The 102403-nt window shown below is 34.0% G+C and overlaps 4 protein-coding genes across 6 annotated transcripts; 1 reads left to right on the top strand and 3 right to left on the bottom strand.

The window, feature by feature from the left end:
• Nucleotides 1–933: 933 nt before the first annotated feature.
• On the top strand, nt 934–18801 carry LOC118189429 (tRNA (guanine(37)-N(1))-methyltransferase). Of its 3 annotated transcripts, none has more exons than XM_035360020.2 (3): nt 934–1083; nt 10315–10625; nt 17425–18801. In XM_035360020.2, the coding sequence occupies exons 2-3, from the start codon at nt 10596–10598 to the stop codon at nt 18787–18789; spliced, it is 1395 nt and encodes a 464-aa protein (XP_035215911.1). In that variant the 5' UTR covers nt 934–1083; nt 10315–10595; the 3' UTR covers nt 18790–18801. The 3 variants fall into 3 exon arrangements, with proteins under 3 accessions (XP_035215911.1, XP_035215912.1, XP_035215913.1); XM_035360021.2 differs by having other exon boundaries at nt 947–1061; XM_035360022.2 differs by lacking the exon at nt 10315–10625 and having other exon boundaries at nt 963–1083.
• A 4404-nt stretch (nt 18802–23205) lies between these two features.
• LOC118189427 (uncharacterized) lies at nt 23206–37515 on the bottom strand. The gene is made up of 2 exons (XM_035360019.2): nt 37274–37515; nt 23206–23747 (listed from the first exon to the last, which is right to left on the bottom strand). Exons 1-2 carry the CDS (start codon nt 37395–37397, stop codon nt 23224–23226), a joined length of 648 nt encoding a protein of 215 aa, XP_035215910.2. The 5' UTR covers nt 37398–37515; the 3' UTR covers nt 23206–23223.
• Nucleotides 37516–41324: 3809 nt separating this feature from the next.
• On the bottom strand, nt 41325–46398 carry LOC146995688 (uncharacterized). Its single transcript, XM_085822976.1, has 3 exons — nt 46270–46398; nt 44218–44460; nt 41325–41387 (listed from the first exon to the last, which is right to left on the bottom strand). The coding sequence occupies exons 1-3, from the start codon at nt 46396–46398 to the stop codon at nt 41325–41327; spliced, it is 435 nt and encodes a 144-aa protein (XP_085679102.1).
• An 11161-nt stretch (nt 46399–57559) lies between these two features.
• On the bottom strand, nt 57560–94436 carry LOC118189430 (acetylcholinesterase-1-like). Its single transcript, XM_035360023.2, has 6 exons — nt 94305–94436; nt 92628–93204; nt 85864–86175; nt 81341–81522; nt 73313–73764; nt 57560–58052 (listed from the first exon to the last, which is right to left on the bottom strand). Exons 2-6 carry the CDS (start codon nt 93187–93189, stop codon nt 57914–57916), a joined length of 1647 nt encoding a protein of 548 aa, XP_035215914.1. The 5' UTR covers nt 93190–93204; nt 94305–94436; the 3' UTR covers nt 57560–57913.
• Nucleotides 94437–102403: the final 7967 nt, after the last annotated feature.

Raw genomic sequence — 102403 nt, 5'->3', positions numbered from 1 at the left:
TAGTTAGTAATAGTAGCAAGTCATGTGGTTCTTTTCTTCGTAACTATTCCGTAGAGACGCCACATTCCTTATCAGTACTCCGTTCTTATCAGCAATTCACACCCTTCGGAGGCCCCCCTCTTCGTGCTTAGGAATTTCTTGAGAGGGAAAAAATGGGGATCTCATGACCATCGATGAGTATAGATTGCGATTTTTGTAACTAAGATCCCCGACCTTTTTTTTTTCAGGTATCAAACTTGGAATTATGATCAAATATAAATACAGGGTGACGGAATTTATTAAACTTGTACTATAATAAATTACAACTGTTAAATTAATAAATTAATTTTATATTTAACTAATATTTAAGAAAAATAAACTGTATAATTTATTTTTGTTGATATGCTCTCACACTGTGTATGGATTTATGATTTTGTCAATTACTGTTTTTCTGAAATATACATGAATTTTTTGGGAACGGCAATAGTTATTGTTACTTTAGTTAAAATATTATGTACATCTCTGTGATGATATATGTCTTTTCTAGTTAGGTCTCAAGATTAGGGCATACACATTACCATGTAGGAATTCATTCATTTATTATTTTTTTTTTAATTAAACTTAGCTAAAGTTTGCTTCTTAAAGACACTAATTTTTGCAGATGAACTCCTTAACTACACTCATGGACACAATCGTATTTTAGGATATTTTCTACTTCTTTTCCTTTTCTTTCTTTAGCCCCTTTCTTTTTTTTTTTTTTTTCCTCTATTATTTCTGGGCCATTTATTTTAAATTTTATTTTGTCCCATCTTTTCTTTCTGGCCTTTTGAACTCGTAAAAAATGTACGAAGTTTCTTTTTACTCTCCTCAAATACGAAATTGCCCCTCTTTCTATATACCTTTCCTTCGCACCTATGCTTGATTTTTCGCCCATCGGTGCAGAAAGACATAGCGGGTGCAAAACAAGACATCTGTCTACTTTGTCTGTCTGTCTGTCTGGAACATTTGGCAACCCTCTCTGAAAACGTGGGAAATGTTTTGTTTATATGGAGTTTGACGAAAACTTTTAAAGTGCTTATGAAGTAATTAACCTAGTGTTATTCTGTAAGTAGCATGAAAACGTGATTTTGTAAAGGAATTTTTTATATTCATTAAATATTTTGTGCTGAAAGAAGATTCATTGTTATACGATTGTATCTTGTAAACTAAACATGGAAGAAAATAATTACGATGTTGTAAATGATCTTGGACTTTTGTAATACAAGTTCCTCAGTACAATAGGATTTTCATTAAAATAATTCATATAGTTGATACCTTTTTACGTATCACCTTTTTTATGGTGTGCTCTATAGGATATGGAAATGTTTTATTTTAAAAAATAACAGGTTCCCAAGCTATATCAGTCAAATGTCGTTCGTTTTATGTATTCGTTTTATGTATTCGTTTACACTGTGCAATGTATTGCAAAGAACCTTCAGCTTTACAGACTCGGACCACAGAAATCTTCATAAAGATCGAAAGCTTTTGAATGGGAATAGTATGAAGAAATCTATTTCGTATTAACCAATACGGTACTTCATTAAAACGCGGTTTCGCTGTATATTTATTTTGTTTTGTGTATTGTTTTCCTTATTGCTTCTGTAATATGCAATGTATACTGTGTCTTTTTTTATGAAATGTTATGTGTATTCTGCTATAGCTTTATTTATTATCTTGTTATAATTTACCTTCTTACTGTTTAAATGCCGGTCTTTGACCCCTTTTCTGACAACTGGAAGATTAAGTCAAAATGTCTCCGAGAGTTTTTGTGTCTATTTCATATGATAATTCACACTTAACCCGCGGGAAAGCGCTTGGGGTTTATCATACCCCAACCCTACATAAAAGTGGAATATTCCTAACTTGTGAAACTGAAATTCTGTTTAAAATAGCTGAGTTTCTAGTTGTGGTTGACTTTCAGAACCGCTTTTTCTTTGCCTGTGTGTTTCAGAAAAAGATTTATCGGTATTTTGTTGGAACTGGGGTATGACACACCCCACGCGCCTGTCCGTGTAAGTGTTTTTCTGACTGAATATTTAGTTCAGAAATTTATTTCGAGAGTGTAACAGTAAATATTTCTACTCACAAGTGATTTTAAAATACTTGACATTAAATTCTTAAAACTTTCTAACTGCATTATGGTAAAATGAATGAGTCCCTATGAACTGGAGATGCAACACATGTGAGATTTATTAGAAATATTTGAAAGCGATGAAGATTGCATTTCGGAAACTGAAGATGAAACTAAGAATATTTTCTACAATGTTTTGGTTTCGAAAAAGATAAAACATTAATTCCTGATGTTTCTAAAAAAAGAAAAACTGTTCTTATGCTTTCAACATTATATAACGATCATACTATAGATGATAATATTGGAGAAAATAAAACATCAGGAATTATATGTTTTAATAATATGACTAAAGGAGCAGTGGATATGGGGGATGAAATGAATTCAATTGCCAGAATAACAAGGAGGTGGCCAATGGTAATTTTTTTCCTGCACTGAATGTTGCTGTAATAAATGCTTGAATAATATTACATTCAACTGCTAATCCACCAACCAGAAACAGAAGTCTGTTTTTGAAGGACTTAGCATTACAATTAATGAAAAAAAAGTATTGAACAAAGATCAGAGATTAATACTTTTCCAAGAAATTGACGTACTGCATGCAAAACAAAAGCAGAAGTTTCGACAAAGAATTGAAACGAATACATGAAATTCGAAACAACTAAATATGAAAGATGTGATAAATTTTTTGCCCTCGCGCAACCACAGAAGAATGTGAATGCAATGTTTAAAATGTGAAAACATTTTGTGACAAGAACACATGAACGTATTTCGTTCAGAGTGTGAAGAAATAAAATAAGCATGGTGTATTAGAGATGCAATGAAACTTAGAGGCATGATGTTTATTTTTTTATTATTTTCATTTATTATAATTTTAACTCTAAGATTATTTCGGAAATTAATTTTTTGAAACCCAATTATTATTCACTTATTTATAATACACACACAACAAAAAACAAACAAACAAAAAGTTTTCAAACTAAATAATACTATTTTTATTACATTTTAAACATTGGGGTATGTGATACCCCACGCGCCCACTCTAGTAACTTTTCTTGGTGCGACTTCCGCCGGGTTAATTTTTATGTTTATTTCATATAGAAAACCTGAAAGTTTATACTGAAAAATAAAGTAAATTAAGACACCATTCCATTTTCAGTTTAATATGTGTCTGAGTGAAAAAAACTGATCACCTAGCGAAGATTCTCTTAGCCTGTTTTCTATCCTTTTTCTGAATAATGCACATTTCAAAGGACTTGATTGATCCACTGAAGAATCTTGCTTCCACTTACCTGCCCTATAGATAGTACAGTATCTTTGTGGCAAAAGGATTACTGTATGGGGAGCTTCTTTGTAAAAACTAAAGATAATACCTTATGAAGAACTTCAAACATTTTTTAAACAGATAAAGGAGGATATCTCATGATCTTTTGGCTCTTTTATTAATTTTATAATTGCTTTTTTTTTAGTAGTATCGTGTTTCGGAGTGCTATGAGTCAGTTTATCACATCTCCTTGATAATTGTTTGTTTTCAGTGTTATTGTGAACAATCCATTTCTCATTGACAGTTATGATTCACATCAGAAATGTATATTTTTTTCTTAATGCATCTGAGAAAAATTTATAGATATTAGTGTGACACAGCAAATTTTATTCTCTAAGAGCACTTGAAAGCTATATATATATCAAGCTTTTAAACAAAACTTAGTTTTTTCACATGATCATTTGTCAAATTTCATCTCTTAGTGATTTCTATATTTGGCAATTTACTTCCATCAGCAGTTTGCTTCAGCTTCAACTAGCCTTTCACAAAATGGTGCATCTTCAGTATTCAAATTGCCTGAACAAAATTTTGTGAAAACATTTTAGCTCTGACATCATATCACCATATCTTCATACATGTCAATATTTTTTTTTTCTTCTCCTTAAACAGAATTTTTACCTTTTTGGGAATTAGAAAGCAAGAATGCCAAAAATGCTGCTTTTGATTTTTCATATTTTATAAGATATTAAAAAAAAAATCATTTGCTCAGAATCAAGCAAAATACATAACAAATAAGGTTTGAAATGTCATTTTTCAAAATATATGATGACAATGAGGTTTGGAATGAAGTTGGCTGTTTAAAAATACAACTAATCTTCCTGGTTGCAAAAAGAAGAGGTACTTCCGGAATGACTCAGTAGAAGGCAATCGTTCACAAATACGAGGGCTATCCAGAAAGTAGATTACGTTTTGGAATAAAAAAATAAACAAAGTATAGTAAACAAATTTTATTATATACAGATGAAAGCCACACTCAAATACTACTTTTCTACATAGTCACCATACAAATTAAGGCATTTATCGTAGCGATGTACGAGCTTGGAAATTCCTTCGTCGAAAAATTTGGCCGCCTGCGCCTTCAACCACTTCGTTACCTCTTCTTGCAGCTGTGCGTCGTCATCAAAACGCTGCATAGCCAGCCACTTCTTCATTGCTGGGAATAGGTGGAAGTCGCTCGGTGCCAGGTCGGGACTGTACGGCGGATGAGGAAACAACTCCCACTTAAAAGATTCAAGAACTTTACGAGTGACATTTGCCGTGTGGGGCCGGGCGTTGTCGTGAATCAACAAGATCTTAGAGCTCAACATTCCTCTGCGCTTGTTTTGAATTGCTCTTCTGAGTTTTTGGAGAGTTTGGCAATACCTTTGAGAGTTTATTGTAGTGCCTCTTTCCAGGAAGTCCACCAAAATTACACCTTTTCTGTCCCAAAAAACAGTCGCCATCATCTTCCTTGCTGACATTGTTTGCATGCATTTCTTGGGTTTTTGGGGAGAACTTGTGTGCCCCCACTGCATTGATTGCAATTTCGTTTCACAGTTCACATGTTTCACCCATGTTTCGTCACCAGTAACGATGCGATCGAGTAAAGAGTCACCATCCTTATGGTAAGCGTCCAAAAAGTTCAACGCTGCAGCCATTCGCTGATTTTTGTGGTCCTCTGTCAAGATTTTTGGAATCCATCTTGCACAAAACTTGTGGTAACCAAGCTTTTCGCTGATGATTTCGTGCAACAAACTTCGCGAAATTTGTGGAAAACTCAAAGACAGTTCCGTTATTGTGAAATTTCGATTTTCACGGACTTTAGCATCGACTTTTTCGAGAAGTTCGGCGGTCACTATGCTGGGTCTCCCACTTCGATCTTCGTCGTGAACATTGGTTCGGCCATTTTGAAATCTTATGACCCACTGACGCACTCCACCTTCAGTGATAATGTTGTCCCCATACACTTCACGAAGCTGCCGATAGATTTCTATCGGTTTACGGTTTTTTGCAGTCAGAAACCTTATTACTGAGCGCAGCTCGCGGGATTTTCAATTAACGCAGACATTTCAAACCGTCACAGTATCTGAACGGAGCACAGCACGAACCTCTCACTAGCACGGCTAGATGCAGACTGAGCTGCGCAACGCTCTGACCCCAAGATGGCCGCGCTAGCCCCGCCCCTAGCGGACACAGACGGAAACATAATCTACTTCCTGGATGGCCCTCGTACATTTGGAATATATTTGAAATATTGCCAAAATCCTGAAGAAAACACTCTGCACAGTTCCAAACTCCATAATAACTTGAGATTGCAAAGCCTATTTTCAACTTTCCAGAAATTGTGCTGCGTGTAAAATCATTAAAATGATGTCTTTAAGATAAGGAAAATTGGTACATTTCCGTTTTGCTGGTGCAAGCGATAAAGTCGCTAATAATGGTGCAACCGATGCCAAACAGAATATTCTCGCTGGTAACCTTTTACGCCTCATTTTCGAAACAAGTCGCAGCTTTTTCTTATCAGATTGATTGTTTCTTTCAATACTGACATATAATTACATAGAATTTTTATCAGATAGTTCAGTTTTATGTCCTAGGCCATTTTCGGTAATTAAGTCAATTAGGATGCAATCACAGCGCTTACCCGAAGCCGAAAATATAGAAAAGGTAAAGTCATGAGTTAAATTCATCAATTCTAATGAGAATGCATTAGCGAAGTAAAGCACTGCAGTTTTACATAATTTCTGAGTAAGCTATTCGTATGAATTGAAATATTTCTTGCATTTAAACTTGTGTTCCAAATTAAGATTTAACTTGAAATTAATGTAGATAATTATTGAGAGCATTAGATTTTTGTAGAGAGTAGTTTACATGAGATCGCTTGGGGTCACGTGATATGAACCGGCGAATCAGGATGCTGAACCATGAAAGCATAGTAAATTCTTAAATTAATGTCTTTTTACAAATTTATTGTCTTTATTTATTGGTTTTTTATAAAATTTTAAGCGATATTAAAATGTTTATGCCTTTAAAAAAGAATTCTTAAAACTAACATTTTTTTTTTAAATATTTTTTATGTGTATACTGTATGTTGTCGCCAATAAAGTCTGGTTGGCGAGATTTGCGTCGGCGAAACGGAAAAGTACCAGAAAATTTTGCATTTCTAAATTTCTTTCATATTCAAAATTTCTTAAAATATAATCCATCAGTAGTGCTAATTTCTAATAATTTTCTAATCTGCATATTTTAGTCATGAATCACAGTATGTTGATTTGCGGTATTCTGGACCAATAATTTTATGTGGTTGTTGTTGTCATGTCTATTATAAAGCCCATTTAAATTTTGCCATAGGCAAAGATGACAACCCTGGCAATCTGCAAAACATTATCGTCTTAGAGGTTCGATCTCTTAAACAAGACCCTGACTTTTAACAATTCAAAAATGATGGCTGGACAATCAAAATTGTGTGCAATTGTCAGTTCTGTATCTGGGCAGTTATCATAGTTCCTGTAGGTTTTCCTACCCAGTCTGTCAATTTTCAATCCTCTGTGATGGCCAGTTCTGTGGTTTTAGTTATAATTCGATCTCCAGTGATGTTATGGAGCTGTTGCTTTATTGTTACTGAAAGCTCCTTCAATCTGTATTTGGCCATGGCATTTGTATATGAGAGGGCAATATTTACATTATTATTATTGTTGAGATTTTGAGCCTCTGCCAGTTTATCTGCACTCTCTTTGCGTATGATGTTGATATACGCTGACAGCCAGTGAATAATGCAAACCTTATTTAACTTTTGAAACTCATTTAGGCAAAAGTGGATTCTGTTGGTGTTCCTGGAGTTTCCATCCAGGATTGCCTTTGACTCGCAGAAAACAGTAATTCCTGCTGCTTGCTCAGAAATGGGAAGGGTCATACATGTCAAATTCCTCAACTTTTGCCAGCAGTTTGCAAGTGAAGTTATAGACTATATTTCCAGTGCCAGTGCTGATGAGTAGTATCACATGGGGTAATCAGAAATACTCCGAACCTCCATTAGTGATTGTCTCGGCAGATGAACTACAGTCAAAAGTCGTTAATCCGGACTCGTCGGGACTTCGGCGATTCCGGATTATAGATCATCAGTTTAAATCTGGTAAGATGGCATGCAGAAATTACAAAATTCAAAATATGAAACCGTAATTTATGAAATAAAGAACAATTATGATCTAAAGGGTATCAAAATTTACAAAAAGAAAAAGCTTAATATTTATTTGTTTACTTTATTAAACATTTCTTTCAATGTAAGTTGCTTCGTTTCATGTGATAATACTTTCTCTTTAATTCTATTAAACAGACATAATTTCTTGTTTAGTTACAAAGTTCCGCTGTTCAAGTCCTATAATTGCTGTGTCGAGAATACGGACTAATTTGTCAATCGAAATGTTTTCGTTTTCAATAACCTCTGGGTCACTTTCTTCACTATCAGAAGCGAATTATAATGACGAGGAACTTGATTTAAATCATATCAAAGACGGAGTACATCAAAATGAAATACTACACTTAGTACGGAATTATAAACCAAATAAAATAAAAACATCTGCCCTGAAGATAAGGATAGTGCTGACAGATCAACTTCCAATCCGCGGCGTGAAATTGATAAACAGATTTCGGATTTCAAAACATACTTTCGCTTTGTAGATACAAATTACATATTAGTAAATATATATCAGAAATTCTATTTGACATAATCTTTCTAATCTATCATAATCTAATAATGACGTTTCTGCCCCCCCCTCTGCCGCAGAGCAGCGTGAAATTGATAAACAGATTTCGGATTTCAAAAGATACTTTCGCTTTGTAGTAAATATATATCGGAAATTCTATTTGACATAATCGAAAGTTCAAGCTTAATTTTATAAAATTGCTCTAACAGTCTGCAAAAAATAATAAGCTGGATCCAATTCGAAGATTAAGGAACAACGCAATCTGCAACATTAGCTGAATTAGATAATTTTTAGCTTATACCATCCGTTATACATTAAACGCGCATTCGTAAACGTATTTTGTGCACGCACACGCACATATTCGCAGCCGTAAAGGTCTTACGCGCATTCGTCAACGCGACGCATGTGCAGAAAGTTTGTAGCTTTGAGGTCCGGATTATGGGTGTCCGAATTAACGACTTTTGACTGTATTTGTGTAAGCACGCACAAAGTCCTCTTTTGGATACTGCTTAATACTCCTGATCTCTTTCACTTTAATGATGTGTATCTTTTAATTTTGGGACTTTTTGGATATTCTTTTAAAAACTTTAAAATATTATAATTGTTTTAACCTTAATTCAAATATTTATTTATGCTTAGTGACTGAGGGCTATCTAAATGCATCTAATGTTACTATTGAAATTCTAGAAAGTGGAAAGTTATTTAAGCATGCTATTGATTAAGTTGTTGTTTCATTTTTGGAACCTGAGTAGCTGAATGAGAATGTTATGGAAAACCTATTATGACGTAATTGGTTTCGTGATTGCGTTGAATTTAAATAATAGGAAAAAATTTGTAAGTGTGTTGGTGTGATTAGATTAATTTGAATTTCTGTATGATTTAGAATAAAAGAGAAAAAAGTATTAATTGACTGATGTATTAATGAAAGTTTACTCAGTAGCCATTAAAGTGTCCTGTTTGTATGAAGGAAATGCTTATGGTCGAAGGATACTGATACTAAGGAGAATATTTTTTACTTTTATTTTTGTGAATTTATGTGGTGATGCCAGTATGCAGATTCTAGTTCACATAATTTTAGTAAATTTTTGAATGCTATTAAAGAATTTTGTTTGACTGAAGACATGGAAATTTCTAAATAAGGTTAAGTGGATATTTACTATGTGTAGTGCTAAGATAAATTTCCTTTTTTATGTTATTTCATTGTTTTATTTAAAATGCAGTTTATTAAGATTACATCTTTTATATTTGGCTCGAGAGTAGAATTTGCAGCTCCTTTGACTTTTTAAGCAAAAATAGATCAAAGTGTACATGGACAAAGTCGAGATAGTGCACAATGCCAAGTTTGTGCAATTCTCGCATGTTTTATTAAGTAAAAATAAGTCTGTGTGTACATGGATACCAAGTTTGTGCAATTCTTTGACTTGTTATTTTGGCTTTGTGTAACGGTGCTTTTTGGTTGTAAAAATTGCTGCTACAAAAAGACAAAATAAAAAGTCAAAGAATTGCACAAACTGGGTGTCCATGTATTGCCAATTTTCACCAAAGGGCACCCATAAATATATTTTTACCTTACTTTATTATGTGGAATTTTATTTAAATTTTTGCTGTTGGATGTTGAATATAAATGTTTCATCTTTTTATTCTGTAAGCATTTTATTTTGGTTAAGTTTTAATCAACTTCAATATCTATTTAGAATTTTTGTAAATAAATTAAAATTTAACTAATTAATATCAAATGAATTAAAATTTAAAAAGCAAATATATATAAGTAATAATTTGGTAAACAGTATTAAGTTCAGTAGGTAGTTTTTCCTAGAAATGTGTTCTTTCAAAATGAGTTTGATTTCCATTGCTTAAAGAAGAAAGAATTTCCTTGAAATCTCTGCTGGTCCTGCAGTTAGGAAGAAAGATAGGTAATGGGATTTCTAACTATATCAAAATCTTGAAAGTCGAAACTCTTATAAATGCTCTGTTAGGTGGTGGTTGTGGGGTGGGTTGCAGAAATGTTTTTGCTGTCTGATATCAACTTATTGGAGATATTCATTGGAGACAAAGAAAAATTACTGAATCAACATAGCAGGCAACTTTTTTTTGGTAATACTATGATTTATTACCTAATAAATGCAATTCGTATTTGTAGCTTTTTATTCTTTTACTGTTAATATAAAGAATACTTTGGAATTATTTTTCATTTTAAAAGTAATTTTTCTGTTTTTTGACAGGTGTTTTACAATCAAGTAATTGTTAATTTGACAGAGTTGCTATCTTCGATGTTTACAAGCATTATCCGAGTTCTTGTTTCATTTATCATAATGCAAGTCGTCATAGAAATGCAGTGGAAAATGGGAAGGGCCTTTTCTTGAAGGGAACTGATAAATAATTTTAAAAATTATATTTTCTGCTGCCAAAAACATCTCAACATTGAAATAACTAACTGCTGCCAGCTAGAATTGTATAATATATAAATTTCAGATCTGAAGAAGACAAATTGCATTTTCATCAAATGTTCTCTGGTTTATCTAAACTAATCCAGGTATATAATTATTTCTGTAGAGTTTCTTTTTTTTATCTCCTCTAGCAAATGTTTAGTTTATAAAAATATTCATACTCTCCAAATGTTTTGTTTTTTTATTTATTTAATTGCTTTACATACAAGTGCAATGCAAATTTGCTAGGTAATATATATGATTATAATATATCTAAAGTATTTATTTCATTGTAACAAAATAAAAATGAGAGATTTACTTTTAAGGGAAACTAAGGTCTTTTTTTTACAAAATCTGATAAAATAAAGTAAAAAATCAAATATTTATATTTTAAAATAGGATTGATTCTGCAAGACTTTATTACTACTATGCTAATAATAGCAAAATAAGCACTGATTATTTAATTTTATTGTTTAAACTTTTTAATAATAAATGAGATTGTAATTTACAGTCGTACCATCTTATGAATATAAATCAGTTATTTATGCATTAATTATCCTACAGCATAAAATGCAACATATGTATTTTGGAAATATTAATATTGTAATGTTTTTTATATGAACCTTCATATTCTGACTGCTTTTGCTAGAATCATTTAACCTTACTTCTCATGAAATCGCTCACTATTGATGGTTGAAATTTTAATCAATGATAAATTGTATTTAGTCTATGTAAAATATATTTTTAGGGGAAATGTAATATAAAAAATGAAAAATGTGTCACATTTGAAAAATCTTGAGTTTTTGATAACAAAAAGCAAAGAATTTATGTGGTCCTGTAGGATAAGCAAAACCAAGACCTGCTTTAAAATAAATGTGCTTCAAAGATTTTTTTTGACATGAGCTATTAAAAGAATTATTCTCAACAAAGAGCATAAAAGTTCTTACAGGATCATGTAACAAATTAGTATATTGGGAAGCCAAAATCATATTTTATTTGCAGATAGTAGTTTTGCTTTGAGCATTATCTTGATCTTTACATCGTATGATATTAATTTAACAAGAAATATCTTGAACATTATTACTACTGTTTTTTGTTATAGTTTCAGTGTATGCTCCAATGATGTATTACTCATAAACAACTTGACAGCAGTTGACCGTACAATAGCAGCTACACTGTTAATATTGTATCAAAAGTCATTTTTTAGGAATTTTTTGCTTCGTTTAGTTGCTTGATGCCTGCTTAGGCAGCCTGAAGAACAATTAGTTGCTTTGAGATAAGAGATTTAATTTATCAGATGAATATGAAACATGCAATTTGCTTAATAAATGGGTACTTTTTGATTACCTGTACCCACACCAAAAGTTGTAAACTCACTGCTGACTAATTTTTCTCCAAGTGGGAAAGGCAAGTTCATTTTCAAAATGGTGGCAGACTAAGAATTTCATAAAAAAGCAATCAATCAATAAAATTAAAAAAGAAAAAAAAAAAAAAATACTAATAATGGAACACTTACCATTTTTGAAAAATCTTTTTTTTTTTTTTTTTTTTTTTTTTTTTTTTACGTACTGTTGTTATCTTATGAACATAGCAATCTGTATTCCTTTAAAAAGCATCAAAGAATTGCGTAGACTTGGTATCTGTACAATTTTGGAACTGTGCCCTAGCCAAAACAGGCATATGCCTGGTTTACCATATATGTACTTTTTAGCAACATGGTGAATTCCCACGTAATTATTTTGGTGACATACTGTGCTTCATGAATACTTTTTTATGTTTTTTTTTTTTTTTTTATGAGAGTGGGATTAATTAGAAAGTACCATACATTGTTACAAAGTGAATACTGTAATGTAGTATCTTGCAAATATTTTATATGTACTGTAAATAGTAAAATTTACTTCAAATTATTATGCAGAACCATTGAAATAAATAATGAGGAAGGCTATTATTTCATTAAAGAAAACTAAAGTGGTATGCTTTTTCTTATAATGGTTTATGCCATTATTGGTTTGTGTAAATGGTAAACTTTTCTACTTGGCAACCGTTTTTACATACATAAATATTTTCGGTACTATTCGATTTCGAGGGCCGTAAAAAATCGCCAAACTATTGTTGATGCCAATGCTACCAAAAATAATTGCGGCAAGAAAGGAAGTATAATAGTAAATAACTATTTAAGATTGATGTTTTAATTTAGATGAAAGATTAATTACATTTCATACTTTTTTATTATTATAATTTATATGAAAAAGGCTAAACATGACTGAATGGAAGCATAAGAGTAAATAACTGTTTCAGATCATTATTATAATTTATATAAAAATTGCTAAACATAACTGAATGGATGCCTTCATCGCTATTTCGCTACCGACTTATCGCTAAAGCATAATTTCATCTCGTTGGTTGTTCAAACGTCATTTTCTATTATGAATGATGCCTTTTCTTTGAAAACATTCTCGGTAACGTGCAGAATCGCTCACTTATTTGTTTGCCTCTTTTTACAAGGGTAAAAACAATTGGATTTTTGTAAATTTCTTTTACTTTTTAAGTGAAAATATGTCGATGTGTACATAGATAAAGTCAAGGGTGTGCGCAGTGCCATTTTTGTTCAATCCTAGGATTTTTTTTAAGTGAAAATAGGTCGATGTGCGCATGGATACCGAGTATGTGCAATTTTTAAAAACGCGTCAAGCAGTGGGTGATTCTGCACTTCACCTCAAATTTTATTGCCGACTTTTCGTCATGGGCAATTCCCAAATTGTTAAATCTATAGGATATCAAAAAAGGATTTAAAATAAAAAAAAGGATTTAAAAATTATATTAGTATTTCAATGTCGGCTTAAGAAATATAGAACTATATCAACTTACGCAATCTGAAATCAATGCATACGCTAGATTTGGGGCGCTGTTCAATGGGCGCGTTTGCTAGATTTGGCGCTTTTGCGCATACATTTTCGCTGCAATTTTTTTACGGCCCTCTAAACCGAACAGTACCATATTTTCTTTGATTGAAAAGGAAACAAAGAGTTATACTAACATGATTTGGGAGCCATAGGCTAGGCCTGACCAGTAATCAGGTTCCAAGAATTTATGACTAAATGTAGAAAATTATTTGGTTTCAAAGACATAATCGACAAATTATAGAATTTATGTACAGTTTTGTATAAATTGACACAATGCAGGAATATATAAAATTATATGTTTGATTGAATATTATATCTTAACTTGATACAGTCAAAAGTGGTTAATGCGGACTCGTCGGGACTTCGCCGATTCCGGATTATCGATTTTTCCGCATTATAGATAATCAGTTTAAATCTGGTAAGATGGCATGCAGAAATTATAAAATTAAAAATATAAAACCGCAATTTATGAAATAAAGAAAAATTATGATCTAAAGGGTATCAAAATTTACAAAAAAAAAAAAAAAAAAAAAAAAAAAGCTAAATATTTATTTGTTTACTTTATTAAACATTTCTTTCAATGTAAGTTGTTTAAGTTGCTTCGTTTTTTATGTGATAATACTTTCTCTTTAATTCTATAAACAGACATAATTTCTTGTTCAGTTACGAAGTTCTGCTGTTCAAGTCCTATAATTGCTGTGTCGAGAATACCAACTAATTTGTCAATCGAAAGTTTTTCGTTTTCAATAACCTCTGTGTCACTTTCTTCGTTATCGGAAGCGAATTATAATGACGAGGAATTTGATTTAAATCATATCAAAGACGGAGTACATCGAGATGAAATATTACATTTAGTAAGGAATTATAAGCCAAATAAAATAAAAACATCTGCCCTGAAGATAAGGATAGTGCTGACAGATCAACTTCCAATTCATTGCACGCCAAAGCGTCCCCCCCCCCCTCTGCCTCACAGCAGCGTGAAATTTATAAACAGATTTTGGAATGGTTAGATAAACAAAGGATATGCCTTTATCCACTTTTTGCAGCAATTCCACTTTTTGTTTAATGGACTTCAAAACATACTTTCACTTTGTAGATCCTTTACATATTAGTAAATATATATCAGAAATTCTATTTGACATAATCGAAAGTTCAAGCTTACTTTTATAAAATTGCTTTAACAGTCTGCAAAAAATAATAAGCCGGATCCAATTCGAAGATTAAGGAACAACGCAATCTGCAACATTAACTGAATTAGATAATTTTTAGCTTATACCATCCGTTATACATTAAACGCGCATTCGTAAACGTATTTTGTGCACGCACACACACATATTCGCAGCCATAAAGGTCTTACGCGCATTCGTCAACGCGACGCATGTTCAGAAAGTTTGTAGCTTTGAGGTCCGGATTATAGATCATTCTGGATTATGGGTGTCCGAATTAACGACTTTTGACTGTATAAATTTACAGAGTGCTTGGAATAATTTCATTACAAAACAAGAATAAATTATGATACAAGTAAAATAATGTAATAAAAATATGCTTCTTCCTCCCCATAAAGCAGGCAAACAATAAATATATTAATAGTTCTAGAAAGAACTTTTTCTCATTAAAAAAAAAGTCTATTGCAAAAAATAGCTAGTGAAAAGAGCTAAAGATTTTTAAAAAGAAAATTTTCTTCTTACAAAACAAACAAACACTAGATGTACTAATTCAAAAGGAATGTTGGTGAGAAAGTAGGTTTACCATCACTTGCTGGCAGTAGAAATAAAGAGGGCAAAATTAGGTGAAAAATTTTACTCATATGGAGCCAACTACAGACATTCCTGTTTTGGAATGATAATCAGGAGGTTTGGGGAGCAGTCAAAGGTCATACAAGTGCTCTTTCACCATCACAAACTCACAGGCATACACATATATGTGTAGCATTGCCAAACTAGTTTTTAGGTAAATTTTGAACATCATTGGTGCAGAAGTTTTTAATTTTGCTAAAATGTCTGCATGCTCCAAGGGGTTGTGATGCACACTTTACGAAGCAGTTATGTAAATTGATAAATAGTATAAATAATGTGGAATGAAACAAGGGTGTTTATGGATTATTCCATTAGCCATGAAAGTTAATTACCATCAGGTTATAAAAGTTGACAAAGAGCCTTCCAAAGTTGTGCCAGTTGTTCCTATGGAATTCTAAAGGATTTGACACTTCTTTATTTAATAAACAATCAGTATTTGACATGCTTTCTTTCTTTTTTTTTTTTTTTTTTTTGCTTTGTAATAAGACTTTCATTGATTTTCATAATTTTTATTAGATCCTAAAATTTAACTGGAAGTTCTGTTTAGAATAAGTTAAAAACTTGTTCTGAATAAGTTAAAAACATTTGTTCTTATCTGCAGGTTCTGTTTAGAATTAAGGGAAGTACAAACTTCCCATCGGTAATTGTTCCAGTTTATTCCTGTTCTGTTGCCCGTATTGAGCTCACTATATTATTAATATACTTTTGTGTGGGGGGGGGGGGTAGTAGATCCCAAAGCTTTCAGAATAATCTATTGCTTGTTTTTCTGTAGAAGGCAGGTTCCAAATCTGGATCATTTTTGTCAAAATACAAGGAAAAAGTATCAGTAATAATAGTTAATTTATATCCTTATTCATAAAAAAAAAAAAAAAAAAAAAAAAAAAAAAAAAAAAAAAGACTTATCGAGAATCAATCAGGTTTACACCAAACGAAAGCACAGATGTTATGAGCATGTTCTTATATCATGCTTATCCATAACTAACACTAGATTGCACTGTTTGCTGACAGTTTTGCATTGATGGGATAATACAGTACAAAGTCTTTAATCCGGACCTCAAAGCTACAAACTTTCTGCGTATGCGTGTGTGTTTAATGTATAATGGGCGGTATAAAATAGGCTAAAATTATCTAATTATCTATTTCAGTTAATGTTGCAGGTTGCGTTGTTTCTCAATCATATAATTGGATCCGGCTTATTATTTTTTGCAGACTATTAGAGCAATTTTATAAAACGTAAGCTTGAACTTTCGGGTATGTCAAAAAGAGTTTCCGATTCTGGAGCTGCCAAAGGATTGACAAGTTACTTTTTTTTTTTTTTTTTTTTTTTTGTAAATTTTGATACGTTTTAGATCATACTTGCTCTTTATTTCCGATTCTGGAGCTGCCAAAGGATCTACAAAGTGAAAGCATGTTTCAATGTACCGCTTCCGTTAGTAAAGAAAGTGACAGAGAGGTTATTGAAAATGAAAAAATTTTGATTGACAAGTTAATCGGTATTCTCGACACAGCAATTACAGGACTTGAGCAGTGGAACTGAACAAGAAATTATGTCTGTTTATAGAATTAAAGAGAAAGTATTAGCACAAAAAACGAAGCAACTTAAAAAACTTACATTGAAAGAAATGTTTAATAAAGTAAACAAATAAATATTAAGCTGCTGCTTTTTTTTTTTTTTTTTTTTTTTTTTTTTTTTTTTTTTGTAAATTTTGATACCTTTTAGATCATACTTGCTCTTTATTTCATAAATTATGGTTTCATATTTTTAATTTTATAATTTCTGCATGCCATCTTACCAGATTTAAATTGATGATCTATAATCCATAAAAACCCCTAATTCGGAATCGGCGAAGTTCCGACGAGTCCAGATTAAAGACTTTGTACTGTATGTAATTTACTCAAAAAAATATTTCAGTTGAGGATAACATATATTTAATATGTAACTATTTAATTTGAAAATCTGTATTTATTCCTAACTATAGATTATAAAATTGATAAGTGTTTTATTCATAATGTGCTTATATTTTTATTTTTTATATTGCATATTTTCAGGTGTTTTAATTTTATTTGGAAAATGGCATACCTAAGTATTATTTGATTAAAATATTTTTATTACATAGCTTAATTTTGTTTCTGTTGTGTATAGGTGAATGTTGGGCATGTAAAATGTTCATTGTATAATTAAAGAAATTATCTTACTTTTTTTTCAGATTTCTAAATGTGCTGTGCATTTGAGGAAAGCATATAACTGGGATTTTAGCTGTTCTAGGTTGATTACTAAAACTTTGGTTTGGGAATTTAATACTTCATTTTTAAGCATGAGTTCTGTTAAATCAAATCCTATTGATGTTCTGGCTCCACCAGTTAAAGTGCATGGAATGACAATATTAGACCGTGATGCTTTTCAAAAAGAAATTCAAATTCCAACTCTTTTTATTTCAGTTGAAAAAATGAAGCTAGCTCTTAAAGTTTTAAAACCATATCTCTTAAAAATGCGAAATTTGCAACCTGTTCAAGAAGAAGGAAATCAGAGAAAAATATTTCTCCATCCTGGATTATTTAATGAAAAAATGGCTCATCTTGAACAAACATTAAAAGATTTGCCATTTAATGTTTCTTGGACAAGCATACAGTTGGGCTATGAAAACTGGACTCCTGAAAATATTTTTAAAGCTGTATTACCTGCTCATACAACTGGTAATGTTTCTGGTTTTAGTATAGTTGGCCATATTATCCACTTAAATTTGAAACCTGAACTACTAGATTATAAATATCTCATTGGGCAAGTTTTTCTGGATAAATTTTCAAATATTAAGACAGTTGTTAACAAAGCTCAAGTAATTGAAAATGAGTTTCGTAATTTTCATATGGAGTTGCTAGCTGGAGAACCAAATTATGAAGTTACTGTAAAAGAAAATGGATTTAGGTATACTTTTGATTTTTCTAAAGTATTTTGGAATCCTCGTTTGGTTCATGAACATGAAGAAATTGTGAAAAAGGCGAATTCTGGTGATGTGGTGTTTGATGTATTTGCAGGTGTCGGCCCATTTGCAATTCCTTTAGCTAAAAAGAGATGCCTTGTTTATGCAAATGACTTAAACCCTGATTCTTTTCATTGGTTGTGCCATAATGCTAAGCTAAATAAAGTGGAGTCCTCCCTTAAAGCGTATAATTTAGATGGACATCATTTTATTAAAACTGTCATTAAAGATTATCTCATTAAACACTGGACTGAGTTAAATAGCATTTCTGTGCATATTATAATGAATCTTCCTGCTTGTGCTTTGGAATTTTTAAAAACGTTTAAAGGTCTTCTTAGTAGACATGAATTGAAAGACATCAAAATGCCAATTATCTACTGTTATTTCTTTTTGAAAAAGGATGAAAAAGTTACTGATGTTTTACAAAATTATTTTGCTAATGATTTTCAAAAACATCTAGAAGTGACTCCTGTTAGAGTTGTTGCTCCAAACAAAAAGATGATGAGAATTGCTTATGCAATTCCAGAATCAGTTTTGTTTTATTCAAATGAAATTGATTGTTCTGAACCTGTAACAAAGAAAATTAAAGTGTAATTTTTTATTTAATTTTTCTGCGTTATTTTCTGTGTTTTTATGGTTTTATTTATTTAAGTTAAAAGTAATAGCACATGTTAGTGTTCTTTACTAGATAATTATAATATTTCTTTGCTGTTATACATGTATAAGAATACTGTTAAATACTAAAGTTTTCATAAGAGTAAAATTTAAATAGCTGAAACTTTTTGAGTGCAGTCTTTATTTTGGAAAAGTTACTGAGTATAATGATTAATGGTATCTATTTCAGTGTATTAAAAAGAAAACTTAAAATTATTGGTTGTAGAGGATCATTCTTATCATTGCTTTTACTTTCTTTGTATTAAAAGGAAAGAGAGAGGGAGGTGATGATGATAACAATGATAAATATTTAAAAAAAAAATAGTAATATTTTTTTAATTTGGTAATAGTAGACAAATGTTACATAATTTCAGTGACTTATTAAAAGAACAATTTTCAACTTGTTTGAACTGGAAAGTGTACGGTTTTTTACTTTAAAAGGAACCTGAATATCCTAATGCTGCAAAAAGAAATTTTAAAATGTTTATTCTTTTTTTTATTTTAGAGTTACAAGTAAAATATTTTGATACTGAATTTTATATTAGGAAGGGAAGAAGAGGCTATGGTTGACCTTTTTATTGATTGATAAACAATTAATTAAAATTAGTTGCTGAATCTCCGAAGATAATCTAAAACGGTGGTTCTCAGTCTGTTTATTCCTTGCATTGCTAGAAAAATCATCCTTTCTCCTTCATTTTTAAGATTAAAAAAATACATACTGTATATACGTAGATTATTTTTTAACATCTTTTATAATTTAAACAACAAGGATATAAAAAGTAAAGATAAATACCAAAACTTGAATAAAAGTACCATTTTATATTGATAAACTAAAATTAATGTATAACGGCTAAATAAAAGATTGAATCCTCCCCTTGGCCCTGAAACTATGAAATTCCCTAGGTTGAGAACCCCTGCTCTAGAAATATTACAAGTTTTGATCACCGAAAGCAAGCTTTTTGATACAAGTGGACATTGTCCAGAAAAGTTGTAAAATAGCTCTGCATCAATATGCAGTATATTTACAATTTTGAACTTCCTGTTCATAAAAATTCATTAGGCATTTTTTAACATTATGTATTTTTAAGTGAACAGAATTATTTCCATTGTTTTTGATGATTGCTTTGCATTTGATTTTATAAAATTGCTTGATCAAGAACACTTCCTCAATGTTTTACCAAATTTATAATCTAATGCTTTGAAGTAAGTAATCTTATTATGTTTTACTTAAGTTGATGATAGTATATATATATATATATATATGCTTGCATGAATGAGAAATGATTCCAAAATTTTTATATGGAAAATAAAATGTATTTATTTCTAAATCTTGAAATTTGATTCAGTTTGTTAAATATGTTATAAAGTATGTTATTTATGTCTTCAGCGTACCTTATGTGATTTTCAAAAACATCTAGTTTGTGATTAGTATATTTATTATCACATGAAATGGATATTGCTTGTACAATAGAAAAAAGAGTGTAGTGTTAGACCATTTTCCTGCAGTAAGATGATTTTCAGCAAAACCTTTTCTTCTTTGGGAAAGGTAAAAATTCTGACCAAACATGCTTAGTTTCGCTATCAAATATAAGAACTCAATTATTGAAGTGCAACAGTTGTTTCATAAATAATGAATATTTGTTTTCTGCGCATGCTAAGAATTCACCAGTTTTTAAATTCTGTTTTATAGTTGATATTCGATGTAACATTATAAGAATTGATTCTGTTAAATTGGCCAAAAGCTACCACTGATTTCAAATGTACATCATTCTCATGAGAGGATATTTTTGGATAATGAATATTTATATAATCCTGTAGTCTCTGGATTTATCTAATTACTTGGTTATCGGGAATTTGGAACATTACATCCACACACTTTACAAAAATTTAAGGATAAGTTTTTACATGTAATGTTCCACATCTCTGTTTCAGATCGATGAAAAGCATACCATAGTGTCATCAAGATGTAAGACTACGTTAATGTTGTCTAACATTGAATGAACAATACTAATTAAAAAAGAAAGCCCCAAAATGCAAACCACTTTTATTCGAAAGAGGACTGTGAACACAGAAGGCAAGAAAAATGAAGTCACACTGTTTGCTATGCAAGATTTGCATTATCTGTTCGCACTCAATGCAGAGTTATTGACAAAGATATATTGGCTCATTTTTCTTGCATCGCAGTTCTAAAATCCTTATTGTTAATGTGCTATCAGGCGTCTTCCTAGAATATTCATGCGTGCTTGATTGAATTTGCTCCGAGAACTATGCAGGCTAATCTACGTGCAAATATCTTCACTCTACAATAGCTCGCTGACAATCATTATAGAGTAAATATGACTTTGTGATCTATGAAGAGAAACTCGGGGCCCACAGCAGGCATGAAAAGATTTACGTAAGGAAGAAGGACCTAGATAAAATAGCTATCAGTAATGGCTGATCCTCCTTGGTAAATGTGAAGCACTGCATGATTACCAAACATTATGCCTCTTTAAATAAGAACTTCTCTTCTAGAATTCAGCGTTGTTGAAAGGACGATTATATGTCTACCACTGTCTCTAGATCTTAAGATGTCTGGAATCGCTACTGAGATTAAATCGGCTCTCAGTCATAAAGATTACTCTACCTCCACTGCTGAGGTGCCTAGTTAGTATGTTTCTACCATTACGGAAATATGACATCTCCGATGGACGAATGTCAATGGCCAAGTGAAAAAATTATTTGTGTGCAGTCTCTAGCAGTAGATAAACGTGATATCGATCAAGTAGTGCACTGCAAGTGTCATGATTCAATTCTATCTATTCGATCCGCTCTTGCATTCATTTATCCATTTTGTCCATAATATTTGCTTACCAGTTTGTAACTGGACTTCTGTGTTCAATTTGATACTAAAGACGTATTGATTCTGGATTATGACACATATATCATAAATGTAGTCTAATAATTATTAAGTATCAATCATACTTAATATTACTGTAATTTTTCTTTAAATTTACATTTAGTGTCGATGCACTATAAAAATTATCTTTTTTAACCCAAGTATATAATTTATTATACTATTTTAGGTAACTTTAATAACAGGTCAGAAATTTTTTGTATATAAGTAGTAAAAATTTCGTCTTACTTTAATTCAGAGATGTTATCATCCAAAGAGAAATTAACAATGAATGCAATTGAAAGGAGTGAGAAGTGTAAATAAAATCTTATTTTTATTTTAAATGCTAAATCCTGTAAATTTGTTCTGAACTCATGCTAAATCGCTAAATGTGAAGCCGAACATTAAATCAATTAGCACTCTTTGAAAACTAAGTCTTTAATCTTGTGTACTGTCATTGTTTTTATCATTATTTATCAGATCTATGTATCTTATCTCATCCGAATATTAAGTTGAAGCAATCAAATTTCTAGACTGCTAAATGTGAACAATCAAAATAAACATGCTTATCTCTAACTGAGCAACGGGTCCAGTTAATCGTCTCCTTTATATTTTCAAGCACCCTTTGCATCCTTATTACTCCTTCAGTTGGTGGTTATGAAAATTTCAATGAATCTGAAACAAATTACGCCTGTGTTATGAGCTAATAGATAAAACCTCTATATGGTGATAGCTAACTGAAAGAGACAGTTGATAGTACAAGATTTTAAAAATTTTTTCCATGGGTAAGGGACTATGATTCAGTTTAACTTAGGAAGTCATACACAAAGAAAGCATCCTTCTTGGAAAGTTTGCCTAGAAAGGAACGTCCTTAGCTTTTGATTGCTATAAATGGCAAATAATGGCACTAATATGGTTAGTATTTCATACTTCTTGAGTAAATGCTATTTCCACTGACGGAAAATTGGTTTAGGTTTATGTTGCGCCTATAAAATCTGCAAATCCCCATGAACTCGGCACATTCCAGCAAATGGATATCAAAAGTAGCAACATTTTCTCTGGTTTTATCTAGTTCACCATAGATGGACTGACATTTCTTGAATTTGACTTCCTAAGTCAGAAAAATAATCGCCCTGTTTAAATTATTTCGAATTTGATGTCAGATATAAATATGAAGTATTTGAATTCTTAGAATAATTGATTTAGGAATGGATATAGTGTTTAATTTCTCCTTTTTTTGTAGTGAGAAATACGCTTAGAACACGGTTGCAGATTGTAATGAATTAATAGGCAAGAGAGCGTAAGTCCTAAATATTAAAGTTGTAAGGTCTTACAACTATATAGGATTTGTAGAAGTCTTCTAAAAATAGATGAATTCTTTATTGGTGATAGCCATCAAGATATTTCAACCTTTGCATAAACTACTAAGATTACATGTTTATGTATTTAAAAAATAAAAAAGCAAATATTTATTTGTTTGACTATTTATTTAAATTAAATTAAAGTAGACATTTTTTGTGGATTATTTTAGATCCTTCAGCATCATATTCGGATTTAGCTATAAATAATTTTTTGCATGCTGAAAGAGAGGCCAAGATAGAACCACCAAGCCATACCATGAATCTTCTTTCTTCGGGTGCAATGAGGCAAACTGGAGTTTTTTGATTGACCTTGCTCCGAAGTTCTTTTCTCAGTCGATCCGAGAACCCTGGAAACATAGTATTTCCTCCAGTGATTATTAGATTGGAATATAAATTCTTCCTCAGGTCGATGTCACATTTCGCCACTGTGCTTAAGATGAGATCCTGAACTCCATTTTCTTCCCTGCCAGCTGCTGAAGGTGTAAATAGGATTTCTGGACTCTGGAACATTTCCTTTGTCAATTTCAATGTCTGACCATCTGGAAGAATGTAATCTTTTGTCCTTGTTGCTGGGTGCTTGGCTGCCATATTTAAGTCAAGTTCGTAATCTTTAGAAACGAAACACAGAGTTTCCTTTATTTCTCTCCCAATTTCTCGTTCAGCTGAAGTTATAAAAGTAATTAATCTAAGGAAATGGGGTGAAACTCATTAAAATTTTATATGCTTTTAACACAGTGACAAAAAATTAAGTCTGTTTCCTAATAATTGAAATTCATGTTTCGAAATGTTCAGATTTAGGAAGGATATGTTAATTACAGCTATGAAAATAAATCATTTCCAATAACAAAGATTGCATGGACTCAATTAGTAATATTTGCAACAGTTTTAAAACAGATGTTTTTTCCTGATAATTAATAAATTTTACTTCCTATTTATTCTGCATAACTCTGACTTACTTTAACGTCTTTCCAAACTAAGTTAAAAAAGAAAAGACAAGAATACGTATTTACAGAGAAAACAGCGGTAATGACAAGAGAAACTTTACGAAACAAACATCTTACCGAATGATTAATGCATAAGTTGTTCGATAAGCTCTCCTTCTTGTCCCGCTGTTAATTGGAATCGCAAAACTGCATGTTCCACAACAGATCGGAGAGTATCTGTGCGGATGTTATGAATATGGTGCGTGATACTTGCTTTCAGATCGGCCAGATTTGCAATCCGCCTACTATAAACAGCATTCTTCAGATATTCCCAAAAGTCACACGGGTGTAAGACGGGAGAGCGTGGCTGCCAGGCTGTTGGAAAATGACGGCTTATGACTCTGCCGTCACCGGAATGAGAGATCAGCAGCTGCTTTACACGAGTAGCAATGTGAAAAGGAGAGCCATCTTGCAGGAACATTTCGCGATCCACACATTGACATTGCTGAAGTACCGGAAGGACATGGTTACGCAAAAGTACTTCATACCGCTTGATGGTAAGGCGCAGGTAAGGGACCCACAGGTGTGATCTCGAAAAAGAACGAACCGACGACAAATGCTGCCGTCATTCCGCACCACACTGTGACCTTTTCAGAGTGAAGAGGTAATCGCTGTAGCGGAAACGGATTATCGGTCTCCCATATCCTGCATTGGTATTTATAGAACCTTGCAAATGAAATGAGCTTCGTCAGACCACAGAATGTTCCAAGGCTATTGCTCAAGGTAGCTCATCACACTCTCAGCTGCCAGTGAGTCTGCAAAGACAAGGTGTCTCATTTTATTAATCTGAAGTGTTCACATCTTTATGGTGAAACAATTATGAAGAGCTGTTATGTGTGAGGCCCCAAATGGGATTCCGTGATAAGCTCTGGTAAGAGCAGGATAAATTCCTGCTGAACATCAGAATACGCAACTAAAGCATCAAAAGTCAGCAGGTAGCCACTGCTCCACTTGAGTGATCTGATATAGGTAACAGCGCAAGATATTCTGTAGGACTTTACTACGCACCATGCTGACAGGCATATCTAACATTCGGCCAATTCCCCTTGCACTGCTGATTCCTGCATAACTGTTTGTTTGCTCTTGTGGGGTAATGCTGTGGCCACATTTTCCACTGCCACATCCGAAATTAATTTCCGTCCTATACCTAGTTTCACGTCAAATGAACCAGTCTTCGCATTTATCTATAATTTTCTGCAGCCACATGTGGTCCTTGGGCTGGATTTTATGCCTTTTAATGTGCAAACTTCCTGATAGCTGTTAACGCACAGTCACTATTCTGAGAGAAAAGCTTCACGAGAAGAGCACGATCCTTCTTAGTCAGGGTCATGATGAAGCACTCAGGCAAAATATTATGTGTGCCGTTAGTGCTCTGCAATTTCACCTTAGCCATGTCTGCAGGGCGCATGTTATGAACAGCACCTTCTATTGGCATATTTTAAATCTATTTTTGCCCTTCTACAAACGGATATTCAACCCGCCATCATCTTCCCATTTTGGTGGACTAAGGGAATCGGTAGTAAAGTCAATGAAATTACATCTAAAAAGGACTGTTGGTGATACTGTGCTAACCTATCCGGAATTTCAGACGCGTGATAGCGCAGGTTGAGGCTTGTCTTAATTCTAGGCTATTGTGTCCAATATCGGCTGATCCAAATGATTTAACTGCATTAACACCTGGTCATTTCCTAATAGGAACGTCTTTAACTGCCATACCTGAACCAGACCTAAATTATAGTTTCTTCAATCACCTTGACAGATGGCATGTGAGACAGTTTTTTTTTTTTTCAGCACTTCTGGAAAAGATGGAGTCGAGAATACCTGTCTCAGCTTCAGCAAAGACCTAAATGGCAAAAAAGTCAAAACAATTTAGAAGTCAATGACTTAGTCCTCATCAAAGAAGACAATCTTCCGCCTCTTAAATGGAGGTTAGGGAGAATAATTGCTGTTCATCCGGGCTCAGATCATAGAGTCAGAGTTGTTAGTATTAAAACTGGTCATAATGTCATAAAACGACCAGTCGTGAAATTGTGTCCTCTTCCTATTCAGACTAAAAACTATGAACTGCTTCGCGTATAATATTTTGTATTATTTTTCTTATGTTTATCTTTTATTACAGACTAAGAAGTTTCAAAATGCTCCAACTGTTGAAATCCTCTGGGATTTCAACGAGGACCAGGATGTTTATGTGAGTATCATTTGCTTCATTTTATTGTTGTAAACAGCGTAAATTTCTTTTGTTTTTCTTCCTTTAGTTTTGAACTTTATGTGTGGCAACAAGATAATTGATTGATAGAATTGTGTTTGTGACAGCCATGTAGAATGGCTCGCTTATTTTGTATCAATTATTACGCATCGCTGACATCTTATTTTTAATTAGTGTAATGAAATAAAAGTGAAGGAATACAGTCCATGTGTTAAGTGATTATTGTTTGTGAAACATTTTAAGTAAAGATCATTTATTATTGCTGGCCCTCAAACTAAAGGGGAAAAACAAAAGGAATTTACGCTGTTTGCAACAATAAAATGAAGCAAACGATACTCACATAAACAAACAGCAAACAAAATTCCATTGCCTCACGATTGTTCTAGTAAAATATCAAGTCGTTTTAAAGTTAGAGCGTTTTGAAATCGCAACTTTAATTATAATCACCCTAAATTATTGGGTTGGCAATAAAGTTTTTTTTTTTTTTTTTTTTTTTTTTTTTTTTTTTTTTTTAGTGTGAAATAAAACTCGATTTTTTTTAATACAAAAAGTGAACTGTAATCAGTTAGGTATGTTCTTTTCGATGGTCTTTTGCCATTTTTATGTTAACTTCGCGATTTCGCGTTCATAGAACTTCTGGTCTTTACAACAAAAAACTCAACCAAGCGCGATTTGAGGTATATCGTTATTACTAAAATTTTTACTATTTAAGAAGTTTTGTAAACTTCGAACTAAATGATAATCCAATGATGCAAGGTAGGCCTTATATGGGGAGATAAAAAACTTCAACCAAGCTTCAATAATTTCGTACGAGTTGCTGAAGATGTGTGAAGGTTCGCATTGTTGAGGTGGAATACGACTACTTTACGATTTGCCAATTCTGGCTCTTCTTCTTTGATTACTTTCTCCAATTTCATAAGTTGTTGGCAGTAAACATCTGAGTTGATCGTTTGGTTGCTTGAAAGCAGCTCAAAATACATAACACCTTTGTAACTCCATCGAATTGACAGCATGATCTTTCTCTGATACAATTTAGCTTTCGATATGATTTGTGCTGATTCATGATGCTTGGACCGGGATCTTTTTTTTCGATTATGTTATTGCAGACTGTCTATTTTTCATCGCCAGTGATAATTCGTTTCAAAAAGATAATTTAGGCATTACGTTTAAAATGGGTATTGGAAAAATTGATTCGTTGTGTTAAAGTGAATTTCTTTCAATTCATACGGAGCACTAATATCGATCACTTTAATGAATACAAGACATCTTGTATCTTGTATAATTTTCAGTTGTGTGTGATACATATAGCCTTTTTGCAATCTCTGTCACGGCTATATGACGATTCGTTTCAACTATGGCTTTAATTTTGTTATCATAACTTCAGAAGGTCGGCTAGAACGTTGGTCATCTTCAAGTACAAAATCTCCAGAACGAAATTTTTTAAACCAGTTCTGACACATGCTTTCTATTAAGCAATGAACATCATAAGCTTTAACTTGTGAGCCTCAGCCGCTTCCTTGCTTTTATGAAAATAAAAAAGTTAAATGTTTGTTTTTGCACCCCATATTAAAATTGATCGTAAATTAATAATCGTCAACAAAAATGCATGGAATTTGTTTCTATGGCAACTTAAAAGTGTCAGCTTCCAAATCTCAAAAGTAAAAAACATGTAATGTGTACACACCACATCACTTCCTTGCACGGAATATTAAATTATACGCATTTTCCTTGCACTTCATTTAAACTTATTGGATTGAATTAAATCTACTTCGTCGATAGCGCATAAACCACAATAAAATAAATGCTTTCTTTAAAATTCATTATACTATATTTGCTTACCATAGCGACACTCTGGCGCTAGGTTCACTCAACAGCGTTACATTTCGTTCATATTATGACTCAGAATGCATATAAATTTATATCGTTTGAAGAATTATACAATCGTTGCCACATGTTCTATTCAAATACTGTAATAAATCTAAAACGATGTATAAAAGAAATTAAACAAATAAATAAATAAAAAAGAATAAGTTTTTCACAGACGATTCAATATTTCTCATTCAATTAATTCAGTCTGCACTTCGCTACAAGGCTAAAATACATAAAAACTCAAAATATCTATATTGAAAATTACGAAGTACATCTTAAACGCTTATTTCCTCGAATAAAATTCCAGAATGGATTAAAAATGATTGAATTCGCAATAATAAAAGAAGACGTTATCTTTGTTGTTGGGAAGTTTAGTTTCTCTAGATTGGCAACAAATCCGCTATTTTGCCAAATTTAAAATGTAAACAAACATGTCCGCCATCACAAAATTAATTAGGCTTAGCCACACTTTTAAATTGTTGATAATTCCGCAAATATTGCATGCAGACTTACTAAAGGCAAAAAGATTTTAACCGGAAGATAAGAACAACGTAATTAATAATTTTTAAAGCAAAAAATGTACAATTTACAAACATATAATAAAGAAACAGATCACTGAGCCGAGTAGCAGAGTGGATATATACACTGACTACCAATAAGTATTTGAACACCTGTGATAGTAAAGACAAAACCAACTTTATTCAAAATCAATAATTGGTAGAGCCTCCACGAGAGGTAATTACAGCGTGGACCCTCCGGGGCATACTTTCCACAAGTCTTTGTATGACAGCTAGTGGTATTTTCTTCCACTCGGCTTGGAGAAGAGATAGAAGTTCCTTCACCAATTTTGCACGGGTAGTGCACCCCTGAATTCGGCGATGCAACTCGTCCCAGAGGTTCTCGATAGGGTTCAAGTCTGGACTCTCGGCAGGCCAGTCCATTCGATGAACTCCATTGGCCTTGGTTAACGTCGAAACATGACAACTGGCATTGTCGTCCTGAAAGTAACAGGGGTCCAACCCGTAAAACTGCCACAACGTAGGAAGCACATTGTCATCCAAAATAGTGCAGTAGGCATCGGAGTTGAGCTTACCATGAATGGGGACCAAGGGTCGCAGCCCATACCAGGAGAAACACCCCCAGACCATAATTCCACCTCCGCCGAACTTGACTGTTGGCACAATGTATTCTGGCAGGAGACGTTCTCCAGGTAGACGCCAGACCCAGACCCTGTCATCCGAACGGTAAAGGGTGAACGTTGATTCGTCACTCCAAAGAACCCGTTTCCACTGATCTACGGTCCAATTTCGATGTGCTTTGCACCACATTAACCGAGCAGCGCGGTTGGACTTTGTGATCAAAGGCTTATGGGCAGCAGCACGACCGTGAAAACCAAGCAGATGTGCTTCCTTACGGATGGTATTCATTGAAACAATACTCCCGGATGCCTGTTGAAACTCCTCGCGAATGAGAGATCGGTTGGGTGCGGTTCTTCCGAATTTCTCTGGACAGCACTCGTCGGTCTCTATCTTCCAGTTTCGTTGGTCTGCCGACTCGGGGCACATTCCCACAATCACCGCTCACCTTCCACTTCTTAATCACATAGGCCACTGTCGATTTTGGGTACTTCAGATCGCTAGATATGTCCCTTCAGAATCGGCCACATTTGTGATACCCGATAATTATACCTTTCTCGAAAGCAGAGAGCTCCGAACTGCGAGGCATCTTGCATGCGACTAAAGCCGATGCTGTTTCCTACACGATATATACCGGTGGAGTCCGTGACGTTCCTTAGGACCGCAGATATCGTCATTTGCATAGGTGTCCAAATACTTATTGGTAGTCAGTGTATACACGTATATTTATAAACTTTTGGTGCGGCCGATTGCAACCAAAATGCGAGGTTCACATCTACATGTTATAGTCCTATGTACAAAATTTCAACGTACTGAGGCTACTCGTTTTTGAGTTATGCGATATACGTACGTACAGACGCCACGAAAAAAATCTCTTCAAAATTCATTTAAAATCAGTTTTATAATTTTTTGGGTGGAAAAGAGTTTTATTCTGTCTTTACGTACAGATGTCACGTAAAAACATCGTTAAATTGCATTCGATAGCGGTCAAAATGGATATTTTCGTTGAAATATGATGCCTGAAAATTTTCGCGATTACAATTTCCTTTTCACTTCGTACAAGGAAGTAAAAATGTAAGATTGACAGAAAAATAACAAAACGAACATAACATGATCTATTTCTAAAAACCTAAATTTCTTTCTTGCCAATCCAATATAATTATTGAAAAGAAGGGTCAGTCTGAAAATTTAATATTTAGCGGTTAATATGTTTGAATTATAAAGTTTAGCCAACAGAAATTTCAGTACTTTTTGATAACCCGCATTTCCTATTTCTACATTTGGTAAACTGCCGTGCTTTTTATGTATTTTCAAATATGTACGCGACAACAGCTAACCCCCTACACACACACACACACATGCGCATATTACATACGCGTTTCAGTACACGGGGATTTACATGTTTTATATTCAATTGTCGGCCATATAGATTTTTATTTTTTTTATCATGAAATTTCTTTTGAAGATATGTTTATAAAATGCTTCTTTTTTATTATTTATGAATGGGATTATAAGCTGTAAAGGTAGCCAAATATTTTCGCCAATCAGGTGGAGACCTTTTTATGGAGCGAAGGTGATCAAAATGTTTAGCAAGTGAAATTTAAAATTAAATTAATTTTTTTAAAATTTGTTACAAAAAATTTCATTTTATTAAAAAAAAAAGATTCCAACCCGTGAGCTGCTGTCAGGTCATTCATTTGGGGCGGATGCGAGTTTTGTAAGAATAGCATAGAATTGTTATAGTAATTCCAATTCATAAATGTTAAAAAGAGAAAAGGAGAGAGAGAGAGAGAAAGATACTAGGGAAAAAAATACTGTCAATTAGTAGAACTGAGCCAGGTTAATTGGCTGAGACTTAGTAACATAATTCTTCCATTCAAGTTGCTCCTTGAATCTTTCCATATGGTTATAGGATATTGGGAAGAAGATGGCAAATGCCCATATACAGCTTTTTTTTTTTTTTTTTTTTTTTTTTTATTAAAAGAAACTCAACAAGTTCCCCATGTACCACATAGTATCACATGGGGCTTACAGAAGTAAGTATGAAACACAATACAAAATAAAGAAGAGAAAATTAAAATAAAATCAAGGATGATTACAAAGTTTTACAATGAATTGACAAAAAATGTTAAAAGCACTTCTCTCGGAAATAAATTGATAAAACTCTGGAGGCCAGTTAATATTAAAATTTTTCAGTCCCAGTTTCAAGACTTTTCTTTCGCTCTCATATTTAGGACATAGAAGAAGCACATGTTCTACATTCTCCTCGCCGCCGAGGCCACAATCACAGACAGACTCAGGACTCAACTTAAATCTGTTCAAATAACTTTTAAAATTCCCATGTCCAGTAAGAAACTGGGTTAATTTGTAATTTGTAAAGAAATAATTACACGACAATCTCATTTTAATAGAAGGGAAATATCTCCTAGTTAAACTCCCTTTATTTGAATTAATGAATTCGCGATTCCACGACTCCACAATGCTTTCATATATGACCTTCTTATAGAAGGAATTAGGGATATTGACAAAAGTGTCAATTTCCCGCTTAGTCGCAGTCTTAGCAAGAAAATCGGCTCATTCGTTCCCAACAACATCTGTATGACCACGAACAAATGAAAATGAAACCGAAATATTTTTATCCTTTAGGTTCTTCAGTTCTTTTTGAATCTCGATAATGATATTATTAGAAGAAGAAATACATTTTAAGATCTCCAAGGATGAAAGGGAATCAGTACAAATGAGATAGTCTGAAACAGCACTATTTTGTTTAGAGACCCATTTGACGGCGAAGTTTATGCACAAAAGTTCAGCTATGAAAACGGTACATTCATCTCTGATTCTAAATTGAAAGTGCTCAAATTCAAGACCATTTTTGAAGACAACAAATGCGAGACCAACCTTGCCATCAGTTTTGCTGCCATCAGTATAGCAAGTTACAGGCGAATCACCCACAATTTTATTGCTAAACTGAATAAAATTAATAGCATTTCTTTCTGAAGGATGAGGGAGATCAGATAGAGGTAAAATACAATCATGCTGAGAGACAGTAGAAGCAGAAATATTTTCCTTATAAGCAATAGAATGAAGAATGGCAATGTCAATTGGAGGAAAGCCAGAAATTGCATAAACAGACTCATAGCTTACGGTACGATATCCACATATGACCCGCAGAAGTATCCGTCTTTGAACGCGTCGTAAATATCTATAATTTATCTTCTTCTTGAGCGATATACCCCAGGCTCTAGAGCCATACATAATGAAGGGTGCAATTCCTTGTTTATAGATGAGCGAATGAACGTTGTAATTAATACCGTATGTGTTACGTGCAATACGACTTAATCCACGCTGTAATCTATCACATTTCTCTGATACATAAGTGTTGTTTCCAAGAAAATTTACAGTCAAGAAAAACCCCAAGATATTTCATTTGCTGTACCACAGTCAAAGGGGTGCCATCGAGAGATAACTGAAAGGCATCATAACAGATGTTTCGCTTTTCAATAATCATAACCCTGGTTTTATCAGGATTAAAATCTAATTTAAAACCTTTTGACCAGTTGGAGGCGAAATTTAAAGTCTCTTGTGCCTGCAAAAAAGTAGCAGAAAGGTCCCTACTCTGGAAGCAAAACAAAACATCATCTGCAAAGGCTATAGTATCACAACAAGCAAGATTTTCCAGTTTTAATAGGAGATCATTAATAATAATATTCCAAAACGTAGGTCCTGAAACAGAACCTTGAGGGCAACCCCTTTCGAGGTGACGGATTGCAGAAGCCGATCCCAATTGCAATTTGGCCGCCCGATCATTTAAAAAATCAGCAGCAAGTGAAAAAATATTCATTGGAAGTTCTACTTTTTTTAGCAGATTGAGAATACAAGGCCACCACGCATAGTCGAAGGCGCCCTTAATATCCAAAAAGACCAAAATAGTGTGCAAGTTTTTCTTTTTTCCTCTCTGAACAATTTCATTCAAGCGTAAAAGAGCGTCTTCAGAACTTTTTTGAGGTGTAAAACCATACTGATTACCAGAAAGAAGGTCTCCATGACGGAGATACCAGCAAATTCTGTTAATAAAAGGTTTTTCTAAGCACTTACCCAAAACAGGAAGTAAGCTTATACATCTAAGGTTATCTAGGTGAGGAATCCTAGACTCATTTTCTTTAGGAATAAGAATTACTTGAGCATGTTTCCAAACACGTGGGAAAATGCCAACATTTAGGCAAACGTTAAAAAGTTTATGGAGAAATCGAGGAACATTAAATGAAACTGTTTAATAATCTCATTCGAAATAGAGTCAGGACCAGGTGATTTATTTGGTTCCAGCATAGAAATAACTGTATTAACTTCATCACAAGTAAACATAGAATCTACAAAAGAAGAATAAGCAGTACGCGCAGCTTGACGGTATTCCTTATGCAAATCATCATCAGTTTCCTCTAGATCCGAGGGGAAAGATTTCTGAAGCACAGCAGTAATTGTCTCTTCTAAAGAGTTGGTTGTCTCTCCAGTGTAAAGACAAATACCAGTTATTTCAATTTTTTTTCATGAAATCTCTTTTAACTCCATACGTGTAAATCTTTTTCCATACATTGTGAACATCAATGGTCGAAAGAAATGTTTTCCAAGACTGAGATTTAGCATCGGCAAGCTTTAGATTGTAAACTTTTCTATATTCAAGATATTTACTTTTATAAAGTTCTCTAAGAGGCGGATTTTTACAACGCTGAAATCTACGCCTAGAGGCATTAAGCCTCTTTCTCATACAAAAAATTTCGGCAGACCACCAAGGAACATTGTGCTTATTATGATTCCTAACAGGTATGGAAATTTGAGATGCCTGGAGAAGAACAGAACTAAAATTCTCAACAAGAGTATTTAGGCGAGAACCGTCAGTACAGTCGTTAAGAATATCAATGAAACGGGTGATGCGAGAAGAACAAAATTTTCGAAAACGATCCCAATTTGCTTTCCCTGTATTGAAGATTTTAAAAGGAAGATTTGAGGTGTCTCGTAAGAACGTAGAGAGACAACATTCAAATTCAATCATCATGTGATCAGAAAGGGATTCTTTTTCAGACAGCCGCCAACTCGAAACATCCTGGAGAAGATCTGAACCAATAACAGTAACATCAATATACCTAGAACCCTGAGTTGCCTGAAACGTAGGTCCATAATCTTCATTAATAACAAATAGGTTGTTGGCAGAAATAAATTCACTCAGTTTATCTCCACGAGAGTCTGAATAGGGACTAAACCATAATTCAGATTTGCCATTAGAGTCCATACACCAAACCAGTCGATTAAGATTTTTGGACATAAAGACTTGACTAATTTTATGAAGGTCTAAGTCAATGTTTCTTGAGTGTTCAAAATAGTATGAAAAAAGAGTGAGCACAGTTGAGCCAACAGTAATATCCAAGGTGACCATATTATAATCCGTATTTTTATAATCAAGAAATGTTGATAGATCACGTGATCGAATAATGATTGCCGCCTTTACATTGTCAGAATTAGGATCACAATAAAGTCTATAAGTGCCAGGATATTCTGGAAGAAAATTCTTGTAATAATGAGGTTCCTGAACCAAAGCACAGTCAATATCATCAGCTTCCATATTTAAAATTAGCTGTTGTGTCGCAGATTTGGATTTATGAAGATTTAACTGCACACACTTTAGAACGCGTCTAGACAATCTAGCCATAATCAATTCGAGCCAGTCTAGCCAATCTAGCCATAATCAATTGAATGTTCCTTCTCATAAATTCATGACTAGGACAGCATTCTGAAAAGGGTTTGTGATTAACATTCACTTTTTTATAGCTGTTATTTGTTTTATGATTGAAGCGGATGCAATTTATACAAGCTACAGCATTCCTATTCGAACAATCCCTTGCCTTGTGTTCTCCAGAACAGTTAAAACAGGCTGTTCGCTCACGACATTCATCAGCACGATGGTTGTACCCAAGACACTTAAAACATCTATTGATGATAATAAAATCGTCAGTTTCACATATACTCTAATTAATTTTCAACCTGGCTTGATTCAGAATACGTTTACGAACCATGGGGTGCGTTTCAATGACAACGTGCCTCGTGAATTGGAAGGTTTTTAAAGTAAATCGAATTCGACATATACTTCTGTTTTCATCAGATTCAACAACTTTGGGATTTTGTTCAAAAATCACTTTCAAAAGATCTTCATTGGGTATTTCATTTGGCACATTTTTTACAAGTAAAACAAGATTCCTCTTTTTTGGCAAGGACGTGTTTATTTCCGGAGCCTTTCGACTTCATGCCGAGATGGCTTGAAGTCGATTCCGATCATTTTCTGTCAAACACTTAACCAAGACTTTATCTTTTCCAATATTTTTTAAAGTATATACACCTAACTTAGCTTCTAATGGATTGATTTTTAGTTTAATAACTTTCTTAACATCGTCAGAAGAGCAGTTTTCAGAGTCTACAATTAAACAACAATCCGAAGAAATCAAGGATTTTTCATTAATCCTTGTAACATCAGATGGCGCCACCACACTAGCATAACTGGGTCTTGAAACGTTCCTTACAGGGGTCTTTCAAACTTTCCTTACAGGCATCCATAAATTTAACAGCTTTGATACGTTCAAAATTTTTATAAATAGAAGATTTCAACTCACCCAAAGCCTGCCTGGCCTCCTCGCGAACCTGTTGATTCATATTACATTTAGATTGAAGTGCTGATTCAATAATTTTAGTGTTTTTCAAGAGCATCGTAAAACACGTCATCCTCCGTAGCAGCCATTGCCGTGCATACAAATGGGGCGTTCCGGGTCGATGAAATTCTCAATCATTCATTTCTTCAAAAATAATCATTACCTTGATACAAAAGGCACATTTTTCAAAACCGGAGCACAAAACAAATTATAAAAAAGCACTTTCAATAACACAGAACCAATATGCACAGAATAATAAAGACTTTTCATCACAGCACAAAACTGCCAACCAACACGGCTGCTGACATGCGCAGATTTTTTGACATATACAGCTTTGGCGTCAATTTTACCTGCCTATGCATACATGGTGAAACGTAAGGAAGATTATTAGATTACAAAGTACTTACAATGTATTCTTGTGTATTGTTGATGTTGGTGCTTGCAGCAGATAATTGTATTTCTGAAAGATTATACTAATTGTCCTCAATTTCATTAAATAATGAGAAATTTATATTTTGCTAAAGCGTGTAAATTTATCACAATCTGAAGGACTTAAGTCCTCTTATAACACACAGTAATCACATAGGTATCGAAATGGAATTCTATATTTCTATCAATAATACAAAACAAAAATTCAAATAGGTTAACCGTATTTAGTTTGATGAAATAAAATGTAATACATTTAAGTACTCATTTTGGTTAATCTAAACCTTAGCCTTCGCTTAATATTTAAAGAACTAACTGAATACAGCAAGGTAAAATCAAACCAAAATTTATTTGTATGCGATTAGTAGATACAAACTAAAATGTGATAATTTAATCATCATTTCTTGCAAGATCTGGAAAGCAACAAGATAAATATCTAAAACAAATAGTAAATTAAGTATGTAATAGCCCACTTGCTAACTATGCGAACCTCTAAGCACAGAAACTAGCAAAAACCAGAAAATTCATCGAAATCCGTGTGAATTACCAGAAGTACGAAAACAAAAAGAAACAGCGTTGCTAGTAACATTGCTAAATCTCTGCTCTTAAACTTTCTTGGTACTTGAGGTTTACATTTCCTGGTAGAGGAGATGGAAAATACAGAAGTACGTGACAGATATTAATAATATATTAATTTAAATATAAAATGTAAAGTTTCATATTCACTTCTTGCATTATCCAGGGAAATAAACATACTGCATTATTGCAATACTCGCATCTTTATTTTTAGCTGTTTAATTTGATTTTTATACCCATTCATTCATCTTGGAGAATGAAATGTTTTAAATAATTACGGTTATTAAAATGAAAATTTACCTGGGGTAATGAAAATGTAATTTTTTTCGCTCAGCAACTTGATCAAATAATTTGTAACATCTCTGCCTCCAAAATTAACTCTATTTGTAGCTTGTTTTATCTTACATCCTTCAAATACTGCCATGGTTGTTGTAATTCCTCCCCCTGAATACAGAATGCTTCCAGTGACACTTCCTGATGCATACAGAGCGAGGGCGGGCTTAAGAGTTAAATAAAATGACAAGGCATTAAATTTCTCGAACATAAGCTGAAAGAAAAAATTAAAAACTTTCCATCAATTGCAATTATTAGCATGCATTTAAAAGAGAACACATGCAAATTGTAGCGGATGAATGAAAATAAATCAAAAGTAACGAAAAACACAAGAAGTTATAGTTATTTCTGAGAGGGACAGTATACTAAAAATGAATATCATTTTTACCGAATCCCATATTATGAAAATAAATAAATAATAATAATAAAAAAACTACCCATTTTTTTACGAAGTAAAGAAGTTTTGTAATCTCGAAAAAACTCGGGTATCATATTTCAAAGGAAATATCCATTTTGACCGATTCCTTATCCGTTTTTTTTTTTTTTTTTTTTTTCCAAATGGGTCGTAAAATGGATTTTTTCGAGACATCTGTACGTAGGTACGTATGTATCTCGCTTAGCTTAAAAGCATTGAATTCCATGTGGTGTCCATATAGATTTGTTTTCTCACGTTTGTTTGTTCTTTATAAAAATCACTACATTCCAATAGATATAAGAACGTTCTCTCCATCTTGAAGATCAGGTAGTTTTCCATGCTGTGAAATATTCTCTTCTCAGATACTACAAAGCGTAGTTCTCTGAGAAGGAAAACATAGGAATAAATTAAAAAAAGTTATGCAAAAATGTGAAAACTTGCAAATAGGAAAAGCAAAACAGAAAGCATCCCAAAGGAGAACAGCAAAATGAAAATATCGAAGAAGGAATGCCAAAAATGGTAAAAAGGTAGAATCCCTTAGGAGGAATATTATATTCACTCGCTTAAGGCTTTCAATTCACTTACTAGCACTCTAAGGAATTATCACATTTCTACTGTGTGTGGATGTTATGATGTAAGTGGAAAGCACACTTAGCGACAAACTGGGAGATCCGTGCTTCAAATCCCGGCTAAAGCAAGCGTGATTTTTTATGTTTCCTACTTGAAAAATCTGGAGTGACGCACTGTACAGACTGGATTACTACAGTCCGTGTTGTAATAATCTGTATAGTGCGGCACTATGGAGATCTGCAGTCTCTAAAATGTTGCGTTGTAAAGGCTGTCTGTCTACAGTCTGTACTCTAATAACGGAAATGAGTGCCACACGAAATGTGTTTAAACTCGTCACCGCCTGGACGTCTACTGAGTCTTTAAGTGGAAGAAAGTTATTGCATTAAGACATTATTGCATTCCCCTTGCATATTCTCATACTGTAAATGCTGACACCTGCGATACCAAAGGGCCCAGCCTCGAATCCCGGAGAAGGCATGATTGTAACTGTCCGTCCCTTCATAGGTAGCAACGGTAGCCGCCTATTAGGTGTCTCCACAAGAAATTGGCCACCACTTCTGCCTTAGGAGTGGCCATTATCGAATAGACAAACGCCCGCCATTAGATTAAAAAAAAAATTAATTAGTGAGGGCACGATTGATTTTTCATGTTTCCTTCTTAGAAAATCCTAATAGTCTCTACAGTATTTACTGAAGGTAATTAATTGCATGACTGATCTGTTATAATAACACACCCACTGTAATAATTATCTGTAATAATTATTGTCTATAATAACACTGTAATAATTAGTCCACCCACTGTAATAATTATCTTTTATAGCACAATGTACCCTTTCAATCCGAATTCTGGTTGGTTTTTTCACAACTGAAAAAAATTTCCATTTATTAGCATGTGAAGATCCTCATAGTAAGTTCCATAAATTTTAAGCAGGGATTAATTGATATATTTTTTAATTACTTAAAATACTTTAATATGTGGTTTTAATTTCTTATTGATTCCTGCAGTACAGTTCCTAAATGTAGTACTTTACAGAATGGGCTACGAAGATTAAAAAAAAAAAAAAAAAGAAAAGAAATATGCTATAGTGTGTTAAATATGATTCTATTTCTTCAGTTTTTAAAAATAAAGGAAATAGGAATAAATTTTCAACTAAAGATGTATGCTCTTGTATGAATATCTTAAAAGGAAAATCATGAATAATTGATTTATTGTTTATTTTATAAATGCCAAACATTAGCGCTTAAGCTATTAATTCACGGGCTCTCCAGTACTTTTTAACAATGTCCTCATACCAAGAAAGTGCAATACAATTATTTAAATGTTCAAAAATCATAGGCTGATTGGAGTCATTGGAATACTGTTTGAGGAATTCACCACTCCAGTTCTGTAGAGGTGGTCTCGCAACAGTCATGTCCGGTCAGACGTCTAAATAGAGTTACCGCTGTCTTTCTTGGAAAACTGAGAAGTTGTTTCTTCCCCCAGAATACTCTAACTCTTATCCATAGCACGTTGAATCATATCCTGCTTAAGAATTTTCTTAAGAGTCAGGTTAACAAACAATTTAGTCTTATGAAATGAAAGTGGTTGATTAATAAGTTGCATTATGGAAGTTCCCTTTTTAGCCAATGTCTCAGCTTTTTCATTTCCCCTAATTCCGTAATGGGCTGGAATACATTGGAACGAAATTCTGTGTGCCATTGCCTTAAGCAAAGGCTTACAGTCTAAGATTATTTGAGAACTCTTTTGATTATTCAGAATAGCTTGCAGCGCACTTTTGGAATCTGACAGTATGACTGTCTTTACAAAAGCGTGGCTACGAATCGACAGTTGTTGAATAGTCATAGCAGTAGCTTCGATTTCACCATCAAAAAAAGGCAGTAATAAGAGGGCCAATTGGTAAGTAGAAACTAAAAAGCTCGCTATGGATACCTGCTCCAACACCGCGCGTTCTCTCTAACATAGAGCCGTCAGTGCAGACACGCAACCACTCATTTTGAGGATAGCGAACCTCAATAGTTTCTATTGCAATAGATATTAATTTTGAATCTCCCATTTCGCTTTTAACAACGTTTTGAATAAAATGAAGATTTATATTCAAATTCAAAAAATCTAAGGGACAATGGGGAGGAGGTAAAAGTATATTATGTCGGCGCAATTCCAAAGGGTTGTCGGGCAAACGCCCCAGCTTCTGGTATAATAGGATCGCTTTTCTCTTAATACAATTATGAACAGGTTCCTAACCGGTTAAAAGCTGCATTGCAAGAATAGAAGTAGATCTCACTGCCCCAGTAATTATGCATAACGATTGGTTCTGGAAGACTTCGAGGATCTAGACTACATTCTCCGGAGCCGTGATGAGGATCTCGGTACAGTAACCAAAAATTGGTTGAATGTATAATTTGTAAATAGTCGTCAATGTCTCTCCGTTACAGCCACAGCTTGAGCCAGCCGACGTTTTAAGACAGAGAATCTTCTTACGGCTTTATTTTTCAAATGTTGTGCATACTCCAGTTTAAGCGTAGATCAAGGATGCAACCCAAATATTTTGTCGAATCATTATGTTGAACATCTACACTCTTATATGTTAGTTTCGGGGTAAAAGTCTTTCTGTTCAGAGTGAAGGACTGGCGCGTGTTTTTATCCTGATTTACTCTCATACCATTTTTTAGACATCAATATTCCAGCTCTTTCAGAGCACCATTAAGAGTGTCATTTAAACCAGCCTGCTTCTCTTTAGAAGCACTACTTCAGATAACCCAATCATCGGCAAAAAGTGCAAAATCCACCCACTGGACCAGAATGTTCGATAAATCGTTAATAAAAACATTAAAAAGAATTGGGCTGAGGACTGTTCCCAGTGGGAGGCCAGTTTTAGTCTGTTTAATTCTAGAAAGGTCACAGCCATATCTAACAGCACAAAAACACTGTGATAAGAAGTTCTTAATCCATAAAAACATCCTGCCACTATTCCCAAGTTCTGTAATTTCTGAATAGTACGTAGTCTCCATACTTTATCATAAGCTGATTCAAAGTCTATGCCAGGACAGACAAGCGATTGTCTAAAGAATCCTTAACGGCTTGACTAACATACGATACCTGTTGGAGAGTGGAATGATATTGTCTAAACCCAACTTGTTTAGGAGACTGTTATTATCCAGAAACTAAGTTATTTAGAGACTTTCATCTTTTCCATAATCTTTGATAAAATGCAATAGGTCGATAGCTTTTAATATTGTTACGTTTTTCGTGCTGAATTAGATATTTTTAAAAGAATTATTTTAAAAGAATTAAATTGTTTCATTCTCCGTGCAATGCTGCACGCGACATATTTGAAGAGAAAGCTACGCCGGAAAAATGAAAAGTACAGGAGCAAGCGCGTTTAATCAATAGATATCTCGTAATTGCACGCTTTTTCTTTTTGGGAAAAATCGAGAAAATATCAGAATATGGTCGTGCTGATTAAAAAGCTTATAAACCTCTCAATTCAGTGTCGTTTAGAAAACTGTTGTTGTTTACTGCAGCGAATTCGCGGTGAAATCGGATTAGCTTTCTCTATTTTGAATTAAGTTCTGTTGAACGTTTTTATAGTTTAAAGATAACTACTGCGAGATATTGCAATATTGCACGAATATCTGTGGAAATTTAAGCATTTTGTTTTATTTGTTGGGATAATAATAAATTTTTATTCACTTTTCATCGGACTTGTGCATTCATCTTATTACGAACCCGTACGCACGTAACAATATTATTTGCAGGTTTATCCTTATTCAAAATAAGGCTAATAATGGCTTTTTTTCCACATATTGGGTACATAAAAGTTCTAACTATGATTAAAAATAGATAGAAGGAACATTTGAGCATTGTATCCTAGATGTTTAATAAACTCTATTGTATGCGTATTACTTGGGCCTGGACTTTTTCTATCTTTAGGAAATTAATTGATTCTTCTAGTTCTAAAATGTCAAAATCTCTTATCCAAATCTAAAAGTCCTGTGGGAGTCGTTGATCAATTTTCTCATTAAATCTTGATCTCTCTTACGTTCGCCAGTCTAGCGTTAATTAGAAGCATGAATAATTAATAATCTTAAAAAAAATAGTGTTTTCGTTCTCTTGGAAAGACTTTCAGAGAAGAAAAGAAAAAATCTGAAAGGGTTCATATTTTAACGATCGACCAAATGTATATGTTAAGGTTTTCTACCCTCTCGCTGAGTTCACAGTCTACCAGTCTCTGTTGCACTCACTCCTGCTAACCCATTTCGTTTTGTCTTTTTAACTTTATAATGAAACATCATTTTCTTCGCATTTACGCCGTGTACAATTCAACAGCAAAGTTACAAATTTTTAAAAGCAACGTATGCTTAGAATTCGCAATGAAGTGTCAAGTGTTGCCCATTTTTTTTTCAGTCTTTTCTCAGTTTATCATATCGATGTACAGTTTTCGTAGGAAGATGGCTTGCATTACTTTTTTACTGGCTTTTTATTATTAATGTTTTGTGTTAAATTTATTAATTAAATACCATGCTGTTCGCATATACGCCATATAAAATTCAGCTGAGTAGCAAAATCACAAAATACTTAAAAAAAGCATATCTTTAGAATTTCCGATATACAGTCTCGCGTGCTGGAGATAAGAATGTTTTATTTCGTACAGTGTTTTCACTGCTCGCTTTCAAATCGTTGATCTTGTTAAAATTCATTAAAGTTTTAAAAAATATGAAATATAAAATTCAAAACAGCTTCCAGGTGTACATATTCGGGTGGAGGAGTACGGTATTTAAAAATTGATGGCTCGAGTCACCGTCATTTATCAAAATGCGAGGAGCATACATACATGCAAATTCTCCGTTACGTAATTTCGTTAAAAATAATACGGGGCGATAAATGGTGGCAACAATTTGAAAAGTGGCACAGCCGTTTATAATGTGCAATGCAAAATCCCGTTTCGAGACTAATAGCTCATTCGGGCTAACGCCCTTTTGGGCTCATAAGGAACTTAGAGTTTTCCCGAAGCAAGAAACATGAAAAATGTGCAGTGTCTTTGCTTGTATTCGAACTCCGGAACTCCCGATTCTAGCAGGACGTTCTTCTAACGACAGCATGAAGGCAAGCGGCATAGACGGAGAAAATAGCTTTAATTCTTCTCCACTTAAAGGGCGATTGGGGAGGTGGTTACGTTTTATCATCTACCACATTTTAGGTCGGGCGCCATTGTAAAACCTCTTAGAATTTTTCCGAAGCCAGGAAACTGAAAGAATCCTCAGTGCCTCATTGGAATTCGAATTTTCGAATTCCAGACCTTTTAATTGCTAGCCGAAGGCGTCAAGAAGAAGGGACCCAGTTGCCAAATATTGGCGGTAACGAATTATCGTCCATCACCTTTTAGTTCGGACGCCACTTGTAGAGACTAGTAAGCATTTTGTTTTGGAACAGAAGGTGAGAAAAATGTGCAGTGCCCTCACCGCGATTCGAATTCTGGACCTTCCAATTCTAACCGAACGTGCTTCGAATTACATCACAAAACGCGCTGTAAAAGGGGAGTAAATATCATGTAATCTCATAATTTTCTTAAATTAAAATTGCCATGAAAGGAGTTTAGTTATTTTTTATCTAACTAAAATTAAAATTATTTAAAATTACGTAGAATTTTCGATTTCATTCATTATTTTAAACGAATTTTCATCAAAAATATTTGTGCAAAATTTTCGAATGGAAGATTTTTTGCAAATATACGCGAACTCACATTCCCGACCCTCAACGATAAAAGGAATCAAATCGAGTTCATATGCAAATATGATTTTTTTCCTCCTTATTTCAGTCTTTAGTTATTCCTAAGTAATTTATGCTATAAGAGTTGGTAAGAAAACATACCTTTTTACCTTTTATGACCAAATGAAAACCTTTAGGTGATATTTCATGAAAAAATTACCTCGGCAATCATCTCTCCATTCGAAAGAGGATTTAAAGCTGGTTCTGCATACAGAATGGGATGATGAGAGCAATCAATTCCGAGACCTTCGATCAGTATATAATCCATAACCTTTTCGTATGAGTCCCAATCCTTGACTATTCCTCTTTCGACTGGATAGTGAAGGGACAGAATACCTCGATGTTTTTGCGCTTCGTCTCCAACGTAAAATTCTCGGTCATGGACTAAGGATGGCATACAACGCTGAAATGAAGGCACAGAATTAGTGTTCTTTTTGTTGCTAAACTCTCTCTCTTATTATATTAATAAATAAATGCAAAGTACGAGTATTTCAAAACCTAATCCAATTATGCGCTGATAGCTGCGACAACTAGTGGTAATATAGTAAAATAAAATAAAATATTTAAATGCATCCCATATTTAACTTGGAACAAGCCATTAGAAATAATATCGAGAAGCACAGTGACTAAGTACATGAAAAGGTGCAAAAACAATGTATATAAAAAAGTATGTAAACACTCCATGAGTTCCTTGTATGGCATATTAAATTAGACGCATTTTTTGTTGTATTTCATGTAAACGTATTTTCTCGAATTTAAGTTTTCCGGGAGTGATGAAGGCACATATTTCTATAATAAATCTTCTACGGTTAATTGAAGTATTAAATTGTAATTTATGATTTTGTATCCTTTATCCGATCAGAAATAGCCTGATTCGTTTAATTCTATCGTTTGACCAACCCTTGATGACGATTTGGCGAGGAATGTAAATAACCTTTTCCATTTTATTGTTTTCATTTTTGGTATGCATTATTTTCACATAGTTTCATGCATTTAGTCATTATACTTCTTGTCATTATTTCTAACGGTTTGTGTTACTTATCTCACTTGCCTGACGGCAGCAAGAACAAGCCACGAAAGTCATCGTGACAAGGAGTGCAAGATTGCACCTGTGGTGGGCTAGCGCCTTTAACACCATGCAGGTGACAGTACGACTTTTCAGTTCCGCCCCCAAGTTTGATGGAGAACACTCCGGGGGAGGGGGACGTGTCCGAGTGTCTCCGTCTCCCACCTCTGTTTCCCTACCATCAAATCTCTTAAGAGGACTCTCCGCATATTTAGAGGGCCCCCATGCCTCATAGACGCTATAGGTTTACAAACATCCATGATTTCTCCGGTATTCCAATCCGGGCCCTACAGTCAGAGTCACTAACCATTATCCCGATTGGACGGCTTTATTCCGGATTGATTATAAGATGGATTTATAATGTTTTATTTTTATTTTACAACTTTATTACCTTAAATATACGTTAGTACTCAGATGTTTTTCTTGTAAATGTTAGTTCTTGTATGCCAACAACATCGGAAAAGGAAGAAATATTAAATAAACATTAAATGAGAAAATCTGTATTTCTTTCTCGAAAATGTAAAGATCTGCATCTTAATCAAAAAGAAAAACAGTCAGAAATTTACTGTTGGGAAAAATTCCATCTCTGAATTCAAATAAAACACTACAACAGCCAACAACATCTTAAAAGAAAAAAATATTAAATAAAACATCCTCGAAAATGTAAAGATCTGCAACTTTATCAAGAGGAAAAACACTGTAAGGGGGGGGGAAGAATTCAGTCTCTGGATTCAAATAAAAGACTATAACGGTTTATTAAATATAGAGCAAATGCAGTAGCATAACTTTGTGTTTATAGTAGGGGTCATTTCAATATTTTAGTTTTAGACTGAGATAATTTTTTTCTATTAATTATTTTATATATTTATACCTACAACTTGCTTATTTGGCTTTTTACGGATTAAATGCTTGGAAGGCAACTCTGCTTTCTAATCCAGGTCCATTTTAAGCCATATTGCAGCTTCTGGTAATATCAAAATCTGCTCCAGGCATTTATTTGTATACCGCATTTTAAAATAAATGTTTTTAAATCTTGTTTGTAATTCAAAAAGAGGGTTAATGCCTCTTTTTGAATTATGTAGTTGTGTCCAATTATATCAGTTTAAAAAAATTCCCATTATGTCTACCTGAAGAATATAAACTTACCGGATACTTAGGAATTCCTATGGTAGATGGCATACTGAAGATAGGAAAATCATCGCCTGCGAAACCAGCTTTAGCAACTGATGATCCAAAATCGATAACTATGGTTGGTAGTCCTTCAGAAACGTCCATACCAGTCAGGCTGGAATGTGTGAATTTTTACTATTACAAGTATTTCTATGATTTGGAATATTAAATTCCTTCAAAGGTGCAGCAATTGACAAATCGAAACCACTAGTCTATTAAAGTTTATTAGACACAGCCACACTATTTAACCTAACATGTATATTAAAACTTTTCGCAAAAGTAATTGCTATTTTTAATTATTTAACTTTTATTTACCGCTATCTCTTGAGAACTTAGGAAGTACCAGATTTCTTAAAAGACTAATACTTATGTATCAGAATTTAATAAGTGTTTCAGTGTTATTGTATGTTACAACGATTTGTAAATTCCAAAGACATGACAAAGTTTTTGAATTTCCAAAAATTGCACTCTCATCCGCATATTTGTGCATGTAATCGAGAAGATCTCGGCGATTTTTATTGCAGCTATTAAAAAGAATAATCAACTAATTCGTACTGATGAATTCCCAAGATTTATTTCTTAATAGAGTTATATTACCTAGACCCGGAACTCTTGACCAGGCACTAACACTTTCATCACATCCCGGGCTGAGAATTGAATCTTGAGATTTTTACCTTTCACTAATGTATTAGAATAAATATGATCATTAGCGCGATTAGCAGTTTTCTCTGAGAGTATATCGCTGCTTACGTATTATTGCAATCACCTTAGTAGAAATTGTCAAAGCTTCAGAATACAGAGGCTGTTCATACATTTTTTAGACGATGTATATTGTATTCACAAAACTAAATTACATGAAATTCTTGTGTTTTAAATATTCTATTTGACATCCCTTATTCTGAACTATCTTTCGACACCGCAATTTCCAGGATAATAATGAATTTTGAAGTGACAGAAGAGATATTCTATCCCATTCCTACCGAACAGCTTTCCAGAGTCCTGTTAGGGTTTTGGGACAACATTTGGATAATGCAGTTTTTAAAAGTCCGAAAGCACAAAAATCCAAAAATGACACATCGGGAGATTTAATAGGGATATCAGTGAAGGGTAAGGCCTTGATACCAGTTTTTTTTTCAATTTCTTTTAGGAAATTTACAGTGGATTTTGATGTGTGACTGCTAGCTTTGTCCTGATGGAGTCTCACAGATGGATGGCACTGTGGGAAAAGCGATGGTATTTCATTCAGAAAAATTGGCAATAAAATATGTTCCTGATAGCATTTGGAGTTAATCTTGACATTTTTTTGCACTCTCTTTATTTTTAACTTGCCATTATAAGAAAAACCAGCAACAATCATGAATCCCTTAGAAAAACATTCTTTCGATTCTTTGAACCATGTACTTAAATTTTTTTCTCTCTTTTGATGATAATAAACGGCTCTTTTTTTGTTACAATCATTTAAATACACCCATGCTTCATCTATTGTGACAATTGTTTTCCATTTTTCTTTGGATAAGTGTTTCTCATACAGAATTCTGCAGCGTGTCCTGCGTCGAGCGATGTGCTTTGGAAGAAGACGATGCACATTGCGTTTTTTCGCTTTCTTAAGATTTAAATCAACGTTTATAATTTTGTTTACAGTAGATACTGAGCATTTTAATGATTTTGCAACTGTCCTTTGACTAGGGGGATTTTCTTTTAACATTAAACAACGTACCTTTGCAATAGTCGAAGATGTCCGTTTTTTCCCTTGGATATTTGTTTGGAATTTTTGTCCCACTTGAGGCTCCAATTTGACGTTTTTTCCTTTCTTGTTGATGATATTACCTATCGACGCTTTAGATATCACAAAACCATGACTCTCACGTTGTTTTTGGATAACGGAGTATGCATATTTCTCTTCGGAAAGAGCGTAAATGTAGCCTTCGAACCACTGCTTTGTTAAATTCGCCATTTTGAATAAAAACAAAACTTTCAAGCCACAGACGATAATTTTGACTTTTAGAAACATAGTACAATTGCAATTACTTCTTTTGCAGCAAACGATTTTTTATTACCGCTTACCAAAATCGTCTAAAAAATGTGCGAACAGCCTCTGCATATTAAAATCTGGTAACCATGCGCATAATAGTTATGCAGGCAAACATGAGCATGACAAATATTCAGTTTCCAACGTCGCCATTTTCATATGCGTTCTTTGTGATGTATTTCAAGTTCTAAAAACTTTTATAAAAAAATTATGGTTATTTTTTTTCTTATACTCGATTTTAAAATTTGTGCTTGTAGGACTTTTCTGTAATAGAAGAAAGAGAGGTGAAATTTCTGCAGAAATATTGAAATACATCATTTTGTAGCAAAACTGCTAAAGGAACAATTTTCTTTTTCTTTTAACTTCTAGTTTCGGATTCTTTCTCAAAGCAATCGCTACGAAATTCCCACCACAACAAAAACAAAGGCCCGTTTGTAACTAGGTTAACTCATTGTCTTTTGAAATAAATATATAACTGAAATGTAAAATATATACGTACATACTATGTATGTAATGTGTAATTTTTAACAATAAAAGTAATTGTTATTTTTCTTCCGTAAAATTCGCCGAACTGTGCCAAGGTTGTTGCGATAATACGTAAGTATCAATATATCTATTCTTGTATTTCCTCTTTATGTGTAACTAAATGATTTTCGAATTTAAAATTAATGAAAATCCACCCTCTTTCTTTGCTAACTGTTATCTTACTGAAGATTCATGATTATCCTTTACGTATGCACTTCAGACATTGGAGCGTATATGAAGACTCCGATTTCCATTAATTAACTTTTATTATCAAATGTTATTCTTTCTTAATACGTAAATATGTTTCTTTAACGTGTATGTATAATTTGTTTTTCATCTGATAATTTTTGGAAAAGTAAATATCATTCATTAATAAACATATTATGATTGGTTAATTTTTTTCAATGCATGATTGTCCGCTCTGAATGTATAAGTATTTTTATTTTACTTAATAAATGTTTTAAATTTTCTTCTCTTTTATATTTTAAAAGTTTTAATTCTTTTACTGCAAATGTATGTGTTCTTTTTTACATTTATGCTGGATTATTTCCATTAAACTAACGGATCTGCATCTATAGGGCGCTATATTTATAAGAATCTTACAAGTTAAGTATCGCTTTATCCTTGTTCATAATAACATGCATATTGTAACGTATGATTTGTCACAATATATAGGTTCTCATCTCAATAGCTTAAGTACAACTTTATTGCAGCGCGATTTAATGCTATTCGGTTTTTTCCCTTTTCTATCAATTATCGGTTAATCTGTGGTGCTAAGTTTCATGACTTTGTTAGGTACACTGCGGAGGGGAAAAAAAGGGGGGGGATAGTTCTATATCTCTCATTCTATTGGGCCGATTGACGGGATTCAACTTGCATTTTTCATGTCTGAAAGAGCGACTTAGGCTATGTATTAGATTTATACATAGCATTCTTCTAATTTGACACAAATCAGGTATTTTGACACAAAATCAGGCTTTTTCTGAAATAACATACCAAATTTTTCCATATTACGATTCAAATTACGCCAAACTACCAAGTTTTGTAAAAATCGCACGAGTAGTTTTTAAAAAATTAGCTCTCAAAATTTTAGCTCCTCAATGTTAATTGAGTTTGGTATATATTTATTAATCTCTCTTTTTTTAATTAAACTTATTTGATTCGTCCTTTCACATTTCAAAATTCAGGTTCATTCCAAATAAAATTCACCCATTTTTTATGATTTATATTTAAAATTTGTATTTTTAAATAGATTTTAAAAATTTTTCAGAAAAAAAAATTAAATTATAATCTATATAAATTTTACCATCGTCTTAAAGTAGACGTATTTCTAAGCATACCTGCAAAAAATTAGAGTTTTTTATTCAAAATTTCCGAAGATATGTGGGAATTTATATATTGGCGCGTTTTGAAATTTGGCATATTTGTTGAAAGCGATAAAACATCAAATGTGGCTTAGACACTTTGCTAAAGTAAGATCGCTGCGAATTTTTTTCCGCTCAAGCACAATGTAGAAAAATAAGAAAGAGGCGTCTTTTTTCCGCTTTGGCATAATGGAAGGGAAAGGAAAATTGTATGCCATATATTAAGAAGTTCACCAAATAAATTATTCTTGGCGCAAACTGAAAAAATTGCGCCAAGATAAAAATTTGAATTTCTAAGTAAATTTCGAACCCAATTTTACAAAATATATATTTAATATTTGAGTCGTAGAATGGAAATATATATATATATTTAAAAAAAAAAAAAAAAAAAAAAAAAGGTATGTTATTTCAGAAATAGTCCGATTTTGTGAGAGAAAAAAAACCTATTTTAAAACAATGCTATATATATAAGTCTAATGTATATCCTAAATCGAGCTTTCGAGACATGAAAACGCAATTTGAATTTTGTCAATCGACCCAATAGAACGGGAGATATAGAACTGTCCCATTTTTTTTCGCAGTGTATAGAATGTATATTTATATATTATACTTCATTACATATTATATATTATTTACTATATTTATAGAATGAGACTTGATCCCAACAATAAATATGTTCATCCTCCTGTTCTAGAAAAAATACAAAAAAGATTATATTTTCACTTTCCATACTTATCTAAAGGAGTAACTGGAGGGATGAAACATCGCTGCTGAAGGATATCAATCTCCCCGGATGATTTTTTACTAAACTTATGAAGCTACCAATTATTTTAGGAAGATATATACTTGCAAGGAATTATTGTATTCTTCCTTGCGTATTCTAGTAATGTAAGTAGTTAGCAGATCTAACTAGGTTTGGAAAATCCGTAGGTAGAATCCTGACGAAAACAAATCTGAGTTTTCACGTTTCTGGCACCGAAAAGTTTAATTGTCTCGACAGAAGTGCTCGAACAAAAATATGCTTGGTGATATGTCACCTCTTGGAAATTGGTCCTACTGGATCTTGTTCCTCATTCTTGTTGCCCCGTACGGAAGGAATAAACGCATTCCTTCTCTATTTGCTAGCTCATCTTGTGATGTAATCACTTACATCACAAGATGAGCTAGCAAATTGAGAAATGCGTGCTTTGAATCCCAATGAGGGCAGTTGACTTTTCAAGTTTTCGGTTTAAAAAAAACGAAATAGTATTTATATACTAATTAATAGTTTGCTGATAGATATCTTAATTTGATCAGCTTCTGTAAAACATCTGTCGGGTTATTATTATTTTATATTACCAGTTACCAGATTTAGATCCTTATTGTCATTTTTCTTTTCCATTTCCGTACCAGAATACAAAATGAGTTTGAGAGTTTGCAAAATTAGTTTGTATTTAAGCGAGGTTTACGATTGTAAGACACAGCTTCCGAGGCCATGTTATTAGGTTTCGCTATCTCTGATAAGATTGTAAATTTTTCGACGTTGCGTTATATCTGCTGACATTTTAAATTGTTATGTCGGTGAGAAATTTTTGAGCCAATTGTGTAGTTTTTGAGTACTAAGTAATTTTTAATGTACTTTAAACTACCTTGCCACAAGTAGTGGTTGTTTTGTTAAGCACGAACCGGCGTTTATATTAAAGTTCTGATTTAATCAAAAAAAAAGGTTTGTTTTAAACCTTCTCAAGACTCTGTATGCTACTATATACATTTTAATGTATGTGTCATAACAACAATGTATTGTTTTCTGAAAATATACTTAAAAATTGAATGAAAATTCAGAGATAAGCACTAGGCACAGAAAATATATTTAAGTAAATATTACCTTGTACAAACTTAGTTGACTCTTATCCGCTCATGCAACTGTAATTTATCAATTTGTTACCATCACAGCTGATTCCTTTAAATCTGAGTAAAAGAGTAAATTAACTTTTTTTAATCTTTCATTATCTTCTTTCAATCAAATATTGAAAGTCGAAACCCAATAATATAAACACATTTCCCTTTTCCTGCGTAAAATAAACTAGTGCATTGGTTGATTGCACAAATCATAACAAAACCGCAAAACAATTTACGATTACGATCAAATTAAATATTATAACAATTACCATCTGTAAGCGTACAATACCCATGCTGTCAAAGACATACAATTTAAATGTTAATCAGTTTTCGCATTAATGGCCTGTATGCTAGCGTCTTGCCTTCAAGTAATAAACAAAATTCACAAACTCATTTATCACATGGACACGCTCTGCAAAATTATAAGTCAGCGTAAGTTGATGCTAAACATTAGATGTCATTCTTTTTCCTTTTTTTAGCTACTACTCAGTTTGAATGTATTTTAATTTGTTGCATTTACTTTTGAAGTTTTACAGTACGGCAAGTTTAAGAGAAAAAATATATGTATAAATTAACAAAGTGTTTACTTTAATATCCCCCCCTTTCAAACATAAGAAGTACAAAATCTCAAAACTTTCCGTTTATTTATCAAGCATAAATGTGTGCTGTTACTGGTAGATTAATCCTTTACAGCTTATTCTGTGCAGAATATCAATGATGCGCGGTGGTTTTCTTCGGAGAGTTTGCCTTATCTCTGTTATTCTCCTTTATTGGCATAGCCAGAGTTTTTGTTAGCCATGGTGGATCTTGGTACTTTTCCGTTTTACCGGCGCAAGCGATAAAAACGCCAGTAATGATACAACCGATGCCAAACGAAATATCCTCCCTGGTAACCTTTTACTTTAACTTTTACATTTTCAAAACAAGTCGCAGCCATTTCTTTTCAGATTGATTGTTTCTTTCAATACTGGCATACAATTACATAGAAGCCTAAGGCCATTCGCGGATGGTAGTCAAGTCAATTAGGATGCAATCACACGGCTCACCCGATGGCGAAAATGGTTTAAATTCCATAATCGGGGTGAACGCCAAGCTTGGCGACAGTTTTTTATTTGGCGCGATTTTAATTTGGTTGTGATTTTCGGCTGTATGTTTTCTTGTGGCAAACTTAGAGCTTTATTTCGGTAACTGTAAGAGCGCGAATTTAGTGTATCCAGATTTTTTTAAAAAATTTAATTTTGAAATACCGTGTTTATTTTTAAAAGTTTTACTGTTTAATATTATTGTTATATATTTGTTTAATATTATATTTATGTAATTATTTGCAAAAGGTTAAACTGTTGTTGGTGGGAGAACGTTGGATTTCATATGACATGAAGTTTATAATTTATGAATGTTTTCATTTAATTTTATTTAGTTAATTTTTTTTAGTTTTGTTTCTTGCATGTGGCAATCGAAAGATTTGGAATATTTAAAGCTTTGAACGAAAGTTTTTTAGTGTGTTGAGTTCCACGACGATAGTAACTTGAGTATTTTAGTTAGTTTATGATGCTGAATACGCATAATTTTTTATTCTGTTTACGTTTAAAACTGACTTCGCAGTGCTCTGATCTGATAAGTGTATACATTTATTTACTCAATAATTATTTACAAGAATTGTTCATTCTACTATTTTATGATGAATTACATATATATATAGGACTATGCTTTTAGTTGCAAAGCTGTTGGACTTTTTTTTACTCATCTAGTATTTTATCATCTTATTTTACTATTCTGTTTACATAAAATAACGACGTTTCACTACTGCAGAACTTAAAAGTTACTATTCTGTTTACGTTTAAAAATCACATTTTAGTGCTTTCATTTAGTGCGCCCAAAAAATTCGCCAAATTTTGAAGGCCAAAAGGTACAACTCTGATATACGCCCTAATTTCACCAAATGTGGCGATATGTGTTCTGCGATGGTTTTTGGCGCGATTGCGTGTTGTATGGCAACCCTGTTGACTTTGAAAAATCTTTGGCTGGAGTTCGTTGGTTCGCGTCGTGCTCTGGATCCCATTGATGGTATTAAAAATAAATACATGAATAAATATAAATAAAGAGCTTAGTACTGTGTCCTCCGGGGATTGGCCACGAAACGAGGAACATTGAAATAAGAACCAGAACATGGAAAGAAGGTGCATGGTGGGGATTGCTGAGAAGCTAAAATGGTGGAAGTTGTTGAATTGAAGTTAGGCAAAAAGAAATATCGTCGTGGCCATCCTGTTGAGGGACAGTGGGTATTTGGAGGTGTGGAAAGAGGTTCTGGGAGATTATTTTTAGTGGCTGTGCATGATAGAAGTAGGGATTTGTGATTATTTGTTATTTTGTTTATTTTTGAACCATAGTAGGAATTTTCTGGATAGTGTGTCTGGCTGTAATATAAATACGATAGTGATTACGTGGCGGCATGTTAAAGGCGGTATGAAATTCGTATTTCTGCTGTTCGAAAAAAGCATTGATTCATGGTAAGTGCATTTTATTTTATTCTTGTTCTTATTTTGTAGAATGTTATGTTCATTGTTTTTTTTTTTTTTTTTTAGTATGAATTTCTGTCGTTATTGTTGTTTTTTTGAATTGTTTGAAATTTATTTTAGTTATTTTGTTGATTAGTGCGTACCGTCTAAATTGTGCAATTCGTAGATGTTTTTTAAAGTTGAAACCAGAACGCTGTATACATGGTATTTTTTGAAATTTGTTGTTGTTATGTTAATTTATTAAAGTGAGGTGTGCGTAGTTCGTAGATTCGTTTGTTGCCTAAATTGTGCAATTCGTAGATGTTTTTTTAAGTTGAATCAGGACGCTGTGTGCATGGTATTCTTTGAAATTTATTGTTGTTATGTTAATTTATTAAAGTGAGGTGTGCGTAGTTCCTAGATTCGTTCGTTGCCTAGATTATGCCATTCGTAGATATTTTTCTAAGTACATGGACTCTTGTCAAATAATTTTGGTTAGAAACTTTACGGTTTTGCTATCTAAATTTTTTGTTTTTGTTTCGGATTTTTAGGTTAAATTGTGTGTTCAAAATGTGGTTTTTGCATTCGCGAAAACCGTGTTTTCGGAGACATTTTAGGCTTAAAGTTCGAAATGTAGACAAAAAATTTAGATAGCAATATGTCAGCGTGGAGTTTCTTGCCAAAAAAGTTTGGCGATTTGAGGGCGCATATCGGAGTAGTTCCGGCCAAAATAGTTTGGCGCCAAGGCAAAGTCAAGAGTTAAATTCATCAATTCTAATGAGAATGCACTAGCGAAGTAAAGCACTGCGGTTTTACAAAATTTCTGAGTAAGCTATTCATACGAATTGAAATAATTCTTGCATTTAAACTTGTATTCCAAATTAAGATTTAATTTCAAATTAACATAGATAATTACCGAGAGAATTAGATTTTTGTAGCGTAGTTTACGTCAGATGAGATCACTTGGAGTTTACGTGAGATTTTGATATGAACCTGCGAATCAGGATGTTGTACGATGAAAGCATAGTAAATTCTTAAATTAATGTCTTTTTACAAATTTATTGTCTTTATTTATTGGCTTTTTACAGAATTTTAAACGACATTAAAATGTTTATACCTTCAAAATAAAAAATTCACAGACCTAACATTTGTCAACACTTTTTATGTGTATACTGTGTGTTTTCGCCAATAAAGTCTACTTGGCGAGATTTGCGCCGGCGAAACGGAAAAGTACCATTAATCCTTTAAAGTTTATTCTGTGTGGTATATCAATGATGTGCGGTGTTTTGTTTGCCTTTTCTCTGTTATTCTGCTTTATTGGCATAGCCAGAGTTTTTGCTAGCCATGGTGATCTACTTGCTACCCCTTTCATTGCATAACAAAATATCTGCGAAATGCTAGAGCAGCATATATGGAGATAAATAAGAGCTCTGTGTATAATTTTTGAAATAAAATTTACATTCTTACATTACGCATGTAGTGCGGGCTTCTGAACACGACGAACTATAATGTCGTCAAGTCTGCACAAAGAAGGCACCAGTCCTAATATAAAAGCGATGAAGGTAATACAAGACTTCTGGAAGTGTTGATATATGCTACCTGTATCTGGATCATGGTTGTGACATCCCAATGCTATCAATGAACCTGGTGATACTCCTTTTCCACACTGCTGCCAGACAAGATAATTTTCCTTGTGCAACACTTTTCTTGTCAAGAGTAGCAGGTGTCTAAGAATTATCTTTCAGTTGCCAGCTTTAATTTCGTTAAAAATCGATTTCGTGACGTGAGAAGGTAAAAAAGAAGAAAATCGCATGTAATGAACGATTGAATTAGAAAGTCTCATCGGAACATTTTATTCTAAAATTATAACCCAGGCTATTAAAAAATCAGAAACCTTTGAAAGTATTTCCGTACGAAGTTTTAGTACGCAATTCATATTCTCTGCTTTACTTTTAAGAACTAATGGTTGTTCAAAATTTCTAAAAAGCAAACTTCATGAAATCCCTCAATTTTCAATATAGTAATAAAAATGCTAGCGACAAAATGGGCAGCCCTAACAACCTCCTCCTGATAGCACAAAATAATATTTAAAAAAAACAATTCAAAAGTTACTCCTATCTTGAAACCTAAATCTTATTCCGAAAAAGCTAAAAACCTGACACAAATAAAAATTTTATCGAATTCTTTTTCAAAATTATTATTTTAAATTATTTTGCAATTCTTTTGCGCATTTAAAACCTGTCCATTAGCTTTTCAGAAATTCGGCATAATGTTAAAATTTTCTTAATTTTGCACATGAGCGTACATTTTCTAACATGTAGCTTCATATTATTTTGAAATATTGTATAATTATTAAATTTTATTGTATATTATTATGTCAAATATTATTAATCAGTTTCAGAAGCTATTACAGAAATTGGATTTCACGAAGCGTCACATACAAAGAGGAATCGCTTGCGAAAACGCAATAACAATTTATGGAAAATCAAAGTAACGTCGCAGACAAAAATCTTCTCTAAAGAAGGACTATTATTTTTCTTTGACACTTTTCGAAGACCAGGCAGATTGTTAAAAACTGCAATGAGTGCTTTCGGTGGGATTAGGATGATTGGGTCGTATTTGTATCCTATTGGGTAATAAAGCTAACGAGCGCCCTCTGACGACAAAAATAGTGAAGAAATTGAGAAAATTAAGTTAATAGAATTTTAAAAGCTTTAGAAACTTATTGTTAGAAGAGATATGATAAGGTTATTTGAGCGTTATAATTAACGTTAATTTAAAAGTTTAATTAATTTTTCAATTTCGTTACTATTTTTCCCGACAGATAGCGGTTCATTTTCGTTCGCTTTACTTCCGTAGGAGATAAATACGACCGTTGTGCCCGCTGCTTTCTAGTCTTACAGATTTCTTTGCTCCTCATGAAGAGGTTACTGTATCTGTTTGCCCTTAAAATGAACTGAGATCTTGACTAAATCTACACCAAACACAAGGTTGTTGCTTTATTAATTTTATGTTTGACTTTGGGACATTTCTCTTCTATAATGATGAGCTAATTGGGATTATTTTCATCTGTATTTCTATCGTCTACAAAAATCTGCGATAAAAAAGTATTCAGAATGATAATAGTTTCTTGAAATGGCTTATTCAAATAATACAATCATATCAATACAACAGTTTTTAATTTTTAGTGAAAATTAAACACATTCTAGTATTTCACAGAACAAAAATGAAACATGAAACACGAAAATTTGAAACTATTGTCTGAATAAATATATTGCTCTTTTTTATATATCTAGGCGTTCACAATTATATAGACGTAGCATTTCAGATCATTGAAATCCAAAGTATGGTCTGAAAAAGTCACAATTGTTGTGGTGTGGTCCGTTTCCCATTTCCTTTTGGTCAAGACTGAGATACTTAAATCGAGGATTATCTTTGGAATACAGAGGCCAAAAGTCTGTCGGTTTTCTAAAAATAGCAAAACAAAAGTTATTTTCACTCAAAGCTAGAAAGTGCAACACACACAGAAACACATACAATGAATATAAATTTAAGCATAAAGTTTTGAACTATAATCATATCCAGTTTAGATAGTAGTATAATTAACATGCTATTTTTGTACTTATATCCGCTCTCACATTAAATAAAATATAAATATGTCCGCTATCACGTTTAAGAGTATTTCTTTTATATAAGAGAGAAATATCTACACTTATATGGATCCTAGGGTACTTGTTTATTTTTAAATGCATGAATAAAATAAAGAAAGGAGAAAAATTTGCATAACTTATAACATACATTTCCGCAGTTCCCTAAGAAAGCTCATTGAAATTCTAAAACATTTAAAAATACTTTTTGAAAGTTATGGATGTATTGAGAAACTAATGAACGGAAAAGAAATATGCTCATTGGATTAAAAAACCGGAATTAACAACTATAGTTTAACATGAAAAAACATAGCTTAACTGCAATCCTTTGATATTTCAGTGCAGCTGTAACGCCTGATCATCGCTTAGGTCTATAAGCTGCGGTCTAGGGATATGGAATTTAGAAGCCTCAAAACCATCTCCTAATTTCTCAGTCTTGAATTTTTCTCATGCAAATCTGAAAAGTAAATATTGAAAGGTTCCGTGTGAAAAGTATCGGAAGGACCCAGACTGACTTAATTTTACTGTATGCAACCGAGAAATTTGAGATGAAAAGAAACAAAGCAACATGTATGTAATTAGCAACTAAATTTCACTACGTGGGAACATGATCTGCACAATTTTCTTAGAAAGTATCATTGCCTACCCGTGAAGCATGAAAAGGTTCATAATCTCCAAGTAAACCAAAATGCCCTGCAACGACTGTATTTCGACCTAGATGACGAATGGCTTCCATACACAAGCTCCGTTTGCTGCGGGAGTCTTTATAGGTAGATTGTAAGTTAGGCATTGGACTCTTGTTATTGTTCACTCTGGACCAAAGCCTCAAAGCGTACTATTTCAGGAGGTACAAAAAACGACCAAGAAGCTGTAGGGAGAAAATAGTTTCTAGTGTATTTATTTAATTGATGAAGAGGAAACATCATGCATGAAATCGGTATGCATATTCTTGAATTAAAACGAATATGCATACCGCTTTCATTCATATAATGTGATGATGCAATTCACTTGATGAATGTCGCTTGATTATGAAAGTAGCACCGTATGAAAAAAGCCATACGACATAATATACGGAAAAAGTAAAGGAATAGCTATAAAAACTGATGTAGTTTACGTCTAAGAACATGGAACTTGCTCAAGATCTTTATTTTGTCATACCTGACACATCTTCAAAATACGAAACTGACTATTTCTTTAAAAAAAAAAAAAAAAAAAAAAAAAAATTAAAGAAGAACATAGGAAATATGATATACAATGAGGTAGGGAAAAATTCCTTTTACAATTTTAAGAGATGGAGAAAAATTCAATATACACTGAAGTGACAAAAGTCATGGGATAGCAATATGCAAATATACAGATGGCGGTAGTATCGCGTAGAAAATGTATAAATGCGAAGTACTTTGGCAGGGCTTTCATTTGTGTTCAAGTTATTCATGTGAAGAGGCTTTGACATGATTATGGCCGCACGACAGACTTTGAACGCGGAATGGTAGTTGGAGCTAGACGCATGGGTCATTCCATTTCGGATATCGTTAGGGAATTCAACATTCCGAGATCCACAGTGTCAAGAGTGTGCCGAGAGTATCTAATTTCAGGCATAACATCCCACCATGGACAGAGCAGTGGCCGACCACCTGCACTTAACGACCGAGACCAGCGACGTCTGCGTAGAGTTGTCAATGTTCACAGACAATCAACACTGCGTCAAATAACCGCAGAAATCAATGTGGGACGTACGAGGGACGTGTTCAATAGGACAGTGCGGCGAAATTTGTCTTCCTTAAGCTATGCCAGCAGAAGACCGACTCGAGTGCCTTTACTGACAGCACGACATCGCCTGCAGCGACTCTCGTCTCTCGTGGGCTCGTAAGCATATCGGTTGGTCCCTAAACGAGTGGAAAACCGTGGCTTGGTCAGATGAGTCACAATTTCAGTTGGTAAGAGCTGATGGTATGGTTTGAGTGTGGCGCTGACCCCACGAAGCCATGGACCCAAGTTGTCAACAAGGCACTGTTCAAGCTGATGAGGGTTCCATAATGGTCTGGGCTGTTTATAAATGGCATGACTCGGTCCTCTGGTGCATTTGAACCGATCATTGACTGGAAATGGATACCTTCAGCTACTTGGAGATCACTTACAGCCATTCATGGACTTCACGTACTCAAATAACGATGGGATTTTTATGGATGACAATGCGCCATGTCACCGGGCCACAATTGTTCGCGATTGGTTAGAAGAACAGTCTGGACAATTCCAGCGAATGATCTGGCCACCTAGATCGCCCGACATGAATCCCATCGAACATTTATGGGACATCATCGAGAGGTCAGTTCGTGCCCAAAACCCTGCATCGTCAACACTTTCACAATTATGGACGTCTATAGAGGCAGCATGGCTCAATATTCCTGCAGGGGACTTCCAACGACTTGTTGAGTCCATGCCACGTTGAGTTGCTGCACTTTGCAGGGCAAAAGGAAGACCGACAAAATAGTAGGAGGTATCCCATGACTTTTGTCACTTCAGTGTAGTATGTAATCAGTCTGACCGAACTGCCAACTTTACAGCAATTTTCCATGCTATGTATTAGATTGCCCAAGAGGTTTTTGAGGCAGCAAAGTGTATTCACGATCAATAGCTTTATGAATTTCTTGAAAAATGTTAGGTAGAGATTGCCATGATGCAAATAGGCGTTCTGGTTCATGCCATACATTTTCTGCCGGATTTGGATCAGGACACGCTTGAGCGGGCCAATCCATCCGTTGAATTCTTTCTCCCTCACGATAATGAATTACTAAGGCAGCGCGATGAGGAACGAGCATTTTGATCCATTAGTAGATAGTTGTTACCGATTACAGTCTCACACAACTTGATATAAGAACCAAAAACTTCATCTTTGCATAATTCAGCATTCATAGCTGCACTGATAAAAATGCACAGCTTAAGGCCGCACAGGGCCGTGCAGACTTTCGAAGGGCCGCACAGACTTAAGTCTGTGCGGCCCTTCGAAATGATGCCCGACCATACCCTGATTCTACTATTTTTGTATCGATATTTTTGAAAGGTGCCTCAAGCTTATTGTATGTGTTTCTCTTCCTCCAGAATCACATGATCTACATCTGGAATCCCTCTCCAAACATATGGCAGATTCATCAGTAAAAGAATTCGGCTTCTTTTGAGCGTATTTCGTAGCCCGATTTAGTAGGAATAAAATTCTGGGTTTCTTTTCATACAGCTGTCTTTAATACAGCGTGTCATTAACGGAAGTGAATATGTATAGCTGCAGAGCGAACTCTTTGTTAGTTATCTACGTTTTTAGCAATCCTTTCCAAATACTGAGAGTATATTGTGGCACATTTTCAACCTTCACCTGGTTTCTTGTGTACATCAGCAGTGTCTTTAAGCCATTTACTGATTCGTGACATACTTTCGGCTATTTTTAGGTTTTTTACAGATCTGTGCCAGTGTCTGTCTTGCTTCCATTCACCTAATCGCTTGCCATTTGTCTCAACCCGTCAAGTGCTTCCAGAAGCGAAAATGGTTTTCAGCTGCTCATTCAAGCTCTTCCTTGCACTACTTTTCGCATGTGCTCAACGAACGGGCACAAAACTTTGCATACTTTTGTACTTATGTACGAAAGTGAATATTGTTGGACTACTTGATAACATTGACTCAGAGTCAAGAGAATTAACATGTAACATTGAATTAACATGACACTGACTTAGATCTAATAGAGTTAACATAAAGCGTCTTTTTATAACTGTTCCTTAATCCCCATGCAAGTATGATAGATTGCAGCGGCATAAATACCTCTGGACTGTAAAAATATCTTAATGTCAGATTTTAATATGATATGGGGAGCGCAGCTTGACCCTCCTTGCAGATTTTATGTCGCCCTATGGTCTTTTCATGGGCTGCGCCAGAGCAAACCAGAAACAGAGCCAACAACCCCATCAAAAGGGTGAGAAAAACAGTGCAACAGAGAAATCATAAAATAAAACTAGAAAGTACTACCATATAGACCTCTGAATATTTTGATCCTCATATTTCACGCACTGATAAAGGAAAGCAGAAAAAACAGTTTAGAAAAAATTAAAAGAAAAAGAAAACACTCAAACACTATCAAGAACACGCACCCGCATGCAAGCTAGCATATTTTGCCTATTTTCTCCCTGTTTTGACTTATTTCCCTAATTTTATCTGCAACTGTTTTCACTGCTACACCATTGTAAATCAATGTTTTAAAGTTCAACTGTTTTCACTGCTGCACTATTGTAAATCAATGTTTTAAAGTCCTTGTCTGCTTCTTCTATACCTCTAGTGATAGCACAGCCTTCAACATAATGAGGAGCATTTCTGGTCACATTGTGTAACTTGCATTTATCATTATCTTGAAGCCCAAACCTATTAAAATAATAGGAAAATCTCCCATGGCAGCTTTGATTAACTTGTATGTTTGAGATAGGTTTTGTATTTCTTTTAATTTTAAAATAATGCAGAAAATCTTTTCTTTTATAGAGTCTTTCCCTAGTATATCCCATTCCTTGTACAAGCTACTTACCATAATTTGTATGGTCTTTTTCTTTGAACTTGATGGTTTCGCTTTGAAAGTATTAGGCTATAAAGCTCCTTCTTTAGCACGAACATACGCCCTCTCATTGCCTAAATACCCAACATTCGCTCTAATCCAGTTAAGTCAAATTTCATGTTTCTTAAGAAGGTTCTTATATAGTTCTAAAATTGTTTGAATCAAAATATTTGGCTGGTCAGTTTTGGGCAGAGCTTATAATAATATAGCAATTTTCCTATTATAGGTTATCTTTTTTTTGGTACCCATTGCAGTGCTCTAAAAGTTACAATAAATTCTGCTTTAAAAATAGAGTTACAACTTTCCAGATTAAAACTTTCATTGTGTATTTTAGTACCATAACAATAGGCAACAAAAGCACCTCCTGAATTCTCTCCAATCCCAGATTCATCAGTGTAAATATCACGTTCATTCTCTTTTGGCTCAGTCTTATAGTATACCAATGAGATTCAACGCTTGGAATGAATTAAATTCCCATCTATGGTTTCAAAAGCGCAACTTGGAATGATATAGTCCTCAATCAATGGTTTATCCAATCTGCCAGTCCTTAATAAAATGTTTTATAGTAAAAATCGTATTACAACACGCATGTCTCCTCCCTTGAAGCAGTTCTAAAACATCTTGTGATAGCCAGCAGTCAGCTCCTGTGGATGGAACTTAATTTCGTTCTAATCCGTTGCAAAACAGATGCTCGAATTTTAACTTATAAAACTGCAAAATCAAATAACTTTTTCTATGTAGTACATATTTAAAATATTCAATAAAAGTCAGTGTATTATCAAAAAATATTCCCCTAACTTTCAAATCCTTTATTAACTCAATTTTGTTTTCATTATAAAAAAGACGAGGTTTCCTTACGCTTTTATGTCCCTTGGAGGAAAATAGGCCCTTGATCATCTTAAAGTTGAACTCTAATCTCTGTTCCGTTCTCCAGCTATCAATTTACAGCATATTTAAATTTTTTCTCTAGTCTCTCCAGGCAGCATTCTAACACAATAAACATTAAGTCATCGGCATCACAAAACATTTCTACATGATCGAGGTGAAATTCCTTACTAAGTAGTTCTTTGATATTAATTTTCCAAAGCAGCGGAGCTCTGGATGACACCTGAGGGCAACTCCTTTCGCTTCATGTAATTCATCTCCCGCCGTATCGTCTATAGAAAACAGCACTTTCCTTTCTTCAAAATAATTTTGTAGAAGTTTAAAAGTGTCAATAGGGACCCTTGATTTTAATAAAAGTTTAAAAAGTATACTCATACACTGAATAGAAATCTTTTTTTTAGTACCAAAGGAGACAGCGGCCACATGAAACAGTTTTCTGTTTTTTCGAATAAAATTCATAGAATCATATAATGCATCATCAGCGGAGTGGCCCGATACAATTCCCGGCCCGATACGATTATTCCTTGATATAATTTTAAAAGTCAATATATAATGGTAGAGTCCCTTTATACATAATTTGCTAAAACCTCTGCCAGAAACCTTTAATAAACAAATTGGTCTACATTTTCCATTTTCTTTCACCATTAGGATCAATACGCCAATCTTCCACCATTTAGGAAAATATCATATTTAAAAGATTTATAGTATAGAAGAACCAGAAAATCAGAATAAAAATGAAGCATACTTTTTCACGATGGCGACTGTAATTCCACCTGCATCTCACTCCCTTCTAGTTCACAATTGATTCTTTCTCTTCTAGCTCTCACTGTATGGATCTCGTTTTTCGAGAATTCTGCTCCGGGAGTACAATAATCTTCAAATTTTACATCTTTTATTTCAGTCATCTCAGAGCAATCTTTGTTATAATTTGTCAATAAACACCCTTTATAATTTTTTTCGAGATTTTTCCAAAATCTTCTTCTTTGCCTTTCGGTCTTTCAAAAATAATTTTTACCTTTCCGGTTGATATTTAAAAAAATCTATCGTAATATTTTGTGCTCCCGAGGAATCCCTGCATTTACTTTCTTTCTTCGTTTTTTAAATCAATCTCGTATATAAGGTTGTAGAAACATTAGGATTTTTCGGAGGCCGGAGAGATGAAAAATTAGCAGTCGCCTTCGCCGGAAACCGAACCACGGACCTCTGAAATACCGGTTCAGTGTGCTGACCACTACACCACGAAGGCACGCTAGGAAAGTGGGAAAATACCTTATAAGGTAACCAAAAAATTTCTTGCTGCTTTGGACTGTCAAAAAGAAAAAGTCACAAAACAAATAATAATCAAGCTAATCTTCAAAGTAATCATTATCGGTATCCAGTGCCTTTTGCCAACGAGCGGCTAGCTGTGCGCTGCCATCGCGGTACAACTCAGGAGTCTTGGAGTCAAAGAAGTCTGTGAGGGCCTTTTCGAGGTCTGGCCGGTTGTTGAAGGATTTCCCATAAAGATGGTTATCCAGGGAATGGAAAAGATGGTAGTCTGTTGGTGCGAGGTCTGGGCAGTATGTGGATGGAGCAGTGTCTTCCAGTAGTGTTGTCATGGAGGAGGAGTACACCCTTACGATTGACCAATGCAGGCTCTTTATGCATACGTTTCAACTGCTGCGACTACAGGCCTGTCGTGATGGTTCGATCCACTGGCAGAAGCTCACAGTGCACCACTTGGCGACTAGTCTAGTGGAGAGAAGGTCTCGCAGAGTGATGCACAGGGTCTCGTGGTGACATCCAGTGTCTCGAACGGCTGTGTCATACTGGACCCACGTTTTATCACTGGTGAGTACTCGATGAAATATGAATACATTGCGGTGCCGAGTAAGCAATGACAAACAGGTAGCGACACGCTGTTGTTTGTTTGCATCGGATAGTGAGTGGGCACACACTTGCATGCCTTTCACATCCGGTGCAAATGGGGTTTGATCGTTTCGTCAGATACCTGGAAAATGTGCTGCAAGCTCACCATATGTTTGGCTACTGTTACTCTCTACAGCTACTCCTCTCAGGGCCTCACCGTCCAGCGCTTGTGGTCGATCGCTGCATGGTGCATCATTAAGAGACACATCCCCTGACCTGAACTTTGCATAGCGGTTAGTTCGTTTACGGCATCATCCCCAAAGGCCTGGAAAATTCGGCAACTAGATTCTGCTGCTGACAGGCCCATTTTAAAATCATACAGCAAACAACTCTGAACGAGCGCGTTTGACGCGTCCGTTTCAATCAGTCGCTGTGTGAGTTATGTTTGAAGTACCGATGCAACGTGCTTTTATACTCCTGGTCAATGTCCGGACTCCCATCCTAACCACTTCATCGCCAAGTTTGGCGACTATTTTTATGTTGGAGTTCACTCTTTCAATGTCATATCAGAAACGGCAAGAACGTTTTGGTTACCTTGTACATAGCCAGTTCACAATTATATAAGATCTTTCTCTGTACTTTAATTTTCATTTGAATATTATCCATTTGGGAGCTTTTTCTAAGGGCTCCCACGCTATTTTTCATTTATTTTAGTTGAGGGGCCACTCTCTGGTGTAGGCTCTAGCAACAATTGTTTCATGTAATATGGACAAGATAACAATAACAACTACAACCAAGAAATTTCTATGCATTTCTTCTTAATTTAAAAATTTTTATCTGTATATATAATGATCACTTGTCCCAACTGCTGAGCCACATTATGTTTCTCCTTTCTTTTTGTAAGCGACCTCAAACTTTTATCCAACATTTAATACCTTTTCTCATCTTTTGACAAACACGATCCAATCAATTTTTATCTCTAGAATATCTATATCTCTGAACAACTACTTCAACATCATCATTTCTTTTCAATAAAGAATATTTATAACCGCTAGGAGACTCGCAGCCCAAATATTAAATAAAATTAATATCGTATAAAATCGTATAAAATATATAATCGTATAAAATGTTATCGTATAAAATATAATCGTTTAAAATGTAACCACGATCATCATTAAAAGAAACTCCCCAATTAAAATGTTTGGAATCAAAATCTCCGACAATTATTCTTTGTATCTCTTAACACATTCTTTTAATTCAAAAAGATTATCATTTAATTCTTCGATGGGCGAGAAATAAACGGAAACTAACCCCAATATATCTTCATCCATTTAAATGAAATAGCCACCACCGTATCTTCAATCAGCTATAAAATTAAAATCTTCATTTAAAATAATGATTTCAGTTCTGTATCATATTTTATGAAAATTTCCCCAGGTTCCTGGAATCCAGGCAATCTTTCCACTGATACAATAAGGCTCTTGAATGAGGTTCACATCAGGGGTCATACCAATTATTTTTCTAATCCCAGTGAGCTGGCTTAACACCACAAAGCAGTGATTCAAGTTTGTGCTTAATGAATTCATACTATGTATAAAGTTACAGACCAAAACAAATAAAAGCTAGGTCAAATTTTCACTTGACATAAAACAAAATGAAATTATGAATTCTTGAAAAGGTCCCACCTCAGAAAGTTAAAATTGTAATTTAGTTCATGAAGTCCTAAAACTCAGATGTTTCAGTTGAAAAGCTCCAATATAAAACAATAAATTATATTTCAGTGTTTAAGCGATCAATTATAAATTTAACTTCTTTTATTTGTTATTCTGAGAGCGCATTATGGTTTATATGATAAATAGTTTTAATGTTTTAATTTAAAGTTTTAGAATTAATATAAAGTGCACTTTTAACCTTTCAAGTCTTACTCTCGTGTGTTTCAGAACAGTTTGTACATACAATTTCCTTTCTGCAAGTCTTAGACGTGTGACTGAATTTCTAGCATAAATACAACTACAACAACTAATATACTAGTTGAATACAACTTGGCGTGCAGGCTTTCCAGCCTATACGCACTCTGTTATATTAAAAAATTTCAAACTGGCATGCGCCGAATACTTGTTGACTGATTCCCTCCTGATCTCTATCTTTTTAAACAATGGTCTTACACAATCCACTGAATATCCATAGTCCTCTTTCACTTTAGCTACTAAACCAGCATTATAAGCAAGGTCACAAACATTATAAATAATAGTTCTAGTTGTATAAATATTCCTTTCTCTCGTTTGAGCTTTGTCTTTCAAGTTCGTTTTAGATTTAATCACCTCCTGTAATTTGTTAATATCTTCCTCTGGTTTCAATCTAACAACCTTGTCACTCACTACTTTGACCTCTGACCCATTCGGTTTAATATTCATCATAAACATCGGTATCAGATGTAAAGGGTTTAACTACTATTTCATTCTCTCTCCATAACTCATTTTCCCTTGAATGCTTCTTTATATTTTCCTACAAATTCATTTCTAGTTCTCTTCTCTATAAGTATGTCTTTTATGTCTCTAATTCCCCTCTTAACTTCACAGAGCTCACCTTCCTTGTAGAGATTAAGTTATCTATAATTTTCAAACTGTGAACCATCAGTAAATCAATGATTTTATCTATACTAGCTGCCAGTCCTTCCGTTATTTCTTTTCCCTATCTCTTTACCTTTAATTTATCTACAAACTGGTAGGAAGATTTAACTACCACCAAAACATCGTTTGAAGCTTCAATATTATGTATTGTAACTTTTTCCATTGCCACCAACTTTCTGATCATAAGCAACACTATTCGTACTTTCTAACTTTTATCCACTTCTTTCATTTTGAACATTGAATTTGATATAACTCATAAATTACTATTACGTTACTCCTCATAAAAATTTAGTAAAGTCTATAAATCCACGACAGGCTGGATACATACACGTTAAAACATGTTTGAAATTCATAGTGGAACTCATTAAAGTTCTGTAAAACACTTTAATATTCAATGTGCATACTAGGCACAGCGCGCTAGGAGGAAGAGACACTCAGACATGGCTAACTCTAAGCTGCCTTAACGCAGTTAAACCCCTAGAGGCGATCCAAGAGGACGCTAACCTATGGGTCGAGCCGACGAGCTAAGACCAAGCCGTGTTGATAGGCATACTAAGCAACTCACATTCCCCTGGAGGGAATGTAAAAACCATCTGCCATCAACAGGGGCCGCAACCCGGAACAGCGGAAGGAAGTTACTTAAACTTTGTCAGACAGACAGAGCCACTAATCCGGCCTGCTAATACTACCTCGGGAAAGGCTATGAATATGCAGTTTTGAGGCTCCAGGCGCCCACTGGAAACCTCAAGCAGTCTAAGGCTCGCCAAACTCACCGACTCCATCGACGGAGGTGTTTCCCCCCGGACCACCATGAATATCTGACTAAATAGCTCCACCACAACCAACGGAATAGACAATAAACGGAATAGAATAAGCCATACGGTCCCTGCCGACCCTGAACCAACCATCGCCAGCAATGACTCTAGTCCTGTGAAGACTGATCTTATATCCCTGTGGCCGAGATTGCCTGGGTACATATCCTAACCAATAGCTTCCCAGGTTTTACCTGAGGCGACCCCCGGGGGTATACTAAGCACAATAATATTTGACCAGCCGTTAGGCAAATTTGATGGCTTAGGGGGCAAATAATGTTTTAGAACTAAACAGGCTTAAATGATCATCCGCTCCGTTAGGTTTAACAGCTTGTAGTAGAAAAATGGTCATAAAAATTTACACATACATAAAATCCACGAAAGAAAAAGCGCGAAAATGATAGCAGATGTAAAAACACGGTTATGAGCGTTACATTTTAAGCATTAAAACAGCTCTAAGCACAAAAGCATGCATTTTTAAGTTACTAAGTGGAAATTATCATACAAATTTTAAAACACATTTTTTCATCCAAACATGCCCTAAAATATTATAAAGTACTTAAAACCGATGCAATGAATAATATAGAACTATAAAAACATAAAATTTAAATACAATTGCATTTATTTACTGAAAAATAAACTAGAAGTCATGAGCTCAAGTAAAGCCCAGCAAAACACCATTGTCGACATGCCCATCTCATCAATGCGCATCGCCAGATTTTAGTGCAGTATCACCAGATTTTAATTCTGTATAAGTAGCTGAGAGAGGTTGTGAGAGACAATATCCGTATCCGTTAGCTGAAAAAGGTTACTTAGCTCTCTCGTCCTTCAGGCAATGATCAAATCAACGAAGCAGTTTGTACATATGGAGACTAGTAGATCATAGAAGCTTAATTTCGTGGTACGCGTGCGTAGAAATTTCCTAGGTAGACGATAAAACTTCAAGTATGTCTAAGAGCTCCATGAAAACAAATGACTATGTCACTTTCCACTATTCGCAATTGACTTGAAATACTAAAACTGCGTATAGTTATTTCTATGTGCAAAGCACTATACTAAGAAGAAACCTACGATATTTAGAGTATACAATTTACAGACATAGAATTGTTCATTTAGTTGTTGCCAAACGATTCACAGGAAAAGAACTGCATTCCAGGAGACCTTTCTACCTTCCACTGCTCATTTATAAGCATTTCTGCCATCGATAATAATTAATCAATTTCTGCCATCGATAAAGTATCTGATCAGTGTGATTATTTTTCTTGAAGCATACGATTTCGAGTGCTGAAATTTGAGTATCAGCAATTTTCGCTTTCAAGTCATAATTGTTTAGGTTAGATATTTGATTAATGAAACTCTTAAAAGATATCTCACTGCTCTCAGCGCAGCTACTAATGTTATGTGATGAGTTTTCAGTGGTGAGTCACTGAAACGTCGGTTACTGATGCGTACGTGTCTGGAAACAATACAATATTGAACTTGCCTTCATTAAGAAATTTCACAAGTCTTTAGTACTTGGAACGACTACTTTAGAAAACCATGCCATATGATAGGAAGGCATCTTTGACAAGTCTTCATGTCACCCTCTCGGTATCGCAATATTTCAAGAACATTCTGAGATAATTTCTGACCACAGTGTTCCTTTATCTGTTATCAAGCGCCTTAAAGATTTCATATTTTAACCAACTATATTCAGAGCTGTTTTCTATGACAGCTGGACATCTTTGTTTATTGTTCACCAACACCTTAGCAGGAAAGAGTTTCGATATTCTGCGATGTGCTGAATTAAATAGCATTATCGAAGCGCTATGATACTATTTTTACCATTTTTCAACCAGACAGTATCTAGCCACATATGACTTGAGTATCTCCATGGTTGGTTCAGTGTTGACACCCATTTAAGTAAGAATGATCATTATATAGCTATAGTAATAGAACTAAAATTTAAAAAGTGTTTTTCTCTTAAAAGTGTAAAAAATTGACCTCTTTTAAAACAGTGATTTTGTAATCTTTTAAATAAGAAAACCAAGGTAAAAGTTTGTTTTTATATTTTCAATGCGCGCTATATGCCAATAGTATAATGTGCTAAAGTTATTGTGAACTTTTGGTATCTATGTTACACATGGGGAAAACCACGAAAGCGCCCGTGCAATTGTAAGGTTCCTTTATGTTAATTAACCAGCTATTTTATAATTAAGACACAATAACACGCCGAATAAATACTAATTCAGAAGTCAAACAACAAAAATCAGCGTTATATTTACAAAATTTTCACAGGACTAGTGTCGATGGTTTTACCGAACCACCATCCTCAGCTGCACATTTGCGGTTTTGCAGCTGAGGATGGTGGTTCGGTAAAACCATCGAAACTAGTCCTGTGAAAAGTTTGTAAATATAACGCTGATTTTTGTTGTTTGACTTCTGAATCAGCTATTTTATGTTTCGGATCTTTACAGTCACTTCTCTCTTCCCTCTTCCGCAAACTGGTTCAATGCAAATTGGTTCGAGCTTATTTAAGGTGAATCTTTTAGATTGTAAAGCATTATAATTGCTGATAGTTGAATATCTACGCCGGTTAAGTTTTGAGCCATGTTCGCGTTAATTGATCTGCGTAATCTGTCGTTACTAGCTTATTTAAATTAAATTTAGCATTTTAGCTACTGTTGCTTCAAGTTATCTTTCCACAAGTTGTTGGCTGAGTTGTAAGCACCAAATGTGCCTTCTGTTCCTATTTAGTTTTATATAAACGATCTTTTACACCTTTTTCAAGTTTCAGTTATTACTTATCAATAATTCGCTGCCAGTCTACCTAAAGTTTGGTTACATTTTATGATACTAAAGAATATTACTGAGCTTTGTGCAGCCAAGAATAACATGGAACAACAGATGTAATTAGTATTGAAGTAGTGGAATGTATTTGAGACAGTTGTTGCTGAATAACTCTGTTTGGAGTTGCATTTTTAATGATACTTATTTGGAAACAAATTTACGATTAAGAAAACTGTATGTTACGCAATGGAAAATACACATGAAAGGAAAAAGTTGGCTGTAAACTTAGTTACCTAAATACTGAGCTTAAGCATTAAGCATATACAATCAATTAGCAAGAGAAGTTGAAAATAGATGTTACTCGTTCTGGTGATTAATGGTTTCGTAATGGGCGAAGCAAAACCTAATATTACATTTGCAACAGAGATAGTCTCTTGAAAATGTTAATAAAATTGTTCTCTTTACATTTTGAAAGAAAATATATGGAATGTCTTTTAACGTCTTAAACTACAATGAATATTTTACTAATTAGAGTTTGCGTCTTTCAAGGAAAATATATAAAGTTAGATTTGATTTTTATAGAGTCTCTCTATCTGCAGTGTTGAAATGCTCTTCTTAAATGTCTCTAATTTATTTAAAAGAATTATGAAATAAAAAGAAAAATATCGATAACCTATATTTTGACGGTTGTGTTTTAATTAACCAGGTATTTTGGCTCTCCTATACTTCTACATTCATCAAATTTCAACATAATTTAATTTGGCTTGAGTATAAATAAGCGTCATATTTCAACGTTTATCCGAGAGCATTAAGTAGCTTAGGTTGGCTGTTACTTTAGTGTGAGTTTAGCTCTTTGTAATTAGCTCTTGCAATGAGCTTAAGGCAGATGTTTACTTGCTTTGATTCCTAGCCAGTGATTAGTTAGAGGGAGCTAAGGTTTATATTAAGTTTTGATAATGTTGTGAAAAGCCTTAGCTTCACCTTGAATTTGCTTTGAGAACTTATATTTTACTCGCAAGTTAGCGGGGTTATGTTTTTCTTAATTCCCTGTTTGTGCATATCGGCGTGTTAAGTTGTCATTAGACTTTGGTTTTGGTACTTCTAAGAAGTCATACGGGATGAAAAGACTAAACTGACTAATGTAATAGTATAATTTAAGGGAACAAAAGGATAGTTAGGGACACAGTTATCCCTCTCGAATTCTCTGTGCATTAGTAATAAAATCTAATTTAAGACCGAAATATCTACAGATTATGGACAATGTCTATCTAGTGTGTTATTGCTAGACAAACGTCTGTGTTTTCTGCTTTTGAATCATTTCCGAAATCCTTATATATTAGTAAGCTGTACTACTTACTGCTTTGTGTTACATTTATTTTATTCTAAATAGTAGTATATATTCGAATTGCAGTTTTCCATCGTATAGCAGAATTTAATAATCTATATAAAAACTTTATTATTACTTAGAATTTTTGCATGAGCTTCCCACTTGTAATTTCAAAGTTATATACTGCTTTCTTAAATAGAAGAAAAACTTAGATGTAATACTTACCCAGTTTTAGCAAAATTTGTCCAATATTTAATCATGTCAGAACTGAGTTGAACTTCTTCAGGTACATATTTCTCTGGGTGTTTTATAGGACTTCCAAAGACAAACTGATTTTCTGTGAAATGAACCACCCCCATCCATGGGGCCCACGGGGTCGGACTGGGACGATGATCCCATACGTAGAAGAATACATTGTTGCCCTTTTCGGCGTACTTCTCGGCAAAATAGACAGATGGACAGACTCTTGAATAGTCACCAGATGCGATGTGTACTTGTCGACGCACTAGTTCATATTGATCTTCAGTAATTTCATCTGGGAGGTACTGTCTTACAACTGCTTCCCTGTCGGGGAGTTTGGCGAAGATCTTGCGTATCATATCCTTGCCAAATGTCTTGTTTATTTGAGGATTTTTTTCGCCAAAGAAGCCAAAAATTTCTCGGTTTTGAGTTGTTATCTAGAAATAAATAAAAAATATTAGTTAAAAACAGGGCTAAAAGGAAAGAGCCCTGAATTAAAACGCAAAGGTGCTTTAGCTTTTGGGTATTTAAAAGTCAGTTTGCATTTCACGTTTGAGGAAAACTTCAAACTTGTTATCAGGTTGACGTCTGTTATATTCAGCAACAATGTTCGACAATACCGAAGCAACTGCGAAATTTTCCTTTGAAACAAACTTTTGCAGAATCAGTTTGAAACATCAATTTGTATTTTGAACATTTTATTTGAACACCAAAAATGCTGCTAGCGATGTTCCCGGGTTCGAATCTCGGAGACGGCATGGTTGTAATTGTCCGTCCCTTCATAGGAGGCAACGGTGGCAACCTATTAGGTGCTCCCATAATGAAATGGCCACTACTTCCGGCCTTTGTAGTGGCGCAAGGCAAACGGCTATTAAATAAAGCGATCGGCCATTAAAAAAATGTCGTACTTTGGTAGCTTAAGCAAGCAGACGAAAGCCAGAATGTGGCAAAATCTTCCTTTGTCAATGAAAGGGATAAAGAATTTCTGCATAAGTTCGAATCGAGAGAATAACTGAAGACGGTAACCTTTCTAGGAAGCGAAATTCCCAGAACATTTCTTGATAATAATCACTTGCTGACTATGATATATCCTGGAGCTACAGTAGTTTCATTGTTGTTAAAGCATTTAAATTTTTAGGTTCCAAATCATTATAATAATAATGAGACTCAGTTTGCCATTTTCAAATTTCCTTCAAACTTAAAGCTTGTAAACTGATATGTAATAATTAGTATATCACATGTCACGTTTCAGTTTTCATGCAGAAAATGTCTCCTACAGATTTGCTTTGCCATAGACGCATACACTTCTATTAAATGTTGGTTGCACGAGCCAGTTTCCCTTAAAAAGTACTCCATGAAGGCATCTCTCCCTAAGAGCAGATACCTGCCCCCCCCGAGTTGCTTTGCCTTAATCAATTCAACTAACTTAACGCCTATTAAACGTTGAACAGAACCTTTCTAAATCTGCTTAGGAATTTCAAAGCAATTATAAAATTTTAATTGCAACTGCCTATACTGATATTGAAGAGACCCGGTGGCACAGTGGCTAGAGCATCGCGCAGCAGTAGCACACGTCCGGGGTTGGATTCCCGGGCTGGGCAAGGTCGACTCAGCCTTTCATCCTTTGATTTCCATCAGTTGGGTCGATAAAATGAGTACCAAGTTCGCTTGGGGACTAAACACTAGGGGTCCTGAGACCAAGCTGACCACTTGCTCAGGGCATATACTTACGCACCCCGGGGCCCACGGTCAAGAAAGCACATTTTAGGGCACTGCAGGCCTTGGTCCATTAGGGTTGTTACGCCACTGAGTTTAGTTTTAGTTTATACTGATATTCAAGTACTAAATAAATATTAAGTCTTTTGCCAGAGATAGGATTTATTGTTGAAACATAATACTAAACACTTATCAATATTATTGTCTGAAATTTCTTCATATTGGTTTTATGAAAAACCCGATGTCATACTTCATTTTAATTAGAAATTTCAATGATTTGTTTGACCTAATGACCAACGAAAACAAATATCAGCGGGCATTTCTATTTTGTTAGTTTATAGTCACGAACACAGCTGATATTTACGTTATGAAATGCAAATGAAAAATTTTTGAATGCTGTAATAGCGTTACAAATTACAAATAATATTAATCGCTTTTCCTAAACTCCGTTCCGAAAATAAAACTTTTAGCCTTTATCACAGTTGATGATAACCCCGCTACACTTTAGGATACTGACAAATTTAGCCACAATAGATTCAAAGCATGCGAAATTTTAAGATGAAGTAAAGTTAAATTTAGGGCCTTAACTAGTTTCAGGAAAAATATATTCCCCGGCGGTCTTTGGAATTTAAAAAAATTTAAAATTTAGCAATGTTTACAGTTTTTGGAATTCTAATCTTCCGCATTTCAATATTTTATTATGAGCGATTAAAAATTTCATGTCACTTAAACAGGACGGCTTATGAAAATTTTAGGTACTTTTATAAATATAAATAAAGTAAGTTTTAACATCGCATTAGTAGTTCAGTGTTATGTTTGAATTAATGAAAACACTAACAGAAATGCACTTATATTATGTTGTTTGCGACATTTAAGATCCATTTTAAAATTTAGCTTTCTGAATGTTCTCATTTTCCATCATATCAATAATTGTTTACTTTACAGGTGACAGGTGACGGAGGACGGGGACGCCTGAAGTTTAACAGAGGTTAACAGGCATATGTCCCGCGTCCTCCCCTGGAGTTTATTTAATAATTAAAAGTGTGGATACATGGCCATACAGGAGCAAATGTTGAGCATCTGGCATTTGAAGTACATTTGAATTAACTTGTTGATACAGGCACGGTTTAAAAAAAGGGGGGGAAAACATTTAATAGGTTATAACAAAATAAGAAAATTAAACACCTAAACATATAACATAAAACGCGTAATAAATACGAGCACATAAAAAACTTAGGATCACATGACATAAATCACTTAAAAACGCATAGGGCATACATAGGGCACAGTATCATTAAATATGTTTACAATTACGGTACAGATAAGCCATGGAGTATAAAACAAAGGAACATAGGGAATGGTAATTATATTACAGATTCATTTCATGACAATAATGCTTAGAAGATTAATGATGTTAACTGAAATAAACAAGTTTGAATAAAAACACATATATTGTGCATACTAAGAGTGTGTATTGTGAATTGTACATATGGCCTAGTACAAGTACGCAACTTATATAGAAGCATAAGGCATGGTACATAGGGCATGATACAAGGACAAAATATTGTTATATGTGTTTACTTTACAGAAATAAATTCCTCATTAGCACTCTTGATCTAAAAACTAAATTATCAGGCTGTTTTGAAGTAGGAGATGTGAAAAATATGCAGTGCCCTCGCTGGAGCTCGAACCTGGACCTGGTGTAATTGGAAGCATATGCATCGACTATGCTTCCAATTACACCACGAAAGTTTGCTGAAAGGAGGGAGAAAACACTTTATAAAATCATATTTTTATTATGATAAATTTATTACGTTCAAAAGTTGATTTTATTATTTACTGAGGTTGTACTGCACATTATACATGTTTTATATTCTTTGATATTAACAGTATACATCCTGCATTAAGAAAAACAGTGGGATTATTTACTGACGGTTCAGGTTATGACAATTGAATTGGCGAAGCATATGCGGTTTACTTGTTTGGTACAAAAACAAACTATGGCAAAATTAGACTTGAACCTTACAATTCGACTTTTCATGCCGAATATCGGTTGCTATCGTATTTGCTCTTAAATGGATTAATGAAAATCCGATTATAAAAATATATATATATATATATGTGTGTGTGTGTGTGCGTGTATAAAATATAATAACATATGTTACGGTGAAACACCGAAATCTGGAGAATGTCGACTTTCACCGGTGAATGTCAACATTCACATAGTCTCTTGGTGTATGTCCGAAATATTTTCCAAATGCTCTTATTTCTGACTTACACCGGTGAATGTCGACATTCACCATGTACTAATGGTGAATGTTGAACATATAACAATATTATATTTTCTTCTCCGTAATTCAGTCGCGAATAAACGAACTTGAAACTTGAAATAAGAACTTAAGAACATGAGAATCTAAAACACACAATACATTCAAAATGAGAAAGGAAAATAATAGAAGTTAAAAACTTACTTAATTATACAGTACGTTCTAAATGAGAAAATAAAATAACAGTAATAAAAAACTTACTAAATTATGTGATTCAAATCTTATTTATTGCAACAACTTAAACTATTATGGCACTTTATGACCTCTCTTTTCGACTTTCACCAGAGCATATCTGTGATTGTCGACATACACCGGTGAGGGTCCGAATACACAAGAATGTAGTGAAATATTCGGTCTTTCACCGATGTATTTGGTGAATGTTGATATTCTCCGGTGAAAGTCGACATTCTCCAATTTCGGCCTTTCACGGTAACATATATATATACAGACACATTATCTGGTTTGGAAGTACCAGCAGATGCTGATAGCAGCAATATTTTGGTCTCATATATAAAAGATCTCCTTCTAAAAGTTGAGAAAATACACGAAGTTGGTGTTATAAGCAAAGAGACGGCGGACATGCTGGCCAAAGAGGCTGCTATGGGTAATGCTGTGGATGCATTCGATATTCAGGCATCATAAAGAATTGTTATTGGTAAAATCAAGGATTTCTGTTATTGCTTGAAAGAGATATGAAACATTTTGAGAAAAAGAAGAGATTATTTGTTGCACTTTGAAGTTTCTAAAAATATGAGAACGATATGTGATTTTGATTACAATCAAATGACTACTGGGCACTGGCGCTTCTATGCGTACCTAAAAAGATTTAATTTGCAAAATAATAGTCCTCGTAATTTTTGTAGTGCTGAAGCCAATGCCCGACATTTCAAAGACTGCGTATTATTGCGACATGTTAGGGTCGCAATTTATTAACGTAAATGCACTATAATTTGGGAACGTAAATGAATTCTATTGCCGCAGGAAACAGTTTAGATTTGCAAAAGATATGATGAACTTTATAAATGGCAACAGAATAATATTGGGAATTTTGAATTTGAGATTTTTAACTGTATTTTTGCTTTAATCTGTGTTGGGTGTGCTGCGTTAACCATGAGGCCGTTTATTATCGGCCAGGAGGGATGCAATACGCTCACATTACATTACATCATAAAATCATATGAAAATACAGTCATTAATTATTATTTATCACTATTATTTTGTTCTATATATCTTTAGCCAAATTATCCAAGAAGAATTATGCCGAGAGAATATATGGTGTGACACAAAAAAACGAGACTGGTCCAATAAATCATTGTACCTAAAGAATCAATTCTTCGTGACATTATCACCTTCAAAGTAGTTCCCTTCAGCAATCAGACGCTTTTACATTCGGCGCTGCCATTGCTGGTAACAGTTGTGGAATGAGGGTTTTGGAAGGCCCTTCAGAAGATTCTCCGTTTTGGTCTAAACCTCTGAGGTAAAATGGGTTCCCTTTAAGTAATATTTAACTTTAGGAAATAACAAAAAAGTCCCATGGAGCACAATCAGTTGAGTAAGGAGGATGCTCCATCACAGTAATGTTTTTGTTTGTCAGAAACCGCTTGACAGATAGGGTCGTGTGAGCGGGTGCATTATCCTGGTGCAACAGCCATCCATCACTCCACAATTGTGGCCTTTTTTCCTAATATTTTCACGAAATCTTTTTAGTACTTCAATGTAGTGGTATTGATTAACAGTCTGACCCCTGCGAACCCATTCAATCATGATGAACGCCCAAGGGAGCGCCCAGCACGTTCATCATCTTACACACTCTTCTTCTACCTGAAAACCGCTTATGCCATTCAAATACAGGTGCACGAGACAAAGTTTCATCTTCATAAGCCTCAGTTAACATTTGAAATGTTTCTATTTGAAATGTTTCTTCTGCTGCTGATTTCTTAAATTTCACAAGAAGCTTGTTGTTGATTCGCTGTTCCGTTTTTTACATTAGACATTTTTCCTGCAGAATGCAGTTGCACGTGTTCACTCAATGGCACAGTACTCCTCATTAAGCCAAAACTGGCCGCATGGATAGAGGAGATGTGTGGCATGACGTCACCAAAACAGTTGTTGCCAACTCCACCGTGTTTTCAAGCTGCACACTTAGTCTTTCCTTTTTTTGTGTGTGTCATACCTCGTAGAATTCATGGATATAAATCTAATATGTTTAATTATCTTTGTTTTTAGCTGTGGGTCACATTTTAAAGCATAAAAATCAAGTGTATATATGTAAGAATAACAAATTTCAGAGAAGTATTGATGTAGGAACACTGAGACGTAGGAAGCGTAGAAGTACTGATTGCGAAGATACTTGATACTTAGAACGTAAAATTCATAATGATTAAGAAACTTGCAGTCGATGTGGTTTTACTTCCATTCTTATTTCCATTTGACATTTGTGGCCACAATCACTTAGCACTCTAATCGTGACTATTTACAGAACATTTACATTTTTGATACTTTTGCGATAGGAAGGGAGCCCAGCGAAATTACGTCTAAGCAGGGCACAGAGAAAAGAAGAGGAAGGTTTTTGTTTGAGCTAGAAAAGTTTTATTTCACAGAGTTTCGGTTCCCAATTACTACGTCATCAGCGTTACACAAGCTTCGTGGCATAGATTAATTTAGAAATGACGCAGAAATGACGCAGTCCAGAAATGTTATTATTATTTTTAGAATGAAGACGGGAATTAAAGGGCTGTTATTAATTTACTGCTTGAAAGATAGATATTTTATATTTTACATATGTATGTTTTGACTTATCTCACTTGTCTGTTAGTAGCATAAAACCCAGAAGAATTTTATCGTGACTAAGAGCACAAATCTGTGCTTATAGCTGGCTTAGCCCCTGAATATAAGTGCTAGTACGAATTAAAATATAGCCTTCGAAACGAGTCCTGCAAATTTATGCGACTTGCGCTGATTCTTGTTGCTTTAGTATCTCCAAGAAGAACGACAGTCAATGACATTGCATGAGGTAAGATTAAATGATTTAGTAATTTTAATGATAGAAGAGAGATGATGCACTTAATAATATTTCTCTCAATCACGCAATGGAAAGACTTGCTGAAGAGGAAATTACAAACCAACATTACAAAATAGATGAACAAGTATATTATATTTTATCATTTCATTTTTGGCAATAATTAATCATATGTAGATTAATTATTAAAGCATAATGTAGAAGCTGAATTGTGAGTTTATGTATTTATTAGACTTTTTATGTTTTTGTTTTTATATAATTTTTGTAACTTGACATTATAAGTCATAAATGCATATGCATTTCCTTTATATTAATATTATATTTAATACATTTGAAATTGTATTCTTATTTATTATTACCTTAAATATTAACCATGAACAGAAATATATAAATTAAAACAGAAAAATAACCATAGTTTAGGGGCGGTAAAGCAATTTCGGCCAATGGGCGGCGGAATGATTTAAGTACCCAATATTAAAATTTCGGTGATATGATCGACCTGTCCCATTTTGTTTGCTTCCACTTGGATAATTTACTTCAGTTTGAAATACAATGAGAATTTTTCCATCAACAAAAGCGTATTCTATCACTGATTTGCTGAAGATGTTGCTTGCTCTAATTTAAATGCTATCTAAACTTAGTAGAAGTTTGCTGCCTTACAAATTAATAATAAAAGTTTCTGCATATAAACTATTTGTAATAATCTTTTACTGTGTGTTTATGGGTTCCCTCCTTTTTTCGTGGATAAACGAACCTCCAGAATTTCTTACAGACAATAGTTATAAAGGAGTTAATGTACAAAACACACATTTAGCCTTCAGTATGTATTTTACTGTAGGGGTTCATTTTGCTGCAGTAAAGTAAATCTTTCAACAAAATAAAAATCCGATTTATTCATTTTAAGATTACAGTGCATTTATAATATTTGAAAATTTTTGCTGATGAACTCACCTGAGAAGATCCTTCATCACGTGTATTTCCAATTAGAATAACGTTATTTTGAAAGTCACCGTTTATTATTGATTCCCGAGGGTTATTTGGCAACAGTTCGTCACCAAACTGCGGTATGAAGCGTCTGTTAGAATATGGGTCTAAAGTAGCCTCAGTCATAATCAGTTCCATTGCATCGATACCTGCATGAATATAAGCTTTAGGTGAGTAATGATGCAGTCAAATCTAACATTATGAATTATACTCAAAAGCATTTTAAAGAAAACTGGCGCATTCAATCTTCCATGCGGTTATAATTATTTACAGTTTTAAAAGTTAAGAAATTGATTGTTTGTGAAATTTTTACCTGTTTCTTGATACATATTCCAAGTAAAAATTAATCGATTAGTAGTTACTTAATAAGACGCAGGCTGACCGTAAAGTAAGCTATAAAAAGTATCCATTAAGCAACAAAAAGCTTTATGATGATGGATAGTGGAATTTTAGCCCTTTGAGATTACCACAATTTATGATTTGTACGCAAAACCTTCATCAACGAAACTTCATTTAGAACAACAATGTTAAAATTGCACTATAAGAGATAATTCAGAAAGCTAAATTTTATAATAGATCGGCCTTGTAATCAGCAGTACAAAACTTATATTATTTACATGTAATAGATTCTATAGTAGACCGCAGGCCGTTGAATCCGTAATAAACATCGAGAGTTTTGATGTCGTAGAATACTGATCCACAATGAATAAGAAATTTGGCAGTCAAGGTATATTTAATTCAACTTTTGTTTCAGTAAACATGCTGTGACAAGAATAAAGTTGCCACATTAATTGTGCCTATTTCAAAAAATTTACATTTTAGATAAATTATCAGTAAGAAAGAAGGAGCAGACATTTTGATTGGATAGTTAATACTGCTATAAAGTTACTATTGGCTGCTTTAGTTCCATTTACATCCTCAGAATTACGTAAGAATCATATTACATAGATTAGTCTCGAAATGACGCAGTGTGAAAAGAGGTTACTGTTTTTAGAATAGAGAAGGAAAATTAATTTACGCTGCTGATTTAATCTTTTACATAGTATTTATTTTTCTTATATATGTATGTAAAATATAAAATATCTAATATGTAAAATATAAAATCTAGCTTTCAACTAATAAATTAATAGTCTTTTAACTTCCGTTTCATTCTAAAAATAACAGTAATAAATTTTACTCCCTGCAGTTCTGATGTGCACTTGCCGATGAAATCTGAACCCAAAATTCTGTACATGAAAGTGTCACGTGATCTGAAATGGAATTCGGTATAAAAAGGGTAATTACGTCACAACTCTCTCTTCTTTTCTTCGTTCGTCTCTTGTACTGATTTCTGCTGTGCCGCTAGCTAAGCAATGTTTCTTTCCTAAATTTGTCCATTGTTTAAAATGTAAGCTGAACAAAATTGTGGGGTGCATAGCGCACCCACAGTGTATTATCGAAAAATAAAATGATGTGTGGAATTTACCGTTATGTGTGTTCTTCAAATGGCATCTTGCCAACGACGCAGCAAAGTCGCAATCCTCTCCAAGCCAGTTCGTTGCAACTCTCACCAAGTCATTTTATTACGTCTAATAACGCAGTTTATTTCATATATATATATATATATACATATATCTGTGTGTGTGTGTGTGTAAGAAAATAAAGAATATATAAAAGATGAATTATAATTTAAATTAGCAGCATAAATTTATTTCCCTTCTCTATTTTAAAGACAATAATCTCTGTTTACCCTGCGTTATTTCGAGACTAATCCACGTCATATGACGCTTACATATATGCATGTCATATGACGCTTTTGATGATGCAAATGTAACTCAAAAAACCAATAATAGTTTTACAGGAATATTAATCATCCAATTGAAATGCACTGAGAACCAAAACTAACTGAGTCTGAATTAAGATTTCATCTTGAACATAATTCTTACTCTCTGCTCTTTGGTCTAGCTGAACTGCTGTAGCTGCTTCCTTCTTAGTGCAAAGTTATGAAAAAGTAAACATTTTGAAATAGATAAAAATAATGTGCCAAGTTGTTTGTGGCCACAACATGTTTACTGAAATAAAATGAAGATTTAATCTGCCTCGGCTTCCAGTTTCCTATTCATTGTGGATCGGCATTTCAGCATTCTACGTCATCAAAATTCTTGGTTTTCATTATGGATTCAACTTTCTACTTTCTACAGCATTAATATTGCAAAGTTTTTAGTATATATATATATATATATATATATGTATATAAAAGAGTGAGTGTGCATATATACAATATAGTTTCCAAAGAATAAATTTAATTTAATTAAATAAATTTAATTTAAATACAAATTTAATATAATAGTATAATAACATCTCTTGATTGGCTCAGCTACTTAACTCCCTAAATAATTGATAATTACTACCTTTAGAATTTTTAATTTTTAATTTAATTCTATTTTAATATTAATGTTTGCAAAAAATTTTTAATATAACAAAGACAGCAGCTTGACACTCAACTTTACCTACATAAGGGCTAACTATATAATTTGAAGAACACACTTACTTCTCTTTAAAAACACTTTTGCAGACCTCAACACTCATATAGTAGGTAAGTTAGAATTAAAACTTACAATTTACTTGCTTTAAGTATTTTTTAAAATTTTTTATGTAGTATTTAAATATTTTCTAAATATGAAATTATATTTTTAAGTATATATTTGGTTTTTAAAAATTGTGAATTAGTTCTTTTTGTTTCTTATTGGTTTATATGGATTATGTCTAGTTCTTTTTAGTTTCTTTTTATTGATATGCATATTCATGTGGGGGAGGTTTCTGTAGACAAGGGTTTCTAAAATACATTGGTTTCTAGATTATTTTATATTTTTTATAAAAAATTAATTAAAATTTTTTTTTTTAAATTAAATTAAACTTTTTTTTTTAAAAGTTTAAATTAATACTTGACTTTACTTGCTTGTTTCTCAAAAGACTTCATTAGTATTTTCCTTTTAGAACTTTAATTCTTAAATGCAAATTTCTAAGGGTAGCACTTTATTGGTATTTCTTTTTGCTTTTGGTTTTGACTTTTACCCTTGCCTGCATGAATGACGAAACACGAATTGAATGATTGGAGAGTTAGGTTTGGAGGCAACTTCCCCTTGATAAGTCTGTCTCCTGCCTACTCAACAGTCATTCACTTATGCATTTTTAAAAAAATTGTTTGGTTTAATTTTAATTTGCTAAATTAGTGAATTTATTTTCATGGATTGGTTTTGCACTTGATTTGCTTATGCTTCTGAATTTAAATGATATTGTAGATTAGTTCGAGAATTAAATCTTTTATATGTTTGCACTTTTTTAAAAATTTTGTAAAAAATTATTTTGGCTTTTTTTCTTTATTTTGGCTTTAAATTTGCTTTTTTATTTTCTACGTGTTCGTTAAAATTTAAATTTGTTTAAATATATACAATATATATATACTCGTATAAAAGAGTGTGTATATATACAATATATATACGTATACACTCATCCTTTTCCTGGCTTTAAACTTTATCTGGCCTTTATTTTCGTAGTCGTTGGTCGTAGTCAAATTGCAGATGTGTTTTGGAGAAAATGGAGGATAAATGGAGAAAATATTCATATTTTTGCAGTGCCACCTTAAAAAATATTCATTTTTGACAAATAACGAAATTCAATTTTTAATGCGGTCTTCTGATTCCTGTACTTTATACTCTTTATGAAAAAATAAAGTTATAAGAAGTTTGACTCCCATGTGAGAAAAACTGGGCTGGCTATTTGATTTCAAAATTTGCGATTTTTGATGTGATTTTCAACTTGCTTTGAGGGAATGGTTAATTAAGTTACAATCATTCAAGGAAATAAGTTTAAATGAAATGAAACAAAAGCTATGCATAGTTTAGGCCGTACAAAGAAGTAATGTGGAGGCCACATTAGATTTTTTTTATTTTGCATACATTTTGGCTGTTAAAGTCATTTCTTTCTAGTTTTTCGTTAAATTTTATTATTTTTTTTTTTTTGTTCTTAATTTTCTTTTTTGCCTGCTCATGTTTTTGCTAAAAAAATACCTTTTTATCATTTTTTTTAATATTTGATCGTATTGCAAAGATATTCGTGTAATCTGTAGATAAAATATCACTATCATCATGCTTTGCAATATGAGTATTTACAAATGACTTCATGAGACCTACCAAACATGGCTGAGCGCTAAGTGGCTGGGAGTTCGACCCCAGATGAACGGATTGGCTGCATAGTTTGTTTTCATGATATAATGTGTAACATGAATATAGTTAAGTTTCCCTTGGAAAGTCCTTCACGAAGACATTCCTCCTTCTAAGTATAATGTGTAACATGAATATAGTTAGTTTCCCTTGGAAAGTCCTTCACGAAGACATTCCTCCTTCTAAGCAGATAACTCTAGTGCGCTTTGTCAAGCATTCAAGCAACCTAACTTAACAAATATTGATGTTATTATTTGCATAATTATTGAAAAAGTTATTTTACTGTACCTCTTAAGCATTCAACAATATTTTTTGGGTAAAGCTGAATTGTGTAAGTTTCATTTGCACATCCGATTAGTTCTGCTAGCAGCTGACTTCGGTTCAGGTTCTGAGTGTTATTATCAGCAGCTGTGTATGCCGGCGTGCCACTCTGCAAGATCTGTCTTGTATAAAGTCCACGAGCTAAAGGAGATACTGACAGCAACCCTACAGCTATAGACCCAGCACTCTCTCCAGCAACTGTAATTCTGCTAATATCGCCTCCAAAGGCTTCGATGTTTTCTTTAACCCACTCTAAGCCAGTAAGAATATCCCATATTCCTGGAAAAAAGTGATAATCAGAATGGTAGGAGATATAAAAGACTTTTAAGAAATCTTCAATTGCATTAAATGGCTAGAGATGTTTCAGTATCAGCGTGGAAATTGGTTAGTGTGTGTATTATTATTTGCTAATGCATTGTAGGGTAATTTACACTAAATAAACTATATATACCATTGCTAAATAAAATATAAACAATTAATTATAGTTATTGCTATTGGCAATCATATACCTCACAACATATACTTCTACGAATTCCACCTCTAATTTACACATAAGGCGTTTTAGTGTCGCTTGCATCTCATGGAACTTAAACCAAATTTGCTTATATACTTAATACTTTTATTTCCTAAATCCAAATATGATACTTATTTTTCACCATCATGCGCTAATTTTAAGGGAGCTGAGGAGCTATAATCAAATTGTACCAAAAACTTACTTTTAAAAACCATCGCCCTTTTATTCCTAGATTTAATAAACAAATTAATGAGACCCAGTTTTATACAGAACTGAGATAGATCTTTTTCTTTAGGAATATCTTCCATATTTGCCGCAGAAGCTACAAGAATATATGGAAGTTTGTATTTCATTTTAAAAGGTAAAGCTAAATTTAAACTTACTTTGGATGAACCAATGAAAAACCAGTTTTAAAATTTTACTATAGTTCAAGTTCAGTGATCAATTCTTAGTCACCATCACTATAATATTTACTCTTAAACTTAATTTTTCTACTTAATATATATACGGCTTGTATAATTAATTGAGGTAAATTACATTAGGCCTATCGCGATATTATACTGTACTCTAATTGTAGTACTTTCTTTGACTTAGAAAATGACCTTGTAGGGTTTATATTTATTTTAACTAACATTTATTTTAAGCTATCTTTCCTGTCAAGCCTTTACTTTCCCCTAGAACTGCAAATGTATGTAAACTGTAGTAGAGCGCGCAATATATTCAAATTTTAGCAGAAGCAAGTTGAGTTTAAATAGAAGGAAAACGAGATTGGGTGTGTGCTTCTTGAATCGTGAACATGAAGGTTGCTAGGTAGAAATTTAAGAACCGCGCGTTTCGGCTTGTGTGCCTATCTCGGCAGATTTTGCTGAATCCTCCAACTGCTTAATTAGTAAGCTCGCTGAATCTCAGCTGTATTTTAGAACGCGGTTAGGTTAATTAAGATCTCAGAGCCTCGTAGGTAGTGATCTAGCTATTCATTCATCCAGTCATTATTTTTTCATTAAACCGCCGGGTCGGCGTAGTTTGTGAGCGTCAGTGTTAGTGGTGGACGCAGCTGTTATTTTTAAAGTTGAATCAAAAGGGCTTTAAACCCTTCTTACGTGTTTGTGTAAATTTAAATTTCGTAGCAGTCACTACCACAGTTGCTGACAAGTTGGGGCCAAACGTTACCACAACCTTTCCCTATAAAGTAATTTCCACAAATTGACATTCACTAATATGTTTATCAAAACTGGAGGATAGTAGAGTATTTTTAAGGTCAGCATTAGGATAATCAAAATCTAGATTATAAGGTATTTCTCCCACTTTCCTAGCGTGCCTTCATGGCGCAGTGGTTCTGCACGCTCAGCCGGTATCGAGAGGTCCGTGGTTCGATTCCCGGCGAAAACGGTTGCTATTTTTAATCTTTCCCTCTTCCAAAAATATACCTAATGTCTCTGTAAGATTATTAAAAACATTCACCAATTTTATATTAGCAAATGTTCTTTACGAATTTTAACCATGTTTATCATATTTAGATACTGAGGAAATTATGAATTATAATAGTGGGAAGACTGATGATTCAGAAAACCTACTTGATATATTTGGAATAAGAAAATAAGAGAAGCTTTATTTTAGAAAGTTTTATAACCTGAAAATAGTTTCCGATTAGTGATAGTTAGCAAATTATTTGAATTAGATAGTTTGTTTCAAATAATAATAACAGTACTATTTCAATTTATATAACATCTTTTCTTGATGCTTTGTTTCTAGGATCCTTGATAGAATTAAAATAATTGCATTTATTGTTTTATAACTGTTAGAGGCTTTGTTAACTCCCCATGTCCCATTTCGCCTTGTTAACTCTCAAGTAAAATATTCCCCATCGGAGTACATAAAATTTAGACGACCAATCAATAGGTTAAAATAATTAAAACATAGTAAATTCAAATAGCTCTCTGCTAGCTTTGAAGTTAGCTAAAGCAGTGTCTTGTTAAACATTTAGAAACAGAATAAAACTTTTGGTTCCAAGGAGGAAATTATGCAAAATTCAGTAACAAGTAGAAATAAACAACACCAGGCTTTAAAATTTCCCTCACCAGCTCACGAACTATTTGTGAATGCTAAACAGAACTTAACTGAAGTTAACTGGAATCGTCTGGGTATAGGGTGGTCATAAAAATTACCTCCCGATATATGAACGCCTAATGGCGTATCTGCTAAACCAATGTGTTGTTGTCTTGTCCGTAAATTTTATGGATGAATTGTTGGTAGAATCTCGAGGTTGGACTTTTATTTTCACCCCAATTTTGAGAGAAAGCACGCCCGGAGAGATGGTACGAGGGTCTCCAACCCCTTTTCCCTAGCATCAATCCACACTAGAGAGCTTTCGGCTCGCCATATATTTAGAGTGCCCCATGCCCCAAAGATACTATGTATTTACAAACATCCATCCCTTCTCCGGGATTCAGGCTTCATTTGCATTCAGCTTCATTCAGGATGATTTTTTTTGTCACGAACCCGGGCTATTCTCTACCGCAGTATCCCCATAATCACTACATCGTCCTCGCGGCCACTCAACCAATAGAAATGAAATTTCAGATATTCTTATTTGAAGGATTGTGCTCGAGATTGTTATCATTTAAAACAATAGAGTTCTCACGTTTACGATTAGTGAAGCGCAAACTGCTCAGCGCACTGAAAAAAAAAAAAAAAGAAAGAAAAAAAAAAAAAAAAACGATTACGTTGAACCGATACACGTATGACGAAAATTGTCGGTGTAAAACATTTGCAAAGACCAGCATTGTAATGGACCAGTTACAATACAAGAGAGGCGAAGGAGGTGATTTTTATTGGAATTAGAAGTTTTCAACGCATACAGTGTTGGTAACTTTGTAGTTTCGTGGCCATCGCGATTCCCCGACTTCACTCCGATGGATTTCTTGTTTTGGAGCTGTGTTCGAAATCTAAGGCGTACACATCGGATCCAAAGATTTGTCAGAACTGGAAAATGCCAAGAAACTTGAAGTTATACAGATTCCTTCTGCAATGTTAAGTCCGTCCTTCTTGTCAAAACCAATGAATGCAACGCATTATCGTCTGTGAAGGTAGGCACGTTGAAAAATTGTAATTCCAATAAAAGTTTTTTTTCCTTTTGTTGTCACTGGGTCCTTATACGTGTATCGTTTCCAACACCATATAGTTTTTCAGTCCGCTGATCAGTTTGCGCAAGAAAAAAGTGTATCTTGCTATTTGAAAATTTCGCAATGTTTTCACTGCAACCGTAACCTTGAAAATACTATTGTTTTAAATCTTCACAATCTCGAGCGCATACGTTTGAATAACAATATCTGAAATTTCTTTTCAGTTGGTTGAGAAGATAGACCGTTAGGGCAGTCATAGCAGGGGAGTTTTTTATGAGCACTCTGTATACGATCCTCGTATTATGGTCACAAAATCCTCGTATTATGGTCACAAAAGCCATTATCCGGCCTTTATTTTCGCAACCGTCGGCCGTAGGCATGCACTTCTTCCAAAAATGTTTTAAATGGCGCAAAGACGTTATCGCATTTTTAAATAATTTTTTTTTTTTATAAAACACGAAATGTGCTTTTTTATACGTTCTTTTGATCGCTATGTTTGAGAAAATTTTATACTTGCCATAAAAAGTAAGACACAAAAAGGGCGTCCGCCGATAACATCGCGGCAAAAACATCGCAGACGAAAACGTCGCAGAGAAAACAACGCAAGGCGAAAACGTCGCGCTACAAAACATCGTGGGAGAAAACATCGCAAAGAGAAAATATCGCAGTTCTAAAACATCGTGGCACAAAACATCGTCGTCGAAAATAAAGCGGTTCAAAAACTTCGCAGTTTAAAAACATCGTCGTCGAAAATATCGTGGTAAAAAATAAAGTATTTACAAATCATCGCGTGACGATAACATCGCAGACATGCTTTTTTCAGACTTTAATAACTGTAAATAGATATTCCCATAATAATTGAGCGCAAGATAGAAATAAAGATAATTTGTTTTTCATATTTTATATTAACTAATAAATTTTTGCTGAGAAAATAAGAAGGAAATTTAAGCATAGAAAATTAATGCTACTTATAGCACTTAATAGAATTTTAAACCGACATAGTTAACTAACAAAGACCATTAATAAATCATTTTTTATAAAGTTTTTAGTGGTAAGTTTTCAGGAAAAGCTATAAGTTGCATTAATTTGCTATGCTTATGTTTTCTTCTTACTTTTTCAGCAAAAATTTATTAGTTAATAAAAAAATGTGAAAGTAAAAATTATCCTTCTTTACATCTTGCGCTCACAAATTATTATGGGAATATCTATTCACAGTTATTAAAGCCTGACAAAAGCATGTCTGCGATGTTATCGTCATGCGATGATTTGTAGATACTTTAGTTTTTACCACGATATTTTCGACGACGATGTTTTGTACCACGATGTTTTAGAACTGCGATGTTTTCTCTTTGCGATGTTTTCTCCTACGATGTTTTGTAGCACGACGTTTTCGCCTTGCGTTGTTTTCTCTGCGACGTTTTCGTCCGCGATGTTTTCGGCTGTAACCCACAAAAAGTGTGACTCTCGTAAAACAAAAACTGACCGAGATATTTAATTTCTAAATTTGCGATATTTGACGTTATTCTGAATTTTCATTGAGGAGTCGTTGTAAAATAAATTAAAATAATTTGAGGTTGATTTTTTTGTCACGAAGTTTTATTATTTTAGAATCATAATCTTGCAATCACACAAAAAATTCTTTAAAGTACAAATATTTTTCATTTTTAATTATTGCAAATAATATTAGCAGTTGACTATGTGCCAATACTGAAGCCTGAAAGTGTATGAATATGAAATCTGTAAAGTTCTGTGGATAAGAGCTCCATTTTGGGAAAAAAATTATCAGGACTTGTGTTCCTCTTCACTTGATTTGGAAACATGAACTGTCCTGACTGGGAACAGGGAGCTTACTCAAGCTATGTTCAATAAATTGTGAAGTAGACCATACACACAGGAAGGGTATACGAAACCCTTTATTTTTCTATCTTTACAGAGATTTCCGGAACTTCGGAATACGGAGACCACCTACTTGTGGTCTGAACGTAAGAATATAAAAACTACTAACTAAAACTCTAACTAAAACTAACTTTGGATTAATATACAAGCTTTAAGATTGGCCGTTATTTAACAAAATCCGTATGTAGTACAGAGAGCTGCTAAAACTACGATACGTTTAAAATTATCAAGAGGACTAAACCTCTGGCCTTGAAGGCAACAAGCAACCGAGTAAAACTACTATGGCGAGCGACTTGCAATAACTCTTTCCTCCCTCTTGCTTGGCAAAAGGCCACAACTTAAGTACTTGGCGTTAGCAAGACAAATTTGCATAAATAAGTTAAAGCTTTTAATTCTGGCCGGAAGTAGAAAATAAGAAGTGATAGTAAAGATTTAAAATAAAATAAACGTTAGTAAAACTTAGGATCCTTACAAAATTATAAAATTCTGAAAGCTTTCAGATTTTACATTACGCCCAAAAGAGCGTTTTTTTAAAACATTTTATGTGTTACTTCATGTTCTTCGCACATAAGCTATAAAATTGCTTCATAATATGATGCAAGATTATGAAAAATATTTGCAGGACATGAATCTACAATTATTTGCTTAACTGTATATATCATCGTTTCTAGATGTAATGAATGGTAATTTAAGTTTTTATTAAAATATATGCAAAAACATTTTGCATGTATATACATGCAAAATAATACTATTAAATAACTCCAAAGGATTATACACGCAGGAAAGTATCTTATATTACTTTCGCCTTTGTGCAAAATATATAATATTTTATTTTAATCGAAGGTATACGTATTTTACAATAATGAATTTATTATTATGCTTGTATTTAACGATATGCTATTTACTCATCGACACGGCCGCATGCAGTTTATTAAAATTGAAGTAAATAACCTTGAAAAATTGTGAAATTTATATTTTTACTAAGCACTCTTAAAGTCGAATATTTATTTATACTACAATGAATATAAACTTCGACTCAAGGTACCTTGATCTACTAAAGGTACTCTAATCTGGACTCAAAGTATTCTAATACAGATTAAGGTTGACTGTGAGTGGAGAAACAGGAGAAAATTATTTTGCTTTCTTTTATCTTGAAATGAAAATAAAATGTTAGACAAAGTGCTGAGCAAAAGCCTTACCAACGTTTCCTGGAGCATCGCTGCTGTCAGCAAACAGAAATCCGAAGGGTCCCAAGCGATAATTGACTGTGACTACAATTACATCTCCAACAGCAGACACTACTTCTCCGCCATAGAGTTCCTTGCGAATAGATCCATGCGAAAATCCACCACCATAAATCCAATAGAAAACAGCTTTTGTATTTATATCGCTGGCATTAGATGGTGTCCAAATGTTGAGATATAAGCAATCTTCACTTTTGCCAGGTTTGTCATCATACGATGGAAATGGACCGGGTGTGTACTGAATGCAGGCTGGTGGCTGCTTTGTGGCATTCCGAGGTGATATCCATTCTTCAATCTTCTCCGGCTTTTTGAAGCGCAGTTTATCTACGGGTGGTTTTGCGTATGGAATACCTAAGTATTGATTTACTAGTATTCCGTCGATGTAAATATTAGTTCCAATAATCGTCCCTAATTTCGTGTTTATCATTGGAACTCTCATACAAAAAATCGGTTTTTCAAAACATAAAATGTAAAGCAAACTTCCACATGTGATGAAAAACTTTTGAAACGATCTCATTTTCTAGAAAGCTACCTGCAGAGAAAAACAGGATAAAGCAATGAAATATAATTATTATTCAAAGATTTTCGGCTCATCAAGCATATTTACTTCAAAAAAATTTCAACGTTACATTATATTAAGGAAATGTAAGATAAAATGTCAGATAGATATACTTTTAATATGAAATGGCTTCTCAATATAAAAGAGTTTTCGAGTTTTATAAAAATTTAGGAACTAGTATTTTTATATCATTTATATACACAAGCTCCCTCATACATGAAAGTTTTCCACGATGCATTAGCAGTTATGAGTTCAATTCTAGGCAACGGAAAAACCTATTCTGAATTCATTTCTGCGGTTTTATTTATTTATTTTTTCTATTTGTAATTTTAAAAATACTATCCAGTTTTTCTTTGGTTTTACCAACCCTCTAAAGTTAATAACATATGTTTTTCTGTAATTATTTAATGATTTAAATCCCCTGTTTGTTATCATGCTCTCCATCAAAATTGGGGAGGAAATGAGCTAAATTGCACTGTCACCTGAATGGTTCTCAAGGCTGTTGCCAACAACATGCGTAATCTTGCGCTCCTTGCCACGAGGAATTTCGTGGCTTGGGCTGACTAAGACAGACAAGTGAGCATAAGTAACAACATATCTCTTTCTATATGAATATGAAATATATAAGAAAAAGATAAATATTTCCTTAAAGACGCGGTTTGCAGGATGTATTCACTTATAAGCTAAATTTTCTAAACTTAAGAAACTCATTATTAAACTTCGAAACTCGAAGACAAAAGAGGAATTTTATTTTAATTCTGAATATTTTTTAACAGAAATATATTATCTTTTCTGAATTTTTTCTAATACAAAATCCAAATTTTCGTCACAGATACGCATTTATAATCGCAAATGCTTATGTGTACGGGAACTGATTTTAAGATATGACCCAAAGAAAGAAAGCAAACTAATTAACCAGCAAAGAAAAAATCTAAATAAAAATGCAGAAAATACTCTTAATACATATATGATGTACGCATAAATATATCAAATACAAAAATGATAAAAATTTACTAAACAAAAATTTCAAGACAATAATTTAAAATTTGAATCTTACCTAACCTTTAACCTACCTTTAAAATTTGAATAATCTTTGAAAAAAGGAAAAAAGTACACCGTTTCTGAGGAAAAAATGTATTGGATTTTCAAAAGCTTAGACAAAGAGCAGGGTATGGCCAATTACAATGAAAACAGCTGTCTAAGAGGTGGCTGAATCAATATGCAGTCTTACATATGTGTATACAATATTTATGCCACATAATTTGCATTCTGAGGGTGAACTCTCTGTAACTCTGAGAAATGTCAGAACTTTTATATTTTCTCAGTCACAGATGCATTAAAAAGATAACAAAAAATTCCTCAGTTCTCATATTATGCTTTATCACATATGATAGATGTAAAATCATAGATTTTAAATCAAAATTTTGAAAGAAATTTAAGCGAATTGGATGTAATTATTCTCGTTTATTTGCTTTTTATTGCCATCATTTTTATTATTTTTAAAGTTCTATTAATATTCTCATTCAATTCCTATATGAGTCCACGATTTTATTGTTATTATTATTATCCACTATTGTCATTTATACATAAAATTATGAGAATAAAAAGTATTACCTTGTATTACTTTACTTATTGTATTACTTTACTTTGTATTTTGTTTTTCATTAAAATTGTGTAAATTAAGAATGTTTTTAAATACTTTCTTTCATATGATTTCGTCTAAAGTATAGAAAAGGAATAAAGAAAGGAAGTCTCTGCCTCTAAACATAGGAAAATAATACATTTTAAGTTACTGTAAAGTTACATTCGTTTAAATTTCTGATTGGCTTAGAAATTCGTATTTAGAATTTTGAAACCATAAGAATGGATCATGGATCATCTGTAGTCTACCGGCTTTAACATTTACCATTGTTATTCTAACAATGCCTAGAACAACGTAGCCAAATTTCATATCGTTCGGAACCCAATGTTAAAGTTGAAAAATTTCAAGAGCCACATCTAGATCTTGAAATAGCTGCAACTAGATACCTATACTGTTTTAAAACTATATAACAGGCTCCAAAGTAAAAAAAAAGTTTTAATTAAATCAACAGAATTTCGCACGTTGTCACTAATTTGTTTATTTATGAACATACATAAATAATTTTAGCTGCTCTTGCTTTGTAGTACATATTTATAACTTTACAAAATACCAAATTAAAGTATTTATGATATTGTTACGAATTTTCTACATACTTAAGTAATTTTAGTGACATTATATCTAAATACCAGTATTTCTTGTATGATGTAACATGAAATGCCTCAAAAAATGTGGAGCTCCGCCGGGAAAATAAGGTTACATGGACAAGTCCAATTGACACTGAGGTAAATGGCTATCTCAGCTTAAATTTCGCGAGAAATCTTTAAAAGTCATCAAATTTGGCGACCATTTCGCGACATATTGATTTGATCCCTGTATAATTGTTGTTATTTACCAGTCTGATTGGGGATGATTTGGCTACTCGAAGGCCAACTAGCCAACTGGATACAGTTCGTCATCTTAAGGGATCATACAGTGGAAACGCTGATGCCATGTCTAAAAAAACTCTGCTCAGAAAGCTGACGATATTGCTCCAGGGTCGAAGCGAAATACGAGCTGTTCAAAGCAGTCGTATGTCAAGGTACGAATTCAATATCGTCTGACACATACCCATGAAATGACGAAGAACTCAGAAAAGACCACTTGGGAGACGACAATATTAAACCCATAACTAACTTAATGTAATCTTCAAATAGAAAACCTACCTGGCAGGACATTTCGATCTATAGTCCGACGATGAAACAATACTGGGTTCTCTGGGACTCGCTTCATATTCGAAACGGCGTCTTGTACCAGAAGTTCGAAACAGATGATGGAAAGGAACTCCATGGCAGCTGATAATTCCAAGATCCCGGATCCCGGACGTCCTCAAAGAATTACAAAGCAGTCCGAAAGGAGGCCACTTCCGAAAAATGAAAACTTTGCATGGAGTTCGAGGGCGCATCTACTGGAAACCATTTCTACTGGGCTGACTTGCAAAAGTGGTGCCTATCTTGCGATGCCAGCGCGAGACCGAAAGGACCGAAAAAATGTAGCCCAGGAAAGCTGCAACGTTACAATGTAGGAGCGCCTTTTGAGCACAACCTCTTTGACATTCTGGAACCTCTTCCACGAACTGCTGATGACAGCAAATGAACCTTCTTTGTCAGTGATTAGTGCCTGAAGCGTATCTTATTCCTGATCACGATAGCCTGAAGCGTATCTTATTCCTGATTACGATAGGTTATCACGATAGCAGAGGGAGTGAAAAAACATCGGATTTTCAGGTTTGAAGTGCCTTTTCAGTTATATTGAGATCAAGGAATGAATTTTATCTAATCTTACATTTTATCTAATTAAAGAACTTTGCAAGCTACTTCTCATTGTTAAAACCCAAACGATATCATTACATTCCCAATCAGACGCCATGATGCTCACCAACGGCCGAGCGGTAAAGTCGCTGAGCACTGGTAGTTCGGTCCGCGGTTCGAATCTCGCGAAAGGGCTGATTCCATGGGCGTTTTCATGGTTTTGCCCTTGTGTAACGTGTATATGAGCCAGTTTCACTTAGGAAGGTCCTATCCGAAGGCATCCGTTCCCTTAGGCAGATAGTTCTCGAGGCTTTGCCGTAATTAATCAGGCCAGACGGCATGGTAGAAAGTTCCATAAGTATAAAGTGCTTCTTTCGAAAAAACAGATTCTATCAAGCTATCATCGGTTCTGTGTGCTTTCAATCCACTACGAACCTATACACTCGCAACAATATATATATATATAAACCATCAGAGAATTTTAACTTACTGTTAAGTTTAAATAATTATGCTATTAATGAACATTTAATGTATTATATGGAAAAGTTAGCATGTATATTAAATTCTACATTTTGACATTAACTTAACAAAGTTCTAGTATGTATACACCATAACATTAACAGTCAGCTATAATATATAAGATGCAGCAGTGGATCGGGCGACTTTAAAAATATTTTTAAGAGTGGTGTCGGTGTAGTTGATTATGGCAAAGCACACTAGGAATATCTATCTGAGGGATGCCTTTAGGGTCGACGTTCTAAGGGAATCTGGCTCGTATACAGGTTACGCACATACAGCCAGCCCGTTCGCCTGCAATAGAACCCAAGTCGGAACTACCAGTATTGAGCGATTTTACCGCTCGGGACGCTGGTGGGAGCCAATGATAATATTTACTTACTTAAAATACACGAGAACACACAGTACACATTAAAGCATTTAAATTTCAAACAGGAAAAAAGTCTTTATTTAAAAAACATATTTTAGATGTCCACCATCCTCCGTATGCGCTCGGAAAGTCTTCTGCTAACGATTGACAGGGCGGCGAGAAATCCGTTTAACGACTTCTCTCACTGCCGCTATGTTCTGACGTGTACGCACTGATTTTTCACTACCACCTCTCCACCTCTGTTATTTACTGTCGAACCAGTGGGTTCATACCCAAGTCTTGATGGCATGGGCTAATGGAACATCATTATTACGACGAGCCTTGAACTCTCTTCAAAATTCACGTTGAGTGATCGCGTAACTGTAGCCATTTTTATAAAGTGCCAAGTTGCGCTCCTCTCCAATGCTCCACTCAGCTGAAAATGCTTTGAAGTTTTTGACAAGCGGGTTGTAGAATCGTTCTTCCCTCTCCAGCCAAACCAAACAAGCGTTGTTGCCAAACAGGCCTGATTCACTGCCGCACTCTAATTTTCTCTGTCTTTAGTGGGTTGGGCAATTTTTTAGGTATCGATACAGCTGTACTGATTTCATATACATATTCAGGCTAATTTTATGAATGCAGCAAAACTCTGTAGCATTACCACTTGTTATTTGAAGTGATTTTTTTTTTGGTGGAGATCGTATTAAGAGGTCATATTAAATGCTGATGTTTATTTATGCTCTCAGAAATACAGTTCTCTTTCAGAGATGCTCATCATTAGATGGTATACTATATACAGTTATATATCAACAGAGACAACCATATCAAATTATAAGAATATGTTTAAAGTCATTCTTTTTTGTTCATTATTTAAGTAAAAAGAATTAAAATCGTAAGTCATTTCGCTGATGAAAACTCTGAAATTATGGCTAAAAGTTATGCATTGTCTTAAAATAAATCTAGATTTGTCAAGCTCATGAAACTTATTTTATTGAAAGTGAAACATGAACACAAAAAATTCGCACTAATTTCATATCCATTAGTTGTAGATATTACACTCGTCTCAAAACATAAACAAGAAACACTAAAAGAAAAAGTACGAATGTACATATGGAGGTAGAGGTTGCATCGCCGAATGCAAGGAGGCAACCAAAATTAGCATAACACGCAATCCCGCAGTCACATCACAACACCTGAAAAAGGGGCATGCCGGACCTATGCGTCAGTTCACAAGCAGCGATGATTCTGTGTAATACAAGGTAGCCAAAGTAGAAATCATGAGTCGAAGACACCACTTGCGTGATGAAATACCTTGGAAAGCTGTAGCGATGTTGCAAGCTAGTGGAAGACAATCCTCTGTTGCAAAAGACCTGAATGTGCATCGTAGTGTCATTAATAGGTTATAAATCGTTACCAAAGGGATTGAAACCCCTACAGAAGACGTGGGTCTGGACGCCGGAGGATTACCACAACGGCAGACGATCGTTTCCTGTTGCTAAGTGTAAGACGCCGTAGATCACTAACAGCGCAACATCTGGCGTCGCATCTTCCATCTGCTGCAGGATGACCCTCATATTCCCCCCAAACTGTGTCGCGTCGACTGGATGATGTTCGACTGTACATCTGACGACCTGTGGTTTGTGTTCCTTTGTCCACATCGCATGTCAGAGAGCTGGTTGAATTGGCCCATGAACATCGCAGTTAGACACTAGAGCGGTGGGAACCTCGTACTCTTTAAGGGGGAGTCTTGATTTAACATCCAGAACGATTCTTGAAGGCCATAATAATATGGCGGGAGCCAGCGACACGCTATCGAGCACCAAACATCGCTGAACGAGACCATTGCAGAGGAGGAGGCTTAACTGTATGGGGTGGGATAGTAACGAACGGCAGCACCGATTTCTACGTGATTACTGGTGGTTCAGTCACAGCCACCCGATATCGCGACGAAATTCTACATCCTTTTGGGCGTCCTTTTATCGCTGAAATCCGTACAGATGCGATATTTGTGACGCATAGAGCTCGAGTGGTGCAGAGTTATCTGGAGAAGGAAATCATTCCACATCTGCCGTGGCCTGCTAGATCACCGGTCCTGAATCCCACACAGCATTTGTGGGACATGTTGGATAGCAGGTCGCAGCCGGCCGCGAGGCGCCTTAAGCAAGCCCCGATATGTTGACAGAATGGGGAATACTGCCACAATAAGCGATCGTTTCCTTTTGACACTATTGCCAGATTGCCTCGCCGTTGTCAAGCATGTATTTCAGCTAGAGGGTATCACATCCGTTATTAGCGTGATGTATCCATTGCATATTCTTCTGACCCATTTAGTCTTTGGTCATTTAATCCATTTGGTCATGCTCTTAATATATGTGCTTTTATAAGTTTTTGTTTTATTGTTTGTTGTGCGATCTGCCAATGCCACGCCAACTTCGTGGACCAATTTCACGTATATTCATTAAATAGTTTTTGTTTTATTCCAGGTTTTGCCTTTGCTGCTCATTATTTGAGCAGGGGTGTATTTAAATAATATGTGTATAAGTTGAACAATAGAAAGACATTATATCTGCTCATAGTTTAATAAGGAATCATGCTTTTATCTAACATAGTGTTCACTAAAAAGGAACTCCAGATTCTAATGCACAGTATGTTTCATTTTATTTGATTCTATAATTTGAATTTATGGGATGTTAGGCAGTAAACGCTTGAAAATAATGAAAAGTTGAAAGTTAATAACTAAAAGTTATCCCAACTAATAAAAATACTCAAACTCATTAACAAAGCTACATTAACAACTACTATATAACTACTATATCTGTGTTTGCCGAATGACAAATAAGTTTACTTCATCGCTGTGACAGCCGGTTTTTGTTTACATAAAGGCCAGCATGTGCAATGGTGCCATGGGTTACATATTAGTTTCTTTAGCTTATACGTATCAGTTGTCCACCATTGCATACATGAAGCATAAACGCACTTTAGAAAACTGACACTAGGAGAGTGGGGAAAAGGTACACACACACACAAGAAAAAACAAAATGCCATTGATCATATAAGCTAACAAGAATCCCGTTAAGCTATTTGGCCGAATCTCAGAGTCATTCAGTGTTTTGGTTATGCACTTCTGCATCCGGATCAATAAAATTTTGGGAGTTATAAATTGTAGATTCTTCTTTAGTATTTTCTTTATTCTTTCCATTTTACCGAACTTCAGAGTTATTCAGTGTTTTGGTTATGCACTTCTGCATCAGGATCAACAAAATTTTGATAGTTAATTTTGAGATGTTCAAATCTAGTAGTAGTTAATTTGTTGGATTTAGAATCCTTACACGAGTCCAAATAAATTGTAGATTTTTCTTCAGTAATTTCTTTATTCTTTCTAGAAATTCGTACAAACTTCCAGTTCTTTTCTTTGCAAATTCCTCCAAACATCATTCATTGTTCAGGAACTATTTTACTTGCTTGGTTTCTCAGTCTCGCAGAAAGGCTTTCATCGATTTCACCAATGTGGTTAGGCCCTCCAGTATTTTATTTGGACCTGATGTCTATGTGCGCAAATTTCTCCAATTTATAGCTGTTTTCTCACTTAAATTTGATTGTTGTTTTGCACATTCAATAGCCGTTAATTCTTGACACCAATATCGATAATCGGAGTGTAGTAAAAAATAAAATAGTAGAGCTCTTGAGCTACGTACCTTTCTTAAACCAATATTCACGTTTCACAACTCTTGACGTTGCAAATCCATTGCTCATCTGTTTTCAATTAAAGGTCCGTATGGTGTTCGTTGATGCAGTTTTCGGTTGCTGGTAGGATTTCATAGTTTAAAAAATTTTACATTATTTTCTGGTAGTGAGCAGATGTTAATAATTTTTTTAGTGTGCAAAGGAACAGTGTGTTTTTAGAAGTCTCGTTTAAAGAATAAGATTAGGCTAAAACAAGTGTTTTTCCATTGCTTAGGAACTATGCTTTTCTTTCGCTTTCTGTTTTTCCTAAACATTGGTTTCTTTTCCATATACGCAGTAATACTTTAGTATAAAATAATTAATATTTTTTCATATCTAAAGAGAATGGAGCTGGCTAATTCAGAATTTCAACGTGAATGCTGCTTAATGTTCAGTATTTCTACTTTATGTATTTATAATATAGCATATTGCTTTCGGGATTTTTAAAGGAAGATTTTTCGGAGGTACCCATCTCTATGTTTTAAATCTCAAAATAGTGTTTCTCATTGAATTTTAATAATATTCAATAAAAAATTCAATCATATTATCAAGTAAAACGGTTTTTTGTTCGTTTTAGGTCTGTGATGCCAAGATGAAAATTTTGGATGTTGTTGCACGATGGGCAGATAAAACGCATGATCCATTCATGTAGAAAGGGAGCAGGATCAGAGAACATTACATTGTGTTGCTGATCAGATAACGAATACACAACTGTCTTGTTGCAGACAGTGGACTGCTTGAACCGTAGCTTCTCATCCAGTATTCAGGCCCTAGCACAGAAGCACAATCAATTTTTAATAGGAAGCATAAAACTCTGAGGGCTGTAGTGGAGCATTGTAATAACCTATCAAAGTCCAGGTTCTACTACCTTCATAAGAGTGGCGAAGTTTTAATATACGCACGAGCCAAATCATACAAAATTAGCTTGACATGCATTGCATAATCTGTCCCAAAAGTTTAGACTCAAGTAAATTACATGTTTAAGAAAAATAGAAATGTATATAATTATTTAAAATACGTTTACTTTGTAGAGCTATTAGGTTATTTGCAAGCAAGGGACTTGAAAAATGAGCAGCAATGCGTTCGCCGGGAATCGAACCGCCGACCTCTGGAATACGCGCCCAGCATGCAGACCACCACACCACGAAAGCATGCCAAGAAGGCGGGAGAAATACCTTATATAACCCCGTTTTAAAGGGCGACTGGGGTTTTTAG

This window comes from Stegodyphus dumicola, chromosome 8 (genome assembly GCF_044657685.1).
Source record: "Stegodyphus dumicola isolate Sdum_Otavi_A_Nest chromosome 8, ASM4465768v1".
Lineage (NCBI taxonomy): Eukaryota > Metazoa > Arthropoda > Arachnida > Araneae > Eresidae > Stegodyphus > Stegodyphus dumicola.
This window is presented reverse-complemented; position numbering and strand designations above follow the sequence as displayed.

Excerpts from the sequence above, each read along its gene's own strand:
- LOC118189429 (XM_035360020.2), top strand. The coding sequence starts at position 10,596 with ATGTTCTCTGGTTTATCTAAACTAATCCAG. Across the intron at positions 10,626-17,424 it reads GTTTATCTAAACTAATCCAG|ATTTCTAAATGTGCTGTGCA; the intron begins GTATATAATTAT and ends CTTTTTTTTCAG.
- LOC118189427 (XM_035360019.2), bottom strand. The coding sequence starts at position 37,397 with ATGGCAGTATTTGAAGGATGTAAGATAAAACAAGCTACAAATAGAGTT. Across the intron at positions 23,748-37,273 it reads TTACATTTTCATTACCCCAG|CTGAACGAGAAATTGGGAGA; the intron begins GTAAATTTTCAT and ends TTATAACTTCAG.
- LOC146995688 (XM_085822976.1), bottom strand. The coding sequence starts at position 46,398 with ATGGACGTTTCTGAAGGACTACCAACCATAGTTATCGATTTTGGATCA. Across the intron at positions 44,461-46,269 it reads TAGGAATTCCTAAGTATCCG|CGTTGTATGCCATCCTTAGT; the intron begins GTAAGTTTATAT and ends CCTTCATTTCAG. Across the intron at positions 41,388-44,217 it reads ATGGAGAGATGATTGCCGAG|GTATCGTATGTTAGTCAAGC; the intron begins GTAATTTTTTCA and ends ACTCTCCAACAG.
- LOC118189430 (XM_035360023.2), bottom strand. The coding sequence starts at position 93,189 with ATGAGATCGTTTCAAAAGTTTTTCATCACATGTGGAAGTTTGCTTTAC. Across the intron at positions 81,523-85,863 it reads TATTGTTGAATGCTTAAGAG|GTATCGATGCAATGGAACTG; the intron begins GTACAGTAAAAT and ends ATATTCATGCAG. Across the intron at positions 73,765-81,340 it reads GTGATGAAGGATCTTCTCAG|ATAACAACTCAAAACCGAGA; the intron begins GTGAGTTCATCA and ends ATTTATTTCTAG.